This window comes from Elgaria multicarinata, chromosome 1 (assembly GCF_023053635.1).
Source record: "Elgaria multicarinata webbii isolate HBS135686 ecotype San Diego chromosome 1, rElgMul1.1.pri, whole genome shotgun sequence".
NCBI classification, from domain to species: domain Eukaryota; kingdom Metazoa; phylum Chordata; class Lepidosauria; order Squamata; family Anguidae; genus Elgaria; species Elgaria multicarinata.
Window position 1 is genome coordinate 198,615,668 of NC_086171.1, and position 144,179 is coordinate 198,759,846.

The 144,179-nt window shown below is 43.1% G+C and overlaps 1 protein-coding gene across 2 annotated transcripts; it reads left to right on the forward strand.

Moving 5' to 3' along the window:
* The first annotated feature begins 18,249 nt into the window (after window positions 1-18,249).
* DOK5 (docking protein 5) lies at window positions 18,250-100,370 on the forward strand. Of its 2 annotated transcripts, none has more exons than XM_063146388.1 (8): window positions 18,250-18,413; window positions 73,331-73,438; window positions 82,639-82,753; window positions 83,126-83,245; window positions 85,572-85,761; window positions 88,767-88,902; window positions 94,000-94,120; window positions 100,024-100,370. In XM_063146388.1, the coding sequence occupies exons 1-8, from the start codon at window positions 18,348-18,350 to the stop codon at window positions 100,080-100,082; spliced, it is 915 nt and encodes a 304-aa protein (XP_063002458.1). In that variant the 5' UTR covers window positions 18,250-18,347; the 3' UTR covers window positions 100,083-100,370. The 2 variants fall into 2 exon arrangements, with proteins under 2 accessions (XP_063002458.1, XP_063002466.1); XM_063146396.1 differs by having other exon boundaries at window positions 85,611-85,761.
* The last annotated feature ends 43,809 nt before the right edge of the window (window positions 100,371-144,179 follow it).

Here is a 144,179-nt window from a genome sequence, read left to right on the forward strand (position 1 = left end):
AGTAGGACACCTGGCCCACCCTGATTTCTTTCTCATTGTTTTGGATCAAAGAAAATACATGGGAGTGCATAAGATGTCAGCTAGCTGAAAACGTTTCACCTTGTGTCTTGGATACAATTCTGTAAACTGCTCAATGTCTAGCTAAATTATGTTTTAACTACCATAGTGATAATCTGGAAAAAATGACTCCTTCAAACTACAGCATGCATTTTTCTCAATAATGGTGCCCTAAGTGTCAACCCTACACCACTTCTGTGGACATTGCCTTGATGTCTTTTAGCAGGAAGACAGCATAGAATTAATTTATTAATGGCTTAGCTCCTCCTCCTACACAGCTGCTCCTTTTGCTGCTCCAATAATGCATATAACAAGGAGACCAGGTGTGGGAAGCATTTTATATCCAGCTCTGGGTTTAATCCTTGACTTCAATTTTTAAGGGTTAATGCTGGAGATCTTCTAGTACTCACAGAAGACAGTAGTATGAAGACAGAGCATTTCTCCAGCCTAATATAGCAATATACATTTTAAAGGACAGCTCTTGAATGAGCCTTGTGTGGCACAGAGTGGTAAAGCAGCAGTTTCTGTGAGTTCGATCCCAGCGGAAGCTGGTTTCAGGCAGCCGGCTTGGGTTGATTCAGCCTTCCATCCTCCCATGGTTGGTAAATGAGTACCCAGCTAGCTGGGGGAAAGGTAATAATGGCTGGGGAAGGCAACGGCAAACCACCCCACTATAAGGCCTGGCAAGAAAATGTCAGCAAAAGCTGGCATCCCTCCAAGAGTCAGTAATGACTCAGTGCTTGCCCGAGAGGTTCTTTTCCTTTCCTTTCTTGGATCTAGGGATGTAGGGATTCTGTAAAATCCACCCTGTCTGTGTTTCACAGATTGGCAAGCTTCTTTCCATCATCCGCCCACAAATGGAAACAGATTTTTTTGGCTTCTGAATTTGCACATATTTGCATGTGTGAAAGTGCACAAATTCCACTGAAATGTGCAAATTCCTCCAAAATGCACATATCCCCCTAAAATTAGGGCTGTGCACGCCCTTCCTGAACCACTTCGGATCACAATCCAGACCTTCCAGATTGGGCCTGTACCAGTTCTGGTCAATTCGGACCTCCCCCGATCCGCTCCGGAACTGGATCCAGAATGATATCTGGAAGTCCGGATCGATATTCAGATGCCATTTTGCCCCCCCTCCCCACTTACTTGCCTTGGCGGCAGACAGCAGAGGCAGGTAAGTGAGGAAGGGGGGACAAAATGGGGGCCAAATAAGCCCCCCTCCCCCACTTACCTGGCTCTGTCGTCTGCCACCACCGTAGTCCGTGTGGCAGCTTCGACTGCCACCCAGGCCTAAGGCTGGCCTTAGGCCTGGGTGACAGTCGAAGCTGCTACCCGGACCGTGGCGGCAGTGGATGATGGAGCCAGGTAAGTCCTCCTTACCTGGCTCCGTCGTCCGCTTCCGCCGTGGTCCGTGCGGTGGCTTCAGTTGAAGCCGCCCCATGGACCGCGGTGGATGACAGAGCCAGGAAAGCCCCCTCCCCCACTTACCTGGCTCCGCCGCTGTCGCTGCACAGACCGTGGTGGCAGCAGAGCCAGGTAAGCTCCCTCCCCCACTTACCTGGCTCTGTCGTCCACTGTGGTCCATGCGGCGGCCTATTTCCGGCCTTAGGCCTGGGTGGCAGTTGAAACCGCCACACGGACTGCAGTGGACGATGGAGCCATGTAAGCCCCCTTCCATCCTCCCCACTTACCTGGCTCTGCCGCCATCACTGTACGGGCACTTACCTGGCTCCGAAGCTTCAGAATGGTCCGAATTGATTTGGACCATTCCGAACCGCTTTGGGCCGATCCAGACCTTCCCCATTCTGCTCCGGAACTGGGCTTAGGAGGTTCGGATCGGCCTGCTCTGCTTCGGATCCGGGGATCCATAATGGAGAGGAGCACCCCTACCTAAAATGTGCATTTTCATGCTTTAGCCTATAGTGGAAATATTAATCTTTGGCTGTTTTTTTGCATATTTTTCTATGACAAAATTTGCACGAAATTCCCAAAGGTTTGCTCTTTTTTTTTTTTTTTTAGAAAAACATCCAACCATTCTGCAAGTCCACAGAATCTGCCCAGAGGGGGGCTGCAGAATCCACAGGTCGGACTCAGAGAAATCTGAACTCATTTGGTTCCATTGCGGATTCCTCCGACATCCCTACTTGGAGCATTTCAGCATTGGTCCAATGATGGCAATAATTTCCCTTTGACATTTCATTAGATCCCCAAACACTTGGAAATACAGCTGCAGACAGCCGTGCTCTTTGATTAGCATGGAACAAAGCCCCGATCACATTCATTATTGATTTCTGTATGAAGAAGACATCTTGGTTTCTCTGGATAAACATAGGAACAAGAGACATTTGGCATGACTTTACAGATCTTAGATTAATGGGCTTCACTAGTTTGAAGGCTGAAAGGAATGATTGCAACCTTCCAGTATTAATCATTTCATGACAGTCTTTCCTAATAGCCCCATTTTTATACCTCTATGGTAAATTTAGCTTCAGTGTTAAATCTCCCTCTGCAGATCATTCATCCTCACAAAGTCATTGCATATTTTCAGCACCTAAAATGTTGAATAAAAATGGCAGGAAGGGAAAGAGAGAGAGAAAGAGAGAGAGAGAGAGAGAGAGAGAGAGAGAGAGAGAGAGAGAGAGAGAGAGAGAGAGAGTGAGTTTGTGAGGCATGGAGTTCTCAACCAAACAGAAAAGGTTTGAGTGATGTCCAAAGACATAGACCTTGGCTAGACCTAAGGTTTATCCCAGGATCGTCCCGGGGTCGTCCCTGCCTGCTCCTGGGATCCCTTGTGTCATTTACATGAACAGGGATGACCCCGGGACGATCCTGGGATAAACCTTAGGTCTAGCTAAGGCCATAGGCCTGTTCAGGCAAGGCAGAACACATCAGGGTGGATGAGACAAGGCTGGATAGGGGACCGAACTGAAAGGAAAAGAGATGAAATGATAGCTAAGAGAGGGGTCTCTAAGCCATTATGGGTATATGTATTGTTTCAAATTGACACGCCTACCAGCTAGGCACTGGCAGCTATGGAGGCAATAACTGTGTTACTCAGTAGGCTGGAGACTATGGCTGTATTCAGATGACAGGTGAGTCAAAGAACAAATGGATGTCTAGCTTGTTTTGAAGAGAGAGAGAGAGAGAGAGAGAGAGTCTTTTCCCTTGCTCCTCTTGAGCTATTTAGAATTGTATATGTTCCTGTTTCATATTAAGAGTACTGTAGTAGTTACAATTTATTTTAAAAGCATTTCCTGTCCTCCATAACCCCAAAAGTTAGGCTTACTGGAGTTCAGCCTAACAAAGCAGTGAAGGCTGCAATCTCGTGCACACTTACCTGGGGGGAAGCCCAACAGTGGAACATACTTCTGAGCAGAGATGCACGGGATTGCACTGCTAATGAATGGATTGGCTCATTAATGAGTATGTCAAAGTTTGGTAACCAAAAACCCAACCTGCTAGAATAATGGCCACTAGTCCTGATGGCTATGTGCCACCACCGGTACCAAAGGCAGTAAACCTGTATATGCTAGTTGCTGGGGAACATAGGTGGGAGGGTGTTGTTGCACCATGTCCTGCCTGTAGGTCCCTGTTCGACAGCTCGCTGGCCACTGTGTGAACAGTTCTAGACTAGATGGAGCCTTGGGCCCTTTTTACACCATACAGGTGTAGAGGGAGGCAGGGGTGTGTGATCCCGGACTTCCTTCCTTCCAGGGTCGTCCCTCGTGTCCAAATGGCCAGCACGACATCCGGGATGGGAAGAGGGGCATTGTGCGAGTGGAAGCAGCCAAAAGTTACAGGAGCTGGAGCACACTCATGCTCTAGCACAAGCTAATTGGAACCCCCCCGCTCCCCCCCTGATTCCCCCCAGCCTGGCTTTTTCCCTCTACTGATCCCCGATACTTACAGGGAGGAGGGAAAAAGCCAGGATGGGCAGCCACACACCTCCCACGGTCTCGGGATGATCTTGAGACTGTGAGAGGAATTGGGTTTTCCTAGGGATTATTTATCACTGGGAAATTGTGTGCTCATCCCCCACTGCCCTCGGAGTCCCTGTGCATCATTTGGATGCACAGGGACTTGGCTGTGACCAGCCCTCATTTTTGGGCTGGTGTAGAAATGGCCTTGGTCTGATCCAGCATGACTCTTCTTGAGTTCTCATGTTCTTAACCTTTCTAGTGGGACCTTCCCCAGTTACTGTTCTTCAGCAGAAACATAACTGTATTCTATTTGATGCTGACATTCATTCTCCTCATTGACCCCATGTCCGGCTTGTGGGCTTTCTGGAGGGATTTGGAGGCATGCTTGACTAGATGGACCTGTTGTTTTTCCCTTTGTCTGCTAGGACATGATGTCCACCATTCAGGAATGCAAATCTGGCATGTAGCCACCTGTAGCCACCCTTTGGCAGAGAAGACATCTTTAACACGTAGCACATTACATTCTTAGGCAAGATGAAATCTCTTCCTGGCTCTGTCAGACCCTCCATTTTGATCCTGCATGGGGGATCAGTGTTGGAGTTACAACAGTATTAAAGCTGTGTGTATAAGCTTGAATCAGTGGAGGCTGGTGGCTCCTAGGTTAGTGGGGTGGTGAATCCACGCTGAAACCATTTTGGGGATAGGGTTCAGCACATTGGATAGATCCTTTAGGGTTAAGAGGGTTTCTGACTGAAACTTAGGCCCTTCTCTTGATGATGTCGGGTATGCTGCATGCCACCACTGCATTGATGCTCCTGACCATCTATGTCGGAAGGAACGCAGTTGTGGGCTTTCCGGGTGCCCGCGCCACTGCACCCTCCTCCCCGAGCACTCACACGGAAGGTCCGGGGGTGCCTGGGAACATCTGCGCCCCCCTCTTCTAAGGTTAGTGTTGTTGTTTTTTAAAAATTGGACTGACTTGTGGGGTTCTTTTAAGCTGTAAATGCAGAAGATCGCATTTACAGCTAAATGGGGCGGGGGGGGAGAACGAGTTTGGAATGGGGTGCTCCCTCCCTGGTGGGATTTCAAAACCCCTTTTAATTTCCCCCCTTTTTCTTAACAAGGCTGTGCAGAGGTGTGGAGCCTCACTCCAAGCTAAAACAGTCAGGTAAGTACCTGACTTCTTTAGTGTGGAATTTTGGGGCTTTGCCCCTGGATCACTTCAGAGTGGTGGCTGCATCATGGCTGCTTCGGCTATTGGGCGGTATAGAAATGCAATAAATAAATAAATAAATAAATAAATAAATAAATAAATCTTGTGCTGCCACTCCAAAGCTACTGTGGGGGAAAGCGCCTGTGTAAACGAGCCCCCAGAGGGGATTCACGGCCCCCGGACATAGGAGCCACCAGCCTCCACTGGCTTGAATACATTTTTGTATTTGTTGCAGTCCAGTTAGTGGTTTCCAGGGTTACCTGAACATTCCATCTGCTAATCTGTTGTGACAGTTTGTACACAACAGTTAAGTTGCTGGCTTGCTGGCTTCGGCTTTATCTTTTCCCTCTCTGTTAAAAGACTGCTGTGTAAAGTTAAATTCTTGGGTGTACTTCAGCTGTGTGATCAAGTTTATTTATTTATTTGAGCCCTTTATATCCTGCCTTTCTTCCAAGATCCTCCTTCCACCTGCTCATCTCCATTATATCTTCACAACAAACCTGTGAGGTAGGTTAGGTTGAGAGTTAGTGACTGGTCCAGTGTCTCCCAGTGAGCTTCATAGCAGTGTGGGGACAAGAACCCCGATCTCCAGAGTCCCGGTCCAACACTCTAACCACTATACCATACTGGCTCAATGTACTTGCCAACAATCAGAACCATTTAAAAAACAAAAGAAAATCACCTCCTTTCTCCCAATGTATTGGATTATAGAAGCTAAAAGTAAAATGTGCTCTCCCCTACCTTGCACTTTTGAACTCTCAGGCAGACTTACCTGTCGGTGTTGCAAAAATATCTCTCTCTCCAGGCTACTAGTGCAACCTGATAGGTCCAGGAGTACCTGAAGGTGGCAATTGCAAAGCGATGCGACCTAAGGCAAGTGAACTCCACCAGTGATGCATGTGAACCCATACTTTCTCCACCGCCTGCTGTTTGCCAAATACCCTGACCATCATTATTTCCGGTTTTTGCCTGAGCTCCGTCAGTCAGCTTTGATGTTGTTTATTTTCCATTGCCAAAGCCTGACACACTCATTAGCGAACCGGTTCATTAAGATTTTGCCGTAATTGCCGCGTTAAGCTAAGCTTCAGCAAGCACCAGAGAACGTTTGCATTCATTCAGGATCGGTGAGAAACAAGAAACACTTTCGAAAAATCAGCCCTAATGTGCAAAGAGAAAAAAGCGAGGGGTTTATTTGTTTTTGCTTTTTATAGAACTGGAAGTTCTTCCGTGAATTCAGATCAAAGCAATTATCTGATGCAGACAATAAAGCATGAAATGTCATAACTGTTTGGGTGAAATATCCTTGGGGTATCTCTTTCTTCCTGCTTCTCTGACTACCGAGGAGGATGAGACCATTCAAGTTGATTAGGTGGCCATTAAATGACAAAAGAAGGCCTTGCAGCTTGCTTTGGTCTGTGCAGATGGAAAGAATCAGGTTTTTTTGTTAGAAATGTGGAATGGGGAGCTGTCGAGAAACAGGAGAAACATGTATTTGGTTCTGTCTCAGTAGCTGCTCAGACAGGCTGGTAGGAGCTGGGTTTTTTTTTTTTTAATTTATTTCTTTCCTGTGCTGAGAGATGGTGGGATTAAGTTGGCCACTTACATGGCTTGGGACCACAATACCTGACGGAACAACCTACCCGTACACTGCGCTCATCATCTAAGGTCCTCCTCTGAGTGCCTACTCCGAGGGACGCTGGGAGGATGGCAACAAGGGAGAGGGCCTTTTCGGTGGTGCCCCCCCCCCCGACTGTGGAATGATCTCCCCAATGAGGCTTGCCTGGCACCAACACTGTTATCTTTCAGGTGCCAGGTCAAGACTTTTCTCTTATCCCAGGCATTTAACAGCATTTAACAACGCTAAGTTTGTTTTTTAACAGACCACAGAACTGTTGTTTTTAAATGGATACTGCTGTTTTTAAACTATTGTTTTTATGTTTTTGATGGTTTTAAATTTTGTATATTTTTAATGTTTACTGTTTTTAACTTTTGTAAACTGCCCAGAGAGCTTTGGCTATGGGGCGGTATATAAATGTAATAGATAAATAAATTACATGTCACCAAAAAAGAAGAGGCAAATGCATCCCCCGAAACAGAGGAGGAAAGCAATTTGCATAACATTTAGATGTATAGGTATAAGTGCCAATTTAGAAATAGTAGTTATAATTTAAATAGAAAATATAATATATCTCACCATAATGGAGAAGACTGATGAGGTGACCTTTATGCCTGCTCACTGTTGATGGTAACTTCAAGGCTCTGCATACATTTCTTATGTTTTTTAAAATATATATCTCTAAACCAGACATGGTCTGGACACCTTCAAATAAAGAACTGTCCTCTGCCAGCTCTCTAAAACAAAGAAGGTTTGTTTTACCCTACCCATAAAGTAGGTCACCTGGTCACCCTAGATTGACTTCTGGAAAGTTGAGTTCTGGAATGATTTCCAGCCCTGGAAATGGTATCAAGGTTATGTCTCCGATTAAGGGCACAATCCTGAGGAGAAAATTGCAAAGGTAGGGAGCTATAACCAAGATGGACGTATCTCTCCAGTTAGTATTCACCTGACCTCAGAAAATGGTGTACTCAAGGATGACCTCAGTGCATGCACTGATTCATATGGAAGCAGGCATTTTAAGGCACAATCCTATGCATGTTTAGACAGAAAATTGGTTGTGGCATTCTGGGAGTTTGTAGGCCTTTTTTTCTGTCTAATTTGCATATTTCTCTGCACAGATTTCACAAAATAGCCATGTTGGCTCTACTCTGACCATCAAGGTCTCAGATAGGGTCTTTCCCAAGCCTGTTACAGGAAATTCCAGGAATTAAACTGGGGGTCTTTTGCATGCAAAACATCTGCTCTACCCTCTCCAACTCTCCTGAGTTATTTGAGGCTTCTTAGGAGCAAAGTCATTTGTTTTATTGAATACCGATTTGGAATAATTTACAAAAGAGAAAAAAACTGGCAGTGTGTTTCTGTGAAATTTACATGAAAATTTCCATGGAAATTACATGCAAAATAAGAATAAATAATAATCTTGCTGCAATGGGAGCCAAGTCATTTTTCAGCATACAAGTCTATAAGCAAGCTTAAGTGAAAATGCTAACACAGACATAAATCACGTAGAAACCAAACATTCTAATGTTGAAAATTACACTATGTAGCTTTACATAGCATTATTTGTTTGTTTTTAAAACAAAATGTGTGTATTAAGTTGCTTGATTCTACACACATTATGGCTTTTCTTAATCACACTTTTGAGCAAAAGCATTCTTTCTTTTTATGATTTAAAAGAGATAACTACAACTGACAGCCAAATTTTGGTAGGCTGCAATCCTATGCACACTTGGGAGTAAGTCCCACTGAACTCATAACTCTAAGATTGAGCATTAAGACAGAGCTACACAACATTCCTTTAATTATGGGGTTTATTCCCAGCAGTTATGCCATGTTTGCCACCCAAAGCACTATATAAAATTTAAATCACAAAAAACAATAATAAAAATCACCAAAGAAAATGATTTTTTCTTTTTCTTTTTCTCCCCCTTTTTATTGTGAATATCAACAAAATAGAACAGAAAGTTCATCATGAAAAAGAAAAAAGAAAAGAAAAAAACCACCACACATTAAATATATAGGATTATCGTCATTTTCCATCATGTGTAAATTTCATTAAAAAAAGAAAGAAAACAAGGGAGGGAGTTATACAACGGTTTCAAGAAAAGCAGACCAAATATCCGTGTATTTATCCACTTGGAAGTTGCGTCTATGTAACACTCGCTCAAAAGTTGATAATGTTATTATGTCCATTGCATTACAAGAGGTGTGAATTTGTCCCAGTGTGATAGTATGTCTTTGGGCTGTCATAAGGCCTCTGAAGGTCCACCTGGGCTGACCATGTATTAACTTCCAAGAAGCCGGTACGTAATTTAGGGGGACATGCACATTGTTCCATAATACAGATTGTTTCAATACAAAGTTCATCCTTATTATTACCTCCTCCCAAAAAGAGGCAGCTATGGGGCATTGCAAAAACATTTGAGTTAAAGAAACATTAGATGCATTGCATTCCCAACAATTGTGCAAGTTAGACAAACCCTTATTAAAAAGGTGTTGTGGAGTCCAATAAACCTGAAACGTGTTTTTTGTTTTTGTTTTTTGCTGAATAAGACGTAACCTGAGATCCTTAGAAGCTTCAGATATGGATGCTAGAGCAACCATCCATTGGTTAGGCAAGATAGAGCACTCCAATTCTCTTTCAATCCAGTCTTAAACTATGGGTATCATATTTACTTACTGCTACTAAATACTTATATATATGGGTCGTGGACTGACGTGTCAGTTCAGCTGTTGTAAGTGTTTCTAGCACCAAAGAAAGCAATAAATAAATAAATAAATAAATAAATAAAGTGATTCCAAAATAGGGTAGCCACTCACACATGGCCAAAAAAAAAAAAAAAAAAAAGAAGGAGGACAAAAGAGGGCACCAATTTGTATAAAATGCACATATGCTAATGTATGTGTATCGATAGATACATATTGAGAAATTATAATTTAAATAGATATTCTTCTCCCTGTACTGGAAAACACTGGGCCTGTTCACATATCATACAAAGCCACCATAACTTAAAAAGTGCCCAGTGCTTAGTAGTCCATGTGGGCAATCATTTTGAATATTCACCATGGCTGCAATAATACTAAATGTAGTATTTATGGTTTCATATATCTGAAGAACTTCCTACAGCCAGCATATGAAGAATAACCTTTATTTCAAGTGAGTCACGATACATACAAAAACTGCCTCTCCCATGTCAGGTGAATGCATTTATACAAATCACTAGAACACTCACTCAAGTCAATTAACCCAATCAGCACACAATCATTACATCTTTCCTTTTTTCTATTTTTTTTTAATTTTCGTACCCAAATCTTAGAGGTTTTCTCACAATTCTTCCTCTAGATGTGATTACTGGTTTCTCCTCCAGCTCCATATTTTTTCTTCATTCTGTTCCATATTTACACTTCCACCACCTTCTTTCTCACTCTCCCTATCATGACTTTCCTCACTCATCCTTTTCCCAGACGTTTGTAAGTCCTTTCTATTTCTCCTTTATAACCTTTCATCTTGCGTTTCCACCACATATGATCTAGGATTTTGATGATGCTCAATTACTTTTGCTGGTTGCCATATTCCTTCTTTCTGAATAGTAACTCTTTCTCCCACATCCAGTGGTGGCAATAGCTTAGCCCCACGATCATAATAAATTTTCTGCTTTTTCTGTCTTTTTTTTAAACTGTTCTTGCACCCTACTATGTGAAATACCTTCTGATTGCAGCAATGTCTTTGCTACAGGTAATCTTGTTCTCAACCTTCTTCCCATTAGTAGCTGTGCTGGGGACTGATTATCTAGCATAGGTGTATTTCTAAGATCTAACAGGCAAAGATATATATCTGTATTATCCAAGCTACTCTTCTTTAAGATCTTTTTGACTGTTTGAATAGTTCTTTCAGCCATTCCATTTGATCTTGCACAATATGGACTAGAAGTGACATGCACAAAATTCCATTCTTTTGCAAACATTCTGAATTCCTTAGAGTTAAATTGAGGACCATTATCAGATATTACAGTTTCAGATATGCCATGTCTTGTGTGAACCCGGTGAGGGTGGGTTGTTGCTGTGGATAGCAAAGCACCCAGAACACATGGGTTGTTTTGGGGTTGTTTGTTAACCTTGCCAACAACCATCCTCGCTGGGTTTACACAACACAACAAGCCACAGCCGGAAGAGCCAATCTGGCACCACCCGTGGGTGCTGCAGTTTTTTGTGGCTTAAATGAGCCACAACAAGTCATGGTGATCAAGTGAACCTGGTCACTGTGACCAGCTGAGCTCTGTGGTCTACTCAGTCAGCTGTCCAGGGGTTATCCGTGAATGGATAACTTCAAGATCCCTGCTGCTCCCCTTTTTAATTTGTATTACTGTCAACAAAATTGTCCAGAAACAAATGTAATTGTCCTGATTTAGAGACCTTACATGTGTAATAATGGAGGTCCCACACATGCAGGCTTTTCCATTCTTTTCCAAGGAGGTGGGAGATCCACACACACATGCAAAGTTGCCCCATCCTTTGAAACAAATATGGAAGCTCTTGTGGGGTGGCTGCCCCATGCAAATTTTGGTTCCTGGTGCTTACAAGAAACGTCAAGCTAGGAAACTTGGTGCTCGAGATGTTTTGGACTACAACTCCCATAAGGCCCAGTGAGTATGACAATAGTCAGGGGCTTGGAGACTTATAGTCCAAAACATCTGGAGGGCACCAGGTTACCTGTTCCTTAGTTATTTCTCATACTGGTAGAAGACAGTTTGATAAGACCCATTAACCTATTCACCTTGAGGAGGAGATTGGGAGACACAGCTGGGCACAGAGATTCCTTTGCAAGAAGCAGAGCATTTCAGTCTAATTGTTTTAACGTCTCTTTTCTCACTAGCCCCCAGACAGAAATCTGAGCACACCAAGGCATTTTTCATGCTACTGTAATGTGATTATAATTATGATCCATTTAAATTATTAATAACGGGGCTACTAAGACTTCACAGTGACCTTTTTTCCTCCTCTCACGATTAGAAATGCAACACAATGGTTTTGTGATAACCTAATAATGCTATTGTGGGAAATGCTTCAACTTACAAGAACGTTTATTGCCCTTCCAGGTTGCAGATTGCACAGAATAAAATGGCACAGGAAGCCAGCTCCTGATACTTCGCTGGCACTACTCACCCTCCATGCGTAGTAGTGCTAGGCTAAATCCTGCTCTCTATTTTTGGGAACTTTCTCTCTCCCTGTGAAAGAGGCTTTTTTTCCCTGCCTGTTTTGCAGGAAGGGGGGAATTCAGAAAATTTTCTCCATGGGGAGGGGGACAGGGTTTCCACATTCCTTTTTTAAAGGAGAGATGATTGCTGAGGGGCTTTCTTTGTATTTTTTAGTTTTTTCTAAAAAAAACCCACGCATGCGCATGCACACACATAGAATCATAGAGTCATAGAATAGCAGAGTTGGAAGGGGCCTACAAGGCCATCGAGTCCAACCCCCTGCTCAATGCAGGAATCCACCCTAAAGCATCCCTGACAGATGGTTGTCCAGCTGCCTCTTGAATGACGCTAGTATGGGAGAGCTCACAACCCCCCTAGGTAACTGATTCCATTGTTGTACTGCTCTAACAGTCAGGAAGTTTTTCCTGATGTCCAGCTGGAATCTGGCTTCCTTTAACTTGAGCCCGTTATTCCGTGTCCTGCATTCTGGGAGAATCGAGAAGAGATCCTGGCCCTCCTCTGTGTGACAACCTTTTAAGGTTGTCATACACGGATGAACCCAGCAGTTCTTAGTGAATGCGTATTGGAGACTAAGGCCATAGCTAGACCTACCTGATAGTCCGCAACGGAGGAGGGAAGATCTCATGTTGCGATTAACACGAGATCCCTCCTCCATTTACATGTGAGGCGCAACGACCTCAGCAAGAGAGGTGTCACGCCCGACATTTTAAAATATATTTTTAAAGAAGACGGAGCGCATGAACGCTTGTGCGATAGAGGTAATTTTTTTAAAAAAATTAACTTAATTTCCCTGCTCCCCCCACCCTACCCCCGATGGGTGCAGCACTCCTGAGGAGTGCTGTGCCCCGTGCGTGGCTCCTGGCTCCGTGGCAACGGGCCACACATTCCATGGTCTCAGGCTCAGCCCAAGACTGTGGAAAAAGCGGGCCCAAAGGGGAGGGCTCTATCCCAGGGGAAGGGAGGGATGATCCCTCCCTGATCCCGGGATCCCCTGTGCGTCATGGGGACGCACAGGGACGATCCCGGGGTTCGACCCGTGATAAAGCCAGGTCTAGCTAAGGCCCATGTGACTTCTCCCTCTCCAATAAGCATTCAGTAAGCACTCCTGGGCTCCTGGAAATGCTGTGGCTGTTTTTTTAAAATAAAATAAAAAGAAAGAACCCCCCCCAACCCTAACTCTCCCCAACAACTGGCTACATTTAAAAAGGTATGTGGAAAACCTGTTCCCCTCCCCAAGGAGAAACATTCTCTAAAATTCTCACCTCTCCCAGCCTCTTTTGCCTGAGTGTTCATTTTCTACCCTCCCCACCACGAAAATGGAATGGTCAAAATTTTCAGCACAGTGCTAATGGAGAGTGTGGTAGCAGAGCACAGAACAGTCTTCTGCAACTTTGTGACCTTCGGTGTTGGAGGGCAACTTCTAATTGTTGTCCCTTAACCAGGGATTTAAAGGCCTGCTTCCCCAGCATGTTAAAAGCCAATCAAACACACGAGGCTGGAGAATACATGTAATCCATTTACTTCCGATACTGCAGTATGGGGGTGCTCTCTGGTTCCACAAGATGGAGGCACCCAGAACAAAGGAATCTCACAGTATATATAGGCCCTGACTACAAGAGGGTGTTAGTCTCTTTCTAACCCTTCTATTGGTCAGTTCTGGATTAGCAAGTTAAGTTACATTCAATTTTCAAGTTAAGGTGCACAGTCTCAACGAGTCATAGGTTACATTCAATGCTCTATTGGTTGAAAGTTTTTCCCTTTGTCTGATGTCCACCATTAAGGAATGCAAATTTGGCATATAGCCATTTGTAGCCACCCTTTGGCAGAGAAGCCATCTTTAACCCTTGGCACATTACACTCATCAAAGAGATGAAACCTCTCCCTGGGCCCATCACTAACATCCTCAGTTGGCATGGCCCAAGTTCTATGCCAGGCATCTTCTCCAGTTAAAAGGATGTGGTCGCTGGGATGGGAAAGACGTCTGAACGAGATTTTGGAGTGCCCTTGTCTGTCAGAGTAATACTGAGCTGGAGATGAATAAATGCTAATGTGGTAAAAGGCAGGTTCTGATACTCCTCTTATCAAAGGAAGTACAACTAAGTTATTCCACTAGACTCCCAAAAGATGTATGTTCTGCCATTTTCCCATCCCAGTTCTCCTTGATTAGGTCCGACTCACCTTTCGGAAGTACCTTAGCTCAAAAGGAGAGAATCCAGCTTACTCTTTTGGAACCTCTCTTTATGCAATAAATGGTGTGACAGCTTCTCATCTGAAACATTTGGCTGGATATCAACATAAGTCTTAATTATCCTCTCCAGGCTGGTATTAAACCTTTCCACCAGTCCATTGCACTTTGGGTGATATGCTGTGGTTTTAAAATATTTTACCCCACAAGATTTCTAGGGATATTCCTTGATTTCAGATAAGAAATTTTCACCTCTATCTGTAACGATTTCTGAAGGAAACCCCAAATGGAGCCAGTGTGGTGTAGTAGCTAAAGTGTTGGACTGGGAGTTGGGAGATCCAGGTTCTAGTCCCCACACAGCCATGGAAACCCACTGGGTGACTTTGGGCCAGTCACAAACTCTCAGCCCAACCTACCTCACAGGGTTTTTTTTTGTGAGGATAAAACGAAGAGGAGGATTCTGTAGTATTGGGTTCCTTGGAGGAAAAAAGGCAGGATATAAATGCAATAATAAATTAATAAATAATAAATGGAGAAAAAAACTTTAGTAAAGATTCAATTACCACTTGAGATTCAATAGAGGCAAAATGCCAATGCATCTCGATATCTTGTTGCAAAGTCTACCAGAGTGAAGAAATATGTTTCCCCTTTCAAAAAGGCTTAGTAAAAAGGCTCACAATATTCACTCCCACTTTGATAACAGGCTTCCCTTATAATGGGTCTATGCTCTAAGGGGGCTTTGCTCTTGTGGCCTACTTTGCTACTGTTTGGCAGGACTTAAAGTAATGCAGTCATCTGCTCTGCAATGCCCAGCTAGTAAAAAAATTGTCATTCACGGTTGTCTTGTTCTGTTTCTCCTCAGATGGCCTGCACAGGGTAAGTCATGTGCCAATTCCAATGTCCTGTGGGGTACAAATAATAGTTTGAGGGGTTCCCAAGATTCCTCTCTGGCTTTGGGGAACTATAATCTACATAACAGTCTCCCCCCACTCCAAGATCACATATGCCCTTGTCTTTTGTGTGAGGGGAACGTTTTGTTGCATCACAAGTTTCCTCAAGTGCTTTAGAGTAAAGTTATCTGTTCCTTCCAACTTTCTTGTTGGAACCTCTGATAATCCCAGGTCCTTGAAATTCTCCTGTAGTATGCTCTCTCTCTCTCTCTCTCTCTCTCTCTCTCTCTCTCTCTCTCTCCCTCCCGTGTGTGTGTGTGTGTGTGTGTGTGTGTGTGCATGAACTAGACTTTTATTGACATACATTTTGTAAATCCTACCAGCATCACTGGCTCCCACTGTCACTAGGATCAATAATCAATTATTATTATGGTGCTTTGTCCCTACCACCAGCTGTCATCCCTATGCACAAGGAACTCTGGGACTGGTAGTTCTTGACACAGGGAAGGACATTTCTCTGTCTCTCAAATGACAAGCCCTATTTTAACTATGTAAGCATCTCTCTGTTTAAGAATAGCCTGGGACAGCAACTCATTGCACAGAATGTTGCCTCTTCTGTTCTAGCACTGCTTCTGATTGGCTCCAAAGAATCTGACAAGATCTGCAAAATAGGTACATAGATACAGAGATGTAGGTTTCACTATCCTCAAATACAATTTGCAACAGCCTTCCTGAACCTGGTGTCCCACAGAGATATTGAACTATACCCCATTCCTAGGCATTATGGCTAATGGATGTACTATCTGGGGATGATGGGTGCTGTAGTCCAACACACCTGGGGGATGCTAGGCTGGGAAAGGCTGATCTACAATTTAAGCCCAATTTCCCCCATCATAGTGATGGGGGTGTAGCCTAGGGAGTCCCTTTGGATCCCTGGACCCCAAAGAGTTCCCTCCCCCCAGGCATGGGCCCTAGATCCCTTTCAAAAAGCACACAATGGGCTCTTTATAAACTGTGCTTTGTCTACATTGAGATTCCCTTCCTCTTTTGTCTTTCTTTTCAAATCTGTTTGGAACCACCAAATCCAAGGACCTTGGAAGTGTTTTTAATATGGTGATGGCGGTTGCCAAGGCGAGCGATATTGCCGGCTTTTCAGGTGCATTTTTACATCTGCTTGTTTAATGAGCAAATAATGTTATATAAGCCATCACATTCAATATTTCTGAAATTGGCTTATCCCAACCATCTGTACACTTGAAATTAGAAAGGGAGAGAAATCTAAGACTAAGTAACTGATCAAAGTGAGGATGACAGAACATCAATTAGCCTTGACTACAATGGCAGTCCTTTTTGCCTGATCATCCCTGGGGAGGTGGGAGGTGGCCTCAGATGTACATCTCTGACCATGTTGGAGGGGTGCTTTAACCCCTTCTTTTCCTTCCCCCTGCTTTCGGGGTCCATTCATTATCTGAAAGCTCTTAATCCCGGATTTCTGATTCTGACTCCTGCGGGTTTATTTTATTTTTGTTTGGTCTCAGAGCCTAGTACATTGTAACATAAAGAGAAATATATCTTAAGCACTTTTATATGTGGATGAACAAATCATTTGATGATGACTAATGACTGTGATGTCTGACGACCTTCCTTAAGTTCCCAGTGACGGAGGAAATGCACTTTGCATCTGCTCAGGGGCACCACCATCTATTCTTATTTCATAGCGTCAAGGGATGCATCCCTGTCATTGAAAACTAGTGCCAGGGACAGAGCCCTGGTGCAGTGGTGCAGCTAGGCAATTGTAGACCCTGGACTTAATGGTCTCTCAGGGCAGGGTGGTGGTGAGATGCCTATGTGAATGACTTCAGTTGTGAAGGACACAACTTACACCCACCACCACCACCAATAGCTTCAATATCCCTTATATCTTACAGGTAAAAAACAAACAGACCAAAGCCCTGTTTGACAACCCTGATTAAAAAAGAAAAGAAAAAAAAGAAATACATGAGCATCTGCAGTGTGTCCATTTGGAACTTGCTTAAATTATAGCACTATTATGACTATATGAATAAAAGAGAGTTTGCATCTTCTGTTCTGATGCTAAACACATTAATGTGAGAATTAGCATAGTTGGTTGTAGAAAAGGGTAATATTTATTATTATTATTATTATTATTATTATTATTATTATTATTATTAATAATAATAATAATAGCACCTGTACATGTTATGTGCAGGCCAGGTTGGCTTCTGCTGCCTCTAAAAGGACTTAAAAAGAAGAGGAATGGATACAGTGGAGGCTGGTGACTCTGATTTCAGTAGGGCTGTAAATCTGCTCTGGGATTCTGTCAGAGCCGGTCAAAACTCTAAAAGGAGCTATCCAAGGTGCTGAACCCCTTTGTGGGGCTGGGTAGGTTTAGGGTTCAGCTCCTTCAGAGTTCTGACTGGTTCTGACCGAAACCCAGAACGGATTCTCCGTCCCACTGACCTCAAAGCCACCGGCCTCCATTGGTACTGGTTTACCATGGCCCCATCACCGCCCACTTGCTGGGTGGTCAGTTGTGTGCCCTGTGCTGGGGGACCCTAAACTTGGGCCCCCGGGGCCCAACCCTAGCTGCCCTCCCCCCCCTGGTGCCGTGGGGAGCCCCAAAATAAACCCTAACTCCCCTTCCTGATTCCTTCTTGCCCTGCTGCTGCTGCAGCTCTGGGTCCCCCTTCTGTGTTGCAATGTAGCCGGGGTGTTGCTTGTTGGTTCTGCTCGGGAGTAGCCAGCAAGCGAGGGCGGATCTTCTCGGCCTCTCGAAGGGAAGGCAGGAGGGTGGAGGGGGGGGGGAAACTGGGCTGATTCTCTGATCTCATCCCACAAGCCAGTCAGCTGCGAGCTGTCTTTCTGGCTGTCAGCTGATCCCGGCGGGGAGCCCGTTTTCTCTCCCATTCACGCTTTCCCTCACTTCCCTCAAGTGGATTTTAAAAAAGGGAGGAAAAAAAAAAGCCAGCCAGCCAGCGAGACGAACAAGAACACCGCCCCCCCCCCCTCAACAACTCTTGCCGGCGAGTTTCTGGGTCAGGACTGGAGGATTTATTCCAAAAGCTGGTTGGCTGGCTACTTGCGGGGGGGGGGGGAAGAGAGGGGGGATTTAAACCCAAACAAACAAATAACAACAACACAACAACAACAAACGGAACAAGCCCCAAGCTGGATTTGCAAGGCAACTTCGCTCCCACTCCCTTCCTCCTCTCCAGTCCGGCGGGATGGCTTCCAATTTCAATGACATAGTGAAGCAAGGGTATGTAAAGATTAGGAGCAGGCGATTAGGAGTAAGTATTGATTTATTATTATTATTATTATTAATAATATTTTTCCTCCCTTCCCTATTTGTGTACCCTGTTTCCTTTGACAGCAGGCTGGGCTTGTTTTGCTTTGGCAATTGTTCGCCACGTGGGTTGGGTGTGAGGGAGCCCTGCGATGGTCCAGAGGATTTGAATCCGAAACACGAGTTCTTGTCTTGGCGTGTGTGTATGTGTGTGTACGTGTGTGCTTTACCTTGGAAAGAGCCGGTCGTTTCCAGCTCCCCACTGTCGCGGACATTACAAATATAGAAACAGCTATTGCAGTGGAACATTTCTCGTTACGGATGCAAGTGGTCGGGGGGGGGGGGCGTGTGGGAAGCGTATGAGAGCCAGGAATAGACCTATTCAGGGGCTTAGCCGTGCTGATAAAGTAGCAAGCTTTCGAATGTCACAGAACTCTGCCCACCAAGCAGGAAGTGGCGTCTGTACCGTTGTGGGGCTTGGGTATACTTTGATGACTAAGGAAATTTTCATCAAGAGATCCGAATTATCTAAGAGTACTCCAAGGACCGGGTTCCCAATAACTTCCCACCAGAGGAAGGTGGTGGCTCCGATCTTGGTGGGGCTGTGAATCCACTCTGGGTTTTAGCCAGAACTCTACTGGCGCTATCCAAGGCACCGAACCCAATTTTGCTTCTTTTTTGGTGTGTGTGTGTGGTCAGTACCATGGCTAGCTCCTTTAGAGGTCTGCCTGATCCTGACTGAAAACCAGAGTAGATTCACCGCCCCACTGAACTCAGAGCCACCAGCCTCCACTGCCTGCCACTTGGAAGAGCAGCCCCTGCTAGCCTGTCAGAGGAAACAGACTTTAGGACCCCGTTCAGTGCTCATGCACAGTTTCCATCATTTCAGCGCGGCTTGCACAAGATAAACTTCTTGACACCTTGGGGTAAAGAGTGTTGTGGCACCTTTGAGATGTGCAGCCAGGGCGGGTGCCAGACTATTTTGCACCCTAGGCGAGGCGAGCTACTTGCACCCACCCCCAAGAAAATGCCAACTTCGATCCAGCTGTTCAAGAAGATTTTCTGAACTATTATATTTTCCTTTTATTATGTTTTTTCTTAAAACAGATGATTTGTATAAAACTGACCCTTAAAGGGCAGTACTGCACCTCTCTGAGGTCTGCACCCTAGACGGCTGCCTAGTTGGCCTAATGGTAGTGCCGGCCCTGTGTGCAGCCTAATTGTAGACAGGTTTATTTCCTGAACTTTTATAAGTCAAGGCAGAGTGCACATTTCAATAGGATTGTGAACTAGGGCAACAGGTTTATTTCTGAGTCACCTTGCATGGGGTTGGGCTGCCATGGTGGTGTTCAGATGTGAGGCTAACAGTGCAATGCTATACATGTCTACTTTGAAATAAGCACCATTGATTTCAGTGGGACATACTCCCAGGGAAATGTGTATAGCATTGCATATTAACAATCCAATACTGCACAGATCTGCTTAAAAGTAAATCAAGTTGAGTTCGACGGGACTTATGCCCAGATAAGGGGGTATATAATTGCAACCGTAATCAGCATTGGCAGAAATTGGTCTACAGAGAAAATATGAAATCCACATTGGCTGCAGGGCACATTCAATTTTTCTTCCATCTTGTTACCCGTATCAACGTATAGATAATCAGAATGACAACTCTGGACCATAATATAGTTTAGATCGCAAAGAATCTATGGGAGGATGCACTTGTACTAGATGCCGGCTGTGTCTTTTAGGTGTGTTTATTAACCATCATAGATACAGGTGCACAAATGAGAGGGTCATTTCCTGCAACATACATGGAGATGCTGCACCACCAAGTAGCATGTGCAGGTCCAAGTTTGGGTGGTCTATTACATGATCCCTTCATTTAAGCAACATTTTGCACCTAAGAAAAGCTACAGCCTAATCTTAGTTTGAGTGTTGTGGTGAAGAAAATCATACACCCATATCAGTCCAGAGGAGCTGTTGTTGTACAAAGATGTCACCTGTATAAGCTTCCATTATATGGAAGGTATGTATGTAATAAATAAATGAATAAAAAATACAGCTCTTGAGCATTTGTGTGTTTAGGGGTATCTCTGATCTCCTTTTTTATTGCAACACAAACCGATGCCATAATTTACCTTGTTTGGTTTTTCATTTTTTGTTTAAGAATTTGTTTCATTTACGTACACTTCTAAACCATTTCATAGCCTAGGTTCATGTTGTTTATGTAGTATAAAAAAGTTTTTATCTATCTGTCTATCTAATTAAGCACACACATGGGCTGGGTCCTGGGAATTTTGGATTTGGGTTTCCTTTCAATTTCCTTGATGGGCTTAGGCAATTCCCTATATCTCTGCTTTGGTTCTTCCATCTATAAAATGGGAACATTGGCCTATCTTGGAGATGGTTCATACATAATATATACCTCAGATCTGGCTTGTAAGGGGTGCGGCATGCTTTGTGCAGCACAGCACTTAGCATACTAGATGCCAGACTTGTTGATTTGATCTGCAAGGTGATTTCTGGAGTTCTGAAATCCCTAGAAACACCACTTCTCTAGAACAGCAAAAGTAGGAAAGATGGGTATGTTTCTAAGAGTATTTTGCATAGAGATGATAATAGTGTGGTTATCATAATGAAACATGTTAAAATGACCTTATGGACCATGATACAAAACAGCTATTGGATTAAACTGCCATTATTACCTCCAGGAGTGGGTACATTTTCCTTTATTTATTTATTTATTACATTTCTATACTGCCCAATAGCCAAAGCTCTCTGGGCGGTTCAGAGAGCTTGTGTTCACCTGTGCTATTACATTTAGAATACTCTTAGGGTCATAGCTCAGATTTGTACTGTCATATTGTGTTTGAAATGGTCATAGGTATATGGTCAGTACTCATAGCAAATCAGGCAGTTACTTCATTATTAATGGAAATGTTGCACCAGGTCTAAGAAAAAAGGAGCTTGCTTAGACAAGAACTCAGGGCTTATACAAGGGGAAAGAGGTACAGATTAAGTTTTGTCGGGAAAACCTTCTAACTAATTCACAGTGCAGAGCAATTTAGTTATCCTGTGGTCTTTGAAGTGTGAAAGTTTCTAGTGATACTAAAACATACAAGGATTTTAAGAAAAGGAGTCTGATGATACTTTTAAGAAGATTATTTTCTGCTAATACTTTTGCCTGTTTCTAATTGAATAAAGAAGGTTTTGAACAATAATGTTGCTGTTGTTGTTTATGAGTTCATATTAAACACAACATTTCTAAAGTCAGATAGTCATTCTATCAGTATCCATGAAAGCTAGCAGGTATTATTTTGGGGAAAGAGGATATCATTTTGGAAGTTTAATTAGTAATGCTTAAATTAAACCAATAAAGCCAAGATGACATCCGTCGCCCTTGTGTTTGAATCCATACTAAAATGTAAATGTTTAAAACCCAGTGTTGAAAATAGCAATAAGGAAGTGGTTGGGAATTTGATCTGGGTTGGGGGAGGGGACATACACAAAGCTAACCACCCTTTAAAAAAACACAGCCTGTAGGGGGGTACAGTTTATAGATGCTATGTAAGTGATGCAAAAGTGACATATTAATAAATGAGAGGGGTTTCTATGAAAAACTGATTAACTTCTGGAAATGTTGTATCTGACAAAGTGGGCTCTGCCCCCGTGAAAGCTTATGCCACAATAAATGTATTAGTCTTTAAGGTGATAGAAGGCTGCTTCTTTTGCAGCAACTGTCTAAGATGGCTATCCCTCTGGAAATTATAGGTATTGACTCCATGGGGCTTGTAGCCTCTGGAAAGCCTTTAATTCTCTTTGGAAGTGAGTGATCTACATTTTTCATTAGCAAGTTAGAGTGATTCGTTATGACATCATAAAATATCTTGGGCCGATTCCATATAGGTGGGATACAGTATCTAAAATGGAATTGCGTCTTTCATTGCTTCATTGCTCGATTTGGCCGTAAATGTTGTTTGTTAGTGTAATTGAAGTGGAAATTGGAAAATATTTACAGTCAGAGGGTTCCTGAGTTGTCAACTTGGCATGGAACATTGTGGAGGTTTAAAGGGATATATACCTAATCAAGAGAGTAAAGCACAGAGAATGCCTTCAAGAGTGATCCTAACCTCGTTCACAAGTAAAATACTACTCATGTTGATGGGATATACTTCTAAGTAAACATATGGCACAGTGGCTAAAATGTTGGACTGGGAGTCGGGAGATCCAGGTTCTAGTCCTCACTCAGCCATGGAAGCTCACTGGGTGACTTTGGGTCAGTCACAGACTCTCAGCCCAACCTACCTCACAGGGTTGTTGTTGTTCGGATAGAAATGGACAGGAGGATTATGTACACCATAATCCTCTTGGAGGAAAAAAGGTGGGATATAAATGTAATACATAAATACAAATTTAAAGCTTACTAGTCTAAGAGCAGCCTTCCCCAACTGAGTGCCCTCCAGAGCAGCCTTTCCACAGCGTCCCTACCCAACACTGTGCGCATGCACTAAGTGATGCTCAATGATGGGTCCGTCACACCAGTTTCAACTCTCTGAAGAGACTTCCATCCATTTATTTCCAGGCATGTAAACTTACACGAATGTCCTAATATACAATATCTACTTGGCTGAAGTGCTTTGGTCTTGTAACCCTCAACTCAATATCCATCTGCATATACACAGAAAAGCAACCTCAGGAAGTGGTTATGATATTCAGGCAACATTGTTCTGACTAGCAAATTTATTGTGGACTTCATATCTTTGAATGAAAAAATTGGTGCTTTTTTTTTTGGTAGAATGAAATAAAAGGAGCTATGTAAGCCAAACTACCCCCCTAGTAAATATATAAAGGTCTGATAACATTTCAGTTTTGAGGAATTTCTGAAGTAGGTTCAAGTCCTTGGCTGCTAGCCTGAAATGACAAGCCAGGGTCATAATAGTATATGCTCTTCGATAAAAGCACTGCAAATCTGAACCAAGCATGTCAAAAAATGCTCAATTCGATCTGCATATTGTTTTCCTATTTTGCATAAACTCCCCTCCCCCATCTCACAGATATTACTAAATTGCATATCCTAATTTATCCGGGTTCTTCTAGGCATAAGAAGAGCAAGTAGCTATGATGGGCATTAAAACCCCATTGCCAGACATTATAGAAATCTCATTCATGCATTGCTGAAATATCTTCATAGCCATAAGGGCTAGAAACTTGATAAAACAAAAACAAAAAGAAAGCAGAGATTGCCAGGAAGTAAATTTCTATGCCCAATCTCACACTGCATTTCCCCACCCCACCTCAAACACCTATAGCTATCTAATGGTATGGAAAAATAGAACAATAGCTTACTACTGTTACCAAAAAAGGATATTTTCTTTTATTATTTTCTCTATCAGTAAAAACTTTCCTCAAATTCCTGAGGTCTTAATGGAAACTGAGTCTACACTGTGAGGGGAAACCAGCCAGATAAGTGCAATTTACTCTTTCAACTGTAAAGTGAAACCCCAGGCAGACTACTATCAGGTGTACAAATGTCAGGATCAGGCCTGTTCCCCCTAGTAGGGGGGGGAAGAGGTTTCAGAGGGTGAATCAGAAGAAGAAGAACCAGGAATTTACCAGCCAACAGAGGAAGCTGGGGAGGAGGAGAAGTCAAGTTCAACCGCAGCTTTTAAAGCTCAGCTAAAAACTTTTCTTTTTCCTAAAGCTTTTAAAACTTGATTTTGTTCTGACTTTATACTGTTAGTTTTACCCTACCCAGTGCCTGTTTACCCTACCCTGTGCCTGTTTGCTTTCTCTTCCCCTCCTTATTGTTTTATTATGATTTTATTAGAATGTAAGCCTATGCGGCAGGGTCTTGCTATTTACTGTTTTACTCTGTATAGCACCATGTACATTGATGGTGCTTTATAAATAAATAAATAAATAATAATAATAATAAGGATGAATCTTCCCATGAGCTTATCATGGAGAATGCAGACAGTTCAGAGACCATTTCCCCCTCTCCACTCTGGAGAACTCAGGCTCTGTCTGAGGGGGAGGGGACATTGGAATCCCAGAGTCCGCCACAGGGTCAAGTGGGTGGAGTTGAGAGGAGGTAAGAAGCAGTCTCCAGCTCAAGAAAGGTTCCTCATAAAAGTGACCTATGTATGCACAGGAGCCTATGTAAGCACACCTGAACATGTATAGACATCCGACTTGTGATCCATCCTCTCCATTTTTCCAGGATAAAGGTCAGGTTTAGTGAGCGTTCCTACATTTGCACAGATCCTTTTACAAATAGGATCTTGAAGACATGTGAATCCGAGATAGAGATGTAGTCAGTGGGCCTGATCCTGATCTCCCCCTCCATGCTTTCATTTGTACTCTGGTTGACCATCTACACAGGGCTTTAGGTTGTAGCAGACTGAGAGCAGCTAATGACTTAGCAACACACTGTGCTGGCATATAGTATTTTTCCAGATTTGCATATGCTCTGCATGGATTACCTGTTGGGTGCCAGAATTTACTTCAGCAAAGTAGACTCTAAGTGCTTAGAGTCACTGTTTATATTACAGTAAATACTTAAGGATGGAATCAGTGGGCAGAGAGAAATTTTTCAACAGACCAAAAGAATGATCACATATATCGGCTGGAAATTACAAGTCATGGCAGCCTCTTTCTGGATCTTTTACCTTCGATAATAATAAATCACATGAACTTTTTGTCGTCATCCATTTATAAAACCCTTCCAGTAAGATTTTGGAAGGCATGGAGCTTTTTCTACATGAGGCTGTTAATCACTGTATCTAATTTCGATTCCATCACGTAGTGGAATAATTTAAATATACAAGTAGGAAAAGACCTTTTTTTCAGTTTCAGAAATAATACCCCACTTACTTCCCTCTGAAAAACACTGAGTAAAGTGCTCGTAAAAAACAGATGAACCCATAAACAACCATGAGTAAGGAATCATGAGTGCACAATGAATGCCTTATGTAGAAAAGTTCATGGTTTGTCCAGGAGTATAGCCATGGAGGCTCCAGAGGTTGAGCTGGGGGAAGGAGTTGTGGTAGATGTTGGGGTCCTGAAAATGACTATGAAAGCTGGAATAATCTTCAAACAAAAGCACTACTTTTGCTTTTGTCTTAAGTATGCTGTCTAACTAGATTTCAGTCCTCAATGTATTTCTTCTGTATTTATAAACTGCACTCAGTGTTGTTTATTTATTTATTTATTTATTTATTTATTTATTACATTTCTTTACAATTTAAAATAATGGCATATCATCTAGACACAACGCCAAAGGAAAAGGAATGGGGATGGAAGAGGAAAATAAGCGTATCGAGATAGATGTTCTTCCAAAATGTTACACAATGAAGTTACAGAGTAGTCACTGACAGAAGGGGAGGAGCCAAATTGGTCTTAGTAGTTGGTCCCAGCCAAGCCAATGGAGTGGATCTCACTGTGTTTCCCAGGACAAAGTCAGATAATGTTGCTAAAATCGGAACCAGCAGAAGAAAATACATATGCAAGTCTTTGAGATGGATCAGATGAGTGTTTTATTGCACACTCATTACTGGGCACTCATGGATTTTTGCGGGTTCCCCCCATGTGATGATGCTCTTTGCCTCAAGATAGCAATCACTGCATATATATATATATATATATATATATATATATATATATATATATAATATATATAAATAATCAGAAAAGGGAATGACTAAAGTGATAGCCAAAGCCTAGTTTAAAATCTGATTTGGATTATTTACTGTTAGTAAAAAAAAAGCAATTTTGCATTCTGCTTAAATACTGGCAATTAGCATATTTATTTAATAATAATAAGAAAAAGCTTTGTTGCCATAGCAGCATTAACATCATGTCCTCCTCCTATCCAAGAAGATATGTTCTGGAGTAAAGTCATTCTGTCACAACTCCAAAGCGCCACACTCTTATTAAAAAATATATCCCCGGTTATTCAAGACAAAACTTGTTCTGTTTATTTATTTTTGTTCTCTGCCCCCTTCCCCCCCCCCCAAAGGTTGCCAAGGTGAGTTCCAGATTAAAAATGCAAACCCAACAATAAAAAAATGTGGAACAATCTTATTCCTGGAGTCTTTCCACCCACCTCCACCTCTAGGTAAAGTAGTTCTGAGCATGTACAGAATATCTACCCATATGTTCCCGGATATGTCTACAGACTCTAAGTATGCAGTGGATTTGCCAGTTTGCATCATAGCAGTCAGCTAAGACCGTCAAAATGCTGGCTGGACATGTAGTACTAGACATCTAGGACCACGTTACCCTAAAACAACAATAACACTGCAACAATAAGGCTGCAATCCTTCATCCAAGTATCAGGGAGAAAGGCCTGTTCAATTGTATACTATTTATTTTTAAGTGAAAATGTATATGATTGCCCTGTTTAATTTATTCCTCCTTTTGGGGAACTGACTAATGAAAATGTTATTATGAGAACCAGTGGAGGCTGGTGGCTCCAGTATCAGTAAGGCAGTGAATCTGCTCCGGATTTCAGTCAGAACCACTCAGAATGCTAAAGGAGCTCTCCAAGGTGACTGAAACCCAGAGTGGATTCACCTCCCCACTGACATTGGAGCCACCAGTCTCCAATGGTTCTCCACTGCTATTTTGGGATTCATTAATAGAAGTATAGCTTCCAAATTGCGTGAGGTATTGGTTCCCCTCTGTTCGGCACTGGTTAGGCCTCACCTAGAGTATTGCATCCAGTTCTGGGCACCACACTTCTAGAAGAACGCAGACAAGCCAGAGCATGTTCAGAGGAGGGCATTGAGGATGATCAGGGGTCTGGAAACAAAGCTCTATGAGGAGAGACTGAAAGAATTGGGCCTATTTAGCCTTGAGAAGAGAAGATTGAGGGTAGACATGATAGCACTCTTCAAATACTTGAAATGTTGTCACACAGAGAAGGGCCAGGATCAGTTCTTGATCCTCCCAGAGAGCAGAACACAAACTAATGAGCTCAAGTCACAGGAAATCTTTCCATCCGGACATCAGGAAAAACATCCTGACTGTCAAAGCAGTATAGCAATGGAACCAATTCCCTAGGGAGGTCGTGGGCTCTCCTACACTGGACAGCCATATGTCAGGGATGCTTTAAGGTGGATTCCTGCATTGAGCAGGAGGTTGGTCTCAATGGCCTTATTGGCCCTTTACAACTCTACTATTCTATGATTCTATGATTCTGTAATAACATTTGAGAATACTTGTGATTGCATACTTAACCACTTATTTTTTTAAAGAAAACATTCAATAAAGATAAATAAAAGCAGTTGTAGCAGGGAAGGAGTGAATTGGATGAGTGAAGTAGCAGCTGGGGGAGTGGTGCTCAATCCTTCCCCTCTACATTGTTGTGCCAAATCAGTTTCCCTTGAAAGCTGTTATTAGACCTACAGGGGGCAAAAGACCAGCACAATATGGAAAATGGGATTTCAGTTGGGAAATGACATGGGGGGCGAACTAAGCAAGCCACATTCTATCCTTGCCTTGTGTCACGGCTTTTAGGTTAGTCATGGGGAAAACAGAATAGGTGCAGTATATCTGGGAGACAGTGGGGGCTGTTAACTCTGACTTCAGCAGGGCTGTGGATCTGTTCTGGGTTTCAGTCAGAACCAACCAGAACTCTAAAGGAACCAACCAATATGCTAAACCTATTTTTGGAATAGGGTTCAGCACCTTGGACAGTTACTTTAGAGTTTTGGCTGGTTCTGTCTGAAACCGGAATGGATTGTCAGCCCCACCGAAATTGGAGCCGCCAGCCTCCACTGCTGGGAGCTCTATCACTGTAATTGCTACATATCCTTGTTGCACAGTGCGATTGAAAGAGCTTTAATCACACTAGTATGTTGCTTTTGCAATATGCTGTACAGCCTTTCCCAACATTGTACCCTCCAGATGCTACATGGGGGTGATGGGTACCTGGCTGGGGAAGGCTGTTCAGGAGTCTAGGCAATGAGAACTGAATGAAAATGACACTTTTTTGCTATCTTGCTTAGAGGATGATCTCATTTTCTGTAGGTCCTCTCCTATTGTCAGAGGAACGGATGAGCTGCTACATCCCACTATTTGCAAAACTACCAGAATCTTTCCCTTCCAGGGCTTTAATCTAAACATAGGAAATTCCTTTGGCTTTTTCCCTCCTCCTGATTTCCCCCCATGACTTGTATCATCCTTGCGAGCCTCCTGAGGATCTTTTACTATTTGTCAAAATCCACCTTCTCATACCCCATGTGTTGATGCATTCAGAAAAACAAAACAACAACAACAAAACACATAGTCTTTTCCACTGATGGTAACATGAAGAAAAATCTGAAGTAGAGAGTTTTTGGTTTATATATAGAGCGTGAGCTGCTTAAACCTGGGAATTCCATAGTGACTTCCTTCCTGTATCTTTGATATCCTATTTAACGAGGCAATTTGAGGACACAGCTTGGGATTGGCAGAACCCGAACTTGGATATGAGCCACCAAATGTGCTCACAAACTGGTTTAGAGCCACCTCCTGCTATTTCTGGCTGATGACTCTGGATGCTACCACGGTAACTACTTCCCTTCCACTGCCTCCTCCTGCTGTTTTAGTAGTGATGGCAATTTTAATGACCAACGGCAGGTAAAGAGGTACAGAGTGTCAAAGTGGTAATGGCAGAGCCAGGTGCATCCGACATGCAATTAATGATGCTAGGGATAGCTATGGAAAAGGCCTTGTGACCCACTCATACCAATGCAGCCTGTCTGGCATATATTGGCTCCGTTCAGAAGACACCTCAAGCCATGGCTTTAACCATGGTGAATAAGGCTCTCGATATTTATCTTAATCAGTACTTAGTTTAAAGATGAAAAACAGCCCTATGTGTTTTCTTTCCTCAGTATTAAAAAAAATTATATCCATCTTTCTGTTGAATGGAAAATTTGTTTACCTTCTGTCCCTTTGGGCATTCCATACAAAACTGCATTGTTCAATCTGGTGTTATCTAATTCTTCTACTCCAATAACTTATTAATGCCCAGTTCTCACTTCTGCAATTTGTTAGCCATATCCACTTATTTACCTTGCATTCATTTTTGTATACTTTTATAATTATTGTGCCTATTTTCTTATGGTAGAGCAGTGAAACATCCATACTTCTCCACATCCATGCTTTTCTGAACTAGCTGACCAACAGAACTTTTCTGGGCAGTGAATAGGTGATAAAAAAGTGGCCCTACTGGAATAGTGATGGAACCTTTGGAGTCCTGCTATATTTACATGACATTTTGAGGATAAAGTCTTTCATATTCATCTTCAACTTGACGCTCTCCTTGATACTGCTCCTGAAAGGTGTTGTTCAGTGCCATCTGGTCTGGCTCTAAGGGACTGGCTTAAGTTAATGCAGCCTGAGAATGCGGTCAAAATGCTTGGAACAGTGTGACTGAGCTACCTGCATCCCTGATCCCTGCCCATCTTGGCAGGCTGGGCGATGGGATTGACTGAATGGATCCAAGTGGTAATTAATGCCTGTCTAAAAGAGGAGGTGGTCCCAGCCACCTTGATAGAGCTGGTTGTGTGAACACTCCTTAAGAAATCCTCTTTGGACCCAAAGGATAAGGATAACTATTGTCCAGTTGCTAACATCCCTTGTTGGGCAAGGTCTTTGAGAAGGTGATGGTCGCACAATTCTAGGCCCTTTTTTGAAAACTCATATTGTCTGGATCCATTTCAATCTGGGTATAGGGCCAATCTTAGTACCAAAATTGTCTGATGGATGTCCTTTGTTGGGAGAGATATGTAGGAAGTGTGATCCTGTTTTTTCTTCTAGATCTTTTGGTATCTTTTGATACCTCTGACCATGGTATCTTGCTTGGACCAAGTCTGTGAAATGTAGGTAAGGGCATGTAATACAGTGATTCTACTCCTACCTACAGGGTCAGTTTCAGAAGATAGCATGAGAGTGAGAATTCTGCTTGAACTCATAATGCCATGGGCTTCCCTCTTATCCCCATACATTTTTATATCTATATGAAGCCACTGGGTGACGTCATCAAGGGATTTGGAGTGCTGATGACACCCAGCTCTATTTCCTGTAATCTGAGTCAGGACAGACTGTGCAAATATTGAACCAGTGCCTGGACTCAGTAATCTGCTCACATGCTTCCTTCTCACACACTAACAGTGCAATCCTATGTGTGTTTACTCAGAAGTACGTCCCACAAATTCAAGGAGGAGAAGGCTATCAATGGCTTCTAGTCTTGACGGCTGTACGCTACCTCCAGCATCAGAGGCAGTATGCCTATGAATAGCAGTTGTTGGGGAACATGGGCAGGAGGGTGCTGTTGCACTCATGATTTGCTAGTGGGTTTCCCATGAGCAATTGATTGGCCACTGTTTGAACAGAATGCTGGACTAGAAGGATCTTGGTCTGATCCAGCAGGGCTCTTCTTATGTTCTTATTGTTTCAAATGGGGCATATTCCCAAGTACATGTGCATAGGATTGCAGCCTATCAATCTTCCCCACAAGTGATTTGCAAAGCTCCTTGGGCACAGACATACACATATCCTGCTTCTGCATGTGAGGATCTGTGCAGTAGGATGTAATTGCAGATTGGCAAGAGAAGAGGGATAGAACAACATTAGTGATGGGTGAAAAATAACGCTAGGCTTGCATTTTAATGCAAACTTACCAAATTTGCACTTCCTGAATTCACACACAAACTGGAATGAAGAGATATCATCCTATTTGCAGTATCTGGAATTTCGCGATGCAGTTTGCAAATTAAAAAAATCCACACACAAAAATGCATACAATAGGGGGGAATGTACACAAAATGCATACAGTATGGAAAAGTGCACACAAAAGGTGTACATTACAGAAAACTGTGCACAAAACCACACACTAGGGAAACATCACTCGCAAAAAAAAACACCTGTATGTTAGAAAAGTGCATACAAAAAGTGCATACATTTAGATAAATGTGCATGAAAATACACATCCATTTTCATGCAGACTTAAGAAGAACAAATTCACAGATGGATGCAGAAATAGAACCAAAAGAATTTAAGGTAGGAAAAATGAGAAACTGAGCAGAAGCAAACTTGAGAGATTTGTCTATCCCTAAACAAGGTATCTCTAAAATGCTCCTAAATCCACATATCAAGGATTATAAGAATCAACTAGTAGATCTTTGTAAAAACCTTTCTTCTCAAATTATATTTTGATGATGAGGCTGAAAAGGTACACCCACTCTCCTCAAATCCAGTTGTGTTCACTGCTAGGAAGCACGGAGTCTACCAAGGTCTTGCTGAGGCGTGGAGAAAGCAGACATACCTGCTTTTCTCAGGATGCTATTCCCTCACTCCAGAATTTCAACCATGCCCAAAGCACATGTTTGGGACCTCGATACTTGAGGGAGCACCTCGCCCTATATCTGCCTGCCCGAGACCTGAGATCAGTCGGAGGAGCCCTTCTCTGTGCCCCACCGACATGAGATATACATTATGGTGGGACATGGGAGAGGGCTTTCTCTGTTGTGGTACCCCGGCTGTGGAATGCCCTCCCCCTGGAGGCCCGACTGGCACCGGCAGTGGCTTCATTTCGGCGCCAGGTTAAGACATGGCTTTTTAACAAAGCCTTTGATGGCTAAATCCACCAGCTTGCACACTATCTTGTTTTAATTGCCTTTTACTGTTTTACAATTTCATATTGGTTTAAACATATTAATGGTTAATTTTTTTCAGAATTTTATATTTATTGTTCTATTTTATATGTATGATTTTATCTGTATGCTGCTTTGAGATCCCTGTGTTATCGGGTGAGATAGAAATGTTTTAATAAATGAATGAATAATAATAAATGTTACTTTAATGAATCACTTTTAACGGACCCCTATTTGGCAATATATTTTGCAGGGTGTGTGTCTGTGTGTGTGTTTGTGTTCAATATGGATCAGCATCACAGCAGGGGAAGGGTGAAACCCCTTTATACCCTGCACTAGGCTCCTGATCAGGCCCCATGTGCTTACTTTAGAGGGAAAAGAAGAAGAAGAAAGACATAGCTGTGAGCTATGCCTTTAATGTAATGTGTGCTCTGGACTCCCGGTACAAAACAACCCAAGGAAACTGAGGCCACAGCTAGACCTAAGGTTTATTCTGGGATCATCCAGGGTTTGCCCCTGCCTGAGCACTGGATCCCCTGTGTGTCACCTAGATGAACAGGTTTGACCCCTGGACAATCCAGGGATAAACCTTAGGTCTAGCTATGGCCTGAGATTGCCTGAAGCGGCATTCCATCAGAGATCCACTGCTTCTTGCTCACTATTCTTCAGTGGTACAACTTCTGATTTACCAAGCTAAATGAAACCTTCCAGTGTCTACAGCCTACTATTCATGGCCACAAGGCCGTGTTTGGTTTATTGGGTCACAAATTGTGTACACTTGGGCCCTTTCTACACCTCCTGGCCTTCCAGAAGGGAGGGGAGAGGATCTCATGATATTCTGCTTGAGAGATTTCCCCCTGGATTCACACACAGTGCACAACATCCTGGGAGGAAGGATGGATGTTGCACCCACCATTTTTAAAAATAATAATAGAGGAGATGAGCACAATTGTACTCCCCAAACCCCACCCCCACTCGCCTCCACTCCAATGGGCAAAGACCACCTGAAGAGCTCCGTGCCCCATGCCCATTTCTCGCCTTCTTGCATTTACTCACGAGGAGGTGGGACGAAGCAAGGGCAGGCACCCACACATCTCCAGTGGTCCCGGGATGGTCCTGGGACCGCAGAAAAACTAGGAAATCCCCAGTTTCCCCAGGTTTCCCCAGGGTCATCCCCAGTTGACCCCGGGATCCCCTGTGCATCATTTTGGACACACAGAGGTGACCCCAGGGTGACCCCAAGGAAAAACAATGGTGTAGAAAGGGCCTTGCTCTAGTTCAGGGATATCCAATGTTTTTGAGTAGATGGGCATGTTTAGAATTTTGAGACTGTTGTGGGAACTCTCACGAAGTGGCTGCCATTGGAGGGTTTGACCATTCATAAAATGGCTACTGTGGTTGGCATCACCAGTCTCAAAACACTCATTTCCCAGAAGGCCCAGTGATGAGGCTAAAAGAAAAGTAACTTGCCCAAGAACCTAAGTACAAGGCAGAGGTGGAGGGTCTGAGTTCCAGAACACAAAACCACTCTTTGGAACCCAATAAAAATGGTGCTGGAGGATAGCACCTCTCTTTGCAGCATGTTAGCTTCCCCAAAGTAAGTTTTAAAAAAAGTTTAATAAAAATAAACACCCTTAAGAAATCAAATTAAAATATGGTGGGGTACCATGAAAAGAGTCAACAGGCACCATATTGGATACTCCAGCTCTATTTTATAATCCCCAAATGTACAGGGTTTTAATTATTTCTTGATGTTTCAACATCCACCATCTTTAGAATGTAAATTAGTACTTTCTTCTATTGCCAAAAAATCTTGACAGGCAATTTGTTTGATTTGCCTGTTTTTCAATTATTAAAAACTAAAGGGAAGCCCAAGAGAGTGTGTGAGAGAAGATGTGATATTTATATTCACTGTGCTTCTGTCGGATGCTTTGTTTCACGACCTGCTCAAATGGGCTCTTAGTGGGTTGATGTGTAATTTGTAATTCCAGGCCATGTTTTCCCCAGATTCTGTGGATTTATTCTCTAGCGTCATCATAAATAAAATTTTCCAAGGCAAACTGCTAGTTGTCATTGACGTTTTACAAAAGATTAAAATAAAATTAAAAAATCTTAGAGCAACGTGTTGTGAAATACTACATATCTAGCTTTCTTGTGCTGGATGAGCCAGGTTGGTGGTGAAATCGGCTCTTGAAAGAAGTTAGAGCTTACTTACTAAAATTATTATTAAAATTGGCCATGACTGCCCAGCCTGTCCTGGGATTGTAGAACAGAGATAATAGACATATCTGATGGCGTCTGAATTATTCTTTATTAGAGATCCTTTGGTCACCTTTGACATTCTAGCTAATGATTTGCCTTTGTAAATATTTCCAGGATGTGTTGTAAGAGAAATTGATATTTATTTCACTTATCCCTTTGGAAGGCAGAAGCCATCTCTCAATGATAATGCCCTGCTTGGTATGCAGAAGGTCCCAGGGTTGATCCCCGTCTCCAAGTAAGGCTGAAAAAACTCCTGTCTGAAACTCTGGAGAGCGGCTTCCAGTCAGTGCCGACAATGCTGGGCTAGATGGGCCAAAGGTCTGACTCATTATAAGGCAACTTTATTTATATTTATTTATTTATTTATTGCACTTATATACCGCTCCCATAGCCAGGGCTCTCTGGGCGGTTTACAGAAATTCTAAAATTGAGGTAAAAACAAGTATACAAAATTTAAAACTCTAAAACACAGAACATACACACATAAAGCATTAAAAACCAATTAAAAACTAAACATGTGGGTAATTAGGATGTGCCGCCATATGCCTGGGCAAAGAGGAAAGTCTTAACCTGGCGCCGGAAAGATAGCAGCGTTGGTGCCAGGCGAGCCTCATCGGGAAGATCATTCCACAGTCTGGGGGCCACCACCGAAAAGGTCCTATCCCTTGTTGCCACACTCCGAGCCTCTCTCGGAGTAGGCACCCGGAGGAGGACCTTAGATGTTGAACGTAGTGACCGGGTATATTCACGTTGGGAGAGGCATTCCGTCAGGTATTGTGGTCCCAAGCCATGTAAGGCTTTATAGGTCAAAATCAGCACCTTGAATTGGACTCGGAAACATACAGGCAGCCAGTTCAAGCGGACCAGAGCAGGTGTTATATGGTCAAACCTTCTGGATCCCGAAATCAATCTGGCCGCTGCATTTTGCACGAGCTGCAGCTTCCGAACTGTCTTCAAAGGCAGCCCTACGTAGAGCGCATTGCAGTAATCTAACTTGGAGGTTACCAGAGCATGGACAACTGAAGCCAGGTTATCCCTGTCTAGATAGGGGCGTAGCTGGGCCACCAACAGGAGTTTGTAGAAGGCACTCCGTGCCACTGAGGTCACCTGAGCCTCAAGTGACAATGATGGGTCTAAAAGAACCCCCAAGCTACTTTCTTTGTTCTAAATGGATATGTATTTCATTTATTCCCTTGGAAGGGAACATGTGGTCAGATAATACTTTTTTGTTTATTCTTGGTAAGATATGTTCTCATCATGAAACATTAACTTTTGCAAGCCGTCATGACTGATCTGGCTCCCGTCTATATGATTGCTCCTCATTAAATCAACCAGGATGATCAGGGGGTCTGGAAACAAAGCCCTATGAAGAGAGACTGAAAGAACTGGGCATGTTTAGCCTGGAGAAGAGAAGATTGAAGGAGACATGATAGCACTCTTCAAATACTTAAAAGGTTGTCACACCGAGGAGGGCCAGGATCTCTTCTCGACCCTCCCAGAGTGCAGGACACGGAATAACAGGCTCAAGTTAAAAGAAGCCAGATTCCAGCTGGACATCAGGAAAAACTTCCTGACTGTTAGAGCAGTACAACAATGGAATCAGTTACCTAGGGAGGTTGTGGGCTCTCCCACACTAGAGGCATTCAAGAGGCAGCTGGACAAGCATCTGTCAGCGATACTTTAGGGTGGATTCCTGCACTGAGCAGGGGGTTGGACTCGATGGCCTTGTAGACCCCTTCTGACTCTGCTATTCTATGATTCTATGATTCTATAAATATAAACCTAGGCAAAGAGTGTCACACTGCAGCAGCAATAGTGATTTATTTCCTGAATTTTCTTATAGTGCAGTTATAAATGCGCACATCTGCGCATACGCATATACAATTCTATGATGCTATGGAGGAGAGATTATGGAAGCTATAAATGTTATATGCGGAGCTTATAGATTCATATAACAGACAAACCGGGAGCAGGGCGAAAGGAATGAGGCAGCAGAATCAGAGAATTCAAACTACAAACGGCACTCAAACAAACGAGGCAGCCGATAGGTGGGAAATAGGCCAATCACGTTGTCCCACCCTCGAAGCTCTGCCCACATGTCAAAATGTGATTTAACTCCCCCAAAGACACATAACCATAACGCGGTGCAAACTTGGACGTGATCTAAAAGTCGCGGTAAATTGCAAATGGAATAGTTGTTTTAAATGGATATTGTTGAGGTTTTTTTAAATACTTTTGGTGGTTTTAAATTTTGTCTATCTGTTTTTAATGTTCATTTGTTTTAACTTTTGTAAATCGTACAGAGAGCTTCAGCTATGGGGGCAGTATATAAATGTAATAAATATATATATAAATAAATGGGAATATGCGCGGCTGTGTCGTGTGTCCTGAGATGTGAATATGTGCATTTAGGTTGGGGTAAACAATCCATACAGACAAGCCCTTGGTTTTATTCTGCTGATTCTGTGCTTCGTGTTTTAGGCTTAATTTACACCAAGCAGGATATTGCACTATGAAAGAGGTATGAAAGCAGTATATAAGAGGCAGGGCTGTGCACTGCCTCGGATCTGAACCCTGAATCCGAAGCAGATCGGGGTGGTTCGGACCCTTCTGAACCAGATCCGAGGCAGTTCGGGCGAAGGCCGAGGCGGTCCGAAGCCGAAGCCAATTTGCTCCGAAGCGTCGGGCTGCCTCGGCGCTTTGGAGCCAGCCCCCCAATCTCCTTACCTGCTGCCTCTGTTGCCACCGCCATCTTTCTTCTGGCAGCTTCTGGTGCTGCTGCCAGAAATGAAAGGGAGTATGTCGCATGATTTTACGTTATCGTGCAGCCTACTCCCTTTCATTTCTGGCAGCACCGGAAGTTGTCAGAAGAAAGACTGAATTTCAGTCTTAATCTGACACTCTAAACCAGAGGTGGGGAATTTGGTGGGGTTTTTTTTACCACTATCTCAGAGCAAGCATGCCAGGGGTGGTCAGTTCCCCTGCCAAAGTGAGCTGGACCACCGCAACATCTATGTCTTACACCCACATGCATTCATACACGTCCCCACCTTACACACAGATCCATTGGTATCCATCTCTCTCAGACACAGACATGTACATACATACTTCTCCTGCTCTCCCCCTGCATAAAATTCCAGGCAGCATACTCCATTCATCATTCAAAGTGCAGCCCAAATCTCAGAGGGACACAGAATGAAACACACAGGCACACATTCACCACCAGCTCTCTATGGCTCACCCCGCACCCATCAGACTGTCACAAAATCTGCTGTTTACAGGTACTGTCAATCCCATCACAGTGAAACATAAGGCCATAGCTCAGTGGTATAAAGTACTTGCTTTGCATGCAGAAGGTCCCAGGTTCGATCCCTGGCTTCTCCAGGTAGGACAAGGAAGGAATCCTGCCTGAAACCCTGGAGAGCTGCTGCCAGTCAGTGTCGACAATACTGGGCTAGGTGGACTAAGGGTCTGACTCAGTCTAAGGCAGCTTCCTATGTTCCTATGACTAAGCTGGACCCTTTGAAGCCAAGTGTTGAGCTGAAAAGGAGGACCTGGAATGTCACCTCAGAAAGTACAAACATCTCTGGAAAAGCATGAATGTTTCTGGGAAAGAATGAAGCAGTGCAAACATGCTGGTGTCCTCCGGAAAGTTATGAAGAAGTTATGCTGGAGTACAGATTGCCCTAAATGCAGGAGCAAAGGCAAGATAAGAGGAGCCATGGCCAAGGTATGGGAGCATGGCCTGGGGGGGGGGAGGGAGAACTGGGGGGGGAGCAGACTGATAGGGCAGCAGGCTAGATCTGACCTAGGGCTGGAGGTTCTCTATCACTGCTCAAACAACTACCTCATAAAACAAGAGCATGTTCAGAGAGCAGTGTCCACCACTTTGGGATCAGTGTATGCATGCTAAAGCAGAAGCATGGAAAGCTAAAGAGGTGAAGACCTATCAAATGTAGGTATCTCCGTAGGCTGTCATGGTGCTGCTTTGGCCACGTGGGCTGCCCAGTCATCTGTGGTCCTGTGCGTATGTGCTATAGCTGCCTCCATTATGGCTGCCAAATGACAAGGCTAACTAGAGGCACAATAATAAGTGGAATAATAAGAGGCCCAGCATTGGGCAAAAAGTGGGATACAAATAAATATAATAATATAACAACAACAACAACAACAACAACAACAACATTGAATATCTATGGAAAGAGCTTCTGTAACCCTTCCAGGAGTTGTCATTCAGGGAGAGAACCATAAAGACAAAAGGCCTTCAAATTCAGCCCTTAACCACAATAGATCACCTTAATATTGTGTTCCTTCTCTGTCATCTACAAGTGAAAAACAAGACTGATTAAAGTCCATAGTACAGGGTACATGCAGAACAGGTTCTTCTAGGCATGAGAAAACTGAGATGACTAACATTGCTGTTCAAGTGGGTAATGGATTGTAATTGAACGGAAAATGTCCTGGGGAAGGATGAAAATGAGATGAACATTAGCAGCAGTGCAAAGATAAATGGTAGAGGAACCCAAGAACTTGCACAAACTGAGAAAGTACAGTGATGGAGAACCACAAGAGGTGATCAAGATGGGGAGGGCTAAAGACATGAACAAGAGCATTAGCATTAGAAGAGGAGTAGAGCACGGCATGGCAAAGGACCTCCTGTGATCAGCCAGCCTGGGAAGGAGGCAGGAGGAGAAGGTGTTGGGGCCAGATTCACTCATATGTCCTGTGCAGGATCATCTCACTCCCTGAAACATTGTGCCACTATAGGTATCTTGCACCCTTCCTGGGCTCTCATCGGACATTCTAAGAACCTTTACACTAGGGTTAAGATCAAGAGAGACCTATTTTAGAGCAGTGAAACTCACTATGAACTCTCCCCATTCCCCATTCTAAGAACAGTTTTGCACTACATGTCTGATGATGATGATGATGAAAAGGGTTGAACACACAAGACAAGACAAATGGCTGATGTAGCATTCCATTTGCTGGAATGACCATCTGTCATTTTAATTGTGAAGCCCAGTCGCGCTCATGACTGAAGGGAGTGCTGCTGGAAAGGCTCTGTTTATATCACGTCTGTCTTCTTCATCCTTATGTATCGTTCTGGATTCATGTAGATCCCAAACATAATTTAAAGCTCTTGGTAGGACCAGTTACGTGAACATTCTGCACCAGGAGATGAGCTCAGGAAAGACATGAGGGTGGGAAAGGTCAGAAAAATAAATAGCACGTGGCAAAACGGAAATAGCAAGGTAGGGGCTTACCCTAGAAAAGGTCGTTAAAATTATCATTCGAAGCATGGAAACTGGGAACTCACTTGTAAGTCAACATGTTTAAGATCAGCCCCCCCCTCTCTCTTTCAGCTATCTATCTTTGAAGAATGTCATAAAAGAGAGCAATTGTTCACTTGACCCACTAAGAATAGCAGCAGCAACAGCAGCAAAAACTCCTATGTTACATCTGAGCACCGGAACTAACAACTTAGAGGCTTGTGGAATTTCCTTTCCAAGGAAAGACTGAACAAGCATTTGTCAAGTATGCCTCGAGAACACACGATACCACCTTAGGACATGGCTTAGGATAATTTCCCTCTCTAAGGCTCAAATGACAAGAGCTTAATTTGAACCAGGTCTCACGAGGGAACAGCCTATGCAAAAATGCATAGGAATTGAAGAAGGGTGCTTCTGAGTGAATATGTAAAGGTTACCTAACGTTTGCCATGATGAAGCTATTACCATATTCCAGCTCCTGGCAACTAGGCCAGAAGATGTGACTTCCACACAATTTTGAGCACTGGCCTTTCTCTTTTTAGGAAAGAACCATAGGCCGTTTCTACACCAGACTGAAAATGTGGGCTGGTCACGGCTGAGTCCCTGTGTGTCCAAATGACGCACAGGGACTCCAGGGTGGAGGGGGGACGAGTACAGGTTATCCCAGGGATAAATAATCCCTGGGAAAATGCAGTTCTTCCCATGGTCTTGGGATCATCCTCAGACTGCGGGAGGTGTGGCTGCCCATCCCAGCTTCTTCCCTCCTACCTGTGAGTAGTGGGGAGTGGTAGAGGGAAGGAGCCGGGCTGGGAGGAATTGGGGTGGATTGGGGAAGGGTCTGGGCTTCCCCCACTTACCTTTCGCTGGAGCGTGAGTGTGCTCCAGCTTCTGTTAATTTTTTTTTAAAACGGCTGCCTCCACTCGAGCGATGGCCCTCCTCCCATCCCGGATGTTGCTTTGGCCATTTGGACACGGGGACGATCCCGAAAGGTGGTAAGTCTGGGGTCGGCCCCTCCCTCCCTCTGGCAGGTGTAGAAATGGCCATATTGTCTGACTCTGGGCTCCCCAGATCTATAGTTTAAGCAGCAACTTATGAAATGACTAATTGTGGATTGGACTCATTTTTGGAGTTCCTTGACCTCACGTTCCCTTTACTTTTTCTTGAGCGGTTCTCAGCAAATACCACCACAGGCCCACTTTACTAGAAATGATTCAGCCTTTGTTTCACTGAAATTAATGTCATTGGTTTTAAATTAAATTGCTGATTGATTCGAATGTTTATGGCATTTTTATTCCTGGTGACCCAAATGCAGAGGATTACTAGTCGGACTCTTTGATCGTTTAAACTCTACCTAGACAGCAACAGTGCAACTCTGCAAATGAAGGGAATAGTTCTGGTGAATCCACTGATAGTTACATTGAGAACAGTCTTCCTCAAGACTTCCACTGATGTTTGGATGGCAACTCCCATAATTCTCAGCCAGCATTGGCCTTGAATGCTACTTCCTTGTTAGAAATGCAGAGTATAAATCAAATAAATGCATAAATAAATAAAACATTTTTCAATGGATTTGATTCACATCCCAGAAGTGGGGAGGGCAGAAAGGGCTAGACCCCTGCTTCCAAGATTGTTTAACAGTCTGAGCTACCCCCCCCCCACCCTGAGATGATCAAGCCAAAAAGACTGCTGCTCTAGTCAAGGCCAGTTGATATGCACATCATCATCATCATCATCATCATCATCATCATCATCATCATCTAGTTCTCAGAATTCTTTTTTTTCAGTTCCAGTGTACACATGCTTGTAATAAACCCTTTCCAACCATATTGAATGGAAAAGCTCAAAACTATTATATGTCTTTTCAAATGAGGAGATGTAAAAAACTCCCTGAGAAAGGCACCAATAAACCTGTGTACAAACTACACTAAAGCTTTGTAATGGTACTGAAATGCACTGACAACTGTTGGGACCCAGGACACATACTATATACCATATTCAAACCACTTTCATAGTGTTATATCCTGCTTGGTGTAGATCTGGCCCAGTTCTGTCCTTCATCACATACGATCTCAAAAACAGAATAGGTTGAAGAGGAGCTACATATATCCAAAAATGCAACAATTTTTTAATATTAATATGGGAAATATTAGTATTTATATTATTATTTTTATTACATTCCTGAAAAGTAGGCAACATTCATCACATTCTCCTTAAAAATAGTCCCCCTTCCTTAATAACAGTCCCTGGGGACCCTGCCTGAAGCTGCAAGGCTTCAACCATTGACCGATAATGGAGAGACCAGAAATCAAGAGATATATAAGCATGTCTGAACTAGGTCTCAAGCAGAAAGTAACATGAAGACATCCTGCGGCATTAAGCAGAAAGCATTTCCCAGCTGCTTTGTCATTTCTCCACCAGCTCATATTCTTCAAAAGCAGGAAAGAGGCTGTACACTAAAGGTAGAGAACTGTTTTGGCCCTGGGGGTTCAATTGCCTCCTGACACTTCTCCTGGGGGTTAGATAATATCAGGGGGTGGCCCCAACCTTCCCATATCCTTGCTCCTTCCCTCAAGCCCCCCTGGTGTCAGGTATAAGTCTCAGCAAGGCTCAGATTTAATTAGGTATGTCTGATTCCATGCAAACTTATCTATGTCAGAGTTCTCAGGGAAAGAGAAAAAAGGGAGTAGATCCACCCCCCTCCCTCGGTCATGAGACTGTAAGGTTTCCCTGGGTACTTGAGAACGTTAGAAAGGTTGGGGGGGCTTGTTGAAGGAGTTGCTGAATTGGCCCAAAGCGGTTTGACTGCTTCAGGCCAAGGTGGCCCAATCTGGTCCCAAAGCAGATTCGGCCTGAGTGGAGCCAAATCGGTCCACCTCAACTCAGATTTGGGCCCGAGGCGAAGCACATCCCTAGTGCTGAGCATTGAGTGGGGCTTGGCAGAAGGGGCAGGGTGTGGGAGGGAAGCTGACAGAAACAGACGGGAACACACACCCCATGGGCAAGATCTGGCCCACAGGCAGGAGGTTCTCGATTCTTGCTGTATACCAGTAAAATTTATTTACTTATTTTATTACATGTATATACCGCCCCATAGCCAAAGCTCTCTGGGTGGTTTACAGATCCAGAAATCCAGCTGAGCAATATGTTGAGTGCACTTTTATGAGCTATATTAACAGTAGCAGAAGACAACTCTCTCCCCCCACTCCCGCCCCACCTCGCTGATGCCCTGCCTCCGCTTCTCCCTAATTAAAGACAGTAAGTAGGCTACAGAGAGCCATAAAGGACTGCAGTCTTCTTCATAATTGGCAATCCCATTCAGTCCCAAGTGACAGAGTCTGTCTAGTCAGGGGTTAGTCATTGAATATACTGCACTGGCAAGTGGCCCATGTTATTAATGAACTGACTCATTTTTACAAGAAAGACTATCTGCCCTGCCCTGGTGGAAGCTCCAGTCAGGTAACAGGAATTGTGCTGAATCAATAGTATTTTCTGTGCCTTTGTCGTTATAGACATAGTCACTGTACTGTGAACATTACTCATCCAATTTATGTCTAGAATCAGCTTCACACTGAAGCAGAATGGATATTAGTAGAGGCACTCAGGATGGACTTTCAGCAGTAGGGACAACTGTAGGACCACTTGATCAACATTTTAGATGTCACAGACACTGCTGAAGCACAACACTCCTCCCTGAAAGAGCTTTGAGGACACATATATATCCACATAAGCAGGCTTCACCATTAACTCCAGTGTCGCATGAACTCTGCATGTGTAGCGGAAAAACTTGCATGGATTTGCCTCCATAATGGAAGTGAATGGATCTTTTTATGGGCACATCAGATTTCCCATCTATGGAATAGGGGTGTGGCCAGGTTAAGGGTTGCTTAACACTGTATTTCTCATGTGCCAGATCCATCCACTTTCAGGTTGGGGGTGGGTGGGGGAACACCCTTGTTTTGCACTTTACACTAGGGGTGTGCACGGACCCCCCGCTCCGCTTCACTTGCAGATCCGCCATTTTCCGGAGCGGGTCGCTCCGCTCCGCCCCCGCTCCGCCCACTTCCGCTCCGCTCCGCTCGGAGCTCCGGATCCGGATCCGGAGCTCCGTTTTTGCCCCCCATAGGGTTGCATTGAAAGCTAAAAAAGTAAACAACTTTTTTTCCGTTGAAGTTAGAAACCTCACGTTTGGCACCATGACACCTCATGGGCGTATACACACACACGCCAAGTTTCAAGGCAATCCCATCATCCCCTGATTTTTGGCGAATTTTTGAAAATCGGGCACCCCATTCACACCCCTTGGGATAGCTCCGTCAATTTGCATGTTAGAAACCTCAAACTCGGCACCAGGGCAGCTTATCCATGTGTCCACATGCACGCCAAGTTGCAAGCAAATCCCATCATCCCCTGATTTTTGGCGCCACTCTACCCTCTAACGCACCACCCATAACCCTAATTCACACCCCTTTAGATAGCTCCGTCAATTTGCACGTTAGAAACCTCAAACTCAGCACCATGATAGCTTATCCACGTGTCCACATGCACGCCAAGTTTCAAGGCAATCCCATCATCCCCTGATTTTTGGGGAATTTTTGAAAATCGGGCACCCCATTCACACCCCTTGGGATAGCTCCGTCAATTTGCATGTTAGAAACCTCAAACTCGGCACCATGAGAGCTTATCCATGTGTCCACATGCACGCCAAGTTGCAAGCAAATCCCATCATCCCCTGATTTTTGGCATGGCTTAACTCACCCCAAATTGTCCCATTCTACAACTACGTCAATTTGCATGTTTGAAACCCCAAAGTCGGCACCATGATAGCTTATCCACGTGTCCACATGGACGCCAAGTTTCAAGGCAATCCCATCATCCCCTGATTTTTGGGGAATTTATGAAAATCGGGCACCCCATTCACACCCCTTGGGATAGCTCCGTCAATTTGCATGTTAGAAACCTCAAACTCGGCACCATGAGAGCTTATCCATGTGTCCACATGCATGCCAAGTTGCAAGCAAATCCCATCATCCCCTGATTTTTGGCGCGGCTTAAACTTTTTAACTCACCCCAAATCAAGTCCCATTCTACAACTACGTCAATTTGCACATTAGAAACCTATCCTTTGGTCCCATGACAGCTTACCCATGTGTCCCCATGGACACCAAGTTTCAAGGCAATCCCATCATCCCCTGATGTTAGGGGAACTTTTGAAATTTGAACACTCCAGTATGTCAGGGATTTAAAGTTGCAATTGCAGACAGCTCAATGGGGCCAGTTCCAAGGCAATCCCAACATGCCACGAGATAACCCTAAATCTTCTGGCACATTTGAAAAAGGGATTATTGAACTTGATAAAGTCTAAGTGAGCGCAGGAAGGACTTCTCCCCTGAGTCAAAGCAAGACACATACACCATCGCTGCAAGGCGGGAAGGGGAGAAGGGAGGGAAAGCAGGCAGGCAGCGTGCATTGTAGTGCCGCAAGGATGGCTTGAGCACTAACGCATAGCAAACCAACCCATAAGTGGGCGCAAAGTGAGGCAAAGATGGCTGGTTATTTCTTTCTAAGCCAGCAGTTACGCCTTGAGGGGCACAGAGGAGGACGATTGGGAGCAAACCAGGCACCAGGCGGGCAGAGAGGCAGGCAGAGTAGGCGAGGAGTCAGTCCTGGCAGAAGCCCCACCACAGCAGCACCCCGGGGGAGGCGGGCAGGCGGGCAGGCAGGCAGGCAGGCTGCGGGCATTTCTGGGGGCACAAGGAAGTGATGGCTGGTTTCTAAGCCAGCATTGCAGTTAGTCACGCATTGCAAACGCAAACCATCCCAGCGAGTCGGTCACCGAGGAGGACAGGCTAGCAGAGGGGCAGGCAGAGTGACATGTCATAGATCTAGTATTGGGGAGGAGTCAGTCCCGGCAGATGCCCCAACACAGTAGCACCCTGGGTGGGCATTGGAAAACGCCATCTTGTGGGTCAATACTTCCCCCACCCCATGTCCTGCAGGGTTGCCTGCCTAACCCTTGTGGGGATGGGAGATGGAGAGCTTAGAGTGGCAGTGCCAGCAGCAGCCTTCGGCTTTCCCCTGGAACCAGTTGCCTTGCCCGCCTCTTTACCCAGCAAGATCGCCTGGTGCTGCCTATGAAGATGCATCTTCATGCTGCTGGTTCCATAATGCCCTGTCGATGAACCCCTGCTTAGGCTGAGTTTGCAGTGGCGACAGACAGCAAAGCGGGGATCCGCTCCCAACTCAAAGTGGTCCCACACGATGCTTGTCTTTCGTTTCCGTGGTGACACCACCAATTGCCCGCCTGAGCTCTCTGGTGTTGCCACAGAAACAGGGGTGTGGGATGAGACTGGGGAGAGAGCCTCGGCCTGCTGCTGCTCGTCCTCAGCCCCCACATCCTGGAGGCCCACCGCCTCCTCCTCCTCCCCCCCCTCCACTGTGCTGAGGACCTCGTCTAGGTCCATCAGCGGGCTCGTGGGCTGAAAGGAGAATGAAGGAGTCGGGGATACTCCTCCTCCTCTAATGGCACTGCTGCCACGTGCCTCTTGCAAACGGGCACTTTTCCCATTCCCACCCTCAAAAAGAGAACGCCGGGCACAAGTTGCAGAAGAGAGTGGCTCTGCCTGCTGCTTGTCCTGCTTCTGTTTTGGAGCAGTCAGCCAAGGAGTTGCCCGTTTGAGTTTCACAGGAGGAGAGGAAGCCTGCTTACTGCTGGCAGACTGAGCCTTGCTGCTTTCAGCACGCCTGCTTCCTCTTTTCATGATGACTAACAAAATATTAATACTACTAATACTATGTATAAGGTACTACTAAGAATATGTATAAGAAGAATATAATATGTTTAAATGTAGGGAAATGGGACAAGAACAATAAAATATACTACTACTAATATGTATGAGAATATACTAATATATATATATATATATATATATATATATATACTACTAAGAATATCTACAAGAATATAATAATATGTTTAAGAATATTACTAATAAATGTAGGGAAATGGGACAAGAAATGGGACAACCACTACTATAACAAGAACAAAATATGAATACTACTACTAATATGTATGAGAATGTATACTAATAGACTACTAAGACTATGTCAAAGAATATAATATAATATGTTTAAGAATAGGGAAATGGTGTGCGTATGCTTTCCCCAAAATGCTCAATCTGTGGCTGCCTGTTGAACTTGACAAAAGCAGCCCACTCTGTCCAAGTTACACAGAGAAGAAAAAGAGAATCCAATTTTTTTGGTATATTTGGTATATAGAAGATAGAAGGAAACACAATCAGGATTTAAGAGAGGGGAGGGGGGAAAAGAACCAACCACTACTATAAGAAGAACAAAATATGAATACTAATATAATATGTATGAGAATATATACTAATGGACTATGTGAAAGAATATAATAAAATATGTTTAAGAATATAAATGTAGGGAAATGGGACAAAAAGTGTGTGTATGCTTTCAAAAGAAAGCTTTCACAAAAGCAGAACAGTCAGGCTTTAATACAGGGAAGGGGGGGGGGCAACCAACCCAACCACACACTCCAAAATTCAAAAATAAAGTTTATATTAAATCAAAGTAAGGGGAAAACACAGGGCAAACTAAGCTACAAGTCAGAAAGAAGCAAACAAACACACACACGCGCCAAACTAAACCTATCCTAATCTATCTCCAAAGTCCAAAGCAGGAGCACTAACTAACTAAGTGTTCCCTCCACGAACGCCAACCCACAAAGAGACACAAAACAGAAAGTTCTCAGGGTGGGTCTGCCTTAGTCCCCCCTCCAACGCTGGGATTGGAGGAGGATGCTTTCTGAGGAGATCAATTCTCATCAGGATTGGGAGTTGAATGTGCCTGTCATCGCTTCCAAAAAAATAAATAAATAAATAAAAAAAACCCAAACCCCGATTTTTTAAAAAATATTGCACGTGAACCACAGCACGCAGAAAGTTGAGAGTGGTCTCAAAATGACCCCCATCCACGACTCTCTGTGCACAAGAATTTTCAGAACGATAGCTTAACCCCCCCCCAGTTATCCCCGATTCTTTCCCTCAATGCAATCCTATGGGCGAAAAGCCGAAACGCAGTTTGAGCCGCGCGGTTGACCCGATTTTTAAAAAAATATTGCACGTGAACCACAGCACGCAGAAAGTTGAGAGTGGTCTCAAAATGACCCCCATCCACGACTCTCTGTGCACAAGAATTTTCAGAACGATAGCTTAACCCCCCCCCCCAGTTATCCCCGATTCTTTCCCTCAATGCAATCCTATGGGCGAAAAGCCGAAACGCAGTTTGAGCCGCGCGGTTGACCCGATTTTTAAAAAAATATTGCACGTGAACCACAGCACGCAGAGAGGTGAGAGTGGTCTCAAAATGACCCCCATCCACGACTCTCTGTGCACAAGAATTTCCAGAACGATAGCTTCAAAAACAACGTAGTTATGCGCGATTATTTGCCGCAATGCAATCCTATGGCGAAATGTTTTCAAGATGGCGACCGGAGCGCTCCGCCTGAACTCGGAGCTCCGAAAAATGGTCGCTTCTCTTCGCCTTGCTTCTAGGGGGTCCGCGGTCCGCTCCTACTCCGCCTCTGGGTAAGGCGGAGCAGGCCAATCCGCTACTGCTTCTACGCTCCTAATCGGAGCGGAGCACATCCCTACTTTACACATTGTGACAGATCCATATTTTCATATATGAAGATAATCTTGATGTTCAGTTTAATGTATCGCTTATTAACCGACCAGGCTTTTGCATATATGTTAGACTAAAAGCTTCACTGCACCAGGCTAAAATCCTGCCTCCTTACTGGGGCTTATTCTTCCAGATTCTTTGTGGGATTACCATGCTTTGGAGAGAGGACACATGCTTTGAATTAAGGATGTCCTTTCTCAGTAAATTCTATATGCTTTCTGTATATTTCATTATACAGCCACTATATGGCGCTGTAAATATATTAGATTAACGTTGCTTGTCAGGTTATCTATGATCTTTCTGAAAGCGGGATAAAGGTAAAAAAGCACAGAAGACATCCTAGAGGCTGATAGCATCATGATATCGATTGATATCGAGTTTGCTGACTGCAGCACGATTGATGGTAGCTAGGAACTGGAAGATTCAAGGGGAATATTCTATTGAAGAATGGTATAAAGAAGTATGGGATATAGCTATTAATGATAAATTGACTTGTAATATTAAGTGGAGAAGAGGCATAGCTAAAACAAATGATTTTGAAGGAATTTGGAAACAGTTCCTAATATTTGTGTTTTCTAAGGGAAGTGGGAAACCGCCAGCAGAAGAAAGTATGAGATTTTGGAATCAGGAATGAGATCCCAAGGTGGGGGGTGCACTTATATGTTAAGATTGATTATGTTATGATATGATATTTTGAATCAACATTTATTCAATATGTATGTAGTATGTTGTTGTTGTTGTTTTATTGTAATGATGTGTGTTTAAGTAATGTGAAAAAGCAATAATTTTTTTTTTAAAAAATGATAGCATCATGTAAAGAACCCGCAAACTCCCATGAGTGACCAATCATGAGCATGCAATAAATCACTCATGTAGAAATGCGCTAAGAAGACAAGAACATGAAAATGCAAGCTATCAACATACTAAAGAATTAAACAAAACCTAATAACAAAGTGATAAAAATAATTTTAAAAGCTGCCAACAACTGATTTGCAAACTAAAAAATATTATATTAATTAAAATAGCTCAGTAGCCTGTCTTATCATCTATTGAAATAAGAGACTTCCTCTTCCTTAAAGCTAGTTTATCAAATTTAGCAGTATGTTATGGCACATTATACACCCAGGCAACATTTACACTCTTCAGAGGAGGCCCTGCTCATCATTCTGAGACAAAGAGGATGTCGTCATGAAGGTCCTCGACAGCGGGCCTTCTCTGTAGCAGCACCCACCCTCTGGAAAACCCTCCCTTGTGTGGAAAATGTAATATCTTTTAAACACCTCCTAAAAACATATCTTTTTAGTCAAGTCTTCCCTGGACTGTAATTTATTTTGGCTTTATGTGATTTTAAAGTTGTAAATCAGATTTTATTGTTTTAGTTGTAAACTGCCCAGAGAGCCTAGGCTATCAGGCAGTATAAATATGTGATAAATAAATAAATTATAATATGCCCCAGCCAATGAGAATGGCTTTTTTATTTAAAGGGGAGTTATATCTAATACCAGCAGTAAGAGGAACAAGGTATCGAGTCCTCACAACTGAATACAATGAACATTGCACACAAAAACCTGAGCCTACTTTTGGCAAGCAACTGGGCATTGCCTACATCCCTTGTACTGGATGCTACAGTGCTCTTTATCTCAATGTAATTAAATGTAGTATGTATAAAGTAAGGTCTGCCACTTTGGGATGTTCCTTGTTTAATAAGAAAGCTAGTGCATTTGTAGCAGCAGGTGGGCGATAGCAGTGTCATGCTTAATAAATTTCAGACAGATTGTAGGATACAAATGTAGCAGCACAACTTCCTACTACTTATTGTTTGATCCGGGATCCTAATTACAAAGATAGCTTGCCTGTAAGTGGTGTTGCACAGGTGGAAGGATTCTGCCCTGTGTCCGGCGGCAGTGCTGACCACTCTTCTTGTCGAGAGAGCCAAACTGAAGTTAAGAAAGTCCTGCCAATAACTAGGAATGCTGCTGCCAAATTCCATCACAGCCGACAGATGGGCTGGAAACCAGATACTAGCTGGAGTGGAAGCATTGCTGGAAAGGGCTTGGCTCTGTCACACTGCAGATGCAAGTAGGCCTAGTTGTCCTTACTAATAACCTGATAACTGGTATATGCGATAGCGTTAAACTACTTGAAGACTGTTCAATCCCCATGTGAGAACTTTGAAGGACAACAACTTTGAAGGACAGCATCCAGAACTTTCCTTCGGAGTCCTGGATTTTGCCTGGTACTGTGGCTGAGAACTCAATGAATTCCTATTGGAGGCCAGACGCCCCAAAAGCCATTAGAGCGGCGGCCTGGACTGCTTCTTGATGATCCCACCTTACAGCAGTTTCTGGTCTTCAACATCTCTTCATGTTTTTTTCTTCATGAGCTGTGGCCTATTCCATTAGAAACGTGATATCAGACCTTAGATTTTCCAGACATACTGGTCTAGCTTAGCAAAGCATCCTAGCTGAAAAGATACTGATATCTAAGTGCCAAATCAGGCATTGAAGTAGCTAGAGTTACATCCCCCACATTGTTTTCCCTTTACAGAAAGTGCAGGAGTCCTGACTTGGATCGGGACCCTAGCATGGGGCATGTGTATGTAGAAGGTTTTAACCTTTCCACTTTGATGCTGTCGGGATCCAGACCAGACGACCCCCACACCTTCTATTTATAATGCTGAATAGTGATCCACTGCAGCAAATAGCTCGCTATTTTGCAATATATGTTGCAGGCACCTGCTTTGATCCAAATCAGGTTCGCACTGTGTGTGTGTGTGGGATATTTATTTATTTATTTATTACATTTCTATACCGCCCAATAGCCGGAGCTCTCTGGGCGGTTCACAAAAATTAAAACCATTCAAAGTATAAAACAACAGTATAAAACCATAATATAAAATACAATATAATAGTATTAAAGCACCCCCTACCCCCAAAGCACTTACTCTAGGGTAAAAAACAAAGAAAAAAAGACTAAGGCCTTAGCTAGATGAGCCTTCACCCCGGGATCGTCCCTGTTAAGGTGAGCATATGGAAAGGAGGACAGGGCTCCTGCATCTTTAATAGATGCTTTGAAAAGGGAATTTCAGCAGGTGTCATTTGTATATATGGAGAACCTGGTGAAATTTCCAATTCATTACAACAGTTTAAGTGAAGGAGCTATACTAGAGTGACCAGATTTAAAAGAGGGCAGGGCACCAGCTGCTTTAACTGGTGTGATGAAGGGGAAACTTCACCAGGTTCTCCATATATACAAACGACACCTGCTGAAATTCCCTTTTCAATACAACTGTTAAAGATACAGGAGCCCTGTCCTCCTTTTCATATGGTCACCCTAGTCCCTGCGCGTCCAGATGACACACAGGGGATACTGGGATCAGGGAGGGATCATCCCTCCCTGGCCCCAGGATACAGCCCTATACTTTGGGCCCACTTTTTCCACGGTCCCGGGCTGAGCCCAGGACCATGGAAGGTGTGGCCCGTTGCTGTGGCTTGAGCTGGCTCCGCAGGATTACTCGTGCGGAGCCAGGAGCTGTGCCAATCAGGGCTAGGGTGGGGGGAGCGTGGAAATCTTTTTTTTAAAAAAAACTTACTTTGAGTTGCTCGAGCACTCGTGTGCTGCCGGCCCTTTAAAAATTAAAAAAAATGGCGGGTGCGATGTCTTTCGTCTTGAGGTTCTCACGCCTTATGTGTAAACGGGGGTGAGATCTCATGTTATTCACAATGCGAGGTCTCCCCTCCTCTCACCCGGACTTTACGGTAGGTCTAGCTAAGGCCATAGATGATCGTTACCTATTTAAAGTAATACATGCTTTGGATCTAATTGTGTTGCAGAGCTTTACAAAACAACATTGCTTACATGGAGCAATTTTATCACAATCTTCCCCCACCCACCTACCTCTTTTAAGGGGAAAAAAATCTTAGTGAAGCAGAACGCATGGTGAGAAACGTCTGCTTGTTAATGAGCTGCTGCCCTATCTCTAGGTCGTCTATTTATACAGGTTTATCTTAAGTATATAAAAGTCAAGTTTCTGGCACTCAGCCAGGTATGTAGACTATGATCTTGAGCTCCAGTATACCTTATCTGTCAGATCTCTTTGGTGTTTTTTTTTTTTTTTAATTTTTCTCTACAACCCAGGTGCATTCTGTTTTTGTGGTGGAAGCAGCAGAATAAATAAAGTGAAAGGTCTGCTTTCCAGAAGGTCATCTATGCACCTTGAAGGAGCAGAGCCTGCCTAGATTTGTCTTGTGCCGGATCGCAGCTGAAGTAATAAAATCAGCTTGTTAACTTCGAGGCTCAACTTCTGCAATGCACTCTACATAGGGCTACCTTGTGCCTAATCCAGAAACTTCAACTAGTTCAAAATATGGCAGCCAGGCTGGTCACCGCGGTACACCTAGTGGGGATCACATTACACCTGGGGGGATCTACACTACTGCTTTTAAAGCGCTTTAAAGCGCTTTGAAAACGTTTTGAAACCTGTATATGCAGTGTGTCCTGGGCCCCAACAGTTGTCAAAACTGTTATAAAGCACTTTAAAGAAGTAGTGTAGATCCCTAGGGTGACCATTTGAAAAGGAGGACAGGGCTCCTGTATCTTTAACAGTTGTATTGAAATGTGAATTTCAGCAGGTGTCATTTGTATAGATGGAGAACCTGGTGAAATTTCCTCTTCATCACAATGGTTAAAGCCCTGCCCTCTTTTAAATCTGGTCACAGTATAGCTACAGTATAGCTCCTGCAGCTTTAACTGTTGTGATGAAGAGGAAATTTCACCAGGTGCGACATGCATACAAATGACACCTGCTGAAATTCCTTTTTCTATGCAACTGTTAAAGATACAGGAGCCCTGTCCTCCTTTTCATATGGTCACCATATAGATCCCCCCTGGTTTAAAATATCTTCACTGGCTGCCAATTAGTTTCCAGGCGAAGTATAAAGTGTTATCACCTTTAAAGCCCTACATGGTTTGGGTCCAGGCAACCTGTGGGATCGCCTTCTCCCATACAATCCGCCCTGCACACTCAGGTCCTCTACTTCAGTCAGCCAAAATTAGGCTGACAGGTACCTATTACGCAGAGGACCTTCTCTTCTGCTGCTCCCAGACTGTGGAATGGCCTGCCGGAGGAGACTCATCAACTTAACAGTCGATCAACATTTAAGAACGCTATTAAGACTGATCTCTTCCGGCAGGCCAATCCAGTGTAATTTTAGGATGTTTTAAAATGACTTTAGGATGTTTTAACAATGTATATTATGTTTTAATTCAGTTTTATGTATTTTGTATTTACTGTTGTTCCCTGCCTTGATCAAAATGGAGAGGCGGGTAAGAAATATATTATTATTATTATTATTATTATTATTATTATTATTATTATTATTATGGTGCACATAGGCATGCACAGCACATTTCATTAGGGTGTGCACCTAGGGAATTTTATTAATTAATTTATTTTTTAAAGGCAAACATTTATTGAATACTCATTATTTTTATTCATTTATTAAACAGTTCCATTGATGCCCTACTCTGTGTTCAGATTCCCTGGCTACAGCAAGGCCATTGCAGGTGTGCGTGTGTGCATGTGGGGGAATGAGGAGACATTCCTCAAGTGCCAGCATTGGTGGGGCTTTGTGGTGACACTGGCTGGAGGAGGGTCTTATGTGATGATATTAGCCTTCAGGTCCCCTCCTCCTGGCCTCTTTGAAATGTGGTTCCCAGTTGAGAGACATTACTGATTGAGACATTAGGGTGTGCCTGAGTACACCCAGCACACCCCTTGGACACGCCTATGCTGGTGCAGCAGATGTAATGTGAGCAACTCTCCCTAAGTCCTGGACACCCCCCCCCATGGGAGATTTTGATCAAGCCACTATCTCAGGCCATAGCTAGACCTAAGGTTTATCCCTGGATCGTCCAGGGGTCAAACCTGTTCATCTAGGTGACACACAGGGGATCCAGTGCTTAGGCAGGGGCGAACCCTGGATGATCCCAGGATAAACCTTAGGTCTAGCTGTGGCCTCAGAGCATCGCTGTCAGTATACACCAAAAAGTAGTATGGAAAGCATAATAGGAACCAAAGAAGAGCCATGTTGGAAAACACCAAGGCTCCATCTAGTGTAGCATTCTGTTCACACAGTGGCCAACCAGTGGCCCATGGGAGACCCACCAGCAGAACATGAATGCAACAGCATATTAAGCCACAATGAGCCGTAGTGCATGTGGATGGCCATTTTGAATATTCAAGCCACAATTGCAGCTTGTTGTGTGGGTTGTTGGTATGGTCAACAAACCACCCACAACCCTAAAAGAGCCCATGCATTGTGGGTGGTTTGTTAACCATGCTACTGTTTTGCCAGGTTCTTTTTGGAAATCCAATGGCAATGAACACACCAGTTCATTGGAAAGAAGTTTATTTAGCTAAAAGAGGCTAAGAAAGCAAGAAAACTCAAGACAATACATTCAAAGCAGGAACCTCGTGCTCTTATTAGATCAGCAAATCAGATAAGAGCACTGATGAACACCCCGAAAGGCCTGGCCTGTGGTACCTGTTGGCTCAGCCCACAGAGAGGTTCTGAATTGGGAAGGTCCCAGGTCCCCCTTGATCCCTCCCATTCTAAAAACGGTCTCATGACATCATACATTCCACATTCCTGTAGACTGGGCAAAAACAACCTTAACAACCAGCAGCCCAACACAGATAGCTCCCATCTCCACTCTCTGGGTGGCCTGGACCTTTAGCCAAAGCCTTTATCTACAATCCCTGAATACAGTATCAACAACTAGCATAGCTAGTTACCAGAGAATCTGGCACTCTAAACATGGGCAGGAGATGGTTTTTAGATTTTTCACTACAGCAAACAACCCACCCACATTGGGTTCAGATGACACGACAAGCCATGGCTGCAGCTTGAATATTCAAAGCCACCCGACATGCACTGGCATGCTCTGCATTTAAGCCATGTTGGACTGCAGTGATCATGTGAATGCAGTCTATGAGAACAGTTGCTGCAGAGAATAATGGTTGGCAAGTTACACATCAACAAAAAGGAGGAGACCAATTTGCACAACATTTGCTTATTCTAATTTATATGAGTAGGCCCAAATGTAGAAGCTATATTATTATTATTAATAATATTTATTTAGAAAGCGCCATCATTCATGGCGCTGTACAGAATAAAACGAAACAAGACAATCTGCCATATGGCTTACTGTCCAAAATCACAGTAACAGACAGGGGAGGGAGGGGAAAAAACAACCAGGGTAGGGGGCATTAAAACTAAAATATAGACTAGTATGATCACTCTACAATTAAAAAGCTTTCGAGAAAAGAAATGTTTTCAAGCGAGATTTAAAAACTGAAATCGACGTCGCGGTCCGCAAATGCACTGGAAGAGAATTCCAGGCATAGGGGGCAGCGAGCGAGAACGGGCGAAGACGAGCGAGAGAAGTGGAAACTCTTGGGCAGGTAAGAGACATGGGCCATAGCTAGATGGGGCAAAATCCCGGGATGATCCCTGGTATCATCCTTGTGCCTTCAGATGACACACAAGGGATCCCGGGATCAGGGAGGGATGATCCCTCCCTTGCCCAGGGATCTCGCCCTCCCCTTTAGGCCCGGTTTTTCTGCGGTCTCGGGCTGAGCTGGGCACCACAGTTTGTCCTGGCTCCTCATGGGGTGCAGCGCTCTTCAGGAGCAGGGGCTGGGGTGGGAGAAGCAGGGGAAGTAATTATTTTTTCAAAAATAACTTACCTTTTGCACATGAGCCTTTGTGCACTGCTGGTCCTTTAACTGTAAAATAATAATAATGGTGGACACGATGCCTCTCCATCTGAGGTCATCACGCGCTGTGTATAAACAGAGGGGGGATCTCGCGATAAAACCATCGTGAGATCTTCACCCCTCCGTCGCGGACTAAGAGGCAGGTCTAGCTAAGGCCATGGTGTTATTGGAGTGGAGGGCACCAGCAGGGCGATGAAGTGAAATAAGGGACGAAAGGTAGGGAGGAGCCAGATCGTGGCAGGCTTTAAAAGTGAGAAGAAGAAGCTTGTATTGGATTCTATAAGAGATAGGAAGCCAGTGGAGGGATTTTAGAAGCGGGGTAACATGATCAAAATGACTATATGTTTAAACAAAAGAAAATACATCTCTCCACGGTGGGGAAGGCTGAGACCAGGGCCAGATCTACACCAAGCTGGATATAGCACTATGAGAAACGGTATGAAAGTGGTATATGGTTTGTGTCAATGGGCCCCAACAGTTGTCAGGGCACTTCAATAAAGCAGTAGTGTGGCTCCTGCCTCTTATATACTGCTTTCATAGCGCTTTCGTAGGGCAATCTCCTGCTTGGTGTTGATCTGGCCCAGGTGATGTGTGCCTGCCCAGTTTCCTCTCCAGGTGCTAAGTGCTGATGGACAACTTCACGGTTCCTGCCGCTTGCCTCTTCCTTCTAAAATGCAAGTTTCTATCATTCTGTTAGCTTGATTCTTGGCAGTTTGTCTAACCAGATGTTGAGCTGAAGAAATCCGAAGCTCCAAGTGCCTGAATGGGGGTGTCATGGTGGGTGTCGAGAATCAGCCCAACCCCATCTCCTCCTGGTGTTCTTTCAGATATTTGTGCCTCCTCATTGAGAACAAATTGCTATTATTTGACTCTTTGGCTGTGAAAAGCATCCCGCTGTAATAGCTGCCATGTGTTGGGATCAATACAGAAGTGTGAAGCAGTTGCTTCAACTCTGCTTTAATGAGAGCAGCAAATTCATCATTTTGAAGCATCAGCACTTTGGGATACATTAAACCTCTTTGTCTTTGTCTGGGGTTGTTTTCTTGTAATCCTTATGCAAAAGAAAATGAAATCGTGACAATGTGTTCTATCGATCCCTCCAGATATTAATATTGCTCTCAATTTCCCTCCCAAAATAACTTTTGTTTTTGCACCACAATGAGTATGGCTCTAATCCAGCTATAGTCAGGGCGTCTTTACTTTAAGGGAAAATCACATTGCTTATCTGGGGCTTTTGAGCTTCCTCCTTTTTGGTGCGATTGTTATGGGCTGCGTTACGTGGGCGGAGAGGGGTGACCATGTGGTTTGAGTTGAATTGAATATTTCCCCTTCATTCAAGTCAATGATACAGCACCAACTAGTTGCGTAAGAACACATTTTTCCCCAGGATGTTAGAACTTTAAAAATGGTTCTTTTCATGGCGGAATTTCTAGGTAATGCTGCTGAAGACATCCTGGTCATTGATGATGCTGTGTAAAAGACCCACAGACTTTCGTAAGTGGCCAATCATGAGTGTGCAATAAATCGCTCACTTAGGGGAACCCTTAGTCATAGTGTGCATCCCAGTCTTAAACAAGTTGATGCCCCAGTATGTTGAGTGGGACTTATTCCCTAGGAAGCCAGGATGCATCCAAAGGTTCAAAGGCAGAGCATTGTACAAGCCCCCAATTCAAGTCCTCGTGAAAGGCTTAGAGGTGTTTGCAGAGTTCTTGCCTCTGCTGTCCCATCTCTCCTCCAGCAAGGGCTCAGCAACTTACCTGTGGTGGTGGGAAAGGTGGCAAGGGCATCAGGTGCTCTTAGATCTCCAGTGGAGCATCAGTAGGTGGTCAGTTATGAATTGCCAAAAATGTGGAAATGCATCACCAAAAATAATTATAAAAAAGATGACCAAAGAAGGCACAGATTTGCATGAAATTTGCACATGCTAATTCATAGGTACAGATGCCCATTTAGAAATAATTGTTGCAACTTAGGCCTTAGCTAGACCTAAGGATTATCCCAGGCAAATGGAGGGGTCATCCCTGCCTGCTCCCGGGATCCCCTGTGTGTCATTTGGATGCACAGGGATGATCTCGGGACAATCCCGGGATATAGGCCTGGTTTAGCCATGGCCTTAGATAGAAATGCAACACATCTCAGCATAGTGCAGAAGATTCTGACCAGGTGCACCTGCCTCATCGGTTGGCTGATGAAGGGCTCACTGTTGATGGGAAACAATTCTTATGGTTCTTTATCTTCAAACTGGAATTGGACAGGGCATCCTTTCAAATAGAGGACCTCCAAGATCCAACTGCTTTTATCTGTCTCTTCCTCCAAGACTCTTGGACCTCAGCTAGACGAGGGAGGTCAGAGGGAGGCGATCTAGTGATTTATGCTCGTGAGATTGTCACCCTGGTTTACATGCAGCGTGCAACATCACGCCCACCATTTTGTTTTTGTTTTCAAGGAGACATGAGCGCTCAAGCAAAAACCGGTAAGAAAAAACCCGCTACCTCCACCCCACCCTCGATGGACCCAGAGCTCCTGAGGAGCTCTGTGCCCTGTGCCTGTTTCCCATCTCCTCACGGTTACTCGCGAGGAGCCGAGACAAACCGCAATGCTTGCCCACACGTTCTATGGTCTCAGGATCATCCCGAGACCATGGAAAAAGCAGGCATACAGTGTAGGGCGATATCCTGGGGCAAAGAATGGATCATCCCTCCCTGCTCACCGGATGCCCTGTGCGTCATTTGGATGCACAGGGACGATCCTGACACGATCACCGGGATATCGCCCTGTCTAGCCATGGCCTTGTTCACACTTTGGTCATTTCTTGTCTTGTCTATTGTAATCTTCTTCTGACTGACTTTCCTTCTTCTCATGTTAGTTCATTTGTTTCTATTCACCATTCTGCTGCTAAGATCCTTGGCTTGTCACTTTGATCATGTTACTCCACTCCTGAAATCACTTCATTGGCTTCCAGTTCACTACAGAATCCAATATAAGCTTCTCCTGTTGACTTTCAAAGTTTGTCATGGTCTAGCTTCTTCCTGTTTTTCTTCTCTTATTTCACATTCACTCTTCACTCATGGAATGTTAGGTTTCTTACCTGCCCAAGGGTCTCTACTTGTTTTGCTTGGCTTCATCCATTTTTTCTCACTGCCCCCTATTCCTGGAATTCTCTTCCAGAGCATTTGTGGACCACGAGTTCAGTTATGGTCTTTAAAGCTCAGCTGAAAACTTTTCTTCTCCACCTCAAAGCTTTTAGACCTTTAGTTTGATCTTACAGTTTTATAATGTTAGTTTTATTGTCCCCTGTGCCTGTTTGGTGCATTCCCTAGACCTACTGTTTAGCCCGTGATGGAGGAGAGAAGATCTCGTAATGAGTTTATTGCGAGATCCCTCCTCTGTTTATATGTGACATGTGACGACCTCAGAAGGAGAGGCGTCGCACCCGCATTTAAAAAAAAAAACTTAAAGGGGCAGCAGTGCACGAACGCTCCTGCACAAACAGTGAGTAATTTTTAAAATTTAAATTACTTTTTCTGCTCCCCCCACCCTACCCCCGATGGGCACAGCGCTCCTTGGATCACTGCATTCCGTGCTCGGCTCCCGGCTCCTTGTGAGGAATAGCGTGGAGCCGGGTCAACGCGCAGCGCCTGGCCACACGTTCCGTGGTCTCAGCCTGAGACTGTGGAAAAACCAGGGCTAAAGGGGAGGACGAAATCCTGGAGCAAGGGAGGGATCATCCCTCCTTGATTCCAGGAGCCCCTGTGCATCATGTGGATGCACAGGAATGATCCCGGGGATCACCCCGGGATAAAACCCTGTCTAGCTATGGCCGTAGAGAAGTTTGCCAAGGAACGTGGCAGCTTTGCTTCTCCAATATAGTTTTCAGATGGGGTTTATCTCTGAGGAAGTAGAAACAAAGGAAGCTAGCTTATACTGAGTGAGACCATTGGTCCATGTAGCCCAGTATTGTGTGGCAGAAGCTATTCAGAGTTTCATACAGGAGTCTTTTCTGTGCCCGCCTGGAGATGCCAAGGACTGGACCTGGGATCTTTTGCATGCAAAGCAAGTATACTACTTAGCTACGAACCCTTTTGAAACGGAAAGTTCAAGAGCAGGCAAAGTTGGAAGTTTCTCTTGTCCTTCCAATACACTTCATGGGCAAAACCGGAAAACATTGAGGCTCAGGAATGATGTGTTCGTAGTGTTCCTCTGACGATATTTGTCCAGGAATGGTTTGACCACATCCTCTTTGTCAAGGGGAGACTCTCTTAGCTATGTTCTTCAAGCCACTTCATTTCTGCATGTTCCATTGAACACAAATGCTCACACAGCCTATTTTATATACTGGAGGCCAATCTGAATAATTGTTGTGAGCAGTTATGACAATAGCCAGGGAAACAATGACTTAATGCACACTTATTATTCAGGCCTATTATTCAGAGAGCTAAATGCTTCTAAAGGATGTTGCCATCAGATATTTGTGAACTTATTTTACTTGCTCAGTGTATTGAGTCGCTGAAGTCTGTATGCAGAAGCGGTGAATTTGTTGAACAAGCAACAATTTGAATTGACATAAATGTTTAAAATGAGGTGCAGTTGGTAATAGCTTCAATATTTTTAGGGAAGGACATGTTGTAATGGTTTAATTTGTTTTTAGCTGTGTATATTTATTGTTTTATACTGTATGCTCTTATCTGTATGCCGCCCTGAGATCTTAATGATATAGGGCGGGATACAAATGATTTAAATAAATAAATAAAAAATAAATAATGAATGTAGATTATATATGATAGTATTTTTCTGGGCAAAATGGGGCCATCAAGGAAAAGGTGATCTCTGCAGTTACTGAGGTCTGCACAACTCAGGACCTACCAAGCTGACCCCAACCCACACCAGCCATGCATGGTGGCACATCATCAGGGGCTCCATAAATGGCCTGGAATAGCAAAAATGGAGATCAGTGCATCTTGCAGGCCAAGGTACATGGCTGTGGTCTCATTCAGCATTAGGGTGGCCACTTATGAATTGCCAAAAAGGAGAAAATGCAGCACCAAAAAGGAGGACCAAAGAAGACAGTGGTTTGCCTAAAATTTGCATATGCTAATTTAGATATAGAGATACACATTTAGAAATTATTTATTATTATTATTTAAATAGAAATGTTATTTATACAGTACAGGACATCTCACTATTGTATGGGAGACTGTGACCAAGTGCCCTGTGTCTCTTGCTCAGTCTACTGTCCGGGTGCTCTTGGTGGGCATGTTCAAGGCCCGGCTCTTCTTCCTGATTGCTTTTTATATTTAAAGCAGGCCAGATCTACACCAAGCAGGATGTAACACTTTGAAAGCAGTTTGAAAACGATATGTGGAATGTGTCAATGGGCCCCAACAGTTGTCAGTGTACTTCAATACCTTTATCCAGCCTTGGACTGGACAGCCGGTAGAGGATGGCTTCAAAATAGAGGACAGTCCTCTGGCAGCCCTTCAGATAGAGGACTGTTTTCTGCAAAAGAGGACACATGGCCACCCTAATCAGAGTCTGTGCAGGTCTGCTGAAGGGGTAATTAAAAAGCCCCAACCTATGCCATGACACAGGCTCTGAACACCAGGCCTGGCCGCGGCTACTCCCTGCTCAAGCTAAGCACCACCGCTTGATACGCCTAAGGCGAGGGATAAAAAAACCACCTTCCTCCAAACTATGTGGAGAAAGGGGTTAAATGGAAAAGGATTTCAATAATAAATTAAAGTGCTGTGAATTATATGTGCTGAGGTGAATTATTGTCAGAGTGGGTGCTAAATGTATAAACTTCAGATGATAAATGCCAAACAGACACATGGGATTTTTGTGGTAGTTAAAAACAAAATAATTAAAATTTATTTTAAAAGTTCACAAGCTTTGTTTCAAAATAAAACATTTAAAAACCTTTTTGAAACCTATCATCCAATCCTTTCACCCATTCACATACACACTTTCCTTTCTCTCACACAATCACTCTTGACCTTTCTTTATTATCAGTATTGATTAATATACATCAACTATGTGCACACCACACTCCAAAGACACCACTCTCTACCCTGAACCTCAAATTCTCCAGACCCAAGTACTCTAAACATCAAGAGCTAACACACAGAGAGCGCCAACTAAATGAGAGCCTTCACAATCCCCCCAGTCCTTACCTTATATATCACTCCTCCCCCCCCTCCCCAGACATTCTAACTCCACCCACTCAGGCCAACATTCTAAAAACCACAGACTTACAAACTTCAGACATACATTTAGGAACTGACTTGTGGGGTGTAATGCCACAGTAATTAAAAAGCCCCAACTGCATGTACATTGATGGTGCTATATAAATTAATTAATTAATTAATTAATTAATTATAATAATAATAATAATAATAATAATAATAATAATTCTCTACCAGGAAAATCTCTCTCTCTCTCTCTCTCTCTCTCTCTCTCTCTCTCTCTGTGTGTGTGTGTGTGTGTACATGTGCATGTGTGCTTTACATCTGAACTGGGAACTGTGGCTAGTACAAGCTATGGTTCATTGAATCAAGCCAAGATTTCAGTAAACCAAAGTTATTGATTTTTTAAACTCAGATTACAGGCAGATTACAGCCCCCCCTTTTTTTTACTAAAACCTCCAGATACACCAACTGGAGACTGATGCAAAAGGCAGACACTTAGGTTTAAACAATTCTGAGGCTGGAATTTTTTTTGAGTCTCAGAACCAGTTGGAGTTCACAGTAGTGCCATGCAAAAATCTACCCCTGGGATTGATACGATCTCAACATAGTGATGCTAGAGTATATCCATCTAGCACATGTATACCTAGTCGCACATAAAGTGAAATTTGTTGTTGTATTTTGAATGATATGGAATAAAAACCAGGAAATAATGCTAGAAAAGTGGTATAGAGAATGCATGATGTGTCTCAACAGCTACCAGTACACTGATACAAACCACTAGTGTAGACCTATCCCTGGTTTCCCCAAGCTCTCTTCATTTCAGCAGTTTAGTTTGGGACAGGATGGGACTCATTTTTTTTTACTGCTATTGTTAAATGACTGGTAGTCGTAAATCCTTGAAGATCTGCTGCTAATTGATCAGAGACCTACCAGTAGGTCCAGGTCTACCTTCAGCCCATTCCTGGTTTAAAATAACCACTGTTTATCCTTGTTGGACATAAGTTAATTTAAACCTGGAAGCAGATGCTCTTGATCTTCTTGTTGTGGATGCACCAGAGGTAGTAGTATTTGGGGAAGCATGTGAGCCAAGAATTTCCCCGTCTTGTTCATGTAGCCTTTTAGATTATGTATGAACTCTAATGCTGTTGTTTGACCTCTTTTCCATTGCTTTGGAGGTTGATCTTGGACTATTGAGATGAAGAATGAGGAATGGAAAAGAGTAAACCACCCAGAGAGTTCCGGCTATTGGGCAGTATAGAAATGCAATAAATAAATATATAAATAAATAAATAGTAAACTTGGCAGGTCAAGCTGAAGAGTAGAGATTGAAGAGCCATTCTCTATATAGAATCATAGAACAGTAGAGTTGGAAGGGTTCGTCCATTTTCGTCTGCTGCCCCTTACGCCTGGAACACTCTTCCAGAACATTTGAGAACTACAAGTTCAACCACAGCTTTTAAAGCTCAACTAAAAACTTTTCTTTTTCCTAAAGCTTTTAAAACTTGATGTTGTGCAGACTTCTACTGTTACTTTCTACTGTTAGCTTTTCCCTACCCTGTGCCTGCTTACCCTACCCTGTACCTGTTTGCATTCTCTTCCCCTCCTTATTGTTTTACTATGATTTTATTAGATTGTAAGCCTATGCGGCAGGGTCTTGCTATTTACTGTTTTACTCTGTACAGCACCATGTACATTGATGGTGCTATATAAATAAATAAATAATAATAATAATAATAATAAGGGACCTACAAGGCCATCAAGTCCAACTCTGCGCTCAATGCAGGAATCCACCCTAAAGCATCCCTGACAGATGGTTGTCCAGCTGCCTCTTGAACATAAACTCATTGAAATGAATGGAAGTTATTCAATCATTTTTCTCTTTCTAAATTCCCATTTATTTTGAAAAAGGCTGTGTGGAGGAACTTTTTGTGGGAACTGAATCATCATCATCATTCTCAAAGAATAATAATTCTCCGGTATCTAACCTTTAAATAAAAGCCACACAAATTAACACCATTGTTAGAATAAACAGTAATATACCACAAAGGTTTCAGATGCAGAGTAATGGGCCCCCGAGTCATAATTTGTAGATTTACAGAAAGGGCGAAAAATTAATTTCATTTTGACTGAAGGCAAATCCCTTCGCAGCAGTATCGTTAGTATACTCGACAAATAGGCATGTTTACCTTCTGGCTGCTAGCATTACAGATTCAAACAATCATGCTTAACCTTTGCAAATAATCCTAGGGTTATTTTAATAAGACACAAACTGTTCATCTACCAGCTGGATTCCCCAAGTCTTTAGTGTGCTTTTTATTTACCTAGCTGCCGAATAGAAGGCCACCTGGAGTTCGCAGTGGTAGCCGGCACACCTCTGCACTTTTTGGGAACGGAGTTCAGTTTCTTAATCCTGTGGCATTATTTTACAATCAAACATCACCATTCTTCTCTTGAGGCGATGTATATCTTCGGTACCTAAACCTGTCATCCAAAGCGAGGAACTCAACCCAGGGTGTTTTGGCATGGGTGGGTGGGTGGAATACAATATAACAGGAGATATCATAAATGCCTTTTCATGTCTAAGGCCTCAGCTAGACGTACGGGTGCGGATCTCATGATATTATGATCGTGAGTTTGTCCCCCTCTGTTTACACGTGGCGCGCGATGTCCAGGAAGAAAGAGGATGTTGCGCCCGCCATTTTTTTTAATGAAGAAGGAGCACTCGAGTGCTGAACTGTGAGGTTTTTTTTTAAAAAAATAATAATTTCCCCACTGCCCCCACCCCACCCCCGATGGCCACAGAGCTCCTGAGGAGCTCTGTGCCCTGTGCGTGGTTCCTGGCTCCTCGTGGTTACTCATGAGGAGCTGGAACGAACCGTGACACACGCCCAGATGTTCCATGGTCTCGGGATCATCTCGAGACCATGAAAAAGCACACTTAAAGGGTAGGGCAAGATCCCGGGGCAAGGGAGGGATCATCACTCCCTGCTCCCAGGATCCCCTGTGCATCTAGCTATGGCTTAAGGCAGCCTTCCCCAATCTCCAGATGTGTTGGGTTACAACTCCCACATCTGGAGGGTGCCAGGTTGGAGAAGGCCAGTCTAAGGCCATTCTTTTTCAGACTTTCAAAAATGGATGCAAAGAGCCATAAGATCAGTCCTGCATGTTCCAAAGATGTTGGGGTTACATTTCTTTATGAGTAGATCACGACATATTGGCAAGCAACACTGGAAACATAAGGAGGAACATTCAGATGCATTTTGTGATATGGAACAAGGAATTGTTGTTTAAGGTTGGGCGGGGAACCCTCAGCTATCTCACCAAAGCAGCTTTTGGGATCCTGGCCATGGTTCATGTGGTGTATAATACGTGAATCATAGAGAAAACATTGTCGCAAAAATATGGATGTAAAATAGTAAATACATATATAGTCACAATAGAGGACTGTCAGCATAACAGCCTCTTTCGGGCATTTGTGTGGAGTAGATATGCATGCATTTGGAGATGGGGGGAATGGGCAAGCCAGTGGTACCCTGCATCCCCCTTTAGTTAATCATGTGTATTACTTCAGTTGTGAAGCACATATAACTATGCGCTTTAAAATAGCTTCTGCATTACTGATATGTTACGAGCAAAACAATAAATGAAAGAAGCTGTTTGCCAATCCTGCTAAAAAGAATGAAAGGCAGAAATAATCTGAGCATGCACAGTTTCACATTTTAAACTCACTTAAATCATAGTGCCCAGCATGTGTACAGGAATATAATGGAGTTTGCCAGCCCAGATGCCGACCAGTTTGCGGCTGCCCCCATGAACTGCTACTTTCTGGCTGGCCCTGGCCCTCAGACCCAAGTTCCAGCTTTAAGTGCGCTACTGGGGGAGTGTATGCTCTCTATAAATGCCCTCCAAAGGAGTGAAACGTCTCAGGATGCAAAGAATTATTTATTTATTTATTTATTTATTTATTTATTTATTTAATTTCTATACTGCCTAATAGCCAAAGCTATTCCACTAAATATTTAGTGGAAATCCAGAAGCATTTTGGTCTCTTTTCTTATTTTGAGGCCTTCTTCAAGGGGTTATATTAAAAAAGTCTGCAGAGGTTCTTATAACACATGTCTCCTGCACCAGATCTACAGTAAGCAGGATATAACACCTTGAAAACATTTTGAAGACTGTATAGGGAGTGTGTCCTGGGCCTCAACAGTTGTCACTACTGTTATAAACCGTTTTAAAGCAGTAGTGTAGATCCTGAAACAAGTGTTATAAGAATCTCTACAGACTCCCCCTCGCCGCTAGAGGCTTTCCACTAGCAAATCCTTTGCATCCTGAGACCTACCTTGGTGCTTACAAAACTTTGCACCTATTATTATTATTATTATTATTATTATTATTATTATTATTTATTTATTTATATAGCACCATCAATGTACATGCCCAATAAGTACATATGGGTGGAGCCTAAGATGTATGGATTTTGTTAAAGCTGTTCCATCTGGGTCAGGAGTCTTGCATTCCATTGTCTACTCATGGATGGAATCGGATTTTGTTTTAGGCATGTATGAGAATTTCATTCCACTTGTGCTAATGTGCTTTAGCTAGGGTGACCATATGGAAAGGAGGATAGGGCTCCTGTATCTTTAACAGTTGCACAGAAAAGGGAATTTCAGCAGGTGTCATTTGTATATATGGAGAACCTGGTGAAAGTTCCTCATCATCACAACAGTTAAAGCTGCAGGAGCTATACTAGAGTGACCAGACTTAACACAGGGCAGGGCACCTGCAGCTTTAACTGTTGTGATGAAGAGGGAATTTCACCAGCTTCTCCATATATACAAATGACACCGGCTGAAATTCCCTTTTCTATGCAACTGTTAAAGATACAGGAGCCCTGCCCTCCTTTTCATATGGTCACCCTCAAAGTTGCGCTAATCTGTATTAGTGCGAGTGCGAAGTAGTGGTAATGCACCTTAATGGCAGTGCGGATTTATTATTTATTTATTTATTTATTACATTTCTATACCGCCCAATAGCCGGAGCTCTTTGGGCGGTTCACAAAAATCCTCCCCAAAAGAGAAACACTGTCTACAAGTCTGAGGAATCTGTTCATCTTGGGAAGAGCTGGTCTGCTGTGGAATAATCAACAGGTTGCATTCATTGATATTTAAACTTATTTGAATCCATTGCAGATTTCTGTGAAATCCTTAGTGGGGCCTGATTCTTGTTTCTCCCTCTGACTGCCATGCATGTTCCTTTGACCTCAGATGTAACCCTATATGAGTCAAGCCAGATATGACATAGTACTATTGTGACAAGAATCCCTGGTGTCTTTTATTTTCTTTACAAAATACAGCCATGGTGGAGGTGAGTGATTTGAATTTGGATTGTGGTTCAGGTGTAGGGTGTTGGGTTTTTTAACCAATGGGAGTTGAATCCCTATTGGTAAAATGTACCTGCACCCCATATGTTTTATCAAGGGTGGGGACCAAATATCAGCACTGGGGAGGAAATTTTCAGTGGGAAAATGTCACTGGCAGGAAAAGGGTTAACCACACTTCCCTGGTGCTGTTGTCCTGATCCAGACCACCCACCCAGTATAGCTGCATTTTGTAAAGTAGAAAGTCTTTGGAGTTTCATTCACAGAACTCCCAATTCACATCTGATTCTGGTTTGACTTAAGAATTTTTTATATTGACCCAGACTGGAACACTGTCACAATGCATTCATTAGTACCTACTAAACCTCATAGAGGTAGGTACCTCATAGAGGTAACTCTTCCTCAGGCTCAATGTTAAAAAAGAAGGAGGAGGAGAAAAATAATAATGTTAATGGTAGAATGTGTGGTTGAAGCTCCAGTTGCAATCTTGTAGTCTTTTGGAACCTGGTGCCATCCAGATGTAATAATAATAATAATAATAATAATAATAATAATAATAATAATAACAACAACAACAACAACAACTAGGGATATGCTCCGCTTCTCCTCGAACCGGAGAAGTAGGAGCAGAGCGGGGGGCTTCGCCTACCCTTAAGGCGGAGGCGAAGAGGATTGGAGGGCCGGCGGATCAAGGCGAAGAGGATCGCCTCAATCCAGAGCTTCGCCTGAAGGTAAGTGGGGGGGAGGGGGACTAGTAGAAGGTCCCAGCCAGTTTTAGGGAAAAAACACATTCCAGCTGCATGTTGCAGAGGGTCAAGTGCCTTTGTTCTGTCACCTGCTCATTGGTGGAATTGGATTGTTTCCACTTTTCCCAAATTCCACTTTCCCAACATGCACAAATCCCTCCCCAATGTGAACCCCCCCTCCCAAAATACACATTTTCATACTTTTGCTTATAAGGGAAATGTGCAATTTTGGCCAGTTTTTTTTTTTTTTTTTTTGGTGTGTGTGTGTGTGTGTGTGTGTGTGTGTGTTGTATTTTCCTAGAACTTAATTTGTGTAAAATTCTGGAAAGGTAAAAAAAGAAAAGAAAAATGGTCTTCAAGCCCACAGAATCCATATTATTTGGAAAAAGGTGGTTTGCTGTCGAATCAATAGGCTGGATTCATAGAGATCCAAACTCATTTGATATCCGTAGCGGATTTCTCTGACATCCTAGCCAGGTTCAATCTGCAGCATCTCCAGGTAAGGCTTCAAAAGACCACTCTCATCCTGGAGAGCTCCTACCAGTGAATGTAGAAAAGCCTTCACCGCCTAATGCCCTCCAGATGTTTTGGGCTCCCAGTTTTCCTGACCATTGGCCATGTTGGCTGGGGCTGATGGGAACTGAAGTCCCGAACATCTGGAGGGCGCCAGGTTGAAGAAGGCTGGTATAGACAATGAGCTGGATTGACCAAGGCAGTTTCTTATGTCCTTGTGAATTGTGCGGATCCTGACTTCCTATCATAATTCTTTCCACTACCGTCTTTTGCTTTGAGCCTAATCCTACAGAATGGATACCTGATTGAACTTTGTGAAGCTAACCCAAACTCTCTGACCATAATGTCAAAGCCCCTTAATTCCAGTGCATCACACCATTGTGTCTTTTTGCCTGGTAATTCCACTCCCCCCAGTCTTCTCCCAAGTACAAAATATCCTTTTAACTGCCCAGCAAACAAAGCTTTTCTCAAGGGTACATAACGAGAGAGAAAGACGTACTGCCAGCTTTAATTATATACTCATTAGGTTTGCATGGCATCTCAACAACAACAAACTGCAGCTCCTTAGGCAATACTGATCTCCTGGGACTCAGATTACTTTACACTAGCATATCTACCATTTGCATTTTCCAAATTGACTTTAGAAAGGTTAATGTTCATATTGCTATTTTGTAATCATTTTTAATCTTATGCTATCATACTGTTTGCCCAGTGTTGTCCCTCTGGGAAAATATATCCCTCATCTCCTAGGTATCACTAGTTTCAGCAAAATGTAGCTTCTAAAGCTACACAGTGTATGTTTTGACCATCCCTATTTTCAGGGAGAGTACCTATTTTCCAGTACTTGTCGTTATTAAATCACTGTCGCTGTTGTTGTTGCCTTTGGGGGAGATTTTGGAGATGGATTTTTTGAGTGTGCATATGTACTACTGGTCTAGTTCAGGTGTAATGCTAAACCATGGCTTATGATCCTGGCTGGTTTCAACAATTCATAAACCATTATTGAATTGCAAGTATTATTATGACACAAATGTCTTCTACTCAAGGATGTGTGTACAAGCAAAACTCAAGTTTGTTGAAGTTATCCAAATTCCACCTGGAAGCTCACTATGGCTTGTGTCCATATCAGATTGCAATATTGGTTTTTATTCTTTTCACACAAATAAGTGTGAGCAGTACAAATAAGTAAAAGTAAGCCTCTGCAAGTCAAGGCTCAGAGGGAACCAAGACTGGATCATTTAACAGTTCCACCCAGCAGAAAAAAAGCTCTTACCTCCAATCAGTAGCTGATCAGAGATAAGCCCTTTTCCCTACAAACCCATGAAAAAAGAGGTCTTTTTCAGGGATAAGCAGGGGAAAGCCCTTATGTCTGATCAGCTGTTGATGGGGACAAAACATTTCCACCCCCATAGCAGGAGGAAAGAAGCTACCAGAATGAATGGAGAAACCTTGTGGGCCTTCTCATGTCCATGATCCAGAGATTCCCATTGCTTGGTCTAGTGGAAGACAGATTCTTCATTGCACATGCATGTAAATTCAGGTGTATGGCCACTAAGTCTCCATCTAGTGTACAACCTGGCATATCTTTATTTCACACATTGCAGCTGAAGAGATTCATTTTGAAGTTCATTTTGAATAATTAAATATGATAGCATATATTCCTGTACAGTTTTCTAGGTGTAACATCCTTGGTGTGACAAACCATGTGGCTAAGTTAATTTTGTCTTGGTCGTCTAAACACAGAGTACTGCTTCCTTTCCATCCCCTGCATACCCCCCGGTCCAGATAGCGAACGGTGCTGTTCGAGTTGCAGCTATGCTGTAATAAATACAACTATGTCAATTGTGTGACTAAAGATCATATTAAACGCTCTCAGGCTCCTAACAAAGAGAATTGTTATGATCGGTTTACCAACAGGCTGGCTTCTGAAGCTGGTGCTGTTGTGGAATAATTGAATACAGCAAGAAAAAAGCCTCGAGCAATGTGTAATAGCATGTCTTATAAGTGTAAGGTTGCATGCCTTTTAGGGACGGTGCAGGCATCTGGCTGGGGCATGAAGCCTGGCAAGGAATTGCTGGCTTGCCCCCTTGGATGCCAGTCTGCAGCCCCCAATGCTTGCTCGACTCGGCATGTGCTGAGCTAGGCAAGTGCACAGGCACCCACTTCCCTGGCAAGCTGCCATTTTCCGCAGAAATGGGGTGTGTGTGTCATTCTTGTCTGTTAATGTCCTATTTGCATAAATGGTGGCCTTAAAGCGATGATGTATGCAACATTACCGGCATGAATGCCTGTAATATTGTATACATCGCCCCTTTAAAGCTGCCATTTGCGCAAATGCAACATTTATGGGCAAGAATAACCTGCCATTTCTGCAGAAAATGGTGGCTCACTGAGGAAGTGGGTGTCTGTGCCCTGCAGCTGAGTACTCATGGCTCACCCCAGGGGTAAGTGGTGGGATTTGGTGAGTGGTGCACAGGGCGGGCATGAGGTGGCCTGTCCATCTTTGTGTTTAGGCTATAATTGCTGTGAGGATAGTGTCGTTGTATAGTTCACTCCCTAGGCACTGGATTTGTGTCTGGGGCTGGATCTACACTACTGCTTTAAAGCACTTTATAACAGTTTTGACAACTGTATATGGAGTGTGTCTGGGCACCAACAGTTGTCAAAGCTGTTATAAAGCACTTTAAAGCAGTAGTGTAGATCCTGCCTGGGTGGAGCGAGGAGTTTCCCATTGCTTTTCCCCCCCTTGCATGAAAGAGCAGAACAGTTCCTGTCTTGTTCATGTCTCGCTTCCTGAAATGGGGTGTCCGATAAACCAGGAGTGGGCAGAAGGTCAATCAGGATTTACTGGTAGTTCTCTGGGTGATTTGCAGTAGTTTTTTCTGACTCGCAACTGTTTAAAAATAGCCACAGCTAAAATGTATCTCCCAGCACACACAGAACATTAGATTGCTGAAAATGAATGCTTGCGGGGCAAGTGGATTTGTGAATAGGGATGTCCGTTGCTTGAAAATCCAGTTCTTTTTTTTCATTGGTCTTCTGTGGCATGTACAACTTGGTTCATGTTCACAAGCTGAGTTGCGGGCTGTTCCCTGAACTCTGGGAATTTTTTTGTGCATATTTTTTGGAATGTCCTGCAATTTGCACAAATTTCCTATCAATTTGCTCAAATTATGGTTGAATTTACACAATTTACACAAATTCAGCCATACTTCACGTAATTTGCACAAATTTGGCTGTAAATTGCATAATTTGCAGTCTCTTAAAAAAAAAGAAAGCACAAAATTTCCAGTAAATCCATGAACTGATCCAACTCACTGCAGATCAAGTCAGGCCATGCACTGGGAACCAAGATGACATTCCTACCTGTGAACTTGCCTCTGGTACTGAGTGCAATTCCCTGGGCTGAATATGAGCTTAGTGACACCCTGTTCCTTAATTCTTAGATGTGTCTGCCTGCCTGAGCCAGTATTTTGCACTTGACTCTGGTTGGTGGACCTCAGGCTTTTAGTGAACAACTAAGTAGATTCAGCATACCTGAAGGCTGCCCACCCTACCCTAAGCCTTTCACGACAATCACCTATGAAAAGGGAAGTTACAACTGTCTTGTGGTTAAAGACCACACATGGATTTGTCGTCATCATCATCATCATCATCATCATCATCATCATCATCAGTTATACAGTCCTTTAGGCTGTGATCCTATGCAGACTTTCTTGGGTGCAAGCCCCATTGAACACAGTGGGACTTACTTTTAATAAACATGCATAGCATTGCTAAATGAAATGTTCTGCTAACTATGCAGAGTGTACCTATAAATGATACTTTTCCTAACACATGGCTCTGATTCAGATCTGGACCACAATGTCAGAGATGTGTGTGTTAAACCTTCCCCCAATCATTTTTCCCCTTGATATTCTATCCCCTCTCCCATGGGAGTGTGTGTTAAAAAAATGGAATCTCAATTGGAGTTAGTGGATACTTTTTTTGTTGTTTAAACTACACGGAAGTATCTTCTGGCATTGATAGCTCCTGCAGCTTTAACTTTGGGGATGAAGAAGGAATTTCCCCAGGTTGTCCATATATACAAATGACAGCTGCTGAAATTCCCTTTTCTATGCAACTGTTAAAGACACAGGAGCCGTGTCCTCCTTTTCGTATGGTCACCCTAGCTCAGGAGAATGTGGGGTATCCATGTGGGTGCATGGAAAGCACAATTTGAGCCATTGTACAACATCATCACAGGGAATGTCAATTAAGGCATCAGCCTTAGCTTCCAATTTTCTTGCTTTGTGGAATCTGAGCCAACATGAGATAGCCTTAACTCTAGTCTTAAACTAGCAGGGTTTTTTTTTATCATTTAATGTAAATCTTTGGATGGGATATTTTAAAATAAATATTAGTAGCATACACATCATGGGGAATTTTGTTTTTCTAGATTTATCAGAGATGTTGGCTGGTTTTCAAGAAAGCATCAAGCAAAGGGCCCAAAAGAATCGAGAAATTTTCAGATGAGCGTGCTGCCTACTTCAGGTGCTATCACAAGGTAAGGAAAGTTTGATATTATGTAGGCTTCTACCACATTTTCTTACTGAGAATGCTCTCTCATGTAAATATCTTCCACTGTTAATCTAGCCTGTGGCACCAATCCAGCTAATGATGTTTGTGGCTAAGTGTCATTGAAAGCAATGGAGTTAGAAATTAGTCGCAGCTTACTTGTTGCTCTGGTTTCAATAGGGCTTAGTCATCGCTAATGTTACCTATATTAGGGCCCATCTGTTTAATGGCTTGCAGTCTTTAAGAGTAAATTAGTATATAATGCATTTTTAAAAGAACTAATTTTAAGAAAAAAAATCGAAAACGGTTTGGGAACTTTAGATTTTGAAATTTCAGAAAGTTTGAGAATTGTCTTAATGCCTAATGGCAACCCATCTATCTTAAATTGCACAAGCATTCGCAAGTGATCAGCAAAGTAGTTAATAAATAGAAAAAGAAATTGGTCATCAGTATCCTTTGGAATTTGGGTTAGGGGAATGAACAAAGAATGTAAGTCTTCAAATACTTAAAAGGTTGTCACACAGAGGAGGGCCAGGATCTCTTCTCGATCCTCCCAGAGTGCAGGACACGGAATAACGGGCTCAAGTTAAAGGAAGCCAGATTCCAGCTGGACATCAGGAAAAACTTCCTGACTGTTAGAGCAGTACGACAATGGAATCAGTTACCTAGGGAGGTTGTGGGCTCTCACACACTAGTGGCATTCAAGAGGCAGCTGGACAACCATCTGTTAGGGATGCTTTAGGGTGGATTCCTGCATTGAGCAGGGGGTTGGACTCGATGGCCTTGTAGGCCCCTTCCAACTCTGCTATTCTATGATTCTATGATAAGTCCTGTCCCACAGAGAAACAAAACTGGATGTGAAGGAGCCCCAGCAGTAAGTCCCAATCCAGAAATATGTGATAAAGTGTTGTGTACAATTTGTAAGACAGTAGCAGCAATCATAACTGCACACCATGGCCCAAGGTAGAATATAGGGATTTGCATTCTCAATGTCATCCCAAGCCAGATGGTACTGTGTTGGAACCAACCATAAAGATGGTACCACCCACTGGGAGGAATCCTCCCAGGGGATGATCTGGAGCACCCAACCTGGATGTCCACAAGAAAAAGGTCACTTCAGGGGACCCTGGGACTGATGAAGATGAACTTGGCCCCTTGGGGGTGATGGCAATGGGTCCAGCTCCTTGAGATTCAGAGGTGGATATGGAGTTACTACCAAGCCTATGGGAACACCAGAATCTTGGGCCACAACTAGACCTAAGGTTTATCCTGGGATCATCCAGGGTTCGCCCCTGCCTGAGCACTGGATCCCCTGTGTGTCACCTAGATGAACAGATTTGACCCCTGGACGATCCAGGGATAAACCTTAGGTCTAGCTATGGCCTCAGACAAAGAAAATCACTTGCAAAAGAGAGCTCCTTGTGAATAAAAAGCAACAGATGAGCAAGGCTCTCATTGCGAGTAGGACCTCTTCCAGAGTACTTCTGATGACCAGCAACTGTGCCCTGGGTGAAGGCTAAGGGAGCTCAAATTTAAAAGCCCCAGTTTCAAGCAGAGAGTTTCTGGAACAATGTCTGTGCATCAGCCCTGCACTCTACTTGTCTATATCTTCTTAACTGGACCTTCCTGTACTTGGACTGGCTTCAGACCATCCTTTGGAATTGACCCTGCATGACTACCTTGTTTTCTTCTTCGATCATGTCTGCTTAGACTTGGACTACTTTCTGACTTTGCCTTGGAACCTAAGCTTCGCTGATGGCTTGCTCTCCTGCCTTGGCTGCAAGTGCAATAGGACATCACACCATGAAATGCTAATGGGGATTGCATGTTAGTAGTTCATCTGAACTTGGCACTGCATGCATAGTGACTTGTGCAGTGTTTGGGCTTGATGAGGCACAAGATCCATGTATACCCAGAGGGCTTGGTGAGGCACAAGATTCATGCCTATCATGCCCTGTTGCATATGTAGATGATCATAGTCTGAAGGATTGAAGCATGGAATTCTGCTTCCATACAGAATCTCCCTTAGTGGATTGGCACAAAGTCATAAGCTTACTGGACATAGAGAAGAATTTCATTTTCACACAGTGCATAGTTAAATCATGGAACTCACTACCATAGGATGTAGTGATGGTCATCCATTTGGATGGTTTTAAAAGTGAGTTGGATAAATTCCTGAAGGCAAAGTCTATCAATGGCTACTAGCCCTGATGGTTGTGTGTTATCTCCAGTATTTGAGGCAGTAAGCCTGTGTGCACCAGTTGCTGGGGAACATGGGTGGGAGGGTGCTATTGCACCATGTCCTGCTTGTTCATCCCTGGCCGATGGCTCGTTGGCCAATGTGTGAACAGAGTGCTGGACTAGAAGGACCCTTGGTCTGATCCAGCAGGGCACTTCTTATGTTCTTAATGTATCAATTGCAGTTGACACCACTGTCTTGCTAATCTAAACATTCTGGCACTTTGACCCTGTGAATGCTGACTCTTCTACACAACGGGCTGGCATGCAGGGAAGGATGGATCATAATGAACATTGACATCAGTTTTGTAAACTACCGAGTGTTAGAGAAGGTATAAGCAAACACATAACTAAGTTTAAGAACTAGAGGTCCCATTTTTGTACTCCTGAGTTGATCAGATGTCGTATCAATGGAACTCATGAAATTTCTTCAATAATGACATGAATATTGCTGGGCTCAGCCGCAACCAATCAACCTTCTGAGTTTGGTTGTTGTTTTTATTCTCTTGGGAACTGCATGTTGATTTCACTATGCCTGAGAAGGTACATGTGTAAGTCCCCCTGGCACCGTGATAACAATAATGGACCTTTTAATTTTTAATCTCTGGCAGTTAACAGCTTAATATATTAGGAAATTGGGATTTCACTGTGCAAACAAGCTACAAGCCTGGGAGCGAAAAGATAAGCTTTTGGTGGCTGATCCATTCTTATTTGGCTTGAGAGGTTTCTAAGGAATAAATCTCATGGGAATGCTGAATCTGAATCTCCTTAATCTATTTGCTTCCATCTACATCTCTCTGATGCATAATTTATACAGGATTGGTCATAAAACCCTGGGGAGTAGTTCCCTTACTTGTCGTGTCTAGAAATAGATGTTCATGAAATTTTATATGAGGCATTTTCAAAAGTCATGAGAAGAGACTAAAAATCCCTTCCTCTTCCTCTTTTGATCTTCTGTAGGGGATTGTGTGGGATGTATATTTAGAGCAGTTTAATTTCATCTCAGCACAGAAGGTGTGTCATCCGTAATGATACTGAGCTGACAAATTATTGATGCAAATCTTACGTCTCTTTCTCTCTCCATAGTAATGCAAAATGTGAGCGGTACATCCGTTGCTCTCTGGATGATGTGGGAATTAGGGCCTGAATATATGATCAGAGTCTCTGCAATATTCCCTCCTCCTCCTCCTCCTCCTCCTCCTCCTCCTCCTCCTCCTCCTCCTCCTCCTCTAAAAAGGGCCTTCTTTTTCTTCCTTCCCATGCATAATCCAAAGACTAGAGTTCTCAATGCTCTGAAAAAGAAGATGTCTGAAACTCAGGATCCTTAGCAACCCATTAATCCTCTCATGGATAATGTCCCATGCATCATTTGGGTTCTGCCAAGGTATCAGCAGAACTAGAAATCAGTTAAGCCAAATGATTTGCAAGAAGGTGCAATGGAAAATAGCATGGGGCTTAGGAGTTCCAAGTCATCATCCTGCTTTGGACCAATGGTCCTCAAAGAGGCTATCAATAATTAGACACAATACCATTAACACAGTGATTCAGTTAAATCAGGGTTGGAGACCTTCACTCTGTAGGCCTAATCTGGCTCATGCTGGTTTGCCATCCACCTCATGGAGCCTCCATAGATTCCTCTGGGGGAGGTACTTCAACCCCCTCAAAGGAATGCTCCTGGAGGGATCATCACTGTTATCTCCAATCTGAGATTGCTTAGATTACTTCAATGCATTGTATGTTGGGCTGCCTTTGAAAACGGTTCAGAAACTTCAGCTAAAGGAGAATTCGGTGGCCAGGTTGTTGACTGGAACTAGGTGATGATCATAGAATCATAGAATAGCAGAGTTGGAAGGGACCTACAAGGCCATCGAGTCCAACCCCCTGCTCAATGTAGGAATCCACCCTAAAGCATCCCTGACTGATGGTTGTCCAGCTTCTTCTTGAATGCCTCTAGTGTGGGAGAGCCCACAACCTCCCTAGGTAACTGATTCCATTGCCGTACTGCTCTAACAGTCAGGAAGTTTTTCCTGATGTCCAGCTGGAATCTGGCTTCCTTTAACTTGAGCCCGTTATTCCGTGTCCTGCACTCTGGGAGGATCGAGAAGAGATCCTGGCCCTCCTCTGTGTGACAACCTTTTAAGTATTTGAAGAGTGCTATCATGTCTCCCCTCAATCTTCTCTTCTCCAGGCTAAACATGCCCAGTTCTTTCAGTCTCTCTTCATAGGGCTTTGTTTCCAGACCCCTGATCATCCTGATTGCCCTCCTCTGAACATGGTTGCTCACCTTCACTGGTTGCCAATTTGTTACCAGATCCTGCCCATGTTCCCCAGCAACTGGTGCACACACATGCTTACTGCCTATATGATACTGGAGGTAGCACTTAGCCATCATGACTAGTACTCATTGATAGCCTTCTCTTCATGGAATTTATCCAGCCCCCATTTAAAGCCATCTGAATTGGTGGCCATTGCTACATTTTGTGGTAGTGAATTCCATAGTTTGATTATGTGCTATGTGAAGAAGGACTTCCTTTTATATTATTATTATTATTATTATTATTATTATTATTATTATTATTATTATTATTATTATTATTTCCTGCCTTCCCACCCAGCAAGCAGCTTACATGAGCCTCTTCCTCCTCTCCATTTTATCCTCACAACAACCCTGTGAGGTAGGTTAGGCTGAGAGTCAGTGACTGGCCCAAAGTCACCCAGTGAGCTTCATGGCAGAGTGGTGACTAGAACCCAAATCTCCTGAGTCACAGTTCAGCACTCTAACAACTACACCACGCTGGCTCCCACCAGTATGATAAAAAAGCTGGCTCATTGAAATATAAGATATGCCACCACAGACAATTGCATTATTTTTCTTAGATGCAGGAATTATCAAGCTTACTAAACCATTATTGGCCTTATTTGAATCAATAGCGTTGTTCTAATAAGCATCTCAGATAATGATTTAGGATCAGTTTAATTCCACAGAGACTGGAACTGATATTATCTGGCTGTTCCCCTCCCTCTTGTTACTTTAGTGATTTATTGCACTAATTCATCTGCTCACTTGCTTTGGTGATGTATTATGCGAACATATAACTGTGATGGGGCTTGGATGCATTGTTGCTTTCCACCAGTGAGATGCCCCTGTTGCTGGAAGGGTAGAAGTGCCATTTCTCATTTCTCCCTTCCACCTGCAGCCCTGTGTGAGCCAGAAAATCTACTTCAGACAGTTAAGGGGTCCTCCAGAATGGGAGGGGCTTAAGGGAGAGGGGGAACTGGCAAAAGGTGCCTCCTCCTACCACTTGAGGCATCCTCCACTGGGTTGCATGCGCTCCCATGAACAGAGGGCAATTCAGGATCCAAGCCATGGTCAAGGAAAAATATGGTGTTGCCTCTCTCTCTCTCTCTCTCTCTCTCTCTCTCTCTCTTTCTCTCCTTTTCAACTTCCCTGATTGCATTTGCATCAGATTGAAGTGCTCAGTCCAAACCTGTCCAGATTTTGCTAAAAGTCAATAGGCTGACCATATGAAAAGGAAGACAGGGCTCCTGTATCTTTAACAGTTGTAGAGCAAAGGGAATTTCAGCAGGTTTCATTTGTATGCATGCAGCACTTGGTGAAATTCCCTCTTCATCACAACAGTTAAAGCTGCAGGACCTGCCCTCTTGTCCAGATACAAAAGACAGCAGGGCTCCAGCAGCTTTAACTGTTGTGATGAGGAGGGAATTTCACCAGGTGCTGCATGCATACAAATGACACCTACTGATGGTGTACTTTTATAGTTGTATGCTTTTTTATGGATGTATTTGCCATGGCCTTCGGCTAGCACAATAAACTGATGATGATGATGATGATGATGATGACACCTACTGAAATTCCTTTTTCTTTACAACTCTTAGACATACAGGAACTCTGTCCTCCATTTCATATGGTCACCATAGCTAGCAAGGACTATTTTTTTTACATAATTGTCACACCCAGAGCATTAGCATGCTCCCAAAACCAAATGCCAGAACAACTGCTTTGAAGCCTATCTGTTCCAGCCCAATTTTTACAGGAACTTGGCAAAGTTCTTCTGAGGCAGGATTAGAAATGCAGGCTGAGGCCTACCATGATTTGGTTGTTTTTCCAGTTCATGCCAGGCCTGGAGGCCTCAGAGAGTATTGAAGGAGGTCTTGCACTGCCTGGGGATGTCAACAGGCTATGCTAGTCCTCTCTAGAAACATTCAGAGTGGGTTGTAGGGATATTGTAGAAATTCATTTTGGGGTACGAGTTCAATGAGTTTTCCTAGTTTTGGCTGCCCGGACTTGGTTCTGGTAACTGAAGTGCTTGACTTGGTCTGCAGTTAGTCACGTCAGAAAAAAGCGAAACAGGTTCTCAGGATGCAAATCATTTATTTTCACAAAGCCCAGCACATTTTGGCCTGTACTTTATTCAAAGATCTTCCTCAGTTAGTTATTAGAATTTTTATTTATTTTATTTTTTAAAAAATTAACACTTGAAGATAGTGTTTGCATAATCTTCTCTAGCAAAATAATTGTCTCCTGTGATAATCCATAGTGACTCATAGATTATCACAGGAGACAATTATTTTGCTAGAGGAAATTCTGCAGACACTATCTTCTAACAACCGAGGGTGGCTTTTGAATAAAGTACAGGCCGAAACACGTTGGCTTTGTGAAAATAAATAATCCTGCATCCTGAGAACCTGTTTCTCTGATCTATTTTGGTTCTCCTCCTTTTGTTGTTGGTTTTCTGCAGTGAGTCATGAATTTTCTTGCTATTTTGAACATTTTTCCCGATTTGTGCAAACTTGGTCAAATTTCCACAAATTTGGCCAGAATTTGCACAAATTGCTCAGAAATTCATGCAAATTGCTCAGAAATGTATGCAAACTGCAGGAACTGTGGGAAAAAATGCAAAAAGGGTTCCCAGAGTTCAGGTAAAAGCCCGTAGCTCAGCTTGCACACAAATAACATCATATGCCCTGCGGAATTCTGTCATGTCAAAAAAGAACCAGATTTCCTAGTGACAGACATCCCTAGTGGGTAACACAATCCATTTCAGATCCAATAATTTACTCCAGAGTTTTGGTAGAACAGAATGAATGGATTCAGGCAGCTGTTCTTATTCCCACTAACTCTTGGTTATATGACATCTTAATCTATGCATATTGTGGCTCACACACCTTTGGGTCAGACAATTATTGAAGCAAACAGAATTGTGTTCACATAGATGGATGTTTCTCAATATTTGCAGTATCAAATCAGGCCTTTTGCCGCTATAGATAATGGACATGAGAGATGAGCAGAGCAATCTTCATCGACTGCTTCATGAACTGATGCCATCATGAAGTGCAAATATGGGGAAGAAAAATGAACTCAATGAAAACAAATTTTACTCTTCAGGTGGATGAACTTTGAAGCTTCAAATGTGAACTGAGGCTTGCAAAATGTATGTTGAAATATATTGTTCTGCCTTTCAGATTTCTGCAGAGCACTTGCTCTTTCAGTGCCTGACCTTTAAGGATGAATTGATAACGTGAATAAATTGACTAGCGTCTCGCTTTTATTACCTATTTCCCTCCTAAACACCATAAAGCCATCATGGGCAGCCAATAACCCATGCCTCATGCCCATACAGTTCCCTTCATAAAGAGCTAAAAAGAGTGTTCAATTTTAAACTATTTATATTTAAACTATCTGAAAAATATAAACTGTTACCAAATGGGATAAATGATAGAGCGTGTTGCTTCAATTCAGAAAGATGTATGGAAGAAAGTAGGGTTTTAGTAACACACCCATGGATATATTTAAAATTACCTTTGTACCCCTTCCTTAAGAATGTAAAAACAGCTCTGTTGTATTAGACCATAGGCCCATCATGTTCCGCATCAGAGCTCACACAAGATGCTTTGCTGCAAACAAGATAAGTGCCCCATCCCATGTACAGGAGCATGAAAGTGCCCCATCCCATGTACAGGAGCCAACTGGACATGAAAATTGCATCAGGTGACAGGACAGCATCTTCTACCGTGAGGGCACCAGGCTAGTTCAGGCAGGGCCAGCATCAAAGGTGGACATAGTCATGCACCTGCCAAGGACCCACACCCCAGGAGGGGCCCACTGATAAGAGCCCCTGGAGTCACTATTCCTCTTCACCATTGCCATCTGCTTGTTCACCTGCCTCTCACTCTGGCCCAGACAACTGTGGTGGTGCGATGGAAGAGCAGCAGAGCCTTTTTGCTCACTGGCTGTCAAGCAAGAAAGTGGGCTGGAGGAAATCACATTTATAGGCGTAGGGATGAAGCTCAGTCAATCAGGTCAGAGTGCTGGAAGTTGAGAGTTGTGGAATTCATCAGAACCTGGAGCTTCCCAGCTGTATCACCAGTTTCCCGGCTAAATTGAGTCTAACTGCTGCCAGATGGATGTAATGTTGCATTCTCTCATACGCAACACCAGCAAAATGGCTGAACTTTCAACATTCAGAATCAAGTTCCTTGGTAAAGCGTATCTCTGTCCATCTTGTAAGATCAATCCTATTCTATTCATTGCATGCACAGCTTAATGCGTTCCATCTCCATTTCTCCTTTTTTGTAGCAGACGTACATCCTGGGGGTGGGGCCATGGCTCAGTGGTAGACCACTCTGCATGATTTGCATGCAGAAGGTCCTTGGATCCATCTCCGGCTTCTCCAGGTAGGGCTGGGAACAATTCCTGCCTGAAATCCTGCCAGTCAGTGTCGACAATACTAGTTTAGCTAGACTGATGGTCTGACTCAATATAAGGCAGCTTCCTCTGTTATATCAGCCCCTGATGGGTTGTCATATATGGTTGGTGGGTTGTGTTCAGGTTGTTGAGGCACAAGTTGTACACACCTGTTCTATGCAATGCTCTTTACATGAGAGCTGCAAGTTACTATTTTTTTTTTCTGATTGTTGTTTTAACTCCAGGTAACAGAACTTAATCATGTGAAGAATATACTTCGGTTGCCAAAAGGCACAAGGAAGCATGCTGTAGGGATATATTTTAATGATGACACATCCAGGACATTTGCTTGTGAATCAGGTGGGTAACATACCACAGACTGCTTTAAAAAAGTAATCATTTGCAATAGCTTTAGAGTGGTGTAGAGCCAGTGTGGTGTAGTGGCTAGAGTGTTGGACTGGGAGTCAGGAGATCCAGGTTCTAGCCCCCACTTGGCCATGGAAACCCACTGGGTGACTTTGGGCCAATCACAGACTCTCATCCCAACCTACCTCACAGGGTTGCTGTTGTGAGGATAAAATGGAGAGGAGGAGTATTATGTACACTGCCTTGGGTTCCTTAAGAAGGAAAAAAGGTGGGATATCAATATAGTAATAAAAATAATAATAGCTCTAAATGTTATAAACGTACAACCCATGCCAACATACAGATTTTTTGGTCATTTCTATGCAGAACTTGAAGCGGATGAATGGTGCAAAGTCTTGCAGGTGGAATGTCTGGGGACTCAGAATAATGATATTAGCCTCGGAGAACCTGACCTGCTGGCTTCCGGTGTGGAGAGGGAACAAAGTGGTATGTAAATACGTCTTGTACACAACTGCAAATAGAAACATTGAGGGTGTCTCTGCAATAGGCTCATAAAATCCAGAAATGCCTAAGGGCTGTGGGCCAGTACAACAGAGTGTGACATTCCTTCATGCAATCCGTAGTTGCTACTGCTCACTGTGTTATATCCTAGTTCACTCCCCAGCCTCTTTCTCTATATAGCACATGATCCCAGAGAGAGGTTTAACACTGTTTAGTTAAGTGTTTCAGTTTGCATCTTCCTCAATTAGACAGAATTTCTAAAAATGAATACAATCGTAACGGCTTTACGGAGTAAGTTAGAAGATTTAACTAAACCGTGTTAAACCCATCTCTGGCCATAGCTAGATGGGGCGATATCCAGGGGTGAACCCCGGGATCGTACCTGTGCATTCACATGACACACAGGGGATCCTGGGATCAGGGAAGGATGATCCCTCCCTTGCCCCAGGATATAGCCCTCCCCGTTGAGCCTGCTTTTTCCACAGTCTCAGGGTGATCCCAAGACTGTGGAACATGTGTTTGGGGGTCACAGTTTGTCCCAGCTCCTCGCCGTTCCTCATGAGGAGCTGGGAACTGCACACAGGCCACAGAGCTTCTCAGGAGCTCTGCACCCATTGGGGGTGGTGTGGGGGAGCGGGTTTTTTTAAAAACCAAAACAAACCAAAACACCTACCTACGAGCGCTTGTGCACATCTTCTTTTTGTTTTTTAAAAAGAAAATGGCGGGCGCGATGTCCTCTCCCTCCGAGGTCGTCGCGCATTGCATGTAAACAGAGGGGGGATCTCGCGATATAAATATTGCGAGATCTTCAGCCCTCCATCGCGCAATACCAGGTAGGTCTAGCTGAGGCCTCTGTTTGGTCATTTACTTATTTTCAGATATATAATAAGCAACACACCTTTCAGTTTAACATGTTGTGGTTAGGGCTTTCCATGTTCATTCAAGCCCTAAAATGCTGGTAAATTATTTAGGCAATAAGCATATGGTATCCTTTGCTGTGATTAGTTCCAGCTTCACCACTACCATGGAGCTGGATGGTAGGGTGGTGGACCTGTGCCCCAGATTTGTCTGTTCACTGAAGTAGACATGGGTTTATGCAGCTGAAATTGTGCAACTGAATCTACCATCCCATGTTAAAAGTACCCAAATGGCAACCAATGCCATCTACATAGAATGAGAGAAAACCAGGGTTGAAATTTGTGATTTTCTAGCTCCTGACTTCCTAAAAAAGAAAACGTTCCTAGATTGAATCCTGTTGCTTGGGCCAGATCTACACAAGCAGGACATAACACTTTGAAAACAATGTGAAAATGGTATATAGAATGTGACCTGGGTCTCAATAGTTGTAAATACCATTATAAACCATTATAAAACAGTAGTGTAGATCCTGCCTTGCTCTCCATTCCAAAACAGGAAGTGGCATATAAGAGACCTGCAAAATAAAGAGGTTTTATTCAGCACTGCTACAATTCTAGGTTTGACAGCTGTTACTGGGGCTGTCAAATTTTCCTGTATGGAGTAAACTAGCACATCAGACAGAGGGCTATAGTAAACTTTTATCACTGATGTGCTACCCTTTTGTATGCAGTGATATAGATAGATAGATAGATAGATAGATAGATAGATAGATAGATAGATAGTGCACATATAAACATCTGAGTTCACCCTAAAGTGGTATGATACAGAATTTTAGTGCTTTGTCTGCTATTGTTCCACACAGCACATAGAATTAGAGATGTTGTGGGAGTCTGAGAGGAGGGTGGAGTCCAGTGGACTCCCCCTCCCTGCTTGCCAAGCTGCACCCACTTACTGGACTTGTTAGCCAGGCACTTGCGTTGTCCACAAGTGCCCAGTGGCCACCTGTCCTGTTAGAGAACTGTGAATGGACCCTTCTTGCCTATAATGTTGCATAAATGGCCCCTCTATAGCCGCCATTTACGTAACATTAGATTTCCAGAATTCCTGAGCCACTATTTCTATGCACAATGGCAGCTCTCTAAAGAGACAGGTGGCCCCATGGGGCTCGTCTGGAGCTAGCTGGGCTGTTCAGCAGCTCACACAGTGAAGTGAGCAGGCACAGGTGGCAGAGGAGGCTCAGTGAAACGGGACAGAGATGGGTCCATCCAACCCTATATAACATAGCTATCTTGTTTTGGAGGATAGTTATGAGAAGAAGTGTGGTGAGAATTGCAAAGCCATTCAGACAAATGCCATAAAAGTGACGAATATTGAATTATGATTGTACAATGTCTGCAATGTTTTAATTCTGCAAGGGTTTTAGTCTATTTTTTTTGCTTTGTTTTTCTCCCAGAGAGATTCAATGTGTATTTGATGCCATCTCCTAATTTAGATGTGCATGGGGAATGTACCTTGCAGATAACCTTTGAAAATATCTGTCTTTGGGACATCCAGAACCCCAGAGTAAAGCTCGTCTCTTGGCCTTTAAGTGCTCTCCGGCGATATGGACGAGACTCCACTTGGTTTACATTCGAAGCCGGAAGGTGAGTGAATGCTTCACACCAGGTCTCTCCCTGTTGCTCTTCAGCCCAGGGAATTCTGCCTGTCTGGTAAAGGGGGCTTCATAGAATCATAGAATAGCAGAGTTGGAAGGGGCCTATAATAGGCTGACCATATGAAAAGGAGGACAGTGCTCCTGTATCTTTAACAGTTACATAGAAAAGGGAATTTCAGCAGGTGTCATTTGTATATATGGAGAACCTGGTGAAATTCCCTCTTCATCACCACAGTTAAAGTTCAGGAGCTATACTAGAGTGACCAGATTTAAAACAGGGCAGGGCACCTGCAGCTTTAACTGTTGTGATGAAGAGGAAATCTTACCAGGTTCTCTATATATACAAATGACAGCTGCTGAAATTCCCTTTTCAATACAACTGTTAAAGATTCAGGAGCCCTGTCCTCCTTTCCATATGGTCACCCTAAGGCCATCGAGTCCAACCCCCCTAACAACTTCCCTAACAATTTCTGAATATTTTGGACTTCAGCTTCCATCATCCCCAGCCAACATGAGGAATAGTTAGGAATGCTGGAGGCTGTAGTCCAAAACATTTTAAGGGTCCCAGGTTTGGGAAGGCTGGCATACTATCTAAGACCATATACCATACTATCAAGACATACAAAGCAGACACAGACATATGGAGGCAGTTACTGTTCTCTGTCTCATCAGTGTCACATCTGAAATCTGTAATGACTAGTCCTGTGCCGAATCCTGCTCCCTAGTTTCAGGAACTTTTTCTCTCCCTACGAAAGAATTGTAGAATTGTTTTTTCTGCCTCTTTTACAGGACGGGGGGAGAATTTTCTCCTTTGGGAGGGGGGAAGCATTTCTACATACCTTTTCAAAGTGTAGCCAGTTGTTTATGGGGTCTTCTTTCTATTTTTATTTATTTTTTACTCTCCCCCACACACTTGGAGGAGCCCGGCAGTTCTTCATGAATGCTTATTGGAGACCATGTTACCTCGCCCTTTCCAATAGGAATTCAGGAAGAACTCCCTGGGCTTCTGCAAGTGTTGGGAGTGTTTTTTTAAACAATGAAAAAAGAAGAAGACCCCTCAGAACTTCTAACACTTAAAAAGGTATGTAGAAACCGTGTCCCCCAAGGAGAAAATCCTCTGAAATTCTCATCCCTCCCAGCCTCTTTCACCAGAGTTTTTGTCCCCTTCCCCGCCACCCAACACGAAATGCTGAAAATGAATTTATCAACATTTCTGGCACAGTACTAGTAATGCTGCAAGAAGTATGGCTTTTCAGCATCTCATCCTGGGAAAGAAGCCAATATTTTAAATCTGCTGATAAATGGGAATCTTGCTGCTGTAACCCTAGGAAGCTATCATATGCTGAGTCAGACCATTGGCTCCTGCTCAGTATTACCTACACTGACTGGCAGCAGCATTCCAGGGTCCCAGATGGGTTTTTCTCAGCTCTACCTGAAGTGGCTGGAGATTGAACCTGCAATCTTGTCCATGAAAAGCATGTGCTCTAGCATTGGGCTATGGCCTCCCTCCTATGTTCTGATATTGGGATAATTATACATGGACAGACAGACAGACACACATATCTATATACACACTCAGATTTTGGTGGAGCTGTACTGCAGAAGCCTGCTCAATGGTTAATTGCGGTACTGGGATAACAATGGAAAGCTGTTTCAGAGGAAAACAACAAATGAAGTTCTGATTGTTCATAGGGAAGTCTGTTGCTGGGAAATCCGTTTTTTATTTTTTTTTGTTTTTGGCTTGAAGGAGTTCTGTGATGTGTACGACTCGCTTTGCATCTGTGAGCCAAACAGTGGGTTGTTACCCAAACTCCAGGGACTTCTTCGTACATTTTTTTGGGGGGAAAAGAACAGAGGTTTCATAATTTGCACAAATTACAGCCATGTTTGTGCAAATTACACAAATTCAGCTGTAATTACTCAAATTGCAGAACTATCAACCCCCCCCCCCCAAATAAGTGCAAAATGCCTGGAAAATCCACAAACTGGTTTGACTCACTCCAGATGGAACTGAGTGTCTCAGTGGCAACTGAAATGAAGTCCAGGAGGCCGAGCCTAGGAAAACCCACTTAATTCCACCCTCAAATGGATTTCATCAACATCCCTAATTGCTAATGGTTTCATGAGATCCTGTCTATATATTTTAACTTGATTAAATAGGCAAAATAGAAATATTTTACAAGAAGTGGTTAGACTGAAACAGGAAATATCTTCTGCTATTCCAGCCTTTCTCAACCTGGGGCGCTCCAGATGTGTTGGACTGCAGAGCTGGCTGGGGCATTCTGGGAGTTGTAGTCCAACACATCTGGAGCGCCCCAGGTTGAGAAAGGCTGTGCTATTCCCTTGTTATCCATAAAAAGGAGACTAATACTTGGGCCCCATGTGGAACAATTGTTTTTAAGATGTGATATAGCTCAAAATCTGGAACATCAGATGATCATCTCTTAAACAAAAACTAAAGGACAAGGACAATATTCTCCTTCCCTTCCATGCCATTCTTTCCATTGGATGTATTCGTAAGGATTTTATTTAGACTGCCCAGAGCTAGAAGTCAATGTGTAATTAAGAACATAAGAACTCAAGAAGAGCCCTGATGCTGGATCAGACCAAGGGTCCATCTAGTCCAGCACTCTGTTCACACAGTGGCCAACCAGCTGTCGACCAGGGACCAACAAAGCAGGACATTCGGCAACTGCACCCTCCCACCCATGTTCCCTAGCAACTGGTGCACACAGGCTTAGTGTCTAGAATACTGGAAGTAGCCACAACCATCAGGGCTAGTAGCCATTTCAGATTTCATGCTTATGAATATACCCACACACTTATGGTGCACATAAGACTGATTGCTGAAGTAACACATGTTAGTCTTCTGCTGTCATTTTCTTCCTCTTTGCTGTTATTTGTTTTTTTTCTTCTGGTCCAGGCACTATTACAAATACACATTTATAAATCATTCTGATCACAAGAAATCCTGCTCTGTTCTGTTTCTGGCAGGATGTGTGACACAGGGGAAGGACTATTCATCTTTCAGACAAGAGATGGGGAGGCAATCTATCAGAAGGTTCACTCGGCAGCTCTGACCATAGCAGAACAACACGACCACTTATTACAGAGTGTGAAAAACTCAATGGTATGCTTACTAGTTCTGCTTGTCATCCTCCAGCAGTCAGCATTAATGACATAAAATCCATACACCACCTTCCTAAGCATGAGTTCAGATTTTGAATTTACAGATAGGCAACGCTGTTGAGCATGTGGTTGTCTTCCTTTTGTCCTTGTTAACTCATACAGTGTCTTCGTTTTTAACACGTGAGGTCATTGGACAAGTCACTAACTAGGTTTGCTTTTCAATTAAATAACATGATAGAAAATGTCTTGCACCAGATTTGCTGATTGATTTATGGATATATACATTTTTAAAATAAGCATTAAGTGTAAGTTGCTGCATCAGATCTAGGGCCGTAGCTAGACAATGGTTTATCCTGGGGATTGTCCCGGGATCATCCCTGTGCATCCAGATGACGCGCAGGGGATCCCGGGAGCAGGGAGGGATGATCCCTCCATTTCCCTGGGATTTTGCCCTACCCTTCTAGTCCAGTTTTTCCATGGTCCCAGACTGATCCCGAGACCATGGAACGTGTGGCTGGGCATCGCGGTTTGTCCTGGCTCCTCACAAGTAACCGTGAGGAGCCAGGAGCCGCAAATGGAGCACAGAGCTCCTCAGGAGCTCTTTGCACATTGAGGATGGGGTGGGGGAGCAGGGATTTTTTTTTTTTAAAAAAAACCCACTTACCTTCTGCGCATGAGCGCTCGTGCACTCCATGTTCTTTAAAAGAAAAAAATGGTGGCCGCAATGTCGTACACTGGGTGTGCACTGGATGATCTCAGGATCATAAAATCATGAGATTGCCTCCCTCCGACCCCGTTGTCTAGCTGAGGCCTAACTCCTATAGATTGGTGTAGAAAGGGGTGAAGTGGGGAGCTTCAGCTCTGAAAATGCAAAAAGACGGAATAGACGACAACAAAGGCTATTGTAACAGACCTGCCTCCTCATTACGTATTGCTATTCCTTTACTTCTGTGCAACTGATTTAGCCCTTGAGATGTTAGTTAAAAGACTATCTGAGAATGGTATCTTTATTTTTACACGTAAAGTGCCTGCTTATATCAAAGACATGTGATCCATATGAGTCTTTGACCATTTGGATACTTTAGTACCAATGGATGATGATGAAGATGATGATGATGATAACAATATAAGCTATGATATTTTCCTTCTGCTCCTGCTGGTGTTTCTATCAACCCACAAAAAGATGCTGCCCCTTGTTATGACTAGGGCTATATTGATTTTATTTAAGTCTAACCTCAGCACTTTTTGTTATCCTCTACTCGCCTTGGAGCCTAGAAGCTGTATGGAAATCAAGTACAGCCTGTTGAATGGTCCCCTGGAAAAGCATTGGCAAGTCTAATATGGCCCACCATGCACAAACTGTGTAGCCCTGCTGCATAGATACATCCAGAATTTCTCCTACATCCCATATAAAAGAAAATGTGGACTGTACTTCTGAGTTCTGTTGTCAAATTGTGTTAAAATTCCAGAAGTGGGAATGCATCTACATACCAAATTCTGCATCTCACTCCAAGATGTACTGTATTTTTATTCAGTATTAAGACTACAAAGTCCATGATGCATTGCAAAATTGTTGAAAATAATCTGTATTAGAACTATTCTTTTTATAGAATTCTTCTGCAAAGTCTGTAATCTGTCTGTGATCCATATATAAAAATAAGTAAGGCATTGGACCTTTCTAGTCTCTCTCTCTCTCTCTCTCTCTCTCTCTCTCTCTCTCCCCCTCCCCCTCCCCCCCTGCATTTTAACATTCACAGATAGGATATCTTTCAAGCTATCTGTTTAAATGCTTTTTTGTAGGCCTTCTCTTTTACTAGAGACTTGCCTTAATTCCAAGTTTTATGTTATCTTCAAATTAAAAATGATTACTCTTGTTCCCTTTTCACCAAACAGGAGAGGTACTGTTAAACCTAAACCATGAGGGGTTTGTGTGGGGAGGGCGGGTGCTTTGAGAAGTGCCTTTTTTAATGCAACGTCTTACAGAGTGCTACGATTCCTAAAATAGATTCAGAGTTGTTTCCATGGTACTGGAATGTAAGATAACATTGCAAGTTCTGGTGAAGCATTACTTTGAGGGACCGTATTTATTTAACATGGTGTGGGTGGGAGCCTCTATTGTACGGAGTGATTCAGTATTCGTAACATAGATGTGTATGTTAAAAGATAACTCAGTGGTCCAGCTAGGTAATTTGAGAGCCTGGACTTAATGGTTCTAAATCATAGAATCATAGAATAGTAGAGTTGGAAGGGGCTTAAAAGGCCATCGAGTCCAACCCCCTGCTCAATGCAGGAATCCACCCTACAGCATACTTGACAGATGGTTGTCCAACTGCCTCTTGAATGCCTCTAGTGTGGGAGAGCCCACAACCTCCCTAGGTAACTGGTTCCATTGTCGTACTGCTCTAACAGTCAGGAAGTTTTTCCTGATGTCCAGCCGGAATCTGGCTTCCTGTAACTTGAGCCCATTATTCCGTGTCCTTGGGGAGGGGGTCTCCTCTTTAGATGACCACGTGTATTACTTCAGTTGTTAAACGCACAACTAACGTTACTCTTGTCAGCCCTGGCATTACACGCTTTACAACTGCTTCTTTGCTCCTGACATGTTAGAACAACAAGAGCAACCAAAGTAGTGCTGTGCCGGAAATTTCTCCCACAAGAATTTTGACCACTCTCATTCAATTTGGAAGAAATTTCAGGAAATTCCTGGGAGTTTTCTTCTCTTACCTCCTAGAAATTAAAGGGCACTTTTCAGAATTTTCTCCACCATTATTTTTGTTTGATGGCTGCATTCCCTCACCTCAATGCCCTGGAGTGATGCTAGATATATGGGGCATTGTGGAGGATGCAAAATGAGGGGGGGGCAGACTCCCAACACAGTTGATGTTGTTGCCACTTGGTAGTGACCCCCCCCCCCAAAAAAAAACTCTTATAAAAAAAGAAAGAAGGCTGTTCAACAGTCCTTGCCAATGGTGATGCCTGCCTGTGAGAAATTGCTGGAGAATTTCTCCTCCCCCTGGAGAAATTGGGTGAAAATGTCCCTCCAATTTCTGTCCCCACAAACAGGGTGGAGAATTTTGAGAGGCCAATTGCACACAACTCTAAAAACTGTTTGCCAACCCCAAATGATAATGATAATAATAATAATAATAATAATAATAATAATAATAATAATAATCTGACCATGTGCAATCTTACAGTTTAGACTCCCATCATGACTCCAAGGCCTTAGCTAGACCTAAGGTTTATCCTGGGATGGTCCCGGGGTCATCTCTGTGAATGTAAATGACACACAGGATATCCCGGGAGCAGGCAGGGATGACCCTGGGATGATCCCTGGATCAACCTTAGGTCTAGCTAAGGCCCAAGAATAAAATGGAATTTCTTGGTTTTGTGTTATGGATGGAATGGCTGAACCTTGTACAGTTTAGAAATTGAATATGTCATAAATGCGTACACCTAAATTATTTGTCATGCTTTCCTTAATTAGGTGTGTGTGTATATATTTGTAGAACTGTCACTTAGTGCCTGGATTTCATTCCAGTTTCCATTATATTTCTGCTCCTTGACTGTGTCTCATTAAAGACACTAATTTCCCCACAACATACTTCAAGGTCCCTGCATAGTCATGGCATGGGACATCATCCCCCTTTTCACAAATGACAAATTTTGAATTTACAGATCCATCATGCAGGCAAAAGGAGGAAATATCAGTATCTCCACTTGTACAAGAGATGGTGGAACAAAGTTGCATGCATTTATTAGAACAATTAGCTTTTGAGATGTGGAACTTAGACAACGTATTGTTCTTAGGTTCTCCCTGGAGCACATCTCTCTAAAAAAAGTAATGCTTTCCTTTCTTGGGAGAGGGTTGGAGTTTATAGGTTGGCTGCTTCATGTTTGGTTGGATGCTAAGTTTCCTCCTTCCACCCTGTCAATTGCACCACCCGCAGACTAGGGGCACTTCAAATATCATTCTTGACCAATATATCTTGGTCATTTTTTTGCCAGATGGGAGATTCAGGTAGACTCCACAAGAAGTGAATCCAATAGCCTCGATTCTTCTTCCCTCTGGCTTTCCTGATCTAAGTGTGTGCATGCGTGTGGGATGGTAGTAGTGGTAGTGGTTACAATGAACCCTAGCATGGTTTGGATTGCATTTTAAGAGATTTCCCACCTTGCTGTGTCTCTAGATGCTTGAATAAAGCACAGCTAAGTGGATGGGGATTCACCAGTTCCCTCCATAAGTAAGAAACCCTGCCCTGTACGCCAGAAATCCAAGCCAGGAAAACAGTGCATGCAGACACATAAACATAACAGCATTGTTTTCTCTCAGCCAGGATGGTGCTTTCTCACTGAGGGCAAAATAGTAGTTTGGGTGACCATCTCCTCAAAGGGCTTATCAATGGGGCTATCTACTCAACAAATCTATATCGGTTTTATAGCCATTTTAACTATCATGGCTTTCTGCAAATGTGGAAATTGCAATTTGCTGGTGGTGGTGACAACTCACTTTTAGAGCCTCCTTTGCAGAACTACAGTTCCCAGGATTGCTTGGAGGAAGAGGAGGGGCTGAGGTGAGGTGACTATACATGGGTATAAGTCTAGTATGCCAAATATGTTAGGTTAAGGCTAAACAGTGCATTCAGTTGATCACATTAGGAGTCTGAAAGGAAAAAAGCCAGCGAGGAGAGTAGGAAAGCCCAGACTTACACTACAATCCTATTTATGTCTGCTCAGTTGTAAATACCACTGAGTTTAAGTAGAATTTACTCAGTGTCAATATCAGGGGTGGGCAACACGTGGCCCTTCTTTTGGGCAGCCCCTGCCACCAAATGGGCCACTGAAATTCTGAAATGCCGCGGTGGCCCAAAAGCTGAAATTTTGCTGTTAATCAAAAGGGGGAGAACACTCAGGCCTATTTGCTACGTTCTCAAGTTACATTTATCATTCATTACGAAAAGTCTTTTGAAATGTGCTTCCTTTGAATGTGTCACAGAGACATTTCAGAATCTTAAGCTAGGTTTTGATGCAACTTTTTGAAGGAGACCGACTGCTATCAGCACATGATCATCCCAGTATCTCTTGGGCTTCCTTATAGCTACAGATGAAAATGAGTGACCGGGCTGTTTCTCTTGGCACCATGGTCCCCTTGCCCCGCAGTGCCTACTGGCAGCACATCACACGGCAACACAGCACTGGACAGCTCTTTGGCCTACAAGGTAAGAGGCTGATGTAATCTCAGCCCTTGTATCATTAAGACCATGTACTGATTCACTTGAATTGCCAAACCATGGTTTGACAGAACTTGGACACTCCCTCCTCCCCTTGTATGCTTTGATCCCCTCTCTGGTTTCCCATTTCAGGTAAATCATAATTTGCCATTACACCGGAGTCAGTAAACTCTGGTTTTGCACACTGGTTCACTCTCCAAATCAGCATTGTAAACTAGCTTCAAACCATGGGTTGCAGTTGTGGTTTGGGGGACAAATGCAAATTACAGTTTGTCGACTGGGATGCAGTGACCAGCTATGGTTTGCCATGAACGAGGAGGGCAGGGAAAGGATTAGAGGATGCAAAGGAAGGAGTGAGGGAGAAGAGGCTGCGTACAAGCCTGAAGTTTACTCACGGCTACCATGGCTACCTGTGAACCAACTCTATCAGTTTATTGCCATGGCTACATGTGAACCAACTCTAACAGTCTATTGGAAGACATTTCCTCAGTGAAAATGTAGATAAATATAATCAACTCTCAGATAACGTTTACAATATTCTGTCTAGCCTCCACGTCACATTTTCCTTTTTAAAAAATTACATCTCTAAAGCATGGCTGATTGCACCTGAGCCCCCATGGAATGGCACAAGCAGCTATTTTTCAAGCAGCTGTTCAAAACGTTGTGAAATTCATCAGTCCTCTTCCCCCTCCAAAGCAAAGCCCCAAAGCATTTGCTCATTACTCTGTTAAGCATTATGTACACCAGTGGCATAACGTACCTAATCTATATATACATAATGGACAATGTTGATGATGGTGGTGGCAATGATGATGGAATTATCTGCACGAGTCACCTAATTACAGTGGTTGAGAGTGGGAGGCTCTGGTGTTAGGTTTCTACAACCACTGGCTTCCTCGGTGATCATTCCAGGTCAAGTGGAGCTTTTGAAGACCCACTGCCTGATCCACTGGGAGAGCGTCATATTTATATGTTCTCTGCACTAATTGTGCCAGATTTTGATGAAAGTCACTAGTGTGCTCAGATAGTCTCTAGAGCTATGGAAATCTGTCACTCTTGGAGATTTGTGGAAGTTTGGTGAGAATCGAAGGTCTGTATGGAGAGTCGATATATGTGATGATCTCCCTCCAACATATAAACATATAGGGCATGACTAGACCATGCCTTATCCCGGGGATTGCCCTGGGATCATCCCTGTACATCCACATGATGAACAGGGGATCCTAGAAGCAGGGAGGGATGATCCCTCCATTTCTATGGGATAAGCGGAACGGCTTTAATCCCAACTTTTTCTGCAGTCTCAGGATCGTCTGGAGACTGCGGAATGTTTGGGCAGCCATCCTGGTTTTGTCTCGGTTCCTCACGAGTAAATGCGAGGAGCCAGGAATCTGACATGGGGCACGGAGCTCCTCAGGTGCTCTGTGTCATTGAGGGTGGGGTGGGGGCAGCGGGATCATTTTTTTAAAAAAAAACTTACCTTATCATTGCAGCACTTGTGTGCTCATCTATAATAATAATAATAATAATAATAATAATAATAATAATAATAAGCGGCCGCGATTACCTCCTTCCTCCCTGGATGTTGCATGCTGTGTGTGGACTGAGGTGGAGGATCTCATGATCAGAAAATCGTGAGATCCCCCATCCCTTCCGGGACGCTGGGAGGTCTAGACATGCCCATCGAATAGGCTCTGGAAGGACAGATTTAAAAGGCTCACTTTATAATCTGAATCCACCCAAAAGCAAAAGTGAGAAGAGGCACTTACTACAGTTTTGGATCTGCTCCTGCCTGAGCATAAATCCTGACCTTGTTCTGGGCAAGAACCACTCATGCTTTCATCCCAACAGGATGGTGAGTCACACTAGACTGTGGCCATAGCTAGACCTAAGGTGTATCCCTGGATCGTCCAGGGGTCAAACCTGTTCATCTAGGTGACACACAGGGGATCCAGTGCTCAGACAGGGGCGAACCCTGGATGATCCAAGGATAAACCTTAGGTCTAGCTGTGGCCCATGTAAGCAGCTCCTCAATCTTTCCCCTACTTATTCTCCATTGAACGCTTAAATATTCTGTTAGCACCTGGGAATTATGAAGGCTTACACGCCAAACCCAGTCAAAGCTATTAATAAACTGAAAGTTCAGCAGCCTTGGTATGCATGCTCTCTCATTTACAGCGGAATAATGACTATTTCCTTCCATTTCTACAATTATCCCAGACATCAGCAAAAGCATTGCAGATTAATTAATTTATATCTCTTCACACTTGATCATAGGAATGTTTTTTTGCAATAGGGTTTTTATTCCACAGCCCCACCCCGAATACTTTTTTCTACCAGTGAGGGAACATTATAAACATCTTTGCGGCTTCTCATCACAGAGACTTGTTAAGGGGTTCCTCTTATAATCTTTGCAGGCCATCTAGTGGCCAGGAAAAGTATGTTCACTTACAGTATGTCCAATATAGCGTTTAATTTGTCAGGGACTGGAAAGATGGTGCTCATAACTTTTCAGAGCTATCCAGTGCCTTCCTACTCAAGAGTAATCTCCTCTGAGTTCAGTTGGACTTAATCCCAGGTATCTGAGTTAAGAACTGCAGTCTATATCCCTGTATTGAAAATATGGGGACTAGTAAAAAATTCCCACCTCTGTTTAACAGCCATATAAGAGCTGAAAACCATTAGTATAATATTTTTAAGAAAATTCAAAGAAGGGCAACAATGAGTTATCATTTGAAGAAAACACCTTCACTCTTTTGATAACTTCAAACTGTAATGAATTCTTCCCTGATTATGGTTGTAACAGGCAGTAGTAGCAGAGGCAAAAGTTTCACTGTTGTGATACAAGCTGTTCCAGTTCAGTTAATGGGTTACCAAACTGCTGACCTAGTTTTTATTCCATAGTCTTCCTCATGAGCTTGTTACATTTCACTAAATTTCCCAAGAAATCCTGTTCTGGTATTATAACCATTCCTGCTCTTGACAGTGAAAAAGATCAATTGCAGTACAGACAGAAGGTAGCAAAGATGAAATACAGTCATTTCTGCCTCTGTTACCACTGCTTATCACAGCTACAATTGGAACACAATTATTGGGTTAGATCCAGATGTAGTCATACTTAGAGTAGAACATTAAAATCAATTAAACCTAAGTCCCATTGGATATACTCTGCCTTAAGACTAAGGCTTTAGCTAGACCTACCTCTTATCACGCGACGGAGGAGGGAAGATCCCGCGATATGATTATCGTGAGATCCCTCCTCCATTTACACGTGAGGCGTGATGACCTCAGGAGGAGAGGCATTGCTCCGGCCATTTTTTTTAAGCGACTGGAGTGCACGAACGCTCGTGCGCAAAAGGTAAGTCTTTTTTAAAAAAATAATTTAAATTCCCACTCCCCCTACCCTACCACTGATGGGCGCAGCGCTCCTGGCTCCATGTGAGGAATCGAGCAGAGCCGGGTCAAACTGCGGCAACGGGGCACACGTTCTGTGGTCTCTGGCTCAGCCTGGGACCATGGAATAACCGGGCCCAAAGTGTGGGGCTCTATCCCAGAATCCCCTGTGTGTCATGTGGACGCACAGAGACGATCGCGGGGTTTGCCCCTGGATAAAGCCCCGTCTAGCTAAGGCCCAAGTTTGGATCCAATCTATTGTCCCTGCAATGTATGTCGTTATGTTTTATAATGCAGTTGCTTTTGTGAATGAATAAGTTTATTATGGTATGACAACCAGCACTCCAATCAAATACCATACAATTTAACACATTACATTACATTACAGATGTAGAACGTGCATCTATTATTATTGCTTTTGTATATCTGAGAAGTTCTCATGCAATTATCAGTCTGGAAAAGAAATTATATCTGGTGAAATGTAGTTCTGATTTTAATCGAATAAAACTCTGTGCCTCGGGTAGCAAAAGTTTGGGAAACTACTACCGAGCTGTGCCCTGCTGGAATAATTAAACTATACAGATTAAGTCTGGTTGCAAGTTGGTGAAATAAGGGTCAGTGAATTGATTCATAGAGTTGAACTGAAGCAGGTTGAGTTTCACTAGCATTTTCATGGCCCTTAAGGAGCGGCCTCACATTCTTGGCATGGGGTGGGGGGCTTTCGAAAGATATGAAAATGTTTGTGTGGAGGGGATGGGGACAATGCATTCCATTGTCTCGGTATTCAGGCCAATGTTTCCTGTTTTAGTGGGTAGCAAGGCCCAATGATGTTGGGCTTGAAAGCTGTTGGACAAATTCTGTGGTTCAATGACCAGGGATGATAGGCAAAGGGGCCAGAAGCATGTTTCATAGTCCAGCACACACAGAGGTGGTCAAATCCAAAGGACAGAAACTGTTAGTCTGAAGGACCAGAGGCAGGAGATCTATAATCTTCGGCAGGCAGGGAGGTGGTCAGATTTCCAGAAGGGAGACAAGGTGAGGTACAGGAGACTCTAGAGCTGACATTTTGTTCAGTTTGAGGAAGTAACCCTAAGGTAGCAGTTACATAAGACCAACTGGACCCTTATTGCCTCCCCTGATCATGTGGCTTGGCTTGGTTGATAAACTGCAGTATACCTTTCAATCCAATATCCAAGTGGCGCTGCAGAGGAGAAAAGCACAGTCCAATAGCTCCCTCTGCCTGAGAGGTGCCCTGAAATTTCTGAGGCCTGCTGCAAGATCCACCAAGTTCAAGCCTCTGGCTCCTTACACCAGGACATGGTTTGTGATTTCCGACATGCATCCAAGTATTCAAGCCAGTGCACATTCTGATATGACTTGACCTGGATCAAGTCGTCAGGGTGAGGGCAATGTAGCTTCATTTGCCCTAACGATGGAGCCAGATCTTATTGGTTAATGAGGTGGTTGCTGATTGGCTGGGAACAGGCACTGAAGGAAAAAAAAGAAAGAAAGAAGGCCTATTAAAATTAAAACTGGAACTAAAGCAGCAACGGAGTAAGGTAACACTGGCTGCAAAGATGTATGATAAACAATACCCCAAAGGGAAAAGATAATTCACCCCTACCAGGGTGCTTTTTTATTAGGAATATCTCAGGCACTTTACTGAGTCTGGGACTCTGATGGATTCCCCCCATATCCATCTCCCGGACCCGAGTGTCCGTGAGGCCCGACGAGGGCTCGGCAGTCACCTGCCCTCATCCAGGACTTCCATTGTGGTGTTTTTCCAGAAATTGTGCATTTCCCCTGTTTTCATGCCTTTACTCTTGGGTAAATAGTGCCTTTACAGCCACCATTTATGCAACGGGGGAAATGCGTAATTTCCAGAGCGAGGGAGGACAGCTGCTGAGTGCTTGTTGGGTAGGGTGACCATATGAAAGGGAGGGCAGGCCTCCTGTATCTTTAACAATTGTATTGAAAAGAAAAATTCAGCAGGTGTCATTTGTATATATGGGGAATCTGGGGAAATTTCCTCTTCATCACAGCAGTTAAAGCTTCAAGTGCCCTGCCCTCTTTTACGTCTTGTCACTCTAGTATAGCTCCTGCAGCTTTAACTGTTGTGATGAAGAGGAAATTTCATCAGGTTCTCCCTATATATAAACGACACCTGCTGAAATTCCCTTTTCTATGCAACTGTTAAAGACACAGGAGCCCTGTCTTCCTTTTCATATGGTCACCTTATTGTTGGGTCTCATCAAGCCTCAAAAGAAGCTCAGGGGGTGAGTGTCTGACAGATTGGATGTGGGTGAGTTCACCCTTCCCTACTTTTTGTATCCCTTGAATGTATACTTTAATCCCCGAAAATGTTTAAGTGTGAACATTTGGTACCACTGTACTGAAGAGTTTCGGCTAGATTGTTTTTGTTTTTTTAAGAGACAACATTTATGATAATTGACTGATATATTGCTGTTTCCTTCCACCCCTTTTGATCTGATTTGGAGAAGATAGTCCACTGAAGATCCATCGAACAGAAACTTTCCCCACCTACCGGTCAGAGCATTGATAAAAGAGAGCCAAGGACTTCTACAATGTGTGTGTCTTGAGATGGACTGGTCCAGCAAAGAGGCTTTCAATGGCATTGGGCAACAATGAAGAAACAGACAGAAGAAAGGGAGACTGGATTGAGACTGCAATATTGGGTTTTTTTAAATCTTCAGCCAAATTATATACAGCCTAAAGCTAACATTGGAAAGTTGCTGTATTTCATAGTTACATCTGGAAGAAAGAAGCCCTCTGGCAGTGTGCTTTTTTTGGGGGGGGGGGAATATAATATAATATGATGATTTGTCCTAAGCTACAAATTGTTCAAAATTGACTTCATCCATTCTGATAGTTTCTTAGATAACGTAGTTTCCAGTCTTCAGTGTCCTGATCCATCAATGAACACAGCACTTTTCAGAATGGTGACCAGTTTTTAGGAACTGGAATCTGTTGTCCCTGTCTATTAAAGTCTGCTTAAGACTCATCTAAGTTATCAAAAGTCAATTCTCTTGCCTGTTTGTTTATGATTATTTCATACTGATGTGTTTAATTATGTCTTTTAGAAATTTAAAAATAAAATGTCCTTTCCCACATCATATGAAATGTTGCATATAAGTTTTCTAAGAGGTGTGATTTCAAAATATTACAAGAAGCAGCATATCCTAGGCTCTAGGCTCTGTGCTTGACTCAGCACTTCAGTAATAGTGCTTGACTCGGCATTAGTAAGATCTCACTTGTCATAATATATTCATCCTTAGATGCACCATTGAGAAGGTTTCAGATTGCATAACTATTCAGATCACAGGCCAAAAAACTTCCAAACATTTGTTAGCTCATGATCTGAAAGCATATTGACCTCACAATGGTAGGATACATGTGGACATCCAGCACGAGCTATAGGAGGTAAGTCTAGAGAAAATAGGGATGCAGGAGGAATCTGTTTGGGAGATGGACTTGAATAAGTTTTTGTCAGTTCAGCCCCCTGGACTTAAGCCCATTCTCTGCTAACTGGCCCAATTCAGTCTGTAGCACGTTGGGCCGGTTTGCAAACTTTCTGTGGTTTATTTGTGCATATCACAGCAGAATTTTGTGCAAATTTGCACAAATTGTGCAAAATTTAGCCACAATTCCTACAAAACTCTATTTGCACAAATTGTAGCTGACAACACCCTACCCCCGTTTGGGGAAAAACCCATGGCTTGGCTCACAGAGGAAGGCAAAGGAAGTCCCAATGGCCTCTCAAAAATCTCTGTATTTGTGGATAGAGAAATTGGTGTGTGTGTGTGTGGGGGGGGACAAGTTCACAAAATTTCTCCAGGGGGAGGGGAAATACTCCAACAATTTCTCACACGTAGGCATCACCATTGGCAAGGGTTGTAGAACAGCTTCTTTCTATCCTAAGGGTCTTTTGTTTTTTGTACTGCCACTGCAAGTTGCAACAGCATCAATGGTGTGGCAGCCTGCCTCCCCCCCCATTTAGCATCTCCCACAATGCCCCATTTACCTAGCATCACTCCAGGGCATTGAGGTAGGGAAATTCATTCACCACAAAAAAAGTGGTGAAGAAAATGTGGAGAAAACTCTGAACGTGTCCTTTTATTTTTAGGAGGTGAGAAAAGAAAACTCCCAGCAATTTCCTATAAGTTTTTGTCCCCCATGAAAGAGGCTTTTTTTCTGCCTCATTCTCAGGGTAGTTTATAATTTATTTTGAATGTGTGTTGGTGGCATTTTTGACCTTAACTAATCACTGTGAGGGGGCTGAGGGTACTGTCTATATTTTTCTTTCTATTACGCATCTCACATTGCTCTACACTCTCCCAGGCTGCCTGCACTATCCTGAGCTGAAAAGGCCCTATGGGAAGAATAAATTTATGACGTTTTCCCCTGGGTGGGAAGCCAAGGAGGCTACAGGCTGTCAGATTTCATTGTACAATGAAAGACAGGACACTCACAGACAAACCTCAGTCATCTCAGAAGTAAGGTAAGCAAGCACAAGAACCCTGAACCAAACTCATGAGAATTTTTCCAAAAAAAATCTTCTCCTTTGAAGTCCCCCCCCCCCAAAAAAAAGCAATTTATTTTCTATCAAATTGAATGAGAATGGTAGAAATTTTCATGGGATAAATTTTTCAAGTAAGTGTTTGTTCTGAAATCCATGTCACTGAATATGTCTCCTTTCCCCACTGAAATCCCTCTTACGCTCTTGACCTTTCTTGCCGTTTCTTTGTGGTCGTCTGCCTGTGTGTCAAATGCAGTCTGATGCAAGAGACTTTTCCCACCCTATCATAGATCATGACTGCATGGGAAATTATCTTGTGATCATCTTTCTGCCAATAGGTGTTGCCCTAACACTGCTTGCTATCTCTCTGTGTGCTGAAGCAATCCCGGATGATAGAGCAGAATCAGTATAGCTACCAACAGAAGAGGGGAACACCCACATATTCCCAGACTGAGAAGAAGAAGGTTTGAAATCAGAAGCTACAGATGTCTGTGCCAAACACCTTCTAGCACAGCATTGAAAGACAACCAGACATATTGATTCTGTCAGTTCATCCTTACACTCTGAGAATACAAACCTGGCATACAAGGATCAAGATATATTGGTCGGAACTATGCATCCAGTTAGGCTGCCTAAATCCTATCAACTAGGTCTAGGACTGAAATAATTTTGTGTCTCCATTTTGGGATTTCTGTGATGTGACAGAAAGAGGTGAAAAAGCTGGCTTTTTATAACCTTTCCAGCTGCCCATGTTCATATTCAGAACTGATGTATTTCTTCATAAAGACTGAGGGATTGAAAGTGATGAAACTGACTAAAGCATCCCAGTCCTATAATGGTTTACTTGGAAGCAAGTCCATGTTGATTCAATGGGACTCCATCCATTTATCCCAGAGTCATCTCTAGGTCGCCCCTGTGCGTCCAAATGATGCACAGGAGATCCCAGGGTCAACCTCGGATGACCAGAGTCTTTCTCTGGGATAAAATGGATGGCACTTATCCCATTTTTTCCTTTAGTCCCATTACAGCCCCAAGGATCATGGGCAGTGTGGTGCAGGCTCCTGGGTTTCCCTCCTCCCTGTGAGTAGTGGGGCTATTTAAATGGGCACGGAGCTGCACAGGGTGACTCTGTGCCCATTGGGGTGGGGAGGGGCAGCAGTTTTGCCATCCCTAGGATGGCTGCTGGTGCTTTTGTTTAAAGTTTTTTTTTACTTACTTTTTTGGAGGATCGGGGCCGTACAATTGCATGACTGGCTCCTCTTTCCAAAACAACCACACACACACACACACACACACACACACACACACACGCCATGCTGGATGTCCCTCTTCCCTTCTGAGATGACGTGCTGGCGTATGGACGCTGGGGGAGGATCGCAGAAGCCAGAAAGCCCGAGATCCTTCCCCCCCCTGAGTCCCAGAAGGCTCATAGCTGTAGATGAGCCCTTAGTCCCAAGTATGTGACTGCAGCTGAGGTGTAAGTATCGTAGCCATCTTTGAGGTTTTTCACAAATACAGAGGCTATAATACTCATGCAGTCAGTGGCCTCTGTCCAGTTCTAGCTGTATGCACCTAGTCACATGAGACTAGTGGGCCCCCAAAGGGAATTGACAGCCTAAACCAGTTCCATGGAGACTAAATGAGCATCATCGTGCAATGTGACTGCACACCCAGATGCATATCTACCCATGAGCTGATTGCGCATGCAGAAGGCTGCCACTGCGTATTAATCTCCTTTGCTGGATTGGTGCAACCAATGGCAATGCTGTATTTCAAGGTATTTCTTATTAACCTTATTTATGACAGGTATTTTCAAGCCAACCTTCAATCTTATTCTCAGGATGAATGCCATGGTAGCATTCTGATTTTATTTTCCGCATGAACATTTATTGTATTATGAGATAAGGTTAACAAAATGACGACAGCAAAAAGAAGAATGTACATAAGAATTAATCACAATCATGAAAGAAAGAAAGAAAGAACTTCATTAATTATAAACCTTAGTCTATAGCTGAAATTTTGATGGAACATTTACAACTGAATAGCCTACTTAGGAGCTCAATTCCTAATGAAAGTAAAAATACAAGTTCTACAACATATAAAAGAAGTGTGTGCAGGTATATGCCATTGTACACGTTTGTTGATATTAATCAGAAAAAAATACAGGCAACTTGTTGGAACTTTATCAAAAGTTTAAAGTGTTCCTGCATAGGAAATGCTTGGAAACCATGGTGTCATTCTTCACATTACAGTTCTTTGCTCACTGCACTTGCTGAGTAAGTTTATATATACTCATAATCCCCCAAATTTTATTAATCCATTGCTCTTTACTTGGTTGCTTTGGAGAATTCCATTTACAAGCTATACCTAACTTTGCAGCTGTATACAGTTTTTCTGATTGAACCATCTTGGTTTTATCAAGTATATGAGGGGGGGGGATGTCACAGATGGTGCTGAGCATCTTGACAAGATAGTTGTATTTTATTTGAAGTCTCAATGAGAAAACACTCCCATTTCTTATAGTACTCCTTACAAAAGCATCACCAAAACTCTTAGAGAAAAATTGTATTCTCAGATTATCAACAAAGGACGGTCCAATACATTGCTTGCTGAGGAGCGAGCATGAATGTAAGCGATTTGCTTTAACTCAAACCTGAAGATGACATTTCTGGTAAACTTTCAAGTTCTGGAGCTGAGATAAAAAAAGCAATATTGCAAAATGTTTGTGGCAGGTTTTTTTTAAAAAAATAAATAAAGCTGAACTCATGAAACTGGAGCTGTACATATACAGCTAACCAATAAAGCAAAAATCAAAATGTGCAGTGAAACAGATACCCAAGATTTAATATGAAGGGGATGGAATTAAAGGGGAAGATATTAAGGGGATGGAGGGGAAGCACAGCAAAAGAAAAAAGAAAAACATGGACATAGGAGAGACCCAGTGTGGTGTAGTGGGAGAGCCAGTGTGGTGTAGTGGCTAAAGTGTTGGACTGGGAGTTTGGAGATCTGGGTTCTAGTCTCCATTTGACCATGGAAATCCACTGGGTGACTTTGGGCCAGTCACAGACTCTCAGCCCAACCTACCTCACAGGGTGGTTGTTGTGAGGATAAAATGGAGAAGAGGAGGTTTATGTATGCTACCTTGGGTTCCTTGGACGAAAAAAAGGTGGGATATAACTACAATAAATAAATAAATAAATAAATAAATAAATAAAATATGTTGGTTCTAATTGAGACAATGGTTGAATTCAACAGCAGTTGATTTCACAAAACCATCATGTCTAGAAAAGAAAAGCTATGCAAATTTATCCAGTAGGCCGGAGAAGCCCTAGTTCCCTATTCCCTCCCTCATAAGCCCCAGTAGCAAATTTGTGCTGTGAGGGGCTGAGCAGAAAGCAGGAAAGAGAGTCTACTGCTGTGAGAAGTTTCACTCAGGTATGTAATGCTGGACATGTCACTCAGCCTTTTCCTACCTGATGAAGCTGTATGAGGAGAGACTGAAAGAACTGGGCATGTTAAGCCTGAAGAAGAGAAGATTGAGGGGAGACATGACAGCACTCTTCAAATACTTAAAAGGTTGTCACACAGTATCATATAGGCAGTAAGCATGTGTGTGCACCACCTGCTGGGGAACATGGGCAGGACCAGGTAACAAACTGGCAACCAGTGAAGGTTGTCAGGTTTTTAACCTGTGTAAGTTTTTGCTGGAACTAGAGACCTAAGAAGAAGTCATCTCAAGACTTTGGAAAGAGGCCAGATACACAGGTGGAGAGTATCTGGGCAGAACAGCAAATTAGCTGATGCAATCCAGTGTTCACATTACATGAGAACACTGTGATTGGTGTTCATTTGTATAAATATGTTACTGATGGGGAATCAGTGTGGAGAGTTTGGAGAAAGAATATTGGAGAGTTTGCTGGAGCGTTATTCTGTATTTTACTCTGTATATACTTGTAAAGTAAACTTAGATTAGTAGTTAAAGCTACTGTGTCTGAGTGCTTCCTTCTTCATTGGACTGTTTCATCTGCTACCTGGATCCTCTGGTTCTGCTTGCATTATTTGCACTCTGTGCATGCTCTGCTGGTGTGAAACACATCACCCTCCTGACAGGTCATGGGCCCAGATTGCTCAGCCTGACTAGAGGTGTTCCAGTGTGGTGGCAAATTGCTGTTGGAGTCCTGGAAGTGAAGAAGAGTCTTCTCAATCTGCAGCCTGGTGAATGTTGTTGCTGTTTGCCTAGGAGGGGCTAGAAGAAAGCAAGTAAGACATCTGTGTGCAGTTTTTTGAGATGGCGTCAAGTATGGCGTTGGGAGGTTTGTCCCTGAGCCGTTTGAATGAGCACAACTATCTGGCGTGGAGCGTCAAGATGGAGCAATATCTCCGGAGGGAGGATTTATGGACAGTTGTCAGTAATCCCCCTGCTCAGCCAGATGAAGGTGAACAGAGAAGTATAGAGAAAGCTCTAGCCAGCATTATTTTGTGTCTGGAAGATAATCAACTTGTACATGTTCGTGGGTTGGTGTCAGCACAAGAATGCTGGAGGAATCTCCGAGAGATTTATGTGAGAGATTCGGCCGTGAGCAAGGTCACGCTAACGCGGAAGCTGTACAGAGCTCAACTGCAGCCGAATTCCAGTGTGTCTGAACATCTCAACATGATGAGGCAATTGTTTGCAGACCTGGAAGAACGAGGCATGACTTTTACTGAATGTCATAAAGTCTACGTTGTTCTCAGTTCGCTAGATGATTCATGGGATAGCCTTGTCATGAGTTTGGAGGCTATGCGTGAAAGTGAGCTGACGTTACGATTTCTGACCGGCCGGCTGTTAGAAGAAGAGCAAAAGAAGCTTGAGAAGCAAACTGCTAAGCCAAGAGAAACTCCCACCAAACAAGCAGCTTGTGAAGATAAGGAGCGAGTGTTTGCAGTGAGGCGCTGTTTTCGTTGTGGTTCCACAGAGCATCTGCGAAAGAATTGCCCTAGCCAGACGGAGAAGCAAGCTTATTCAGGCAAGAAAAAGAAAACTGCAAAACCGAAAGTCTCCGTGGTCAAGGCTGTTGAAAATGACCCAAAAAGCACATGGCTGATGGACAGTGGTTCCAGTCAACATATTGTGAACAATAAGGGGTTGTTTAAAAAATTGCATCCTACCAACCGGGACTATGTTACGTTGGCAGATGGCAAAGTGTCAGTTGTTGCTGGAGAAGGACCTGTATTCATTCCAAGTTTGGGTGAGACTGTGAACAAAGTATTATGTGTGCCAAGTCTTGAGCATAATTTGTTAAGTGTGTCTTGTTTAGACCATGCAGGATACAGTGTAATGTTTTCAAACAAAGAATGTAAAGTGCTCAAAGAAAATGAGGTTTTGGCTCTAGGTGTACTGAAAAACAATCTTTATGAAATGTTGCCCAAGGGAGAAGGAGGTTCTAAAGATGTATGTTCTGTATTTAGCAACACACCTGTACATGACAATTGTATACACCTGTTGCATAGACGTTTGGGACATGCAGGGTTCAAAGTACTGCAGAAAATGCCTGATATGTGTGAAGGACTTAATTTAAAATCTTGTGAAAAGTATTTAGACTGCAGCACATGCAAATTGGCAAAGTCAAAGGTTGCTCCAATATGTAAAAAGAGTGACAGAGTCACCAAGCAGATTTTTGAGCTGGTGCATGCTGACTTGATTGGTCCCATGTCTAAAACACTAGGAGGGGCGAGGTATGCTTTAATCCTGGTGGATGACTATAGCAGATATGGTTTTTGCTATGTTATGAAGAACAAAAGTGAAACGTTTGAAATTTTCAAAAATTGGCAAAGTTGGGTGGAGAGAAAATTCTCTACTAAGGTAAAACAACTTCAAAGTGATTTTGGATGGGAATTTATGTCTACTGATTTTCAGAAATGGCTAAGGAACAAAGGAATCTCAGCCAGACGTAGTGCCCCATATTCCCCATGGCAAAATGGTGTCGCAGAAAGGCGAAATGGCGTTCTGCAAACCATGAAGGATGCCATGTTGGCTGATTCTGGACTAAAAGCACATTTTTGGGGTGAAGCACTGCTTACAGCAAATTACATTGTAAATAGACTGTGGAGTACAGCAGTTAACAGTAGCCCATATTTCCTAATGTTTGGAAAAAAGCCATCACTGTCTCATTTGAGAGTGTTTGGTAGCACTGCTTGGGTACATGTTCCAAAGGCTATTAGGAGGAAAGGACAGTTTAAAGCCAGGAAAATGACGTTCTTGGGGTATGCTCCAGGTTCAAAGGCATACAGGTTTTATGCAGACAATGGAGAGGTAATTATTTCCAGGTCTGCTGAATTCCAAGAGCAATGTAATTGGGAACGTTTGCATGGCAGTCAAGTGTTTTTGCCAGAGAGTAAAAATTCTGAAAAAACACAACTAGCGGAAGAGCAAGCAGCTAGGTTAGATAGCCAAACTTCTTTAAGTCCAAAGAAGGAGGAGGAGGAGGCAGCTACAAGTTCTTTTGTCCCCAGAAGGTCAGAAAGAAGTAACAAAGGCATTCCACCTGATCGTTTCACAGCAAGTGAAGTCAGGGTTTGCCAAGTGAGCTATGAGCCTGAAAGTTTTGAAGATGTACTGAAGCTCTCAAAGCCAGAGAAAGAAAAATGGTTTGAGGCCATGGATGAAGAAATGAAGTCTATGGCGAAGTACAATGTTTTTACCCCTACAATGCTACCTAAAGGTGAAAAAGCAGTAGGTTGTAGGTGGGTTTTTAAGAAAAAATTCTTGCAAACAGGAGAAATGAAATACAAGGCAAGACTTGTTGCTCAAGGGTTCACACAAAGAAAAAATGTAAATTTTGATGAAGTTTTTGCACCCACAGTAAGAGCTGAATCTATGAGAATTGCATTAGCTCTGGCTGCAAAATATGATTGTGAAGTTTTTCATTTTGATGTGAAAACTGCTTATCTGAATGCAGAACTAAAAGAAACTGTTTTCATGGCCCAAATTCCAGGGTATGAATCTCAAGTGCCAGGTTCTGTATACAAATTAAACAGGGCAATTTATGGTTTGAAACAGTCTGCTAGAAATTGGAACCAATGTTTGCATGAAGCACTTGAATCATTGGGTTTCAGTAATGGAATAGCAGATCCATGTTTTTACACAAAAAATGTAAAAGGTGAACAAATGTGGCTACTGACATTTGTTGATGACATCTGTTTGATTGCCAGAACAAAAGCCCAGGTTGAAGAGTTTGAAAAACAATTAGGTAAATTCTTTGAACTAAAAAATTTGGGTCAGATACATGATTATCTGGGAGTAGAAATCACAAAGAAACAAGGGGTTTATGAATTAAGCCAGAAATCAAAGATCAGGAATCTGCTTACAAAGTTCAACATGGAGGAGTGTAATGGTGCTAAAACCCCCATGGTGGCAGGATTTCAATGTAATGATCAAGATGCAGAATTTTGTGATAAGGAAATATACCAATCTGCAATTGGAAGTCTACTATATCTGGCACAGTGGTCTAGGCCAGATATAGCTAATGCAGTTGGCATTCTAAGTAGATTTGTTTCAAAACCCACAAATAGTGCTTGGCAAGCAGTAAAAAGAGTATTTAAATACCTGAAAAGCACTATAGATGTGTCATTAAAGTTAAAACCGTCAGACACATTATTTTTAGAGTGCTATGTGGACAGTGATTGGGCTGGCGATACCCAAAACAGAAAATCCACTTCAGGAATTGTGATAAAGTTTGGAAACAATTTAATTGGGTGGAAATCCAGGAAACAAAGTCTGGTAGCACTGTCAACTTCAGAAGCTGAGTTTGCTGCTTTATCTGAAGTCTGCACTGAAGTAATTTGGTTTGTACAATTACTAAAAGACATAAAAGTGCAGGTAGGAACACCAATTAAAGTGTTTGAGGACAATCAGACTTGCATTCACATGGCAAAGTCTGAAAGAATGCATACAAGAAGCAAACATGTGGACATTCGTTACTGCAATGTAAGACAAGCTGTGCAAGAAGGATTAATTGATCTTATTTACTGTAACACAAATGAGAATGTTGCTGATGTACTAACGAAGCCTCTAAGTGTACATAAGCATATGGAATTAATCAAACAGCTTGGAATGATAAGTTAAATGTATATGTATAAATTCTAGTTTCAGAAAAAAGGAGGGGTGTCAGGTTTTTAACCTGTGTAAGTTTTTGCTGGAACTAGAGACCTAAGAAGAAGTCATCTCAAGACTTTGGAAAGAGGCCAGATACACAGGTGGAGAGTATCTGGGCAGAACAGCAAATTAGCTGATGCAATCCAGTGTTCACATTACATGAGAACACTGTGATTGGTGTTCATTTGTATAAATATGTTACTGATGGGGAATCAGTGTGGAGAGTTTGGAGAAAGAATATTGGAGAGTTTGCTGGAGCGTTATTCTGTATTTTACTCTGTATATACTTGTAAAGTAAACTTAGATTAGTAGTTAAAGCTACTGTGTCTGAGTGCTTCCTTCTTCATTGGACTGTTTCATCTGCTACCTGGATCCTCTGGTTCTGCTTGCATTATTTGCACTCTGTGCATGCTCTGCTGGTGTGAAACACATCACCCTCCTGACAAAGGTGAGCAACCATGTTCAGAGGAGGGCAACCAGGATGATCAGGGGTCTGGAAACAAAGCCCTATGAAGAGAGACTGAAAGAACTGGGCATGTTTAGCCTGGAGAAGAGAAGATTGAGGGGAGACGTGATAGCACTCTTCAAATACTTAAAAGGTTGTCACACAGAGGAGGGCCAGGATCTCTTCTCGATCCTCCCAGAGTGCAGGACACGGAATAACGGGCTCAAGTTAAAGGAAGCCAGATTCCAGCTGGACACCAGGAAACACTTCCTGACTGTTAGAGCAGTACGACAATGGAACCAGTTACCTAGGGAGGTTGTGGGCTCTCCCACATTAGAGGCATTCAAGAGGCACCTGGACAGCCTTCTGTCAGGGATGCTTTAAGGTGGATTCCTGCATTGAGCAGGGGTTGGACTTGATGGCCTTCTAGGCACCTTCTAACTCTACTATTCTGTGATTCTATGATTCTGACTTTATTCCGATCAGCTCCAGTTTGCTGTTGCCTTCAATGCTGCTGCTCTAGCACTGGGCTATGGTCCTTCCACAAAAGCTGCTTTGAAGCCTTCCCCAACATGCAGAGAAAGTTATAATGAAATACATGCCATCAGACAGCATTTACAGTGGTAAACGTGAAGATTTTGGCAGCAGTTGCAAGGTGGACATTGTTAAAGACTTTGTGGGTATCACAAGGCCATCATTCATGAAATGGGAGCCTGTGAGGAACAGTAGAACATGATGTGGAACTCATTTTTAATGGTGAGCATGAAAGCTTGGAAATGAAAAAAATGGTGCCCTAATATTCACAGAGATGCCAGAACGACAGGAAAATTAGCTAAAAGAATCGATTGAAATGTAAAATAAAGGGAAGTTAAATAGCACCATATTCCTCACCAAAGGAAATCAATACGCCACCATTGTTCAAGACATTCTGCACAACTCTACCATTAGCTTAATTTATAAGGATCAAAGATTTTTAAAATCATTTATTTCTGGACTGGGCATCTCCCATAAATAAGTGGCTTAAATGGCAATTTGGGACTAAATAGATTGGTATCTTGGAAGTTCTGTCCCACCAGCACTTTCCCTTTGGCTAATGAAAGAATCTGTTGTTTTGTTGGGGAGGTGGCAGTTCAATAAATGCCTCCATTCAGACTACATGTGTTCAGTGATTGATACGGCACAACGTTATGTACAGTTGAACAGTCCATTTATAAGCAAGACAGGAAATTCCATAACCTTGGCCTTGAAATGATGTTCCCTTAGATCGACTGCATCTGATATCCGGTTATCTTCCACTGGAGTTGTAGGAAGAGGGGGGAAAACCAGACTGGAGAAGTAACATTCCCTTCAAACGTTTTGTATTCTTCTTATGACTTGAATATCATTTATGACATTTTATGTCAAAGAGCTGTCACAACCTGTTAGACGAATGCACACCTGTGGTTAATGATGGTCACAATCAATTTGGCAGACTATTTGTCTCTCTGCCATAGTGTGAAGAATTAGCTGGAGAGGTCATTAGCTAAGCAGAAAGAGTGGGATCAGTATACCAGACAGCCTCTGGTTTTGGGTGAAAGGCTTCCAAAGGTTGCTTGTCGCTGAATTCTAATAGACTTTTCTGTATTTTAGGGCCAACCCTAGAATTCTATGATTCTATGAGATTTACCCATTGCAAAGGACGGCAGTGCTTCTTTTTACAGAGAAGATTTTATCAGGTATAGCTTTTCTTGTCTCACCACTGCATGACTAGCTGCTAATGCTCCAAGACCCCACTGTCTTTCTTTGCATTTGGCTCATCCTAGAGAGAAAAGGAGAAAGATGGGCATTTGCAACAAGTCATTTAAATTGGGTCCCCTGTTGTAGGTTGGGATTAAAAATGAGTCTTGGACCTGATTATCTTCAATGCTATTGTTGCAAGCTGCCTGACTGGGACCAGCTCTGGGTTAGTTCCTTGGTGTTGGGAAAGAACAGAAATAGATTTGAAATAATAATAGATTAAACATACTCAGTTGTGTTTGGCTTTCATTATTATGGTGGGAATCCTTTGAATCTTTCCCAGTTTCATTTGGAATTCTGTCCAGCTTCTAAGCTCAACATCCTGCATGGAAAAATAATAATGCAACTCTATGTTCAGATTGTTGCTACTGTTGCTAATTTATGACACAATGTAGTGTCATAAATTAGCCATAGCTCAGTGACAGCTTAGTGACAGATTTCATGTCTTGCATTAAGAAGGTTCCAGACAGAGGAGGCTGATGGCTCTACTTTCTGCGGGGTTGAGATTCCAGTCTGGGGTTTAGTTACAATCAGCCAGAAGTCTAAAGGAGCTAACCAAGATGCTGTACCCTATCCCCAAAATGGCTCCACACTTTGGATAGCTTCTTTAAACTTCTGGCTGGTTATAATTAAAACCCAGAAAGGAATCCCTGCCCCTCTGAAACTTGGAGCAACTAGCCATCCAAGTTCAAGCCCTGAATTTCCACTCTAGCACCCATAATCCCCAGCAACTGGTGTATACAGGCTTACTGCCTCGGATACTAGTGGTAGCACATAGCCATCAGGACTAGTAGCTATTGATAGCCTTCTCCAGGAATTTATCCAAAGCCTTTTTAAAGCAATCCAAATTGGTGGCCATCACTACATACTGTAGTAGTGAATTCCATAGTTTAACTAAGCACTGTGTGAAGAAGTACTTCCTTTTATTTGTCCTGAATCTCCCACCAATCAGCTTCATGGGATGAACCTGGGTTCTAGTATTATGGAAGAGCAAGAAAAATATCTCCCCATTTACATTCTCCACACCATGCATAATGTTGTACACAAAATCTATATAGAACAGCTGCTTTAACTGTTTATCCAAGTCAAGCCCTCGTGAATGTTTGCCATATCATTTTCATATGTGCAGTGGAGAGTAAAATTAGGAAATGAAATCAATGAGGCCTAAGGTATGATTAGAACACAATACAAGAATACAGCCAATGCCTTCAAACACATCAGAACTATGACTCCAGCAATTAAATACCGTAGTTGCACGCACACTCTGTGGCTCCAAATAGTGCAGGTGGATTCTATGGCTTAGGCTGGAATCTTATACATACAAACCTGAGAGTAAGTACTGTTGAACTCAGTGAGACTCACTTCTGAGTAGATATGTACAGGATTTCATTGTAAAGCCCCCTGGATTAGAAGGCACTTTATTGTTTCTTTTTCTAACTAGCCATTCATTTTCACAAATTTGATTTTCCTTTGCTTCAAACAGGCATGAAAGACTTCCTGGCTTTCGGCGTGTCTTCACTTCCCAAGAGCACTTGCTCTAATGGGGAGTCCAAAACAAGTAATAAGGATTGTGTTTTCCCTCATTAGTTAAGCAATGTGCAGGTGACTCTGATACTCCATCATTTTTTGTGTTGGATCTAAAATGTAGTAAAAATCTCCCACTGCATCAGCTACACTTAAAGGAGCAATTTCTTTTTTCTATGCACACCCAGGGCAAACATGACATGGCTGTTTTTTTCTTTCCCTTTTGTCAAGAGTGCTTGACTTTAAATAGTAACATCCAATAGCCCTCCAGCATAATACTGATCATTTGTTTTGGAGCCATTTCAAGAAAGGGTGAAGGATGATGACCTGGAACAGGGGTGGGTAGAAAGTAGATCTCCAGATGTTTTGGACTTCAACACCCAGCATTCGTGACCATTAGCCATCCTGGCAGGGGCTCCAGTACCAAACATCTGGAGGTCTACATTTAAAATGAGATAATTTCCTCCAATTGTGGTTTAAGAACATAAGAGCCCTGCTGGATCAGACTAAGGGTCCATCTAGTCCAGCATTCTGTTCACACTGTGGCCAACCAGCTGTTGACCAGGAACCCACAAACAGGACTGTGATGCAACAGCACCCTACTGCCCATGTTCTCCAGCAACTGATGTACTATAGGCTTATTGCCTCTGCTACTGAAGATAGCACCTAGCCATCAGGACTAGTAGCCATTGATAGCCTTCTCCTCCAAAAAAATATCCAATTTGTTTTGGATCGCATTGGTTTTTCCTATTCCCATTTGAGTTTTCAAAGGGGAAGATTCATTTTGCTGAAGAATGCTGCTAGTTTTTAAATAAAGATTTAGGAATGAATCCAGACTTAGGTGGGTGCAAGTGGGCTGGCAGAAATGGACTTCTCTAATCCTTCTCCCCATGACAGTCTTTCTAGCCTCTTGGAAATGCTACACAACAAGCCAGGACAACCTGCTGAAAGGGGTGAGCTGTGCTGTAGGACTCTTGAAAATGGAGATACCATCTGTGAATGAAGCCCGTCCATCAATGGAAAGTATTATACACACACACGGGCACGGGCATGGTATGGATCATACACAACTATTTTAAAAGTGTTTTCCACTTTTAAAAAAGAACTTAAAGTAGGGTGACCAATATGAAGAGGAGGACAGGGCTCCTGTATCTTTAACAGTGGCATAGAAAATAGAATTTCAGCAGGTGTCATTTGTATGCATGCAGCACCTGGTGAATTTCCCTCTTCGCCACAACAGTTAAAGTTGCAGGAGCCCTGCCCTCTTGACCAGATACAAAAGAGGGCAGGGCTCCTGCAGCTTTAACTGTTGTGATGAAGAGGGAAATTCACCAGGTGCTGCATACATACAAATGACGCCTTTTGGAATTCCCTTTTCTACGCAACTGTTAAAGATACAGGAGCCATGGCCTCCTCTTCATACAGTCACCCTAATCAAATGGAAGGCTGAAGTTACTGAAGGACCAGCCCTGACATTAGGAAGAGTGAAGCAATTGCCTCAGGTGGCAGATACTGGGTCTGGAGGCCTCCTGTCTATCTCTTCTGGACTCTCTGATGGTTCCCCTATTGAAAGTCAGAGCTGCATATGCCACATGACACTCTAAAGTAGCCTGTTGCCTCAAGTGTGTGGAGGACACTGTCCCATCACTAGTACTGAAGTAAGATTCAACTGCCAGTTTCGGTATGTGGAATGGGGAGGGAAGATGCCATCTTGTTCTTCTTGGGCCTGCTCTGGAGGTTACAATGAAGAGACAAGACAGTTATGTGGGCATTGTCAGAGAATCATGGCTGTAACCCACTGCTAAAGCCACAAAAGTTGCTTTCTGATGCTTCTACGTTAGCTTCCAGAAATTATTTTTCTGTTTGTGCCCATAGCAGTCCCCTCCCCCAAGACATTTAGCAGCTTGAGGAGGGGGGGCTTTTCATTAGGGAAATAGCATAGGGGGTTAAATCTCCCCCCTGTACTGTCCTCAGCCCAAATTCTCTCACTTGTTTATATGTGTATATGCAATCATGTATTTAATATTGGCTAGCTAGGCCCTGCGACTACAGCAAGCAGAATGACATCATGTCACAACACATGACATCAAGACATTACTGAGTGACTCATGAACTCAGCTGAAGAAAATAAACATGTATTTCCAAAGAACGGCTAGATGTATGTCTCCCCGCACCCTGTCCCCCCCCCCCCACAAAATAAGGCAATAACATGGATTCCTCCCTTAAATATAAGGTTGTTTTTTCCTTCGCTCATTTTTTTCAATTTCCCTTTTTAGATTTTCTTCTTCTTTAACCACTAGGTGTCCTTCTCTTGCCATCTTGAGGAAGGAAGGGAAAAATGCTAGCAACTTTATTTACTTTATCAGTGCCTGCTCCATGCTTTGATCCCTTGCTAAACTGAGGTTTATAGCTAATAAAGTCAAAATATCTTACATTTTTTCCCTTCTTTTATCTGACTTGTGGAACTTTCTCCATTTTCTGCTGTATCAAGCCTATATTCTTCACCTCCCCTGTTGCTTATAGAGCAATTGTGTCAGCATGAGGCACCTGGGTTATTCTAAATGAGATCTTACCGGAGAAACCTTATGGACAAAACAATAAAAGGGTAAATTGGGAGGTGGAAGTGCTGCAATTGTCTTCTGTATGAATGCACGGGCTGCTCACATGCAGTGTGAACAGGACTAATGCGGGATTTGAACAGGGAATCCAAACTTGAGATGCTTTCTTGAGATGCTGCCAATCATGGATGACCACCAGACTGTTGTACACTTTAAACAAAACCACACGCAGCACGAGGAAATGCTTCTGTATTGTAGAAGGTGGTGGGAGAGAAAGAAGAGGCAGAAAGGCCATTTTCTTGGTGTCTCCCACCCTCAATTCTCTTCCTTTGTTTTTCTGTGGATTTGCTCTGCTCTGCAACCCAGTATTAAATGAATTCTTGAATTAGAACATGAACATTTTGACGGCCAATGCAACACAGAGAGCATTTCTACACAAGGCTGCTAATCTGCTGTATCTGCTTTAGGATTTGTTGCAGAATTGAGTTCTGAGCACTGCATAAAGAACATTTCCTTTCCCGCCTTTACACTACATAGCCTCTAGGTGACACTCTGTTAAAGTGGAGTAGTGGAATTATACAAGTGGAAAAACAACTTTCCCCCTACTTTCAGAAATAATACTGCATTTTCTCTGTTCTTTTTTTTTTTTTTAAAAAAAAAAAAACCTCACTGAAAGTCCTCTTTAAAAACATAAGCAAAACTGAAGGGTCATGGCATCGTCTGAAGAACCTGTAAAGAACCATGAGTAGGGAATGACCAGCTCTTGTTAAATGCCTCATGGGGAAAAGCTTTGAGGGTCAGGGCACCCTGCTTGAAGTGGTGAACTGGATGTAGGGGCAAAGGATTCTTGTAAATCAAATGGAGACACCTTCTATGAGTGAAGCCCTTCCATCAATACTTCCCTGGAAATGCTGTCTGTCACAATGCACAGGATCCAGCTTTCGGCATGCAATAGCAAGTCCCCTCCCCTCAAGTGATATTTGCCATGGGGTGCCAAAAGTTGAATCAAGCATGTAGAAGCAGACGAACCCAACCAGCAGACAGTGGCCTGAGATCTATCGCTCTTGGCATGTTCAGCTGCCTGCCATGCACCCAACGGTTACGTGAGTTGGCTACCAGGTGCTTATCCATGCATGGAGCCTGCAAACGACAGTGTGCACCATCCAGAATGATTCTATTATTGTATCTGGCCTTGGTTCTTCTGTTTGACTTCTGTTGCCTTATTTGCTTTTTTAAAACATGCAATGGTGCTACAAATAGTCCCATCCTTTGATTCATTTCAGTCTCCCACCACCCCCATGCACTCCCCTCCTCAACACAATAGGCAAGTTTGCATCCATAAAATACTGCTACAACAAAAAGCAATCTTAGAACCATAGAACTGGAAAGGACTTCAGAGGGTATCTACCAGTGCAAAGGCACTTACAAGATTCAGGGCCCAGGCTATAAGACACAACTCTGCATAAAATCTGTATATGCTAATTTATATCTGTAGGGTTTATTTAAATTTCACTGGAAGCAAATTATCTCAAATGAAATAATTTTCTTCCATTAATCTGCACCCTAATCCAGATCATCTCAAAGCAACGGAAAAGATCCCCCACCACCACCACTCAGCTTAATTGCCATGCAGGAGAAGATTTCGGTGGTGATGTTCCAGCATGTGGGAAGAAGAGAGTTAACCCTTGAAAAGCTGCAATCCCTCTTGAAAATTGCTCCCTGCATGGCAATTAAGCTGAGGAGTGGGTGGGTGGGAAACAAACCTTCCATTGGGATCAGTGGACACATAGGCCACAGCTACACCTAAGGTTTATCCTGGGATCATCCAGGGTTTGCCCCTGCCTGAGCACTGGATCCCTTGTGTGTCACCTAGATGAACAGGTTTGACCCCTGGATGATCCAGGGATAAACCTTAGGTCTAGCTATGGCCTCAGTGTTCTGAGGAATCGGTTTGGGTCCCTGGAAAATAGATTTGGGCCTAGTGCCCCGAGGCCTAGCAATGCCCCTGAGTCCAGCCCTTGCTTAATGCAGGATCTGCAGTGCAGGATGAAGCCACCCCGACAGATAAATACCTCCAGTGAAGGAGAGCCCACCATCTCCCAAGGCAGCCTGTGATCCACTGTCAAACAGCTTTCACTGTACGGACATTTCTCCATATGGTGAATCAGTTGGGTGGGACTGCTTCAGAGATAGTTCCATAATGTATGACCTATCTTAATGGCATTAGAAGATATGAGAGAGAGGGAGAGAGAGAGAGAGAGAGAGAGAGGGAGGGAGGAAAAAGAAGTGGAGGGGAGGCATACACAGTTGGAGAACAGAGAAGCCCTATTCAGGTGTTCTGTATGCAAATAGAACAAACATAAGAGAGGGTGAATTTTAACACTGCCCCCTCCTTGCATGATTTATCACCTTGTACTTGTGGAGGATGACAGACTGAAGAGGACTGTATCCATGAGACGAAAATCCATGTTCTATTCAGATACGGAACACTTGAATAGGGCTAGAGATGTGGTTTTAGATAGACTAGAAGCAGCCTTAGAATGTGTGTGTGCATTTCAAAATGGTTACTTTGGGAATTCGATTTGGCATTAATTGTTTTTCTGCCTGCTTCAGGAGTCTGCGTGCTTCCAGAATCCTCTGCTTGTATTCTCTTCCCCACCCCAACCTGAAACAATACAGATTTTATAAAGATGCCAGGAGTCATCCATAAGATGAGAAGTTAAAGTTTAACTTCTCATCCAAAAGAAGTTAAACTTTACAGCACTGTCCCTTGACTTCTCACCACTCTGGGGTGTGAGAAGTATGTGAAAACATGAAAATGCCTTATCCTTAATCAGTCAACATACGTGGAGACTTTGTTGTATGCATGTAGTTTTCTTCAGGCCTTCAGCTGATCGCATGGAGGTCAGGAGCACACATAGAGGCCTGATTCTAATCTCTACCCTCCTCATTGTATTCCCTGAAATAAAGGGCAGTTGTTTTATTTCATATAAGGAGAATAAAGGGCTGCAAAACACAGTGATTAACTGCTCCCTTTTATGTGATAAAGGCAAGACATCCTTTGCAAGATATATTGTCTCCAAAACTGGAGTTGTTATTAGCATAAACACATTTCTTCACGAACACACAATGACCCAGATGAAATCTGCACGGTTTTAAATGATGGATGATTTCTATTTTTAGCATCGTTTAGTCAAAGGAGAGAGAAAGACACCTACATTGAGTGTGCATTAAGAAATCTAAATGTAACATATCCTGTAGTGTTTTTAATTTAAGCTCCGAGAAACAGATGTTATATTATTTACAGATTTAAGTTTCTGTTTTTAGAACACAAATGCCTCTAGCTAGGGCTTGTCCACATGGCTCCTGTTTTGAGGGCTATGAATGCTGTTTTAGCAATCCTGATCCTTTCAGTACACAGCTGATAGATGCTCCAGCGTACGCTAACCCCTATTGGTCCATAGTGATGATGACCAGGATTAACGTGGGACCAATGAAGGCTACAGACTGTCCTTACCTGCCCCATAGTACCTTCCTTCCTTGGGGATATTTCTTGCACACAAATAGCACTCCATGTGAAGAGTGCCTTCAGCAGCATCAAATTAAAGCTATCATTTAAAGATTAGTTATAGGGCTCATACTGTTTATTGGATCCGTAGTGCTTCCCAGAAATGACATCAAGCTAAAGGGAAGACCCACCCGGCCCATCCATTGACCAAAGAAGGAGCAGTTGCAAGGATCTCATTTCCCCTCCCTGCCAGAAAGAAGACTCAGCTCCAACTGACAGTTGTCCCAGGACTGCAGAAGCAAGGGTGGTGGGGTGAAAATGCTCTGGCCCCATCCACCAACCAAATGAACAAGAGCTACCAAATGATATTCGAGCAAGAATGCCAGCAAGGGAAATTCAGCCTGGCCCAAAATGCATTTAAATGTCCGCTTATAGCTCACCACCTTGTTCTGCCCTTGAAAAACTGATCTCCCTCCTCTATCTTTTCCTTCCACTCCCCTTTCACGATTTCACTATACCACAACTACACCACGGCACCATCTAGTGGCTGTATAATGACACATATAGAACTTGCAGAAAAAGGAAATACCGGGAAGAAAGCATGTGTAAAGGTGCTGAGCTTAATCCCACAAAGGCCACAGCTAGACCTAAGGTTTATCCTGGGATCATCCAGGGTTCGCCCCTGCCTGAGCACTGGATCCCCTGTGTGTCACCTAGATGAACAGGTTCGACGCCTGGACGATCCAGGGATAAACCTTAGGTCTAGCTATGGCCAAAGAATCTGAAAGCGGAAGTCCAGTCAAGGTGTGGGATAAAAGCCTGGTATAGAGAAGCCCTTAGGCTGCAATAATACATGTCTACTCAGAAGTAAGCCCAATTGAGTTCAATAGGACTTGGTCGTGGGTAAATCTGTATAGGATTGCAGTCTTAATGTTTATCTTACCACAGAACATACACACAAAAATAAAACAATAAGAAGAAAGGAAAAGGAAAGAAAAGAAAGAAGAAAGAATCATAGAATTATAGAATAGCAGAGTTGGAAGGGGCCTACAAGGCCATCGAGCCCAACCCCCTGCTCAATGCAGGAATCCACCCTAAAGCATCCCTGACAGATGGTTGTCCAGCTGCCTCTTGAATGCCTCTAGTGTGGGAGAGCCCACAACCTCCCTAGGTAACTGATTCCATTGTCGCACTGCTCTAACAGTCAGGAAGTTTTTCCTGATGTCCAGCCGGAATCTGGCTTCCTTTAACTTGAGCCCGTTATTCCATGTCCTGCACTCTGGAAGGATCGAGAAGAGATCCTTGCCCTCCTCTGTGTGACAACGTTTTAAGTATTTGAAGAGTGCTATCATGTCTCCCCTCAATCTTCTCTTCTCCAGGCTAAACATGCCCAGTTCTTTCAGTCTCTCTTCATAGGGCTTTGTTTCCATACCCCTGATCCCTGGAAGTGCACTCAACACTGAGTCACCAACTCAGCATGGCACCTTTTTTTTAGGTCACCCATGCCTAAGGCTGGCCCTGCTTACACACTCCTGGTTGTTTGCCACCATCACTACTACCATCGCCACCAGCAGCACATAGAATATGTCTATAAGAATTGCCTTGCTGAGTTAAAACAAAGGTTCATCTCCAACAGAGGCCAGGCAGATTTTGAAAGCCAGATCCTTGCGTTTTTGAGGCAGTTTCGTAGCTGTTTCTATTCTTCTGTAGTTTTTGCCATGTTCCTTCAGTTATGTCTGAACCATGTGGTCACACCTGCCCTATTCAGGCATGTGCCTGGTCATGTGTATGGCTAAACAGAGTAGGGGGACATGGACACTTGAGGCTGGTAGCTCTGATGTCAGAGAATTCACTCTGGGTTTCTTTTGGAACCAGTCAGGATTCTAAATCCAAGGCGTGAAGTAATCGAATGTTGTGTAAATAGTGGTTGTAAAGGGCCATTTATGCAACATTACAAGTATGAATTGACCAGTCATGCCTGTAATGTGTAAACGACTCCTTTCTGGGCACTATTTATGTAACATTAGATTTCCAGAAATCCCAAGCTGCCATTTTTACACAAAATGGCAGCTCGCTAGGGAGATGGACAATCCCTCGCCACACATCAGGCGCTCATCCGGTCGTCCAGCAGCTCGCCCAGTGAGCCAGGACTGGAGGGGCGGGGCAGCAGCAAGTCGGCCACTGCCTGGCAAAACTGGACAGAGGTGAGTCTGTCCATTCTTACCTTTCAGACATATCCCCATGTGCTGGGGCCAGCAAGGAACACAATTGCCAATTGCATAAGGGAGAATGAGTGAACAGGGCTACAAACGTTACGGCATGCTGACCGCCCTCCACCCACGCCCCCTCTACTTTAGTCTGGAAAGGACTTTCAAAAATCTGCACAAGGGAATGAAAAGTTTCATTTGACCGGTGGCGATTTTATCTCCTGTCGGGACAGCAGCAAGAAAAGAAGGTGAGGCAGTGAGGGCGCGGTGGGGAGAAGAATCATGTATTGCTTCATACAGTTATACAGCTTCATTCCAGATAAGAGAAGCAGAAAATATTTATGGGAACAGAGAAGGCTAGAGGTGGACCTGGGATGACCTCTTGCAGCCAGATGATAAGGATAAGGATCGATAGAAAATGGGACTTATGTTGGGCCAGCAGTATAGAAAATACATTCCGCCGAGGTCTGTTTCCCGGGGGGTGGGGTGGGTGGAGGGGTCTGGTGATTTTAATAACATTTATTTTGCTGATGGATTATTCAATTTGCTTGTTTACAGCATGAAACCAAATCAATCCAAAGTTGCTTTCCCTTTGCGTCGTGCGATGGCAGAGTCCTCACCGAGAAATGTTTCAAACTGTGTGATCTGTTGCTCCGAGCGAGAAAGTAGCATTTAATTAGAGTTTCATTTTCATAGTCAGTGTTAAGCTCTCTGTTTCGGGTCCCTTTTGCTCTCCTTTATTTTATTTGTTCAGCTCTGTCTGCTCATATATATATAAATAATATATATATATATATATATATATATATATATATATATTCACTTATGCAAAAAAAATAGTCACTTGTTGGGAGTATACAATTTCTTACCAGCTGAATCTGGGTTATGCAGGCTGTTGTGTGTATAACGATGATAGATGAGGCAGTCAATGAAAGGGGGAGAAGGATGTGTCTGTTTGCAGCATCACTGCATGTTAAAAGTAAATAAGGAAACAGAAGTCATAAAGAAGAGCCGGGACTAGATACCATCCTAGAATCATACGGGATGGATCTGGATGACGCACATTGACTTTTGCAGGCTCTGTGCATTGATATGAGAAAAAGAGAAGACTAGCTCTGGTGCTATGAAATGTCAAAAGAGGTTTCTTTATTTTTCTTATCCAAAATGCAAAAAATGTTCAAAAAACTTTAAACCAAACTTGTACAAACGCTCAGCGTTTCAGATCTGGAGATCCTTCGTCAGGAGCTGTACAACAAAATGAATTGCTTTTTGAAGTAATTATCAATTTGAAACCTTTTAGGTATTTTTTACAAGACCGCAGTCATGTTCATTCTGTCATTCAGTTAAACCTTCCATGTGTGATAGCACATGAACACAACCACTATCAGCTAGTTGTGTTCATGTGCTTCCATACATGATATGCAGCTTTTAGAACCCCAAGGCAAATATCCCATTTTTGTTGGATTTGCTGATTCATACTGAAAGCTGATTTCTGCATATTATGTCTTCTTCACACAGCACATAGTTAAACTATTGAATTCGGTACCACAAGATGTATTGGTGGCCACCCATTTGGATGGCTTTAAAAAGAAGTGTGTGAATAAATTCCTGGAGGAGAAGGAATGGCCACTAGACCAGATGACTAGGTGCTACCTCCAACCTATATACACCAGTTACTGGGGAACATGGACAAGAGGGTGCTGTTGCACACATGTTCTGCTTGTGGGTTCCTGTTTGACAGCTGGTTGGCCACTGTGTGAACAGAGTGCGGGACTAGAGGAACCCTTGGTCTGATCTGGCATGGCTTTTATGTTCTTGCTCCACCTGTTCAAGTTTAAAAAACAAGTTGGTCAGATGGAACATGAAGCAGTTGCACATCTTAGTCCAATGGTTCAAGGCTCAAGTATTTATTTATTTATTTTTTAAAAAAGCTTTCTGTAAGACAGGCTTTTGGTCTGTTGAGCTGCTTACTGAATGCACTGTCAAAAAAGAGTAGATGCATCACTAAAAAGAGGGCATAGATTTGCATGAATTTTACATATGCTCTTTGATATGGATAGATGCGCATATAGGCATAATAACAATACATATCACTATAGAGGGGAAGTTTGTGATCTGGTGACTTGTGTGCCTGCTCAGTCTGCTGACCAGGTGCTAACTGTTGATGGCTACTCCAAGGCCTCTGTTGTTCCTTCTGATGGTCCTTCATCTTTAAACTTGACTTTGACCGGACAGCCCTTCAAATAGAAGACATCTTCAAATATGGGACTGTCCTCTGACAACTCTGAAGTTAGATGACTGTCCTCTGTACACTAGGATACATGGTTCAAGGTTCAAGTTTATTAATAGTCCACAATCCTCCCAATTCTAGAGAAAAGTGATTTGGTTCCATACAATGGGCAATTTTGTTTTTGCATTTTTAAACATTTTATTGTGAAAATCAACAAAAAAAGAAGAAAATACATCCTGAAAACAAAAACAAAATATATTATATATACAGGAATATCCTAATTTTTCATCAGATATAACACTATTTTTTTAAAAAAAGGGAGAGATTTATGCAAATCTTTCAAGAAAATCAGACCAAATATCCATGTACATATCCAATCACGAGTTACGTTTATATAACACACGTTCAATTGTTGAGATCATTGTTAAGTCCTCAGTCCACTGCATTATTGGAGGTGAACATTTATCCTTCCAACCTGATAATATAAGTCTTTTAACTGTCATAAGGGTTCTGAAAATCCATTTGCACTGACCATGCATTAGCTTCCAAGAAACTGGTAGGTAATTTAGGAGGACGTGCACATCCTTCCATGTTAAAGATTGTTTCGATACGAAGTTTATACTTATTATAACTTCCTCCCAGGCAACTACTGGGCGTTGCCCAAACATGTGAATTAAAAAGCACTGGGTGCATTACATTTCCAGCAATTGTGTAAGTTAGACAGACCCTTATTGGAAAGGCGTTGTGGAGTTCAATAAACCCGAAACATATTTTTGTTTGCTGAATGAGATGTAGCTTAAGATCCATAGAAGCTTCAGATACAGATGCTAAGGCAACAATCCATTGTTAAGGCAAATTAGGAAACTCCAATTCTCTATTCCAATCTTGTCTTAAACTATTGGTATCATATTTATTTACTACTACTACTAAATATATATATGGGTCGTGGGTCATGTCACTTCAGCTGCTAGCTAAAAACTTTTCTTTTTCCTAAAGCTTTTAAAACTTGATTTTGTTCTGACTTTATACTGCTAGTTTTACCCTACCCTGTGCCTGTTTGGTGCATTCTCTTCCCCTCCTTATTGTTTTATTATGATTTTATTAGAATGTAAGCCTATGCGGCAGGGTCTTGCTATTTACTGTTTTACTCTGTACAGCACCATGTACATTGATGGTGCTATATAAATAATAATAATAATAATAATAATAATAATAATAATAATAGTTTCTAACAATACTGGAGGCTCTGAAGCTGTAAAAGCAGCTGGACCGGACCTAAATTCCAGCAGGTGTTGCAGTTGCAAGTTCTGCCTTTCAGCCATAGTAGATAAATTATAGTTAGCATGTAAATCAGAAAAATGACTAGGGCTGTACTCCGCTCCAATTCGGATCTTGAATCTGGAGCAGAGCGACCCGATCTGCCTCTGCCAAAGGCGGATCTGGATCAGGGGAGCTTTGGATCGAGGTGAAGTGGTTCACCTCCATCCGGAGCTCTGAAGGCAGGTAAGTGGAGTGAGGGAGGCTTACCTGGCTCCTTCGTGGTCTGGTGCCGGCTTCAACTGAGGACCAGGCCTCAAGTCGGAAGAGCAGAACATGGCCTGCTCTTCCGGTTTGAGGCCTGGCCCTCAGTTGAAGCTGGCGCCGGACCGCGATGAAGGCAGGTAAGTGGGGGGGGAGGGGGCTTACCTGGCTCAGCCACCACAGTCTGTGTGGTGATGGCAGCAAAGCCAGGTAAGGGGGCAGGGAGGGCTTATTTGGCCCCCATTTTGCTCCCCCTTCCCTGCCTCCACTGCCTGCCATGGAGGCAAGTAAGTAGGGAAGGGAGGGCAAAATGTCAATCCGCCCCTCTGGAGTGGAGCGGTGAGGGGCAAATCAGCCCGAAGTGGATCAGCCCGATCCAAAAGTTGCAGATCAGGCCACGAAGCGTGCACAGCCCTAAAAATGACAAAAACTCATTGTGTGGACCCATTAACTGATCCAAAGTAAAGATAATCTTATCCATCCATGTTCTCCACAAGAAAATTTTCTTTCCGATTCTTAAATCCAGATTTCCACATAAAGTCATTTTTGCATGGGAGAATGGGTCAAACCGTAGTTGATGTGATACCATATGCCATACCTCTCTAGCAGCCCAAAGTGCAAGAGGATGATGATGATGATGATGATTCTAATATGTCGAGAACCAAGTGCCATCCATTTAGGAAGAGATTCTAACCATAAGGATTCCAAAACTGAACAGGGTGGCAAATCTGACCGAACTGGAAAAGACCAGAACTTAGTACAAGCCAATAGGTAGGCCTGGTGATAGAAAACAAACTCTGGAAATCCAAACCCACCTTCTTTAATTGGAAGTTGCATCTGCGTCAAAGTTATTCGAGGTGAGGAAGAATTTATGAAACAAAGCATTAAGTTCTTGAAAGTATTTGCAACGTATAAGTAAAAGAAATTTGAGGAAACATATTCATTTTCAGTGTGTTGACTTTACCCCACAAGCTCAACTTTAACGGTGCCCATCTATTTATGTCTTGCACAATTTCACCAATTAAAAATGTAAGTGCATGTTTTCATAGTTTGCAAATAGAACAATATTTAAACAGGATTAAAAAAGCAGCCAATACCTATTATCAGACATAAACCTGATCAGCCTTCGCCCTTATGCTCAGTTTTGCCAGGTAAGTATCACAGGCTATTGACCTTGTATCAGCATTTTTGTCACTTTCACTTTATGTCTGATGAATGGAGATGAACTGGAGATGGTGGTGAACAGGTGTGATCCTCTTGCCAAGACCTTGCAACTATCTAGATTTGGCTCTGCTCATGGGTACTGTAGTATGTTGAAAGCTATGTAGCAGTGTGATAGCAGCTGTTATATGCAGGTGTTCTGGGCACACTGATTTATCTGTTTTGCTCATCTCAGGATTCAATGTAACCTCACTGTTGGTTGGACTTCACACTATTGCTTCTTTTGGAGTGCAATCAGAGAGAGGCAGAAATTCTTGGCCTGAACTGTAGATTTATTTCCAAGTTCGTTCCATAGAAATCAAATGTGCCCTGCTGGAAAAATGAAATAAAAGTGACTCTGGAATCTACAAATTGAGGTTCTAGTAACACTCTTCCACTTATCATCAGAGGTGGGATTCAGACCTTACCATTTTCTCATCATGTAACACAGAGAGATTTACTGATTAATTCATTATTCTAACTTCAGCGTTTGGCCAGATAATTTAGCTGTAACTCCCCATAGTTTAGTTCTGTGCTACCCAAATCCTGAACTAAGCAGCACTCTTTCAGAGAAGAGGTTTAAGAAATTGGAACGCCTTAAATAAAGTTAATTTATTGCTTCCCCCCACCCTTACAGGAATTCTGATGTATTGTAAGAGTTAGAATTTTAGTATAAAGGATAGATGCTGAGCAACACTGTCTTGCTGGCTAAAGCACAACAATGATCTCTGTGGTTACTCATGGTGATTGACCTATTCACATGGCGATTGGTCTATTTTCACAATCAGACTCTCTTGCTGAGTGCATGAGATGAGTGGATCTGGGATTATTTGCTGGTCTAATCAGTTGAAAGTGATGCATTGTGGCCTCTAGATAGAGGAATTTATTAAAAAAAAGAATTTTTGTACCCTGCCTTTTCAATTGCAAAAGGCATGTTACACAACGTCAACCACATTGTACAACAACAAAAAAAGAAAGAGTAAAAAACTGAATAGTAAAACAACTTCCCCAAGATGTGGCAAAGAAACCACTGAGAGCCCATAAACAATCAGGCCTCAATTACTGGAAACAAAATATTTTCAGTTGAAGGCAGATGGCGAGGAAGTTCTGTGTTCTGGTGGCTACCACAGAAAAGGCCCCATGAAGTGTTCTCACACCATCTGCATCCCAGAGACATTGGGGTGGAAGACATGCAGATTAAAATGGGGAAAGATGGTCCTTTACTTGTTGGGGGTCCTAAGACATTTTTGGCTTTCAAAGCTCTAGATGCTTCAGGGAGACTTGGGTAAAAACTAGGGCTGTGCACTGCCTTGGATCAAAACCCGAATCCGAAGCGGATTGGGGTGGTTTGGACCCTTCTGAACTGGATCCAAGGTGGTTCGGGTGAAGGTCGAGGTGCTCCGAAGCTTCGGGCCATCTCAGCACTTTGGAGCTGGCCCCACCCCTTCACCAGTCTCCTTACCTGCTGCATCTGTCACCACCGCCATCTTTCTTCTGGAAGCTTCCAGTGCTACTGCCGGAAACGAAAGGGAGTAGGCCATGCGATTTTAAGCTTCCGGCCTTCACCGTCCTCAAGTGGAAGCCACCGGATGCAAGTCAGTGGTGACGGACAGCGGACACAGGTAAGAGGGGAAGAGGGGCTTACCTGGTGCCTTCGCCGTCCGTGGCGGTGGACGGTGGAGGCACCCGGTAAGTGGAGTTTTCTGGGTGAATTAAACCTTAAGATCATCTACAGGGGCCCTTCTCCGTGAGCCCCTGCCAAAGGAAGTGAGGCAGGTGGCTACTAGGAGGAGGGCTTTCTCCGCTGTGGCACCCCGGTTGTGGAACGAGCTCCCCAGAGAGGTCCGCCTGGCGCCTACACTGTACTGCTTTCGTCGCCAGCTGGAGACCTTTTTATTCACTCAGTATTTTAACACTTAATTTTAACTTAAATTTAAATTTTACTGTTTTAACTCTGTATTTTAATCTTAGATCAACTTTGCTGTGTGGTTTTATCCTTTTTATACTGTATTTCGTAATTGTGTTTTAACCTGTTGGGTGTTTTATTGTGGTTTTAATTTTTGTGAACCGCCCAAAGAGCTTCGGCTATTGGGCGGTATAAAAATGTAATAAATAAATAAATAAATTTTGCCTTGGCTTCAGCACTGAGGTAGATCGGGAACCTCTGAGGCAGCCCTGAGGTGGATCGGGGCTGCTTCGGGGGCTCCGGATTGGCTTCCTATGTGGATCGGTGGGTCCCTGCACAGCCCTAGTAAAAACTAGGGCTGTGCCAAAAATTCTCCCATGAGAATTTTGACCATTCTCATTCAATTTCATAGAAAAGAAATTGCTTTCAAAAATAAATTCAAAGGAGAAGAAATTTCTGAGAAATACCCATGGGTTTGGTTAAGAGTTCTTATGCTTACCTTACTTATGAGATGGCTGAGTAGTGTGTATGAGTATGCTGTCTTTCATTGTACTGTCATCTCTACGAAAACCTACGGCCTCCTTGGCTTCCCGCACTTCCCACCCAAGGGAAGATATCATAAATTTATTCCTTCCATAGGGCCTTTTCAGATCAAAAAGTGCAGGCAGCCTGGGAGACTGTAGAGCTGTGGTGAGATGCGTAATAGAAAGAAAAATATAGACAGTATCCTCAGCTACCTCACCATGATTAGTTAAGGTCAAAAACACCACCAATACATATTCAAAATAAATTATAAAATGCCCTGAAAATGAGGCAGAAAAACAGAAGCCCACTTCATGGGGAAAGAAAACTTTCAGGAAATTCCTGAGATTTTTCTTTTCTTACCTCCTAGAAATGAAAGGACATTTTCCAGAATTTTCTCCACATTTTCTTCAGGTGTGTGTGTGTGTGTGTGTGTGCAATGGCTGCATTCCCTTCCCTCAATGGCCTGGAGTGATGGGGCATTGTGGAGGATGCAAAATGAGGGATAAGCTACCAACAATTGATGTTGCTGCCATTTGCAGGGCAGTGCAAAAACCCCAAGAAACCTTTAGGAAAAGAAAAGAATCTGTTCTAAAACCCTTGCCAATAGTAATGCCTACCTGTGAGAAATTGTTGGCAAATTTCTCCTCCCACTGGAGGAAAGGTAGAGCTGGGTGTCATCCGCATATTGATGACACCTCAGTCCAAATTTCCGGACAACCTCCCCCAGTGGCTTCATGTATATGTTAAATAGCATAGGGGATAAGATAGAGCCCTGCGGAACCCCATGGCTTAGGAGCCACGGCACAGAGCAATAATCCCCCAGCACCACCTTCTGGAATCGGCCATCCAAGTAGGAGTGGAACCACTGCAACGCAGTACCTCCAACTCCCAGCTCAGACAACCTATCCAGAAGGATACCATGGTCGATGGTATCGAAAGCCACTGAGAGTTCCAGGAGAACCAACAGGGTCACATTCCCCCTGTCTCTCTCCCGACAGAGGTCATCCCACAGGGCGACCAAGGCAGTTTCCATTCCAAAACCAGGCCTGAAACCCGATTGAAATGGATCTAGATAATCCATTTCATTCAAGAGTGCCTGAAGTTGTCCAGCAACCACCCGCTCAAGCACCTTGCCCAGGAAGGGGATATTAGCCACCGGCTTGTAGTTGTTAACATCCTCCGGGTCCAGGTTAGGCTTCTTCAGGAGTCGTCTAATTATCGTAGGGTGACCAACTGTCAGGATTTCCCCGGATTTGTCCTGGTTTTTGTTCTTTCCATAGTGTTAGGGGGGATTTTCTATAATTTTCAATAATGTCCTGGAATGACACACCTTCCCCTTTAAGGCTGCCATTAGCATGGCAGGAGGGAATGACATGCTTTCTTGAGGCACATCATTCCCCCACCCTGAGCTCCAATTGAGGTCTTAAAGGGGAAAGTGGGTCATTCGTGGACATTATAGAAAAGGCCCCAATTGGAGTGGATGGTGGTGGTGCAGAATGAAATCCTTTCCCCTCCTCCACTCCAATCGGGTTCTTTAAGGTGGCGGGGGAATAACGTACTTTTTGCAGGACTCAGAAAGCTGCTTCCCCACACACACACTAGGTGTCCTCTTTTTTGGTTTCCCAAATATGGTCACCCTAAATTACCGCCTCTTTTAAAGAGGCCGGCACCACTCTCTCAAGGAGGCATTTACAACCTCCTGGACCCATAAATTATGTTTTGTAGTAGAAAGGGCTTTATTCTGTTAGGATTGCTCCCTTAGAACCCTGGCCTGTTTTGCTTTGCTGTTTTATACCTTGAGCGGCCTAGCCAGGGGCCTATCTGTTTATGACTCAATGAAGTTTACCAACTGCTTACTCTCTGGATTCATTCTGCTTTATTCCATCCTTTTTTGCTAGCAAAATTAACACACAATTGCCTAGAACCTTGCTAATCAGAACAAACAGGACAATCAATTAAATATGCATGCATTTGAGGTTGGTAGCAGGCTTTTGAATGTAGATGAACAAAACTCAAAACAGTCCTGCTGTTCGCACAGTTTTGTGCAATTGAATTCAGTGCTTCTCCACAGGAAGCTGCCAGTCTTTTAAAAGCCCAGCCACAAAAGTTTCCATTATTACTTCATATCTGCCTACTTCATTCTAATACCCAAGCACCAGTGGTCCATTTAGTTTCTCTGTAGGGCTTAATTTAGCAGGTGTTGACATCCAATTGGCAGAAGGTTGATGGATCTATTTTACATTTCAGTTCCACTTTTATTAATATGTTGAATGGAGTAAAAAAAAATGCGGATTGCTGATTTCTCTGTTCCATCTTTCATATTATGCTCTCTGCTGTGTGGAAAGTCCCAGAGTTGCTTACTTACAGTGTCTTTGATAGAACCAGCTGATGCCCAGCAAATCACTTCAAAATTCTCTGAAAAATTGCTGCTCCTTGCATCTTTCTCTTGTTTCTATAACTTTGCATTCTGTTCTTGTAGATAAGTTTTTAACCTTCATGGTATCTGTTGACTTCGAGGTTTGCTGTTAGTTTCTTTTGCCTTCCTTCTCTTTCTCTCTATTCTTTCTCTCTTTCTAGCTTTTTAATTCATCAGGGAAACCTCTAAAAATACTGGGTTGGGAGAGTAAAAGGGCTCATCTACAGCAGCAGGATATTGCACTATGAAAGCAGTATAAAAGCAGTGTACGGTATGTGTCAATGAACTCCAACAGTTGTCAGTGCACTTCAATACCGCTATAAAGTAGTAGTGTGGCTCCTGTCTTTTATATACTGCTTCCATACTGTTTTCATAGTGCAATATCCTGCTTGGTGGAGCAAGGATTTAAGGCATGATATATAGGACCGTAATATGTTGTGACTAAAAGTTAGAGAAGGGAATGGCGTACTGGGAAATATTGGGGAGAGAATAGCCACTACTCCTCACTATCTCTATGAGTCATCCATGTCATTCACTCCACTTAATTCTGAAGCAGAAGTTTAGATGCTATTTCCAAAAATGCTGCATTTTTTCAGTAATCCATTTCAGAAGAAACTTGCCAACTCCCAGCATATAATTTTGCTTTTGATTTACCAAATGCATAATAGTCAATATGATTTATTGAAGCTTTAAATGTTTGGGCTTCCACTGCCAAGCAACTTAGTATTACTTGATTAGATCCAATAAGTTTAAGATAGTTTAGGATTCAGAATTATTGAAAGTTCCCAAGATCCAGATTATTAGTTCGAAATAGGAATGTATGAGAAATTTGTTACAATTAATTTTTGACCAGAATTTACCTGGTTCGCACCTCTCAGAACTGAACGTGGAGCTGAATGTAATCTGCAGTCAAAATCTGTGTACACTTTTGAGCATTGGCTCCAATGTCAGTGAGGTTCTGATTTCAGTGAAGCTGTGAATCTACTCTGGGTTTCAGACAGAACCAGCCAGAACTCTAAAGAAGCCGTGCTGAACCCTATCCTCAAAATAAGTTTGATGGAAACTACAGCTTGAGCCTCACAGTTCTGGTCATCACACCTAAAAAAAAAAAAGGTGGATAGGGAGACATTTTTCTCCCTCTCTCATAAAACTAGAACTCGGGTTAATCCCATGAAGCTGATTGGTGGGAGATTCAGGACAAATAAAAGGAAGGACTTCTTCACACAGCGTGTAGTTACATTATGGAATTCATGACCACAAGATGTGGTGATGGCCACCAATTTGGATGGCTTTAAAAGGGGTTGGATAAATTCCTGGAGAAGGCTATCAATGGCTACTAGCCCTGATGGTCATGTGCTATCTCCAGTATTTGAGGCAGTAAGCTTGTGTGCACTAGTTGTTGGGGAACATGGGTGGGAGGGTGCTGTTACACCATGTCTTGGTCTCTGGTCAACTGCTGGTTGGCCACTGTATGAACAGAGTGGTCTTCTTATGCAATCCCTGGTCCATTGGATTGAGCCACCTATGAGTAGGGATGCTACTTCTGTGTTGGTGCACTTCCTGGAATATCCATAAAAGGACTTTAAAAGGACCTTTCATAAGCATCCCAGGAAGTTTGCTGGCTGGGAAACTTGCCTGTGTCTATCAAAGACAGAAGGAAAGGGCTCTTTCTTTTAAACATGCTGGCTTTCTCCCAGTGTATTCTGATGCCTTTTGGCACATCCCTCAAGCTTTCCAACCTGTCTATAAATGAAACATGCCAGCCAGGCAGGAGAGGGAGGAAGAGGAGAAGTTGTGTGTGGGGGGGTTGTTTTTGTTTTTGACTGACAGCTCTAGCTTCCAATCAGGGAACAACTTTACCACAGTGCTTTTGTGAGAGAGTACAAAGAACATATCACCTACAGGCAGCCTAGGCCAGGGGTGGGCAATGTGTAGCCTGTGCTATCGGATTCCTTGTAATTCTGCTGGCAAAGAAGGCACGTGGGCAGAATTGCACTCCCTCCTGCTTGTCAACCAATCGTTTGGTGGGCTGGGGGAGTGCAATTCTGCTGGGAAATGTGTGCAATCCCTGCACACCATGTTCTCCAGCAGAGCCACCATGAATGCAGCTCTGCAACCATTTCCATTTGTGGCATGGCCACTTCCAGGTTTGGTGCACCTGTGGTGTGGAAGCAGTACAGACCCCAGAGGATTCTGGGGGCATCCAGTATGGCTCTGCAATTCTCCGTAGATTCCCACCCACCCAGTTTCCTAGTTTTGGTCCCCTGGTGCCTTGCACCATGTAGATTTCTCTTGCTTGACCCTGATGGGATTATTCAGTAATGATGCCTCCTGTTAGGAAGGCAGCAGAGAGACAGACAGACAGACAGACAGACACACACACACACACACACACACACGCACACGAAACAGAATGAATGTTTACCAGTCCCACATGCACACAAGGTTATCTTAGAATAAAGAGACCACCTCCTTCTTTAGCAAAGAAAAGGTAAAATGGTTTATTGACTATTCCTTTCATAAAAATTTAGGTGGAGTGTATAGTTTCAAACAGAGTTTGCTCAGTCCATGTTGTGTTTCATTATGCAGGCAGGAGCAAGAGAAAGCAAGCACGTCTGCTCCCAGCAATGGAGGAAGGTCAGAGAGAGTGAGGGAGAGTAGGGTGGGGAAAGGAAAGGTGAAGCAGGAAACCACACTGTAGGCTATAGAGATCCTAAGGCTAGTTGTGCCCCCAAATCCCCATGAACAGCAACACTGCCCCCTTTCTGGAACTTGTAGACAGGGTTGCAATATTCCCAACACCTCCATCCATCACATTTCTTTTGTGCTGTATGAATCCTGCAAGTTCAGCCAATTTGTATAGGTGTCTATGCATGTAGGCTCCTCTGTAGGCATTCTGACCAAAGGAGAGAAGTTGGCACATGGAAGGGGTGGAGCCTGCTGCCATGATCACAATCCCACACCTGCCATGTATCCCCCTGCCCAGGCTACTGCTGTCCATTTATTGGGAATAAAACAGACATGATGTATCTGAGTTTCCCTCCCATTTATTAACAGAAATCTTCTGAGCATTTCTCATTTTCTCCCGCTGCTTTAAATCTTATTCCAGATCTTATTAATGATAACATGCAAATCATCTGTTTTAAATAGGAGGCCGGAAGTAATTAATTAGGCATATTTCAATATAGCTTGAGGAGAATCTCAGGTATGTCAGATAGGAAGCTGCCAATGTTTTAATTAAAATTTGACTAGTCTCTCCCAGTGCAATATGTATACACCCTTGATGATGGTGTGAAGCCAAATGTGGAATAAAGCAATGTAGCACGGGGAAACGATAAACCATTCTAGTCAGCTCTGCTCCGTGAAAAGCTACCGAAAGGCAGCGATTAAATAAAACATGTGCTCACTAGATCAAATAATACCCCAGCTCTGAGTTCTGAGCTTCAAGCAGAAGGTATCCTGAGATACTGTACTCTCAGTCGTAAATTGCTGAACACGACAAGGCATCAGCTCCTTCAATTATTATTTTTTCTTGTAGTAGGATAGGACAGAACTTTAATATTGGGATTTAAAAGATATAAAACTGGGAAGGATGTAAGCATGATGAGTAATGGAAAAGAATGCCCCCTGTAAACAAACAAACAAACTCAGATCATTCCCACATTCCAGCATTGGGCAAAAGGCAGAATATAAATAAATAAATAAATAAATAAATAAAATAATTGTTTGGGATATCCATATAAACTGGCAAACAAAGTTTAAAATATACAATACAGAAAAGATACTATAATACATAGTTTAAGAACAAAAATAAGGAACAGGATATTTCTATTTGATTTATTTGTTTGGAGTATGGCAGGAAGTTTTGAATTAGTCCCCTGTCATGTTTTTGCAAAGATAATATAGGCACCACTGCCATTTAAGGTCTTTGCAAAAACATCGATCAAAATGGAGAGGCGGGTAAGAAATTATTATTATTATTATTATTATTATTATTATTACTACTACTACTACAGGGGCACTAAGACAAAACATCCTGCTATAGTCGTGCCGGGGGGGGGCAGGGAGCATTCATTCAAATCACCACATCCAGCACCCATGGCAAACCTGCATGATCCTTTCCCCCACAGGAACTTCTCCAGGTATAAAGTCTGGCCTCTTAGGCCCTGTTCCAGATGTGTCTGCCCTCTGATAGGAGGTGGATGGTGACAGCAGATGTCTTCTATGGCACCCCATCTTGAGGGCTCGTCTCCCCCTTCCCTTTCCTAATATGTAGTATGCTTACCCCATGTTCAGTGGATGCTTAATGTGCAGCACACTTACCCCATGTTCAGTACCTTGGAGAGCTTCTGGAGAGCTTTGGTTGGTTCTGAGTAAAACCCAGAATAGAATCACAGTCCCACTGAAATCGGAGCCACCAGCCGCCACTGCCCATGTTCTGGCATCATTACACTATGCGTTTCCCTTCCTCTGCAACTGGCAGCCTGTGATACAGAGCAGTGATGGGAAACTTCATAGCACAATGACACAGTTCAGGGGCAGAGAACTTGCTCTGCACACCAAAGGTCCCAGGCTCAATCCCTGACATATCCAGGTGGGGCAAGGAAAGAATCCTACCCCAAAACCTGGAGAGCCACTACCAGTCAGTGTCGACAATACTGGGCTAGATGGACCAGTGGTCTGATTCAGTATAAGGCAGCTTCCTATATTCCTATCAGGACACAGGGTGAGATACCCATTAAAGAAGGGAGTTGGTCTCATGACCCAAGGGGACAGTCCCTCTGTGATCAGATTAGGGATGTCAGAGGAATCCATCTGGAGGAGGGGGTGAAGCTTGGCAAGACTTTGGCTCATTTCCCTGTGAGCTGGCCCAACTCAATCTGCTTTAAGTTGGGCCCATTCGTGCATTTTCATTTTTTAAAAGAAAAATGTAAATACGTTGAAATTTGCGCAAATTGCAACTATAATTTGCGCAAAGTTTGACCAACATTTGCACACATTTCTATTTATGAAAAAGAAAACTCAAGGTAAAACAAATTTCTGGATTCTTTGGGGGAAAATAACCTGGGTTTCCTGCAAGAGACATACCTAGATCAGATATACATGTTTTGTTTGTTTCTTATTGAAGAATTCCACTGCAAAATTCAGAGAAGTGAGAATTTTGAAGGAAAACTGAGTTTTGGTTTGTGTATTGGTTCAAAAGTGCAAAATTAAGTAAGTTCACATGAAAATGTGAACTGGGTGAATTTCTCATCCATAGTATTGGGGACATGTCATCATGAATGGTACACAGGGGTCATTGCTGGCACAATTCCAGATCAAGCAATCATTCATTGTTGGCAAGTAAAAACAAATAAAACACATGAAATACACATGGGATATTTAAAATGTAACAAAAACTGGATAAAATAGGGAGCTAAATAAAGCAACAATATTATGATTGGTGGGTTGTGGTGATATTTTTAGGGATGCTGGGAGTTTTTTTTTAAATGACGTCTTTGCGTTGTCTGGTTGTTTTCCCTCACCCCTCCCTGGCTGAGCATTCAATAGATGTGGTGTTGTCTCTGCCCTTGTGTAAAGTGAGTATAAGAGTACTTTGCCCATGGTATAAAAAGTTGCTTGAAGTCACATGGCTTCTATGACACTCCTTAATACAGAATATCACAACTATGGGCATGATCCATATTCCCGTTTGCAGGGAATGGCCATCCCATGGTAGAGTGAGTGTACTTTGTGACCTGGGTAATAGTTTCAATCTGTTTCATTTTGTTCCTTTTGCAAAAACACCTTTTACTGGATTGGTGTATCAGTCCAATGTAACTTCATCAAGGCAACCATTCTCCTATACTCTCTCTCTCTCTCTCTCTCTCTCTCTCTCTCTCTCTCTCACACACACACACACACACACACACACTAGCATGGGAGATTGACTGACAATCTGTGAGTTGACATCAGCAACCCTGGATGTTAAGAATGCTTTTTACCCCCACAGGGAAAGAGAATATGCAATACAATTTCAGTCATATGAATAGCCTGGGAAACTCTGAAATAATTTGGAAATTTAGAAATTGAGATAAATGAGGATGTTTTTCTATAGCGAAAATGCAGTTTTAGATGGAGGAGATACATTGAATACTGATTTTTGTGAGGCTGAAATAATCAAGTTTTGTATAACTTAAGTTCTACTGAATGCACTTGATTTATTTTTTGGGTAAATGATATCTAATTCTCCCACATCTTTGCTGATATCCATCTGCAACTATTCATTCTTACCTTTAACATTCTCTACACTTTTGTCTCTGGCTCAATATCCCATGGTAAACTTGCCCTCCTATTTTATTACTCCTCCAACTCTACTATGCTCAGATTTTGGAAGATCTGTTGTTTATGTGTATATAGTCACTTTCTTTTAAATGCCTCCTCAAATCCTACCTCTTTTATGAAGCCATTGGCTTAATAAAGAACTAAGAACATCAGACTAATGGCCTATCTGGACCCAAAGTGTGTTCCACACAGTGGCCAACCAGCTGCCTATGGAAAGGCCAAAAGCAGAACATGAGAGTAATAGTACCCTGCTGGTCATGTTCACCAGCAACGGGTATTCAGAGGCATGCTGTCTCCAATACTTGAGATAACACATACCATCATTACCTGCTGCCTCCTCCACCCAAAATGCCCTCTTTGCAGTGGTACTGATTAGGGGTGTGCACGGACCCCCCCCCGCTCCACTTCACTTCCAGATCCGCGATTTTCAGATCGGCCCGCTTCGCTCTGCCCCCGTTCCGCCCATGTCCGCTCCGCTCCGCTGCAGAGCTCCGGATCCGGATCGGAGCTCCGTTTCCCCCCTCCCCATAGGCTTGCATTAAGCTAAAAAAGTATACAACTTTTTTCTGTGAAAGTTAGAAACCTCCAGTTTGGCACCATGACACCTCATGGAGGTATACACACGCACGCCAAGTTTCAAGCCAATCCCATCATCCCCTGATTTTTGGGGAGTTTGTGAAAATCGGGCACCCCATTCACACCCCTTTCGATAGCTCTGTCAATTTGCACGTTAGAAACCTCAAACTCGCCACCATGATAGCTTATCCAGGGACACACACACACGCCCAGACTCAAGGCAGTCCCATCATCCCCTGTTTTTTGGCAGGGCTTAAACCTGCAGACATCTCAATGGGGCCATTTCAAAGGAAATCCCAACATGCCAAGAATTGGGGAGTAGAGATCATCAACTTAATATGAATCTTCTTCCACACTTGAAAAATGGATTTGGAACTTCCAAAACTCCAAGTGAGCGCAGGAAGGACTTCTCCCCTGAGTTAAAGCCAGACACACACAACTTCCCTGCGAGGCGGGCAGGGGAGGAGAGAGGGAAGGCAGGCAGGCAGCTGGCATTTCTGGGGGCATAAGGAAGTGAGCCAAGGATAAGACAGTAATGCATATAAAATGGAATAAATAAATAAATAAACAAAGGAGGGGTGGAATTAAAAGCAGCAGTGTTGCTGAATAAACAACAAGAAGAACTTAAAAAAAAAAAGGCTATATCTGTCTTTTACCAGCAATAGGGGGACGTGCCCAGGGGAGGGGGAAGCAGCTGCCAGTTCAACTCATGAAAGCCATTGCTTCACCACGAGAGCTGAGGAGTAGAACTGTCACTTCAACTCATGATAGGCATTGCTCCACCACGAGAGCTCTGAGAAATAGAACTCTCACTTCAACTCATGATAGGCATTGCTCCACCGGGTTACTCTCTTTGGAAGGCTCTGATGGCCCTCCAAGTACAGGAGAGAGTGCGGGCACGTCCACATGGGATGCCCTAGGGGAGCTCATACCCTTGCACCACATCTTTTCAGTTGTTCCCCAAAGTTAGGGTGGGTAGCAGTGCTGTGTTTCTATCTCTTATTATTGGCTTAGTATATGATTTCACAGGTTGTGTTTGTGCATTTGGTGGGGCTACTGTTTTAAAAAACACTGGGAAAAGTCCGTTCAGAGTAGAAAGAGAAGTTCCCAGAATCCCAAGTTACCCATTTTGCCTATGCCCTCCTCCAACTTTGGGATCATGTGATCATGACCGGGAGTTGACTCTGCCCCTCAGCCCTTCGAAAAAGGTATTTCCCGCCAGTTTTTTAAAAAATTCTAGTGCGCGACCCGCACCACGCAGAGAGCTGAGAGTAGTCTCAAAATGACCCCCATCCACGACTCTCCAAGCACAAGAATTTTCAGAAAGATAGCTTCAAAAACAACACAGTTATCCCCTTTCTTTTCCGCAATGCAATCCTATGGGCGAAATGTTTCAAGATGGCGATCGGAGCGCTCCGCGGAAAGAGAAGCGCTCCGAAAATGGCCGCTTCTCTTCGCCTTGCTTCTAGGGGTCCGCGGTCCGCTTCTACTCTGCCTCTGGGCAAGGCAGAGCAGGCCAATTCGCTCCTGCTTCTGCGCTTCTAATCGGAGCGGAGCACATGCCTAGTACTGATAGGCAGGTAGCTGCTTCCAAGCTCAAATGAAGCTGGAATTGGGTGATTTACTGCTTATGCTATTCACATGAAGTGTTCTCTATGCAGCCAACAATCTCAGAGCTAGAGTGATGGGTGAAACCTCTAGGCCTGCACAACTTTCCCATGTTACTGTCACTGACTGCTGTCTCTTTCCCTCCCCACTCCCTCATTCAGTGTGTCTTCCAGCCACCACCACCATTACCTGCCTGCCTACCTCCATCTTTTCTCTTGGTGCAACCAGTTACTTTTTCCCGTACAAATAACAACATTACTGCTCCAATCTCTTTTCCCTGCTACCACTGCTGTCCACCACCACCACACCACTTAGAAATGTGCTCATACCACTTTAGTGCCTCAAGTTGTTTTGTGTTGTTACTTTACATTTCTACCTCATCCTCTACTAAAACCTTCATGGCTCAAACAGTCAAACGAGGGGCTCTTTCTGGCTCAAACAGTGGAAGTACACTATGTGGCTCCCTTTATCTAGTAGTCAAACTGTCAAAGTACATAGCCTCCATGATCCTTCCAAAATCAATGTTTCTGTTGGTCATTTTTCATGCAGTTCTTCTTCGGATTATTGTTATCTATTTATGGTCCCTGTCACTTTTACATGTGCTCATCTATAAACTGGGTCCATCCATTTAATCTGTCAATATTTATTTAGACATGTGCATTTCTAAACATGTTTGCTCTCAAATTAACCATTTTAAATGCATATGATAAGTGGCTTTTGTTTTGTTTTTAACAAAACAAGGATGGCACTGGAAGATTTGGGAAAGCTGGTAGGTAATTAAGGCCTTAGCTAGACCTAAGGATTATCCCAGGCAAATGGAGGGGTCGTCCCTGCCTGCCGGGATCCCCTGTGTGTCATTATATGCACAGGGATGATCCCGGGACAATCCCGGGATATAGGCCTGGTTTAGCCATGGCCTAAATTCCAATCCCAGATCAGTCTGATCCTTAATAAATCATCGCTATTTGGTCAAACAATTCTAATAAAAATATGAAACCTGTCTAACATCTATCTTGCTATATGGTTGCTATGTTGCTATTGCCAGGCTAAATCTTTTTGAAATCTTCCATTTCCCTCTGCAATATCTTTTATAAGTCCCAGGATATTATCATGTCCAATGTTACCCTGCCAAAATGTCAACAATTCAATCTACTACAAACAGATCTATATTTAACAAATACAAAGGTAGAATTTAGAGGTCAGATATTCTGGTATTATTTGATGCACTTTTCACACCACTGTAATAAAAGGCAGCAGATGGTTCAATTTACCTTGTCATCTCAAAGCAAAAACGAAGGTGCTGACTCTGGCATTATTCAATAGGAGTTGCAGATGACCCCAAAGCCGGTAGCAAGAATACAATTGCATGCCCATTCCTTAACACAGTCTCTGTTCCCATCAGTATTCTGTGACCTTTTTATATATTCTCTATAGTATTGACACAAATTACTAACCTCCCCCCCATATCTCAACACCTCAGGTTAAATACTACATTTGTATGAAATGCTGGAGTATTTTCCCCAAATATACCTTTTTGACATCTTGTATCCTTGCAAAATACTCTATTTAGGAAGTTCTTTCTGCCATATAACTAGCGTTTTCAGCTTTTGGTTTCCAAAATTTGGGTACCTGGTTGGGGTCAGGTAGGTGGGAATTAGCGTGGTGCTGAAAAATTCGGCGGTTCCATTTTCAGCATTGCATGGGGGTCGGGGGAAAATGAAAACTCAGGTGAAAGAAGTTTGGAGAGGTGAGAATTTCGGAAAAATTTCTCCTTGGGGAGGGGGACAGGGTTTCCACATAGCTTTTTAAATGTAGCCAGTTGTTGAGGGGTCTTTCTTTCTTTCTACTTTTTTAAAAACAGCACTGCTATTTTCAAGAGCCCAGGAGTTCCTCCTGAATGCTTATTGGAGAGGGTGAGGTCACATGGTTTCCAATAGACATTCACTTAGAACTGCTGTCCTCCAAATGCCAAGGGAAGGGGTTGGTTTTTTGGGTTTTTTTTTTTAAAAAAACTAAAAAAATAAGAAGAAATTCCCTTAGCAGTTACACTAAAAAAAAGAAAGAAAACCCTTCCCCCCAAGAAGAAAAAAAAACTCCATCCCCCCCCCCTGCAAAAGAGGCAGAAAAAAACAGTGCCTCTTTCATAGGGAGAGAGAAAGTTCCTGAAAATTAGGGGCAGAATTTGGCCCAGCACTAATGGAAATAAACAAATCAATGGATAGAACTCAGCCAACTCCAATGGGTCTGATAGTAGAGCTAATAACAGACATTCCCTATTAAGCCCATGGCAAGCGATGGCAAGTACAATAGCCTGAGCCTAGGCTTGAAGTCCATACAGTGTATTAGAGCAGCTTAGGGAAGTAAGGGTGGCATCAGTTCCCATGACTGACACTGAAACATTGCTCCTTTTCTCCACCCCCTTGATTCCAAAAGAGGTAGTAGAATATGGCTACAAGGAACTCCATACATATACAATGAAGAGATGGGTATTTAGTACATAGTACATTAGCTGATTCAAACACACACACAAAATGAAAAAGCCATTGCTCACTTTTACTAGCACAAGAACAAGAACAACTTCTTGCCCAGTTTACATTCCTCATTTTTACACAAAAAAATCCTGGCAACTGGCTCAGAGGCTAAAAAACTGGCCACCTGGAAACCCTAAGGGCGTAGTTCTCATCATACTTATCTTAGAGTAGGTTCCATTGACCTTGTCAATGGGGTTTATTGCCGAGTAGACAGGCATAGGATTATGCTGCATGATCTCTCTCTCTCTCTCTCTCTCTCTCTCTCTCTCTCTCTCTCTCTCTCTCGAGCTCCCTGTGTGAGCAGGAAGTGATTCTGGGCCTGCACACACAGCAGGGGTCTGTCGATGTTCCTTTGGAGTTCTAGTACCTTCGGGGCATCAAATGCTGCCACTGAAAGTAACCCTACTTCCAGGTGCAGCTTTTCAGATACCAACATTTCTAAAGCCTTCCATTTTCATGAATTCATCCTTAAGGATCCTTAAACATCAAGGCCTTAAGATGAGGCCTGTGTCCTCTACCATCATTAGTCACTGATGAATCCATATATGTGAAACTAGGTAGGAAAGTTGAGTTGGCAGATGGGAAGAATAATTTAGGGCACAATCCTATCCAGATAGATGGCAGCCTCCGAATTTGGACACTGCCAAGTACCCAATGCAGGGTGGGAGACCACATCACCAGTTCTTTTCCAGCATCACTAGCTGCCAGTCCAGGTCCATTTCAAAGTGCTGGTAGTAACATTCAAAGCCCTAAATGGCTTGGGGCCAGGGTATCTGAAGGAACGCCTCCTCCCATATGTACCTGCCTGGACCCTAAGATCATCCTCAGGGGTCCTTCTCCATGAGCCCCTACCAAAGGAAGTGAGGCAGGTGGCTACCAGTGGGAGGGCCTTCTCTGCTGTGGAAGCCCGGCTGTGAAATGAGCTCCCTAGAGAGTTTTGCCTGGCACCTATATTATACTGTTGTTAATGCGAAGATCTTTTTATTTTCAAAGTATTTTAACAGGTTATCAACTTATTTTTTAACTTTGCTGATTTAAGTTTGTATTTTGAATCTGTATTAATTTCTGCATTGCTGCTTGGTTTTATCCTGGTTGTGCTTTGATATTGTATTTTATACTGTGTTTTCATAC

What these genes read in the sequence shown, in the direction of transcription:
- DOK5 (XM_063146388.1), top strand. Translation starts at nt 18,348, where the DNA reads ATGGCTTCCAATTTCAATGACATAGTGAAGCAAGGGTATGTAAAGATT. An exon ending in ACTTCAGGTGCTATCACAAG is followed by an intron (nt 73,439 to 82,638) that starts GTAAGGAAAGTT and finishes TTTTAACTCCAG; the next exon opens with GTAACAGAACTTAATCATGT. An exon ending in GACATTTGCTTGTGAATCAG is followed by an intron (nt 82,754 to 83,125) that starts GTGGGTAACATA and finishes ATTTCTATGCAG; the next exon opens with AACTTGAAGCGGATGAATGG.